This window comes from Seriola aureovittata, chromosome 16 (genome assembly GCF_021018895.1).
Source record: "Seriola aureovittata isolate HTS-2021-v1 ecotype China chromosome 16, ASM2101889v1, whole genome shotgun sequence".
Lineage (NCBI taxonomy): Eukaryota > Metazoa > Chordata > Actinopteri > Carangiformes > Carangidae > Seriola > Seriola aureovittata.
Window position 1 is genome coordinate 25,792,916 of NC_079379.1, and position 134,415 is coordinate 25,927,330.

Genomic DNA, 134,415 nt, shown 5'->3' on the forward strand with positions numbered 1-134,415 from the left:
GACATGCCAAACAACATGTCAGTGCACAAAGACAACAACATGTATTTATACATGAAGAACAAGTATAATATGTAAATGCAGTCCAATAATATTTCATATCCACTGTCTGAGGACAATAACAATGACAGTCTGCACCACGCTCATGGATAAGTACGAGTGACTGCAGTATTCAGTATTAATATCATAACATAATGTTATGATATGGTTTTTACTTCCCTTTTTTTATTTAACGTGACTTGTATGTTCCTTGTTTTTCTCCTTTTCCGCTTGTTCTTTGTTGGTTGACTGAGAAAATGTAAAAATTCTCTTGTTTAATTCTTTTTCTTCTATTTTTCTTTTTATACTTCTACTTTATTTTCCTTTTCAAATCCTATTTATGTCTTTTTGTATTTTACTGTTGTCTTGTTTCTTGTGTATCTTATTTTAATATCTGCAGCACTTTGAATTGCCTTGTTGTTTGAAGGTGCTTTGCCTTGAAATATTTTTAATGTGGATTTATTCTTTGTAAAAGTGAATTTAAGTCACTTGAACTATTTTATCCTGAAAGAAATGAAGGTGTTTTCTACAAGGAGCTTCACAAGTCCTTCGTCTTCCAGTGCATCACGGCGCTGAAGCTACAGTTCAGGTATTTTCTCTGCTGCGATCTGACTGTGTTGAGGACTGAGAGGAGGTCTGTCATGATAATATGTCATCAGTCCACAGCTTGCGCAAAAGACCTGGTCTGAATTTTCACAGCTCAGTATGGCACGCAGTGATCACGTCCCCCCTCGTTGACCTTCCACAAAGATATGCAAACAGTTCCTACTCACTGTCATTTTCCTTTGCAGCACAGGTGTTGGACACTTGGATGAGCCAAAGTTAAAATTAACCCCGACAAATCTCCTTTGGCCACAATGTGGAGCCACGCACGGATCCTCACTGTTACGAGCTGTTTATGGTCTCAGCGGAGGTTTGGATTCCACAGAGCAGAGGACGACTCTGACCAGTGAGGTCATGAGATTAAAGTGAAATAAATTCAGTAAGACTAAAGGGACTGTCATGTCTTTACTCACTGCAACATGAAACCTGTGGAGCATATGTGTCACCGTTCAGAATAGAGCAGACAAGCAACAAGCAAAAAAACAAAATAGCAAAAAATGCAAGAAAATTCCAAATATTGTCTTTTGTTTAGTGAAAATGTATTTTCTGTATTACAGTTTCTAGACACTGTAATATATCTGGGCATCCAGATTATTTTCTGTTTCTTTATAGTCTCTCTCTAAAGTATAACAACCAACTTTTTCTCTTTTTGAAGCAAAAATGCATCAAAATGATAATAAAACAATGTTGAACCATTAAATCTTACACTACTATAAATCTGTAAAAACTGAGCTGCTTTCAGTGTCTCTATTTAATAATCTTCTGTTTTAAGTTTTGTTAATACCATACAAATATATTTTTGTGTAGTCTTCTTCTGATCTGAGGATTATTCCTAATTTCATTCAGTAAAGAATAGAAATGGGAGAAATAAGTATCACTGAGAACTACAACTGAAATCGTAAAGTCTATGTTCTCAGAGGAAACAGAGCTCAGCAGTGATCTGAAATATTTTAAAGTGCAATGTAAAAACAAAACATGTAAATCATGTGTCAATGAAAAGAAAATGGCTCACCTTAAGAGAAGAGTGAAGGTGTCGTGGTCAGAGAAGAGCAATGTGTCTTTGCTTCCTGGTTTATAAAAGCATGTGAAGAAGAAACCTCAGTGAAAGGTGCTAAGAACGAGCAACTGTCTGACAACCACCTGGTGAAATCACATCTGAATTATAAATAGTTGACTCTCTGGAAGCCTTTTCAAAAAAGCTGTTTGAAACAATCTGCTGTTGTATGTATTATATATGTTATATGTTATATGTGTGTTATGTTTTATATGCTGGTGGTTTGACAGACAGTACACTGTAAGACCGAACAGTAAAACTTTGATAAATAATATGAGTTATAATTACACAGAAATACAAAAAAGTTAATTGGCCTCTAAATGTCTGTGTCATTTGTACATATTTGTAATTTTAAGTTTACAGTGGTCAAACACTTTAATTTATTTTTGTAATTGAACTTAAATTGTTTTACAGTCTTCCTCTGACGTCACGCACGTGCGTAAGTGCTCCGCCTGGCCGCCGCCATGCACCGCACCTGTTGGAAAGTCCGCCATGTTTGCTCTAAAAGCCATTTTATAGACACATTTTTCGACTACGAAGCTGCCTCTAACAATATTGGAGAAGAAACGCGTTGTGATATGCAGCAGTATTCTGCATTTCTGCCAAATCTTTCCACTGTGCTGACAGCATCGACAACTGATATTGATTTTCTCTTTGAGCGTGCTAATCAGGTGAGTAATCTGTTCATTTAGCACCATATTTCACTGTTCATTACACTATTTTCAGCATCAAATGCATTTTCTGTCTTAGCAGTTAATGTGTTCCATATATTAGAGAAGTGAATGTAGTTTTAATTTTATGGATCTCATTAAATTCGAAAATTTATGTAATAGTTGATGCCACTGAACTTGGACCTTAATTTTAGCTCAAAGTCTGTTGCATGGCCTCAGCTCTGTATACTTCAACACGTTTATATGGTAACGTTAGTTTTAATGACCTCAAAGAGGCGAGTTAACACTTATTTAATTGGCTTGTTCAGACATGAGGACGGTTGGCATTGATAGAGCTTTGCATTTCATTCAATATCATTGCTCCAGGTGTTTGTTAGTATTTATTTTGTTAAGTATTTTAGACTCATGGCAAACTAAGATAAACAGTTAGACGAAATGCACACAGCTTTCTTTTTAGCTTGTTGGTAATAATGAGCTGTTAGCTGCTGAGCTAGCGTGAGCGTGCACGTGCTGACGCACGCTATTTAAGCATGAACACTTGACAGGAGCCGGGAACATCGATTGCTTGCCAGGCATGTTCCAGCCCTAAGCAACACGAGCCACCCTGATGTGTGTCCTTGCTCGAAATCTTATTTCCAACAACAGGCGCGGGCCCCGGAGTCTCAGTTACCTCTGGTGCGAGGAGTTTTGGTCTCCATTCCTCACAGGGGGCAGGGGTGGAGGTAGCTAGCTGGTATGCTAACCAGATAGCCGAGAGATTAGCTGAACCTAACACTCAGCTGCACTCAAGCAACCTTGGAGAGGAGCTGAGATGCAGAAACCAAGCCATAAAGGGCGAGGTAAACACATCGAATCCGATCTGGTGTGACCGGATAAGAGCAAAAAAACCCCAAAGTTAACTAGCGCCCAGCGACAGAAGCTAGGTAAGTTCCGTCAGTGGACAGTTAAGATAGCTTACCTTGATGCGAGATGCGCTCCGGGTTAGAAGAGGTTTTTGAATGGTGCTGTGTCCACCGCATGCAGTATTTATGGTAGGTGGCACTACCGGGTGCGGACGGACATGTACACCAGCTAATCAGGATTGGCATATTGAGATAAGTGCTTCTGAGGGTCGCAGGCAGGCTTGCTTCCACAGTGAGACAACAAACGGAATATTATGATAAAGAACTACCTTCTGGTAATGCCAGTGCAATGTACTGTAGAGTCGAGAGGACACACAGCAGTGTATGTTCCAATACTAGAGATGCTTCAAACAATGTTTATAAACACAGATCTTCTTGACAAAATTCAAGAAGCCAAACCCTCGCCACCTGGAATGTACATGTCTCATGTAGATGGAACATATTTCAAAGAAAATCAGTTATTGTCATCATCAGGAGAGCTGAAATTGTCTCTGATTTTGTATGTGGATGACATTGAACTAGCGAATCCTTTAGGCACAGCTAGAAAGATCCACAAGCTTTGTGCAGTATATTGGTTGCTTGCCAATGTGCCCAGTAAGTATAGGTCCAGTCTACATGTCATACAACAAGCTCTGCTATGCAAAGTACCTGACCTGCAGAAGTATGGTTATGAAATTGTCCTATCACCATTGTTGAAAGACTTGCAAACCTTTGAGCAGTATGGCATTTTCATTGAAACTCTTGGTCAGTGTATCAAGGGCACTGTGTTGTGTGTGGCAGCTGACAATTTGGCTGCTCATGGTCTTGCAAGTTTTGTGCAGTCGTCCGAGCAAATTATGTCTGCAGATTCTGTTGCTGTTCTGCTGACCAAATACAAGCCAGTGAAGTTTCTGAAGGAGAGTTTAGCATGAGAACAAAGGCCAGCCTGTTCACGTACAAAATGTTGTGCAAGGAGAAAACATGACCCTTTTTGGTGTTAGGGGTGAGTGTGCTCTCAGCAAAGCATTGCAGCATTTTCATCCCATTACAGGTTTCCCACCCGATATACTGCATGATCTGTTTGAGGGTGTTGTGCTTGTTGAGTTGGCCTTGCGCATTCGAGAAAATGATTCGACTAAAGTATTTAATGCTTGATTATCCTAATACAAAAATTTTCACATTTCCATATCAGCACTGTGATAGGCTTGATAAACCACAGCCAATCCCGAAGAATTTTGCAGCCAAGCTAAGTATTGGTGGGAATGGGCATGAAAATTCCACTTTGCTGAGGTTATTGCCATTTATGGTTGGAAGTAAAGTGCCTGAAGGGGATGAGGCATGGGCGGTATTGATGGACCTCAAAGAAATTGTTCAGCTTGTGTTGTCTCCGTGTTTCACAGAGGAATCCATCCAGTACATGCAGTCTAAAATAAGTGATCACAGACAGGGTCTTAAAGCAGTGTTTCCAGACTTGAAGCTCCAACCCAAGCGTCATTACCTTGAACACTACCCAGAACTGAAAAAGTGTTATGGGCCTCTGGTTCACCTATGGACCATGAGGTTTGAAGGAAAACATTGTTTTTTCAAAAGGATCATACATGACACACACAATTTCAAGAACGTCTTGAAAACTCTTGCTACCAGGCATCAGCACATGATGGCGTATCACCTCAATGCGCCTCTATTTTTCAGACCCCACACACAAGCCTCAAGTGTCACCTCTGTCCAAGTTGCTACTCTGCGTCAAGTAGCATAAGACTTCATAGAGACCAAGACGGATAGCCAAAGCATATACAGTTCATCAAAGGTCTCCATAGATGGCACAGAGTATGCAAGTGGAATGTTTGTTTCTGCTGGCCAGGCAGGAAGACTTCCAAAATTCTGTTTCCTCTCTTTGCTGAATCTACCAGTGCTGGTACAGTGAGCATTTAAGATCATTTGAGCTGACATCATCAGACAACTTCTCTGTGCATCAGCTGTCAGAACTAAATGACACAGTAAGTCTCACATCATACACAATGGGTGGACATTTGATGTTAACACAGAACAGATTTATTCTGATCAGAGACTTGGGGGATTAAAATATGTTTACAGATAGGGGCCTATACGGCCTCTCAGAACAGTCTGGAGAAAATTGATATTCACAAAAATTAACATCAACTCATGAGTGCTTTCTTGCTTTTCTTTTTAACAATAGGACATGGCAGCTCGAAACTTTCTACTTCATGTCCATACCTCCACTGACATTGTGAGGAAGATGACTTTATCTTCATGTCCAGAATCTGTGAATGAGCTGAAGTCAATCATAAAAGGGAAGTTCAAGCTAGACTTTGACTTCAGTCTATCATACCAAGACCCAGACTTTGATGGGCAGCTATGTTCCCTTGTAGACATTGAGGAACTTCCACAGAAGGCTGTCCTAAAAGCTATACGATATGAGAGTGATGCCAGTTCAGTAGCACCAGATGACACAATAATATTGCCCCATGCCGTGACGCAAGAAAGGGCTGAGAGACGGCCTCAAGTTTTTACATTGCCCACTTTTTCCTATGAGGTAGAATTGATAATTGGTGAGGGAAATGTTGTACATGAGAGAACAGGGAAGAATCTCAAATTATCTAGGCGACAAAAGCATGACATCCTTGAGACCCTTGCAGCCAAAATGCATAACTTCACAGCATACCCGAATGATAGGGAAGCTTGAGAGGTAGCAGAAGCACTTGTCACCAAGCATTGTTGTCTAAAAGAGCCAGGATCTCAGACAGGGTGGTATGGTTGGAAAATGGCCTGAAGTTTAGGATTGGGAACTTCTGCTTCCACTAAGTTGAGTCAGGCTGGGTTTCAGGAGGTAGCTGTAAATTCTGGGAAGAGGAGCAGAAACAACCCAGACAAACAATCTCCTCACACTAATATCAAAACACCCAAGAGGGTGGAAGTGAATTTCCTTCCCATTTTCCCAAGAGGTGAAAATGCTCCAAGCCTTGAACAACTGAGACTGCAAATTGTAGATGAAGTTAAGATGAGGGACAAAAATCTTGTCCTGATTATGAAGTTAATGCAAACCACCTTTGCCCGAGATGCAAAGAGATCATCAGTGATGACCTTCCTGTTGGTGAGATCCTGGAACGCTGGCCTGCCCTTAAAAATAGAGTCGCAGGTGAAAATGTTTTCCTTAGTACACATATTTGAGCAGATAACTGGGAGTCAGTTCATATTGTTTTGCAATATTTGTCTTTTTTTTCCAGAGCCACATATATACTATACACATACACCCAGACTTAATCACTCATTTTTATTTGTTCAGATCTGTGCCAAGTTTCATAGAATCACCAACATGAACCTGAAGAACCACTTCTATAATGTGTTGGACTGACATGCCCCCCGTCTTCAGAGCCTTTTCAGGAAGAAAGCTGCTCGCACAGAGAAAGTGTCTGAAGTTCTGGGTCAGCTGTTTTATGACCACCAGGTCAGTTGGTTACACTTCTTGATTCCTGATAAATATAGTGCAGTCCTTTTCCACGGAGTTCACTGTGTTGCACCTCCATGTTTCTACAGTAGCATAATTTGCACATGGGTATAAAAATGTTGCACCTGCATGACTCAGATTGGATAGCGACTCAAATTGTATAGAGCTACAAGATTTCTCTTATTTTGTACACACTGGTCCTTTAAACTCTCATCTATATCTATAAAAACATGGTAGGGTGATGCATAGTATTGTGTGGCTGTGCTGATTAGCATCCACAGTAAATCAAGAATATGTTCTCATTGAAGGAAAGAGTTGACGTCCAGGTCAGACGTGCTGCTGTTCTTCGTGCTCTCCCTGCCTATCTGCATGAGGATGATTCAAGTTTTCTGAAGACCTGGGATGTAAGTTACCATATTGTTTACAATGTGTTATATGTAATTTCATGGAATATAATTGATCTGTCAAAGAGTTACATGGTTTCAGTTGTTCCAATGCTGAATTTAATATACATATTTTTAATTAAATTAAAAAGCTAAATGAAAAGTTAAGTTTACATACCATTATTATAATCTGGACTGCTGTCATCAGAGCTTAATTGTGTTTATGAGGAATAATCAACTTTTTTTTCTTTTTAAAAAAAATCTAAATTGCCATCAATCAGGCTTTGGAAATTTAGAGCAACAGGTAACAGTTCTGTCATTGCCTTCAGGTGACACAGTCTGATGAACCAGACATTGAGGGCACCCCACTCAATCTCCTCTCAGTGAGTGGAAGTCACTTAATACATTTTACGTAATCGGCATCAGAACTGAATCTGAAATTTTTAAGCTAACATAAAGTGAATAATCTGGTACTGTGATATCAAATACTTTATGATAAAAGTAATAGAAATATTTAAGTTATACGGTATACACTTGATTGTAATTTGTACTGTGAACGAAAAATATTGCGTAAAATTAACTTAATTTACAATGTTTCTTTAACTTAATTTCATAAGTTATGGTCACTTAAAATTATTTAGTAAGAGCTACTTAAAAAATAATGTTTCTTTAACTTATAAAATTAAATTAGTATCACTTAAAATTATCTTGTAAAAGCTACTTGATACATAGTGCTTCTTTAACTTAAAAAATACAGTTATGTCACTTAAAGTTAAAGTCATTAAAGAGTTAAATTAACTTATCGAGTTTTACAGTGCATGAGTTTGACAGATCAAGTTGACAGTGACAATTCATTTGTCTTGTTAAGGATGGGCATGTTGAGTCATGACGGGTTTTGAGATTTGCATCCTGTTGTTTTTGGCTGAAGTCCAGATTTAAGTAGCTGAACTTCATTTTCAGCTCTGGCTGTTCAAAGAGACACTGAAGCTCTTCTGTTGGTCTCTGGCTCCATGTTGATTAGTTAATAAACCAGTGGGTCAATGTGGGACAGAAATATCAGCCTGGAAAGAAGGAAATGACCTGGGTTAACATGACCTCACATTGTTGGACCTGGATGATACTTTTCATATCACAGTATGTAATAAGGTGGTTATGCAAAAATCCCAACTGTTCAGGAACATGAAACACAGAGCAGGCTGCAGACACTGAGGGGATTGTCATTTGTTTGGCGGGTGTTTGGTCATAAACCAAAGTATTTGACCTGATAATGATGCTAATGGTCAGTTGAGGGTTCATCCACCGGGGGACATGAACATTTAAATTTCATGGAAATTCATCCAATAGAGAAGTTTCACTCAAAATCATAGACCTCAACCTCTGGAATTCTGAGGATCACCAAAGTAAAATGGATTTATCTTTTTTTTTTCCCCCCAGTATCTCACATCTCAAATTTAAAACCACTGTTCATCAGACCACATCCTAAACCTGGCTAACTCGATACCCCAGGATTAAATACTGAAACTGCAAAGACCCCCTTCAACATGTTGCACCATAATGTGGACTACGTTAAAACCTGAAACAACCCGAATGTTCAGATGGAACCAAACTGAAACAGTAAACACTAGAACAATACAACTATGAATTGCAGTGTAGCTATACCCAGTGCAGGGACGTGAAAGAGGTCTCATTATTCATGATGTGAATCTTTGTGTGCAGCGCTGCATTGTACGGTGAGTAAACTTTCTAATTATAAGATCAACATCCAAATGAAAGCAAATAGATACATCCAGGTCACATCTCTGTGCCAGATGGCAGTGTGGTCACAGTGAAACAAGGTCCAGTGTATTTTGTTAGACATCTGATTCGCTCACAACCCAGTGACAGATGCACTGAGACTGAGACTGATGGGCTTCTGCAGCAATGAGGGCTCTGTTTGTGGGCAAAGTTACCTAGAGCTGGAGGGAAAACAGACCTCAAGGTTTCTCACATTTGATTGCTACAGTGCATCATAGCAAGTGGACAGAAAATCCCACCACACAGCTTTGATCCTTTGGCTGAACCAAACCACAGAGCTGTCTGAGATCACTTCTCATATCTGTGCAGCCCAAAGCCACGACTCGACAAACACCGGCTGCTCCTGAAAACAGAGGGAACCTGTTAGACTCTGTCACTGTTTCATACATCAAATCCAGTTTCAGAGACATTTGCTTCAACACGTTTGTTCAAATGAAGGCAAAATGACAAAGAAAAGAAAAAGTGGTTGTTTCCAAATCCAGGATTTAAATCCAGCAGATCAGGTTCTCTCAATCTCGTGTCCATTACACAAATAAAACAACTAGAAACCACAGCGTAACCTGAATAGTTCCTATTCCTGGATTCAAAATCAGCTGAAATATGGTTTACAGGTCACATCAGTGACTGTTTACGGCCATGTGATAAATCACTGTTGAATATTTAAGGTGTAGGTAATCAATTTAATCCTGAACAAAGGGACATTCATTCAACTGCCCTAATCTTCATCTTCATCTTCTGCTCTTTATCTTTTGTTTATTTGAGCTTATTTTGTGCTTTACTATTTCATACATGATTTTAATAAAGCAAGAAGTTTCTCATTGTTTTTAAATGGTCCTCATTCTTGATCCTGTCCCACATGTCCACAACATGTTTTATGAAAAACATACTTTTGGATTAAATTCACATTATTTCTGGAGACAAGATTGAAACTGAGGTTTAGGTGAGTGATGTAACTACATTATTAATCTTCTGTCTAGTTTCACCTTGAAGATCACTTTAATTTAAGATGCACTGTTACAGTGATTTCCTTTAGTTGTCATGATCAGTTTCTTCCTGTTCTCTGACTCCATAAAAATACATAAGGTGAACAGAAACACATAAATGAACATCATCTATGATCATAATCTATAATCATAATCTATATGCACAAGAGTTGTGAAGTTGTGCAGAAAGGTGCAGAAAAAGAGTAAAGCACAACTCAAAGAGCACACTGACTGCAGAGTTTCACATTTGAAAGCAGTGCTGCCACCTGCTGGATCAGACTGTAACTGCAGTAAACTCTGCAACATTATAAACACTCTATGGTTAAACTCAGTGGTGTATTGAAAAGATTTACTTCATTAAAGTTGTAATACCTCAATACTCTATTACAAGTACAACTAACCCTGCATTCAAAATTTTACTGAAGTAAAAGGTACAAATGTATCAGCATGAAAATATACTAAATATACTAACTATAATAAATATAATATACTAAAAATACTATAATGCAGAATGACCCATTTCAGAATCATATTATTATTAAACAATAATTATTGATGAATTAATGTGTACGAGTCATCTCTTAAATGTAAAAGAATAATGTCTCTAGTCAGTGCTATAATATTATCTACTTATTACATTAGTGGGTTATATGTTATGTATTAACATGTGATCAGTTATTTGATCAGGTTGTGATCAGGTATTTTAACTTACATTAATATACTATTGGGTTTATTAACAAAGCAATGCAGTGAATTCATAAGCTCATCATAGGTTTGTATGTGACCCTAACCCGAACTGCAAAGTAACCAGTTACTATAGATGTTCGATGTAATCGAGTAGAAAATATTTCCCTTTGAAATGTAGTGAAATAGTAGATGTGTAAAGGAGCATAAATAGGGAAATCTGTACTTGAGTAAATGTATTTAGTTACTTTTAACATGACTTCACAGTGTTAGTTATTTCAGTATTTTCACTGTTGGGGTTGAAGGTGTCTAATGTAAACATATAACATGTAACATAACACATAAACATAAATGAATGCAGGGAGGCCGGCCCCTTTCATAAAGCTTTATTTCACAGATCCCCTGTAACAGGAGGCTCATTATACATTTACATACACTGTCAATGCTCCCCATGTTAAATAACTCATTAATTCAAGACAAGAAAACAACACACACACACACACACACACACACACACACACACACATTGTTCAACTGAAGATAACAATAACAATATCATAACGACAATAATAATAACAGCCATTGTCAAATATTATGTATTTGCAGGGTCTGTATTTTCTAAAATGTGTTACACAGTCAGTCATCTTTAAGGTGCACCATAAAATCTGCATGTGACGTTTCAATAAAACAAATGCTGCACCATGACACGCAGTGAAGACAGAGAATACTTGTTGTTGCATTTCTTATATATATACTGTATATATATATATATATATATATGTGTGTGTGTGTCAGATGAGTATTTTCCTTTTCTTCCTCGTCTGCGGCAGATCAGATACTGTGGATGTGAATTCAGAGCAGTTCATTTTTTGTTTGGCACACTATTTTCATAAGCCGCTGTGGTGAGGCATGAATCTCATGGCTGAAGCAGAGACATAAGGCTCCATGGATGTGAGGACTCACAGGACCTCTGCAAAGAGAGAGAGAGAGAGAGAGAGAGAGAGAGAGAGAGAGAGAGAGAGAAGAACAGAGGTGTCATGGTTTGATTGGACTTTTGATTTATTTCCTGTTTTATTTTGACCTGTGGTCAGTCACCTGTGTTCAGTCACCTGTGTTCAGTCACCTGTGTTCAGTCACCTGTGGTCAGTCACCTGTGGTCAGTCACCTGTGTCAGTCACCTGTGTTCAGTCACCTGTGGTCAGTCACCTGTGTTCAGTCACCTGTGTTCAGTCACCTGTGGTCAGTCACCTGTGTTCAGTCACCTGTGGTCAGTCACCTGTGGTCAGTCACCTGTGTTCAGTCACCTGTGGTCAGTCACCTGTGGTCAGTCACCTGTGGTCAGTCACCTGTGGTCAGTCACCTGTGTTCAGTCACCTGTGTTCAGTCACCTGTGTTCAGTCACCTGTGGTCAGTCACCTGTGGTCAGTCACCTGTGGTCAGTCACCTGTGTTCAGTCACCTGTGGTCAGTCACCTGTGCCTCCCTGGTGTGTCTTTAATCTCCTCGTTCCCTGTATTGGGAGTTTCTGTTTTCTGCTCCCGATTAGTTTCCCCAGCGCTTCAGTTTTTGTTCCTGGGTTTTGCCTCCATTTTGGATTTTAAGTTCTGTAAGTATAAGTCTGTTTTTATTCTGTCGCACCAGCAACTGTCAGAGTGGCAGCCATTTTGTTTTCAGGTTGTCCATCTGTCTGTCTCAGTGGACGCGATATCTCAGAAACACCTTGAACTTCTTCAAAGTTTGGCACAAACATTCACTTGGACTCAAGGATGAACTGATTCGATTTTGGTGGTCAAAGGTTTTGACCTTTGACCACCAAAATCAAGGTCAAGGTCACAATATTTGGAGAACACAAAAAGTGTTTTGGCGGAGGCGGTAATTGTAGTTGTTACTAAAACACCTCACAAAAAAAAACAAAACAACCCCTCACCATAATCCCCCCTCCAACAAACTTTACACTTGGCACAATGCAGTCAGACAAGTACTGTTCTCCTGGCAACCACCAAACCCAGACTCGTCCATCAGATCGCCAGATGGTGAAGGGCGATTCTCTGCTTGGCCATGGAAACCCATTTCATGAAGCTCTCTACGCACTGTTCTTGAGCTAATCTGAAGGCCACATGAAGTTTGGAGGTCTGTAGCGATTGACTCTGCAGAAAGTTGGCGACCTCTGCGCACAATGCGCCTCAGCATCCGCTGACCCCGCTCCGTCATTTTACGTGGCCTACCACTTCGTGGCTGAGTTGCTGTCGTTCCCAATCACTTCCACTTCGTTATAATACCACTGATAGTTGACTGTGGAAATTTTACGACTGGACTTGTTGCACAGGTGGCATCCTATCACAGTACCACGCTGGAATTCACTGAGCTCCTGAGAGCGACTCATTCTTTCACAAATGTTTGTAGAAACAGTCTGCATGCCTTGGTGCTTGATTTTATACACCTGTGTCCATGGAAGTGATTGGAACATCTGATTTCAATTATTTGGATGGGTGAGTGAATACTTTTGGCAATATAGTGTATATATATATATATATATATAGAGAGAGAGAGAGAGAGAGAGTATATATATATATATAAAAAATATATATTCTGATTATGTTTAGTGATAATTCAGCTGCAGCTAACTGTATCATCACATCTCATCTGTGCATCATTACTGTACCTGCGACATGCTGAGGCTTCATCGGGCCTGTCTTCATCAGGAAGGGCTCCCCCCCCTCGAACGCCAGGATGGGCTCGCTCACCAGCGCCCCCTGCTGCGGACCGGGGTTACTGCCATTGTTCAGCTGGATGATCTCCTCGAACTCTGCCGCTTCTCCGTTGGCTGAGACACCGTTCTGGTGAGGGGCGGGCTGGACTCCATTCACGACAGGATCAGGACCTGGTGACGGGCTGAGGACCGCTGCACCCGGACTCTGCAGGTTTCCAGGCGCTGCAGAAAGATGAGTGACACATTAATGAGATTATAACTTGGACAATACCAACCATCCTCTCCACAATGTTCTGGCAGGACAGAGAAGCAGCTGCAGCAAACGTCTCATCTCACTGCAGAACAGAGAGGTTCAGGAGATCCTTTGTTCCCACTGCCATCAGGCTGTACACCTCAGGCAAAGGAAGTGGACTAATCTAATTATTATTGTTGCTTTATTAGTAACTGTTATTAATATTTTTATTATCAACAATGAGCTAATGGACACATGAATTTCCCCTATGGGATATATAAATTAAGTATCTATCTATCTATCTATCTATCTATCTATCTATCTATCTATCTATCTATCCATTGTCACTCCTGAGGGAGACGCTCGTCATGGTGATGTGACATGTGACTGTACCTTTATTGACGTCTGTGTCTTTGCCGTTGACCTGTGGAGAGGCTTTGACTTCCTTCTGTGAGGATAAAGAACAAACTGTTACTTCAACAGGAAGTTTCTTCAGGCCTGTTTGAAATGAATCACACTGACCTTTTCTCCTGCGTCACTCCTTCGAGTCCTCTTCATGATCTCCTCCAGGCGCTGCGATCAGACAGAGCAGAGAGTTAGCTGCTGATGGAGGAATAGGAGGATGAACTGAGTGTGACATGTGTGAACTCTCACCCTCTTCCTCTCCAGTCGCTCCTGCTCTTCTTTCTGGAAGTGTTTCTCCCTCTCGACGCGCTGACGCTCCACCTCCTCTCGGGCTTTGGCCTCGGCTTCCTCCCTCTGGAAAAACAGAAATATGAAGCAAACACTGAAACTCGTCACATGGTCAAGTTTTGATTTCACCGAATGAGTCTCCGTTCAGAACCGAAAAAAGGGAGTTTCACTTGAGTTTAACTTAATTTAACTCAGTTGAACTTTGTTTAACTCTGTTACACACTGGGTGATACGTCACACGCTATTATGTTGAAAGTGTCCTTGTATGGTAGCTTGGTGTGTGGAGTGTGTGAATGAATGCTTGACTCTATGTAGATGGAGCCATTTACCTCCTGCAGTGTAAATGCCCTGTGACTGAAAACAAAGTATGAACCAGCAGGGGGCAGCACATGCTCAGTATGCTGCTCTGCAGCTTCAGGTTGATATTATAGGGAGTGACTCATTACATCCTTCATTCAGACCCAGCACCAACTAAACAGAGTTAATACAAGGAAAACCAGAATAATGATGTGTTTAGATCAAATCTGTCAAACGGCTGCAGCCTTTAAATCATTACACAGGTTATAACTCGGAGCACAGACTGATTAAACAGGCTGTTTCCATGGAGACTGAGTTCTAAACAGTCGGACTGTTTCTATGGGGACTGAGTTCTAAACAGTCACAATGTTTCCATGGAGACTGAATTAAAAAAATAGGAAGCCTCTCCAGTCTGGATCCAGTTTTGCCATCGGGGGGTGGGGGGGTTGTCTGATTGATAGCAGAATGTGGCGTTCACTGACGCTGCTGATGTGTCAGAGGAAACACATGCCGTCACTATCTCCCACATCACAATGGCTCCTACAGCCTCATCACCATGATGGAGGTCACAGCTGGCAATACCCCACCCCCCTCTAATCTGCCCTGATCACTGACAGTCACGGGGTGACGGAGCCAGACCAGAGGCCTGATGTTTGGGCTCACGTACAGTGAAGCCCCCCCCCCCCCCCCCCCACCATCTGCTGAATGGGTTTACTGCATGTGGATCACGGAGACCCGTGCTGGTTAATGGATATTTACAGTTAACAGGAAGTGATGATGTCACTGATGACAGGATGATTCAGTGCAGGGTTGAGGGGTTTGATTCCCACTGGATTCTCAGCAGTGTGTTGAAGCAGTTTTCAATAGATTATCATTTAGTTGAAGTCAACCTCCAGCAGGTTTTCAGGCTCCTGGTCTCTGACCTGTCTCTGCAGCCGCTCGTTCTCCTCCTGCTCGGCCTTTGCTCTCTCCTGCGCCTCCTTCTCCTCCTCAGCTCTCTGGGCTTCGTCCCTCAGACGCTGCTGCTCGGCCATGAACCGAGCCTCCTCCTCTCTGTGCTTCCTCTCCTCAGCCTCCCGGGCCATCGCCTCCTCCCGCAGGAGCCTGAAGACATGTATATACAAAATGTTACACATGCAGTATGTTTCCTAACCCTACTCATATTATCTGCAGTTTGTGGGTTTTAAACCTGAGAACGACCTCATACTTCACTACACTATGACCCTTGTCCCACTGACTAGAGTAACAGGTCAGATGAACTTGAAAAAACATGAAATTTGGCAGCAGAATTAATAAATGACAATGAAAAAGGTTCCAGTAAAAACTGAATTAAAATCATTCATCTGGTTTATTTATTTATTTGTGTTTAAATGGAGGCGTTTTTCATGGAAGTTCGTCCTATATTCACTGACAGGTGTTAAAACTCTTTCCAGGAAACTTAAAAGAACTGATCAGAAAAAAAGGACGTGTGAAATCAAACATTAATAAATAAATAAATAATAATAATAAACCTGCAGTGTGACATTGAGAAGATGTTGTAGTGACTCACATAATATTGTGTTTCTGTTATTTCCTCAAATCCTCCTTCCTTCAATTTCACTGTTATAAAGATGAAACTATCTGACGCTGTTCACACACTCTGATGATATATGATCAATATTGATATTGATACAGATACAGACAGTGGGTCTGACCTGTTCCTGTGCTCCTGCTCCAGACGCTCCTGCTCCTCTCTCTCCCGCTGCTCTCGGGCTTGTCGACGTTTCTCTGCCAGGACTCGAGCCGCCTCCTCCGGGTCGTTGGTGCCTGCTGACGGTTTGCTGGGCAGTGCAGCCGGGGCAGTGGTGGAGGTGGAGGCAGCGGGTGTAGCAGCAGGAGCTGGATTACTGGAGGAGGCTGCTGCAGGAGCAACAGCTGAGCTCGTCACAGCAGGAGAAACAGCTGATACGAGGCTGAGGGAGGGAGGAGTCACCGGAGCAGAGGAAACCACGATGGCGGGAACGTTACTGGAGTCTATGAGAGAGACGACAGAGGAACCACAAGGTTTAAAACTGAGGTGACGAACCATCACCGCTGACAGAAATAAATAACCAATAATCAATATTCAGTAAACTGTCCAGAGGCTGTCCCCAGAGGGTAGCAGTCAATACATTCACACACAACACTGTCGTCACACAACCATCGTCATGATCACCAACACAAGTTCATTGAAACAAAACAGACTAATTAATGAATTAGACTAACTAATTAATATGAAACTGTGGAGATGAACTGGACACAGTTTTGATCATAAAGTCAGAGATTTAAAATAAATAAAAACTAAAACTGATGTTTCTTAAATTTATATCAGCATGTTGTGAAAAACTGATCTTTGTGCTTTTCACAATAAGAGTTGTGTAACAAGTTAATTAAAAACCTCCTTTTCTGTATCATTCATCAGTATATGTCATTAATATTATTAAACATTAATAAGCAGCATGGAAACATTTAATACATCAGTTATAACACATTATAATGTTGGTGTAAATGCTAAATAATTGAAAGGTGTTATATAAATATGGTTTGACTGATTTATTTACTGAAATCTTTAATCAAATTAAGTATTATGTTTTCACTCTTATTTTTGATGAATGATTCATTCACAGTATTTATGTCTGCACACACACACACACACACACACACACACACATTGATGTGTGCGTGTGTGTGTGTCCAGGTCACCTTGAAGCTTGGATATTGTCTCCATAGCGACAACACTCACTCTTTTTCTCCTCTGGGGTGTTGGGCTGCTGGGCGTCGTGGCCTGTTTCCACGGTGACCGCAGTGACCGTCTGCGGCTGGACCCTGGCGGGCGTCTGGGCCCGTTTGGGTCGCGTCTTGGTGCCAGGGGGAGGGGTCCTCTTGCCTATCGGGGTCTTGGAGGCTGCCGCTGGCACCAGGGGGGACAGGGGCCGGCTTTTGGGGGCAGCCGGTGATGGAGGTCTGTTTCTGGGCTTCGGGGTACTGAGGAGGAGAGAGGAGCAAATATGAGATTCATAGCAGTGCCGGAAAAGGGGACGAGGTTCCCAGTGCATAAAGCCCGGAACTGGGTCATGTGGAATATGGATATGAATGACTCCACATCAGGACTCTGTGAAGGGGGGTGTAAGGGGGGGGCATCTTTTTTTTCTCGGCATCAGTCAGGAAAACCCCGATCTGTATGCAGACTCTCCGAAACAGACTGAACAAGGTTCAGCAGAGTCTCTTTTAGATTATAGGACCATCTGTCAGACCTGAACCTGCTCCAAGGACACAGGAGCCCCCCCACCCCCCCAGCGTCTCTGTTACATTAAGTCCAGAGTGTAGAATTAATTTAACATTTCTCATATTAAAAATACAGCTGACAGATTCATTAGTCACATGACTGGACAGTGTTTCCGGACCTAGTCTCTGGTCTGGATCTCGTGGTCGTAGTGACGGGTGTTGTTGTCTGTCTCTTCTTCTGCACCTTCTCTTTAGACAGAGCGCTCTTCTCCTTTTCATTCTCTCTCTCCTTGTCTTTCTTCTCTTTCTTCTTTTTATCCACCTTGAGGAAGGAAGTGACACATACAGTTATAACAGTTATAAAAGTTATAACAGTTCTGACCTAAACGTCAGTATCATCAGTTACTTTAAAACTGGAATGACAGTTTGTTTCTTTACACATGTTATTCAATCATTTCATTGTGAAATTAATATTATTTCTAATATCTAAAATCTTAAACAACAAACTGTAAACACAAACTGATGTTTGACTGTAGATAACAGTTACATATCTACAGAGCAACATGATCATGTGTCAGGCAGCTTTAGCTTTTAGTTGTGCTTTGGTTTTCACCAGCTCCTGAAGGAAACACGTGGCTCCTCAGCTGCTGAACACTCCACTGACGTTTTACTGAAGCAAACAGTTGGGATGGAAATAAATGCTCCACTGTGTTCACAGTTATTAACTGTCTATCATTTTAATTATATTATTTATAATATTTAATACACTTTGGTTTTTAAATTCATCAGTAATCACTTTGGAAGAGATTGACTACTAAAGTTTTGAGAAGATATACACTTTATCTGTCAAGAATAAATCCCATTGTCACAATCATTTCATGGAAAAAGGTAAAAAATATTTCATTCCAACTTTATGAGCAACAGTGTAATTTTCAGGGTCAATGAATAATTAAAGATTAAAGAGGAAATGCATCAGAATCACTTCATTACTCCAGATGTTAAATATAAACGCTCTGAGACTGTCCGTATGTTGTTTACAAATACTGCACATTAGTAAACACCTGACATGTCTTTGTCTTAAACCATTTATTAAATGTTTATCCAAATATAATGAACGACGCCACAAAAGACCAACTTCACAGTAGGTGTGTGTGTCTGTGGTGTATATGACGTCGCCATGGATACACTTTATTTTCACTCCCTACCGGTGTGGAGTTTCGCCGGCGCTGGCGCTGGGTGATGTCCGGCGTGCTGGCTGAGGAAACCCTCCAGCGCTCCGCGGCGTTCTGGTGCGGGTGGTGATGGGAGCAGGCGTTGAGCGGACTGGCGGAGGCTGAACGGGAGCAGTGGTGAGAGTCTGAGACACATAAACATGCAGAGAGGCGGTGGACCGAGGTCAGGCCCCGCCCACACAGACAGATACACCATGCATAGTGATGAAATTAACTAACCCTAACCTTTTCACTGCTTTTATAAATATTCAGGTTTCTGACTCTTGTCCACACAAAACAAGACTTTCAGATATATTCAGATATTCATATCTGAGAAGCTGTTGTCTGCATTTCTCACCACTTTCTGACATGTTTAGAATGAATGATAATTATCTGTATGATAATCATACAGATAATTGACAAATTAATCAATAATGGACAAAATCAATCCCACCACAAGGTCTGTTTCTGTGTTGGAAAACTGGACAAACTCAGATAGAGATCGTGTGGTTCTGAATGGACCTGAAGGTGAAGTCGTTTTCTGTCAGGCCTGAACGAAATGAAAAGATCAATCAAAGAGATGGGTGGGGGTGGAGGGGTGGGGGTGGTGTGTCTCTCACACTCACGAGAGTCGCTGTTGTTGAGGAGAGTGGCGGCGCTGCGACTGCGGGCCAGGAAGGACAGAGTCGGCGTCATGAGCCTCTCCACGATCCGACTCTCCCACGGACTTAGACGCAGACTGCGGGCTGACACAAAAGGGAGCTGTCAGTGTTACTGTACACACACACACACACACACACACACACACACACACACACACACACACTGACTACAGTCTGGATTCATGTGCTGCTGAAAACATCATAAAAACTTGATTCAGGAAGTCGAGGTTAGAAACTCAGATGTTTCAGGTTCTGACAGAAACAAAGAAGAAAAAACTTTGTCTCTGTCAGAGGAAAATAAACGAACATGTCTCATATTCAGAAAGAAAATCCTTGAGAATTTCTAAAAGCGTTCTGGGTTAAAATGCAAAAACTGTACAGATCTTTCCATCAGCACCTGAATGCACCTTCAATTACACAAACACTTCTTACATCACTGCTGCTCTGGAAAACAAATCTCATTGGTTGCTTTGGTCAATCAGGAGGTGGAGCCAGTTTCAAATTTGATATTGAAAAATAAACAGTAATAATGCTCCACTGAAAACACAGTCAGCCTTTTCAGAAAAAACAAGGAATAAATAACAAAATATAAAACGAGTTGAAATAATTAAACAGTCAAAATGGAGAGAACTCTTTTTAATTAATCTTTAAATTTGTGACATCCATGATTTACAAAGGCTAGCAGGCACGCTAACTAGCTTATATACAGTAGTAATTAACTTGCTATTAGCTAGTAGGCCATTTTAATTTAGATTTGAGTTTTGTTTGTTATTGTTGTTGTTTTAAAATCATAACTGTAACTGTAATGAAAGGGCTGCCATAATGTTGCTAATAATCCCATATTACACAGGAAAACAGTGAGTCTGAACAACCGCAGTAAGTAAAGCAGGTCAACACTGAACAACTTTTTTTACTGTCTGTATTTGTTTTCACTTCCAAATATGTTTGAATAAATAACTCAATGATGAACTTCGTTAACTCAGTAAATTGGTTTAATAACAGACGTAACTGAGGAACATAGATACGTCTTTTAGCTCCAACCACTGAAATGTCTTCCATCCAGTGAGATTATTAAATGTCTACAACATGTTTGTGTAAGTGATGCTCCAGTCAGCGAATCAGAGACGATCAGACATCAGAGATGAAGATGAACGGCTGAACTTTAGCCCACATGTCACACACACACATTAGATAATAAAACACAAAGTTAACGTTCATTACTTACCACTGAAAAAACACATCACACAAACACCACAGTTCACTCAACTGAACCTCAGTCAAATCCAATGCAGTGAAAGGCCTTTCAGTTCAGGTGAGTTCAACATTAGTGCTGTTTGTCCCACAGGCAACACACACTCCTCTGACCTTCACACCATCTGATGTATGCTGTGTGTTATACTGAGCGTCATGTGATGAAGACTCAGCACATACGATGTCCAGCAGGAATTAACCCGATGCATTGTAATGATGGATGGAAGAACAGCAACACACGCCAATAACTCATGAGCAAAGCAAACTTCATGTCAGAGTAATCTGTGAGACTTTGAAGAGAAATCAGTCTGAAAATATTTGTCAGAAACTATAGTCGTCTGTATACGAATTTTATAAAGCACAAGACAAATACTAGAAAACCCAGAGATGAAAGAGACAAAAAAAAAGTCAGAGTGAGACCTCACACTCTGAGACTCTTCACAGAATAAATGAAGAGTGAGACCTCACACCCATAAAGAGGAACTCAGCTGAGTCTGAACGAGACAAACTGCTGCACTAACGAACGTTTCACCTGGAGAGAGTGAAGTCCATTTACTCAGCTTCTCTACCTAAATACAGTATCAGATACTTTACACTAATAATAAGCCCTTTTATGGTATTTTATACTTCTGCTTTACTTCATGTCAGATTAAAATATTCTGCTTTTAACAGCTTTATTTACTAGTTACATTGAAGATTTAGAATTTAATACAAAACATGATGATTTGTTTCTAAACTTTTAAACTCCATTTTCTAGATAAAACTCAGTTGAACCTCAATGAGCTACAACATTAAATGTTTCTGAAACATAAACCCTTTAACATTCCTCCTTTATCTACTCTTAAAATCATTGTTTTATTATTATGTATGACAGTATCAGGTATATCCTAGCTCAATCTCTTCATTAAAGCAAAATGGTGTTAACTCTGAGTGAAATATTCAGACCCAGTAATATTCCTATTACCATATTATCATATTTATTTCTCTAAACTTCAGCCTGTCATGTTTCACGTCTTTGGAAACTTTGGGATCTAAAAAAACTTTGTAAAGCTGAACAGTGTTTGGCTGCTGAGTTTGTTTCAACTGACCAACCAGATGATTGATTGATTCGATAATATAATATGAAATGATTTGATGATATAATATATAATAAAACATATCAGTGGCAGCAGCCATTCAACTGCATAACAAATCATTTTATTGTTGGTGCTTTGAGAACATTTTTCTGGTAATTCTTCTGAACTTTGTTACAAATAAAAGTCTTTTTTAACTCAGAGTATTTAACATAGTTGTACTGATACTTTCACTACAGGGACAGTTTGACATTGTGTTTAGTTTCTTGCCGAGTGGGACAGGACGAATGATCCCACTCTCATATCTGTCCATTCCACATGTTTCTGACTGAATAACATCTTGTAGGTTTTGTTGCCTTATTTTGCTGCCACATCCTTTAAAAGGCTCCACAGTAAAATACAACAGAAAACACACGAGTTGATAAGTGACAACAACAAACAGAATAAACCATCAACACCAGATCTAATAGATCACGACAGGAAGTCCAGTTTGTGTGGACTTCCTGTCTCATCACTTCAACAGACAACATGCTGACGACTTGAGCTTCTGTTCAATGCTCTGATGTGTCACAACATGAAACCTATAAACAAGAATGACGACAGTGCAATCACAATAGAGCTGCCGAAGACGACACCAGGGGCCAGACGCATAAAACTCTGTAGATTCATGACTAAAACTATGTGAGAATTATAAAGCCGTGCGTTCACATGTTTCCTCTTTCTAAATCTCACTCACATGTGAACGAGCCTCATTTCCACTCCCACTATTCTCCATAAACGGATGAAGGCTCTCCCTTAATCAATCAGTTTGTATAAAAACAAGTGATCAGACACAGAGAAGAAAGACGAAGAAGAAGAATTTCACTGATTGTGACACTGAGGTAAAAACCTGCACCAGTTTACTTTATTACATTCAGTCTAATGTAAAGTCCTGTTTTACCCTGAACGTCATTTATTGGGACTAGAGAATCTTAACGAGGCTCCAGAGGTTCTAACACTGTGATTGGTCAATATTGAAATAGTGTCGAGCAGTTACACAATGACTTACAATAAATAATAAGGACATGATACACAAACACAATTATTTAAGTTTAAATCATTAATGATGTTAAAACAGCAAAACCTATAATGATTAAGCTCCGTGAAGCTGCTTATTTTATTTTATGTTAAATTACGTGTCTCGGCTTATTTTGTATTTTCACTGTAACTTGGTCACATGGTCAGAGGAATGAGTGAGGTGTTTATAAAGACCAGACGCCTCGTTTTTGTGCTTAAGTATGATTTATGCATCTGGTTCCTGGTGTGAGTTTCATTGTACTAACACTAGAAACAGACTGTCCTTCCTCATACAACAGCTCATGCAGTCACCTCTGCTGCACACTGGATCTTTTTCACGACATGTTTTATGACTAACTGATAACCCGACTACCTCCCTCCTGTTGCTAGGCAACAGTGTTTTCCCTCCTCCTCTTCTCTCTCCAATGCGGCAAGAGGAGGCTGAGCTGCTGCCTGGTGATCGACTGTTCACCTGGAGATAGATTGATCTATCAACGTCAGCTCCCTCCTCCACACTGAGAGTTACACTGAGCATCTCCCCACACAGAAATATGATTCTTTCATGTGTCCGCAGTATCTGTGTTACTGATGATCGAGCAGGAAATCTGAGTCTCTCTGTGAGCCGAACTGCTGATTGCACTGTGGGTGTTTCAATCTATAATGACACGTGTTATGAGACGTGACGGATCTGAGATGAAGACAGAGCTGATTATGTCCATGTGGCAACTCAGGAGTCTGATGAAATGAGTTTGATATAACAGGTTCATTTAAATATTTAAATCTATGAATCTGTACTGCTGCCACCATAACCAGAAACCTGCTGCCCATTTTCATTTTACAGCATGAAAGATTTTCAATTTTAACAAGTTTTTCACATTATAACAAGATATTTGTTGTTATTACTACTAACTAAATTATTCAGTTTTTACAAGAAACATTTTCATCAACTTAATAACATAATAAATAAAAACACATTTTCTGGAAAATGGAAAATAAAAGGCCCCATTGCTCCATTCAGTACACTACACTAGTGCTACAGCCTCACTCGGTCTGGTATTACCAGTAGCTAATGATGGCTAACATTAACAACCATCACATAATTATTGGTTGATAGTAACTACGATTACTGAGCCAGTTTTTACTGTTCTGCTACATTATCTTGTATCATGTGACTGATGTTACAATTTCTCTTAAATACCTACGAAACTAAAGACACCTGAGCTTCATGTTTCGTGCTAATTAGCAACTACTAAAAAACTGGACGTTAAACATTAGCCTATACCTGCTAAACATGAACTCGTTAGCATGCTGGTGTTAGCATTCAGCTCAAACTCCACTGCTGCTAACATGACTGTAGACTTAGTCTTGTTTGTTATAACAACATATCAACTTATTTTATGATGAGAAACGTTGTGAAAAGTGTATGATATAACAAGATAAAGTGAAATATTGTTATGACAAGAAAAGTTTCTTGCAGAATAATCTGAATAATCTGTACAATAATGTAGTAATAACAAGAAAATATGTCATAACAACATGGACAGTATGTTGTTATAATGTAAAGTGGTTTGTGTTAGAATGAGACATTTTTCATGTTAAAACAAGAAACTGAGCAAATGACTTTTTGGCATGTTGTTAAATAACAAACCAAGGAAGAGAGACTTAATCTCTGAGTAAACATGCTAAAGATTTAAATAAGATAATACATAAAACCATATAATATCATCCATGTGCATTAATAGCAACTGAATACTGGGTTCATTTGCAACAGTCACACTAAAATATCCAGCACCACACCACACCACACCACCGACAGTAAAGTGGAGGGGGAAGATGTGAACTTATAAACCTGAGAAACACATGAACCAAAAACAACATGTCATGTCACATATATGACTCAGTGATGTTGAGGTGAAAGGAGACTGATCAAAGATGCAGAGGAGACTTAAATCAATGACAACCACCAACTGAAATTAAAAACCACGATGCAAACGAGACCGATAGCGTGAGAAGAGTGGGGGAGTAAATGACGAGTCACCAAGCACAGGCAGGCAGGCAGGCCACCAGAGACCACAGTTATAATAATTATAACAGAAAAGATTGGGGGGGGGGGGATGAAGAGGAGAGGGAAGGGGGGAGGGAAGAGGAAGAAGCCTGGTGGACATTGACGTCGGGTCGTCCTTACTTCTGTTGGGGGAGTTCCAGAGCGTGGCAGAGGACTTGGACAGCCTGTTGTTAATGACAGGGTCCACCTGTCTCGGCAAGTTGACCGTGGAGGCCGAGCATCTGCCTGCACCAGAGAGAACGCAACACACAACAAGTGTTCACAAGGACCGACTCCCCGGTCTGGACCTGGAGCTGAGCAGAGGCTCACTGTCCTCTGAGCTCATACTGGCTTCATTACAGTTTAGAGGGAGGTTCATTTGAATTGAGACAAGGGGGAGAGGGGGTGGAGCTCTGAGGAAAGCGTGGGAGGGGTGTGGTATAGTTAGACATCACATCTTTTTCTTTTGAATATCACACGCTTTCACACACATTCAGGATCTTCCACACTTTGACCTCAGCGTCACGGGTCCAAGAGAAGCCGCCGTCACATGTTAGATGCCAATAAGAGGACAGTGTGAAGAGGGACATGATCTCACAGCTCTGTGGAAACACTGCTCACACCGCTGACGGCTCCTCTTCCTCTCATCACTTTGAAATGGTCAAAACTGGTTCTCAAAACCAATTTTGCCCCAAAAACAGAAACATTCACTGAAGAATTAAAAGGTTTAACTTCATAAATTACCGTGTGGGTCATGTGACCCTGCTGCCCCGCCCTCATGACATCAAACCCTTCACGAGCTATTTCCTTGAATTGCATCAGTTGGACCAGTGAGTCAGTCTGTGCAGCGTTGAGTTACAGTGAGGAGGTCACACATTCCTGTCATTGTATTTTCTGTCAGTGTCCTTGTGGTAGTGGTTCAAATGAAACTCACTTTCTCTGCGGGAGGTCTGGTTGAGTCCGCCGGCCCAGGACCACCTCTGCTGGCGGATCTCGGCCCATGTCTTCTTTGTGGACCTCTTGATAGCTGCCTCGTATCTCTCCTGGAGAGACACAGTCACAACTGAGTCAGTGTTTGCACATTTAAACCCATCACAGATCATTGACAGTTTAATATAAGCTTATTGATAACACGTGTATGATATCACATTAGCTTAGCTTTGCATAAAGACTGGAAACAGGGGGAAACAGCTAGCCTGGCTCCTGAGACTTACTTTCAACTGTTTGAAAAATAACAGACAGATACGTCTACCTCTAAACATGAAAACAGCACTTTCCTTTGATTACGCCGTTTTCTGATTGACTCTATGGATTTACTCAGCTGACCTGTGGCTGAAGTGTAATACAGTGCGCTCTGTATGTGCGCTTGTGTGTAGGGATACGGTAGTTCAGCAAGTGCTGTTTTCAGGAAGATAAAGAGCTGAAAATATTCTACATGAAGCTACATTTAAACAGATATTGGATTGTGTCGGTGGGTGTTTATAAAAGTATCTGAAACACGTTTTTTCTTGTGGCCCCGCCCACAGCAAGACATCACTCTGCCACGCTGCCAGTGCCCTCATCGCCTTTCTAACTGGGAGCATACTGAACAGAATCTAGTGCAGGTAATGTACAGAATATTCATGACTACAACCCCACGTCAACAAACCCGAACTATCCATTTAAGTATATTTCCTAAAATGTCAAACTATTGCTTTAACATTTACTTGAATGAAACAAACTGCATAGAAGGGAAATAGCTCTTTGTTAGATCTGCTTACACCTCAGGGGTCTGTGCAACAAATGACAAGAAGTCACAAGAAGACATTTAACTTGAAGAGGTCTAAGGCCAAAGAGGTTGTAAACCACTGCTGCGATCAATAAATGTCAACTCCAACTCCAGCCAAAGAAAAATCTACATTCACTACCGTTTGGAAACTTGGCATCACATCTGATATTCAAGATGGGACCGAATCCCTGTTGCACAGGCAGTTTTCCAGTGGTCAAAATTGTGCTAAGCATTAGGCTTGAATACACCTTGGCAAAGTGTTGAATTTCCACCCTGACTTCTACTAACACTGAATATTTTGGAGAGGCTGTGTGAATATTTGCTCATGGGCAAAACACCAACAATTTCACATTAAAATCACATTAGCTCAGTGCTAATAATTAGAAACCATAACTCATTCATGACAAACGTCATGCTTCGGTGGGTTTGCATTAAATGTTGTTGCACCTTGTTCTTCTCTAGTTTCTGTCTCTGCTTCTCCTCCAGAAGAGCTCGGCGTTTCTCCGCCTTCAGCCGCTGCTCCTCTAGCTTCCTCCTGCGCTCCTCCAGCTGACTCTCCCTCAGACGCCGGGCCTTCTCCTCCTTCTCCAGCCACTGGGCTTTCTTCGCCGCTGGGGGGTCACCACAGAAAGAGAAGTCGACATTTAGACAGAAAAGAGACATTTTATCAAGCTTTGTTTAACCAGGTAATTCCCACTGAAGTTAGCAACCTTTCACGACCCGGTCAGGAAACATCTATACAAGTTTTATACAGGACAGCACAAATAAAAGAACCAAAGAACAAGAGGCAGGTGAAAGAACACAAAGAACGAAACAAATGTTATTATTAAGGAAGATAAAATGAGCAAAAATCAGAGACGATTAGTAAAGAAATCATTCGCCACATAAGGTTTCTGATGTTTGTCTGAGATATTTTCTTTCTTTCTTTAAAGTTTTCATGTTTGTAACCTCATGGTGGCGCTAGAGTGAAATCTGAAACAACACCAAAGTCAACAGGATTCATCCTCTGGGGACCATAACTGACATTTGCTTTAGCCATGCAGCTAGCTGGCTAAACCATTAAACATAAGTTATCAAAAGGCACAATGAGCCAGTATTTGTGTAATGTAGTCATTAAAAAGTGATTTAGTATTGATAATATAATGTGCTTTCCCGAAGTTAATTATTCACATGTAAGTGTGTAATCATTCAGTGTTTCTGATAGACCTCAGCCACCATCCCCCAAACAGATGGAGGACTATGTGTTGATTTGTCCTGATAACTGTAAATAAGCCGAGGTTTCCCACTGTGTTTTACTGCAGCCTCCAGCAGATGCCAGTTTCCTTGCACATCCAAGCTGTGACAATTAAACAGCAATGAATCCTCTCACATTAAACAGCAGCTGTGTCGCTGTATATTATAGATTTACATTTTTCTCATCACATTTAGATGAATTTGCTTCCACAACATATTTTTAACAGTGAAAAGCTCAGTATGGAGAATGATGTGGGTGGTTACATGCTGGATCTGTATTATGTCATAGGTATGTTAGACAGTATTAAAGCACATGTCAGCGGATTGAGCTCTGTGAGGAAGCAGCAGTGAGGAAAAGACGTGTTTTGTATTTAGTTCAGTTTTCTGCAGCTCATCTTCACTAATGAGCCAAAGAAGCTGTGAGGTACGAGCCTCATCGACAATGACAAAGCCTTTCTCACTCCTCCATAAATCCAATCCCTGAAAAAATCCAATTATGCCTGATTCTATTCAGCAGAATTGATATGCGTTTGAGTTTTACATTCTCATTTTTGAAGAGATATACATTCTGCTGTTACATAACAACAAGGCTCAGTTCTTCACAATATGTTCAGATTTATTTAAAAACACATTCAGCATCATGTTTGTGACCTACATGCCGTGACGTGCATCCTGTTTTCAACAAACTGCTCAACATGAAAAGAACCTGAACATGGCACCATGCAATTACACACAGAAGCAGAATGCAGCAAACTGAACTGATCTCAGAGCTGAAGCTGAGGAAACCCTGAGAGGAAACCTGGTGCAGCATGGCCGCATTATTGATGCTAATGAAAGTAGTAATTAAATCTAATCTGTCTGAGAGGCCTGCTCTCAGTTCATGGTAATGACTGCTCATTTTTCACGCCAAGTGCCTTGGGCTCCGAGGGACGTCTGCAGGGAAACGCCCACTAAATTCTGCTCTGATTGGCTGCCTCTGCTTTTGGCCTTTCGTCCACAGGGAGAAACCCTGTGTTTGAAAACTAGAATAGTCTTTCAAGACTTTGGGCTAGAAAAATATTTTCATAAGAAGAAGCTCTATTCTGCAGCCACAAAGTAAAACCATGATTATATGTGTGGGACGTGCAGCTGGAGGCAATGAAGGAAAGTCAAAACAAATTTAAACTTTACATCAGCAGAAACATTCAAGTGAAAAGTGAAACAGCTGAGAGTTCACAGGGTTCGTGAGCTCCACCTGAACAATGACAGAAAAGCAAATAATCGATTCATGGAGGAAGAAGAAAGGGTGCAAGTGTTCGGGCCGGAGCAGCGGGAAATGAAGGAAATGGGTTTCCCATCACAAGTTTGATTATTCCCAAATGCCATGACGCTGCGAACGCTGAGGGTTTCAATGAAGCCCTTACCTTGCAGCTGAGTTTGCTGTTCTGAGAGCCGTGCAAGGAGAAACAATAAGAGAGTCAGAGCAGAGAGTTGATACCAGGTTAAACAGAGAATAGAATAGAGGTTTGTGCATGCATCAAGTGAGTGACAATAAATTCACGCTTCATGCATCACAATCAAATTTTATGGAGGAAAATCCAATTTGTTGAAGGTTAAAAGAGAGATTTTTAATGTCTGTGTTTCATCATTTCCTACCGATGTATCTGGCCCTCTCCTCCCTTCGCTCCTTGGCAAGTTTCTGACGTTGCTCCGAGCTCATTGAATCTATAGGGAAAAAATACAAAGCTCTCAGTTATGACCACAGGGCATTATTACGATCATTATGATTGTATATCCCATCAGGCCTGGGAAAAAGTTAAGAGTTGTTCTCCAGCCAAATACAATAAGGATCAAACTGCCTCCACTCTTACTGGAAATATAAAACCAACATTATCTGAGCTAATTGAGAAAATTACTCAATTATTAACTATAGGTATGAAATAGACACTTTTTAAATTAGAAAACATTCAGACTTAAGGACATTTTAAATCAGAACTGAAGGATTCAATTCATTGATTCAGTTTCAAGGTCAAAGCAGCTCTGTCTCTTCCACACTACATGTGTATCTTTAACTGTGAGGTCCACCTAGTTTTCAGCTGTCCTCATCTGCATTGACAGTCAGAGTCCTGGAGTTTACAGAAGGATGTGTGTCGCTCATTCATTCTTAAAAACTGGCTGAAAAGCCACAACTGGAGACTGAAACCCAGGACCCCTGGGGGGCCTGCTGAGCCCGTCTCCTTTTGTGGTTCTTCTTGGCACTATGTAATATGTATGCCGCGTATTCTCAACCAATCACAGAGGGCCCTGCAGCCCTTCCGTCTCCATGGCAACCTGAATTTCCTCTGTCCCTCCCTCCCCACCTTTGGGCCCCACACGGTTCCGGTCTGAGATGCAGAGAAAAATAAATCTCACAAGCCGGGGGGGCCCAGGCCACCAATACGTCACTTAATGCACCGGTTCCCCACCCCCCAACCCCAGAACACCCCTACCCCTCCACTGTCAGTCTCCCTTCACACTATACAAATGACGATTTGGCTTTCGGCCACAACCATCTGTCTGCTGGGAATGATTCAATCCAATGACTTCTGTTGAAAATCATTCATGAATCCAACTGAATCTAGACTTGGAGTATAGATTTGTCTGCGAAGGTCAAAGTGAATTTGTTTTTCAGAGAAAGTTGGAGGCGGCAGTGGATCATTGGAGCAACTGAACGATTGACAGGAAGCAGATTTTAATCATAAAACAATAATAACACAGTCTGAAGCAGTTACAGACTGATACAGTCACACAGTCACACTAAGCAGCTGTAAGAGAAAACGCTGACTGTACATTTTACACAAAAACTAAACTGAAATTAGAAGAATCGTAGAGGAAGTTCAATATTATTTATTATGTATATATTGAGTTAGATTGTCTTACTTTTTGTTGTTGTGTTTTATGTTGCTCTTTATGTTTTGTATTGTTTTGTTTGTGTTTGTTCTTTTGAGTTTGAAAAATTTGACATTTCAGTTTACTGGGCCTGTCCAAAGACTTTTGTCTACTTTGGGGCTGTTGTTATGGTGTGTGTTAAGCTGGGTAAAGTTATATATATGTATATGTAGAGTATATGTAGAGAAAGACAGAGAGAGAGAGAGAGAGAGAGAGAGAGAGAATATGGAAATGTGATTGTTGTAGAAGTACTTCACTGGCCTCAATCATCCAAAAAAACATGAACTCACTGGTAAAAACCTGTGCTCACAAGCTTCCACCTTCTCACTCTGCTTTTATATCTTATATTATTATTATTATTATTATTATTATTATTTCTTTTGTGACTTTTTTGATTTCAGTGACTGACTGAATCAAGTTTTCCTCTCGGGGTCACCATAGCTGACTCTCACTGGATTCTGTACCAGAGTCAGACAGGACACTCAGTGCTGCCTGTGGATATTACTCATGAGACACATATAACAGATACTGAACGACAGAAACATCCATAACGCTACCTTTCTTGGGCTGAGGGCTGCTGCTGCCACATGGGGTGGAGGGCCTGACGTCTGTCTTGGAGGAGGCATCTGTTTTGGTGGGGGTCTCGGTTTTGGGGCTGGAGTCTGTTTTGGAAGAGAGGTCCGTGACGGCCGAGTCGTCTGGGGTCAGAAGGTCTTTCCCTAAAGACTTGTCTCCGTTCTGGATGGACTGAGACTCTGTCTGCAGGGGCAGAGCTGCAGGATGGAAAGAGAAGAAGACAGCAGGTTAATAAAGTAACAGAGATCATCCTGATGATCCATGAGTCCAGTTTGTTCTGTCGCTGCTGCTTTTTGTCTAATGTGAGACGTCTTCCTGTTGTGTGTTCACTATAAACCTACGGTGGCTTCATTAACACAATGCTCTTGCTTCATTAGAAATCATTAACATCTCTTTCATACAGCTGCTGACTTGTGGATGCTACACTTCCCCCTGTGTCCCTAAAGGTCCTGCAGAGAAAAGGCTTCCTGTCAACAGAGTCAAACACACCAGCAGCAGGGGAGATGAACGTCTTGGGAATAAAACAGCGAGGAAATAAAATGGCGTGTAGCCAAAGCAGCAGATTAGCAGTAAAATAAAAAGGATGGAGAAGCTCAGATACACATTGAATTTTCCTAAAGGGGAAGATGAAAACATGGAGATTGTGTAAAACTTTCTTCCCTAAAAAGAAGAAATACTTACATAGTGATTATCACGGGAATAATTAACACTAGATTTGCTTAATTATCCCAACGGAGCCAAATGATCTGTAAATTCACTGACTTCACCGTCGGGCACAAAATGCTCCACATGAGGATTTTATAAGATTGTGGGTGAGTGTTAAAAATGTCTCTCTGACTCAACATCACCACTTGTTTAGATAAATGTTTTTAATCAATGAAAAGTTTCAGAATTAAATATTTGTTAAATTAATTTTTACAACTACATTTCCTGGTTCCAGCTCCTCCCCAGTTTGATCATTTTTGGACTCTGGACTTTGTGAAACTGGTTTGAGGGATTTCACAGTTATTGACTTTTCACAGACTGAACAGTCAAAACGGTGTCTAAGGCGTTTCAGTGTTGTATTTACAGAGTATGAAGATATCCTGAACTTTAATCCACAGTATGGATCAATATCCAAAGAAATACATGTAAAATTGGTGGTGAAGCCCTGACCCTACTCAATAAGTCGAGAAAATGAATAATTAACTGAATTATTAAAAAAGAAAATACTCGTTAGTTGCAGTCCTCGATTTAACATCATGTTTTCTGCAACATTTTAAAAACTTCCTTACATGAGCACCATTCATGTCTCCACCCAGATCCAGTCATGAGGCCAGACTTCCTGACCTGTGACCTTTACGAAGGGTGACAAAGAGAGAGAAAAGCCACAAAACACATCCTGTTTTAATCCCCGCTGATACCGTTCCTCTGCTCAGCTGCTGCTTGTCCGAGTCTTTCCTCCCTTCAACGTCACGCTGGAGACATTGATGACAAACTGTACAGAGCTGCAGTGACGCGAGGAGGGAGGACAGGGAGCGAGAAGGAGCAGGAAGGAAGAGAAATTCTTCTACAAGGACATGAGAGATTTACAGAGAAAGGAGAGCTGGAGGACAATGAGAGAGCAGAATGGTGCAGTGCTGTTTTTGTAATGACAGGAGAAAAAAAGGATTTAAGAAGACAAAAAGAGATAAAGACTGAAACACAGAGGCACAGAGCTGGAGAAATAATGAGCTGGGAGCTCAGAGATACTGGGGGAGGAAGGTGAGAGGCTCCACTCCACTCAGCCAACAATGGGCAGATGGAGTGAGACGCTCAGACCCGTCCAAACGCTCACCGAACCACAAAAATCACAGATTAACACTGGGCTCCTCTCCAACTGCCCCCACTGTACTTTAACACAGAGCTTAATGGCAGCACAGGCTGCACTACAGAATACTAATGGAGGAATAATAGGATGTGTTTGGATAAGAGAGAAACCTGAAGAAAAAGATCATCATCAAAAGGATCATGTTCAGACAGGACGGACTACCTGATGCTGAAAAAAGGATTAGGATTTGGCAAAAAGAGGATTGCAGGTCTCGTCCTCACTGGAGGAGATTACTTATTCGCAAGTGTGGCTGACTATCTGAATCTGATCAGTTTACCAGCCTTGTATGGCTGAAAGAGAAACGGTAAGAGACCAAAAGAAGGAACGATCATGATGACTAAGATCAGCTGAGTTCCTAGACTCACAGTATTGTAGCTAAAAGACAGACAAGTCAAGTCAAGCACATTAGCAAGTGGTGCTGATCACACTGCCACCATAACAAAACATTATACACATCAGACAAATGTAGTAAATCTAGAGACGAGACAACAATCAGTTTTTTTTCATTCTGTGGTTTGAATGTTTCCTATTATCATTGGTTGATTATGGGACAAATGCAATTTCCATGTTTATAGGGAGGAATACATTGAACCTTGTAAAAAAAAGACTCACTGTCTTTCTTTAAGTAGAAAGTGTCCAACACTTACAGGAGAAGATGATTGTTAGAGACACTCCTTTCTCTCTTGCTCTTCCATTATGTATCTCCCAAATATCTAGATATTGCACTTTGTGCTCTGGACTGTGTCTAGTTTATTGTAATGTTGTAATTGTAATGCCGTTAAACCAATAAGTGCCGGAACGAAAAGCTAGGAAACTAGAAACAATGTCAGAGGACCAGATCCCTCATGTGAGTCTGGTTTATGTTGCACAGTTCACTCAAACTAGTTATTACCATGAGTGCAGGGGGGGTATGGGGGTTGTGTGCAGCACTTGAATAAATGAGCTACAGTTCAAACCTTTGAAAGAAGAAACTGAATATTCTTGTCTCACAAATGAACATTTAATTCATGAGCAATAAAATGCAGCTTTGCTCAATTCAATAAACTCTACTGCTTCACTCTAACTTGGTCTGATGTGACCTGCAGCTTCAGACAAACCTCAGATAGATTCTGCTGAGTAACTAGTGTTACTGAGGCTCTTCATCTTGTGACTCTTTGGACCGATCCCAACGTCCACCCTCACAGACTCTGAGGCGCGTTCCTAGTGAGTCCATGAGGGTAAAACCATCAGGTCCATGAGGGCTCTCTAGCTGACACTTTGGGCCCTTTAAGACACACTTTCTGTAAGTTACCATGATTACCAGTGGAAGTGTTAAACATAAAGAATAAGTCAGAAGAAGAACAATGAACAAACATGTCAGTACAAACACAGAGACTGAACTGTGTGTAGTTATCTGTCCTATGATGACATGATGATAAATTGCAAATCTGCTTTCATCAGATCTGATCCAACATTATTATTTTAGTTACAAACAAGGAGCAAAGGGAGGAAATTAAAAAAAGTCAAATCAAAAGTTCCAAACACACGTGATCCGTCACAAACTGCTGGGAAGTTGGGATTGGTTCTTTCATTAGGACTCACTTCTTTATACGCTATTAATCTACAGACACTATGTGTGCATTAGCATTCACCGTCTTTTAATTGCCTTTTTCTGGCTACAGCAGCTGCTGTTCAGCAATAGCTGCATAGTTTGACTTTATGTGGTTGACAGAAATGGGTTGAAATCATGAATGCACAACATGAAAAGAAATATTACACCCAAGATGATTCACTAAATCTTTCTGATGGATCTGAAATGTATTTATTCGTCTAGATTAAAGTTTTACCAACACACACACACACACACACACACACACACACACACACACACACACACACACACAGCTCATGGAAGAAAGGAAGTTACAGTAAAACCCTTTGTATTCAACTGAAAGAATCTGCATCAAAAACTCCTTCTCACAGCCATAACTCAGCCAGACACACATACAGATATGATACCCATCTTTGTAGATTCAGTGTGACTTACACTTTCCCTGGATATTATCATGTCCACTGTGCATCATTAATAAACAACAACAAATTGACTTAGAATTTATCAAAAGGAGATGCTCCCTACAGATTCAGGAGTGATCCTCATGTTTTCTTCACTGTCACAGTAATCCACTGATACATGTCTGTCCATGAGAACATTGTGAAGAGTCACTGCTGAGAATGAGTTTGACTTTATATGGTGCTAAGAAATACAGGACAAATGAAATGGGGCTCAAGTTGTAACAGCATACAGCTAATTGAATCCATGAAAACATGACTGTACACTTCCTGTTTACATGTCCCACTGACAATAAGTGCATCTTATACCAACCGCTGAGCTACATTCTAGTTGAATCATAATTATAATATGGGATAATACCTTCATTGAAATGTGTGGCCTTCACATTAATGGTCATGTTTCAAATATAACAACAATAAAGATTCATACAGCCTTTCAGAAACGCTCAGCATAAAGTCAACAAGTGCATCTTATCACATGTGATGAGCTCCATTTAACATAGAAACACAAATTCAGCTTGATGTTCACCCAGCCCCCCACCCCCACCCCTCAGCTCCTCAACCCTCCACAGTCAGCTCAGGTTTCCGTGCCACTGTGACAGACTCCAGGTTTATAAATAGCGATAAGCACCATACTGAGAATGTCGGCCATAAAAGGGGCTGGCTTCTGTGGAGGCACCTCGGGACGGCACAGTGACCACAAACTGCACCATGTGGTGCAGCAGATTGACTGCACAGACAGGGCAGGAAACTTTACTTTGTTTGTGTGTGGGCCACGTTGGCTGGTAAAATCCTAATCCATCGGGCATAAAAACTGTTTTAACCAATAATAGAATCAGACAGGGTACGATGTCCAAATGAGAGCTGGTAACCTGCCAAACTGAAGCCACATCGAGCCACGGATGCTTATGATTGATATTGTAGTTCAGCAAGTACTGCACTGCATTTCCCAGAGTTCCCTTTACAATGCTGCTGAGAAAAGGTGTAAACTTGTGCATTCAGCTGTGGGTTTGATGTGACAGAAATAATGTAGTAAACTGCTGTTTCCATTATCTATGAAAACATGAAATTAATAAACAAAGTCCCTGAATTGCAAGATACATGTATTTTTCTGTTATGTTGGTTTTGTAGTGTGATGTTCCCTTTAAAGGTTATTTATAAGTTTTGCTATTACTACATAGCTAACGTTAGCATTGTTAGCACAGCTGTTTACTCACCAGTCTAGAAGAAACGTTTTGAGTTTGGCATCAAAATTAATTTGTTTACTCACCAACAGCTGTCTCCACAGGTGGAAAGCAACCCTCTTGTTTTTCTTCTATTTCTATCACTTCTTTTCATGTACTGAAGTTAGCATGCTAACAAGCTAGCCCCGGCCTGGTCAGACTGTCTCATCACTTTCCGATACTGAGTCACTGTAGTGCCATATCTGCCCTGAAAAAGCAGCTGCTCAGAGGACACATTAAAGCATCTTGTGGTGTAAATGCAACAATGGCGAAGCTCTTGTCAAAACAGGTAGGTAAACAGCTGTTAATGCTAACGCTAGGAACACACAGGTGCTGCCACTTATTCATTTTCTATGAAGGGGGTCAAACACAGTCATAGATTCATCTAGTTCAAAGCTATGTTAGATAACTGAGATTAGTTTAGCTGAGCTCATCAGCTCAGCCACATAGTAAAAAAACTACATCTTTAAGGGGTGTCATGGCAACCTAGTGATTAAGATGGTGACATACTCAAAGTTGCTCATTTCAGTATTAAAATTTAATTCAATTTAATTTTGTCAAACTTTTACTCCTGTCTACAGCTGCTGGGGATGTATGTATATATTCTAGAAAGATTTATTCCATACTGTAAGATTAAGAATGTAACATCAAAAGTTTGTCTCATTTTAGCTTCAGCAAAAAGAAAAATATTAAAATCAAACCACCCCTTCAATCAGTGAGCCCCATGTGAAGCAGGTCACAATCTATTGTTTGGAGTAATGTGCATGAGATTGTGTTAATGCGTGTGTGTGTGTGTGTGTGTGTGTGTGTGTCTGTGTGTGTGTGTGTGTGTCAGTGTGTGTGCGTCTTTGTGATGAGTGGGACATGTTGGATCTGGGTCAGGCCAACCTCAGGAATCCCTGGCATCCACGTTTCCCCTGCACATGTTTATACAGCAAATGTGTCTTTTGTATGTGACTACGTCGTCCACATGAGGACTTAAAGGGAAGAGTGTATGTGTACTCAAGGCAACAGGATAAAATCTCTTTGTTTTTACTTCCACAAAATGCACAAATACACCAACTGACTCTAAAAATATAAGAACCAAAAACAGAGATTTCACCAAGTAACACATCAAGGAGCACATGTGCCCCTGACGGACAGTTCCTCCACCTCTTCCTCTGGGGATAAAAAAATGGAAACACTCTCGGGCAACAAACATCCAGTTTCCTGTCACTCCGTGAGGTCACCGGACCAACAGCTGTGTTCGTAATGAGTTCAGGTCGCAGGAACAACAACAAGCAGAGCCACTAATCAGTGTCACAGAGGATAACTGCTGCCTGTCTGTACTGATGAAAGAGCAAGGTTTCAATGACAGACCACTCACTCTGACATTAGTTGTGGAGAATGCTGCATTTTCTCTTTATTGTGCAAGTCTGGCTTGAAGTGAACTGACCTTTCACTTAGTGACACCACTCTCATGCCCGTCAGGTTTTCCATTCTCACCTGTTGTATTTAAAATGATAAATTTAACCGTAATGTTTGAAACAATCTGCCTTTGATTTCACACAGAAGTAGAAAACAATAGCTTCTCGTTTCAGCCAACGACCGTGGATTTACTTGGAGTGAAGACATGTTAGCAGAAACTTTTTAAGGTTTCCAGCAGAGTTGTTGTCAAGTTACACCAGATTTTTGTTCACCTCCTGGCCAAACTTGAAAATGGCTTGGTTACCTTTAAAGGACGCACAGAGCAACTCACTTTACGTTCCTTCTTTTATCCTCAGTCCAGGTTGTTTTGATACTGAGTGTTAAGTAGTTTTTTAGTTTGATAACCTTTGAAGAAACAAAAGAAAATTGCACATGAAATCTATTATTCTCAAAAATAAAATACATCCACTCTTTAAATTTGATATTTCCTCATTTAACTATTATTTACCTCTTACTTAACCAAATATTTTTACAGTACATTCGTTTACTTATTAGTAAAGAACAATAAACCATACTCTTACATTTTTTGTTTGCAGCGTTATTCTTAAATAATTTTAAATAATATTCACATCCCCATAACTCAAACAGGTAAGAGCAACAAACATCTATAAATTGATCAATCGAATCAAACTATGCCATACATGCTGCTTAACATAACAGATCAATCATTTAATATTTATCAAAATTATATAACACGTGTACACCTGAACTAAATGCAATACTTCTGGTTGATAATGTTCATGTAATCCATACCAGCAGTGTCTTTAATGAGCTGAACAGTGATGTCTGTCTCTGCTTAGAAGTCAAGAGTCCACACAGGTGTGTTACCTGTCTGTGATTTGTTTTCCCCTCAACACAGCGGTGCACCTCTTTAATACTCCCTTGGAAACTGAAAGTGAAACTTAATTCCGGATCATCCCTTATGACTCTCTTCCTCGTTTGAAAAGAGTTTTTTCCCTTTTTTCTTTAATCTGAGTTTGAACTCAACAGCGGTTTTAAATTTCAAAGCTTGTAAGAGGGTTATAGCTTATGTAAGCCCATATAATAATGTAATTAGTGAATATAAATTATTTGGAAATAATACTAATGTCAGTTACATTGAAATATGTATCTAGAATTTGCTAACATTAGCCACCAGCTAACCAGTTTGGCTGTGGTAGAAACCCAGACTTTACTGGTTTGCAAGGTTTTGTGTTATTGCTTATGAATTCAACTTGTAATTTGCAGCAGAAAGAATGTGAAGTTACACAGCCTCACGTTAAAGGGTCAGTTCACCCAACTGGTACAGTATAAACCATCCAAATAACTTCTAACACTGTCTCCAGGTCTGAGGATGATCCAGAGCAACACTGTTGGAAAGAGTAATCAAATGTAATAATGTAAATAAGATGCAGTGAACACTGAAAACTAAAGTCCATTCACCTTCATGGTACAGGAGGATAAAACTCAAAATGTTGTATGAAAGGACTTGATGTTATTTAGGTGAAATGACTCTTTAATACAAATCAAAGTGACTTATCTTCTTGCTCCAAACAACCAAAAAAGTGACTGATCAGGACACAAGATTCTGGTTTATAATAGTAAACATCCAATATAGGACAAGCTATTAAAAGTACAAATACTACAAAGACAGTTTGGGTTTTGACATGAGAGCTAAAATAGATTCATCAGAGGCGACAGGAAGTTACTCCTCTGTCTGCAGATGCTTCTAACCACAAAGAAGTGGGTTACCCAGTCACAAAAACATAAAACAGAGCCAAGCATGAATCATATATAGATCATCTATTATTCACTTTTTCCTTCTTCTCTATTCAGGAACTTAAGGTTGATACTCAAAATAAGGTCAAAGGTGTTAAAAAAGAGAGAGGATTATTAACTGTTTTTAAAAGCTGAGAAAAAGCTGTTCTGCAAGACAGACAGAAAATAGCTGAGGCGTGGTTTGTTGTGCCTGAGGTCGTGGTCAGGGAGTTTTACTTCCTCAGCCATGACCTCATCCCAATGTCTCTACGACAACAGCAACAGTTAAAATGATGTAAATAAGCACAAGTTAACACAAGGTTTCTCTTTAGGCTGAAGGCGACAGGAAGGAGAGAATGAGCTGCACCAGGCTGACTCACTCTGATTTTACTCACTCACTCATTCACTCTGTGAGGGTGAAGGGTACAAATCTAAACTGCTGATCACAAGACGTGAAAGGCCAAACAGATAAAAAAGATAAAAGAAATAAATGCAGCACGAACAGTTGGTACAAACCAAAATGTGTCTGTATGACCATGAATCAAAAAGCACTGAAAGCTTGAACTGCTCAGATTTATATATTTATTATCTTATTAGCTCATTACCAAAAAACAGGTGCTGGATCAGAGATCTGCTCTAACAGGGATCTTCATCAGGCTTCATCATCAGGCATCAACATATAGACACAAACACATTCATGACTCAGGTGTTTACTGAGAATCTACACTGAGACTGGACCAATCAGAGCAGGGCTACGTAACACCATCTGAAGTCGGCTTCCATCCAAATTTACCTTTATTTATTTACCATTTTAACCAAATTTGGAGAAAATTGCAAAAGAGAGTGTAAATGAATGTGCATTTCCACACACTGGTGTTATGCAAATATTAAGAGTTTGTTCTTATATAGCTGTTGGTGCTAATTCTCCGGTGATGTGCAATGAAATCATTGCAGAAGAAGTGGGTACAACATGTGATTAAAAGAGCACCAGTATAAAAAACATGATGTAAATGTGGCATTCATGTTTGTTTTCTGTATCAGTTTGAGAAGGTCACAGTCACAGATGTGATGATTTTGTCTCATCAGTGAAGCTGAAGCTTCAGAAGAAACTCACCGCCACACTCCTAATCACATCCAGTCATTTTCTTTTTCCTGTATAAACCAGGCTAAACTTTTTGATAGTGAAATGTATTTTTTAGGAGTTTTCAGGACCAAAGTCTTGACTTTCTTTTTGTGGTGGAAACATCAGAATCAAGTCAACAGCAGTGTATATAGACCACAGCTGCCCCGCCACACTCGTGGTGTTTTGGACTCATAAAGTAGGACATAACTGTGTCTGGATGACTCATGTTGACCTGGCAGCGTGGTGAGGTGTGATGATCGCCTAAGTTTAATCTCAGCTGAGGTCTTGTTTCAGAGTGATTGCAGAAGGTCAACAAATGACAAAGTGAAAGCTGGATAAATCAGTTCATATAATTCTTTATCACCATGAGGGTGTGATGTCTGACTGTGAGTTGAAATATATTGGGACTGACTAGTTCTTTGGTTAAAATTATTGCTGAAAAAGTAAAAAAAAAAAAGTGAATAATTGCTGGTTTTCTTGGTCTTTTATGATAATAAATGGAATGTTTTTGGTTATCAACTGTTCTTATATTCATATATGGCAACTTGTTTTCTGTCATGTTATTCACCAAACAATTCTTTCATTAATCAAGAATGGGGCCCTGGTTATAATAATAACTACTAATTGAAAGTTAAGCTATTATGAGGAACTGGGCCCCTGACATAGTATGAATAGTTTGTAATTGTTGAGGACATATTCTATTCTTCTTGAGTTTAATTCCATTAATCAGAATCTTTGTTTTAGCAGAATGTGTAAAACGTGAAAATCATGTTTTAGCTGAAACTGCAGCTAAAATCTTCTTTTTTAAATAATCTTTTTGGTTATTATGTATTCCTACTTGAGTCTGCAAAAATCTGCTGCTGGAGAAGAAATTGTCAGTCATCATCTATATGGTGACATTGAAAATGAAAGTAGGATTGAACTCTGCTAAAGGTCTGCAAAAATTATTTACTTCAATTCAATGTTATAAATATTTTAGTAATAAGAAGTGCAGGTGGAAAAAATAACAATGCCTGTGGCACAATTTGACATTTTTAAAGCTTGTTTACATCCTGTATCAACAGCTTAGCCCCTTTAATACATTAAGCATGCATGAATTCATCCATTCTTTCATTTCATACATGATATGAAGCTGTGGCTTCAGGGTCTCTATTCACTACAATCAGCAGCATCGACTGCACTGAAATAACACCAGGAGCACAGACTTTAACAAACAATCAGACTTCAGATAGACCGAGTCTAAATCAGCTGTTGCACAAAACAGTTTAGTTCTTGACTATCTTAAGCCAGACTGTGGTACAATGAATTCTGGGTAAATCAAAACTTTTTTCAACATAAAAAAAAATGGCCGACCAAGGAACCACATCCACTGAGCTCTGTTTACCTCAGCAGAACGTGTTTTTCTTTTGGAAGAATTCAACAGATACAAGAAGTTTTATTTTGGAAATTCAGTGAAATGTGAAACAATAAAAAGAAAAATCTGATTTGGTGTAAAAACGGTTTCTCTTCTCTTTGCTCTCTTCATAACAATGTTGGCAAACCACAAATTATGAACGATGTTTTCCTGTTTCTTGTTGTTGGGTGCTGCTGGTCAGCGCAGGTCATCATCAGACTCCTCAAATTTGGAAACCAGAAGCTGTGTGGTGTAAACTGAAAACTTTCAAGTAGAAGGCCGGAGGAAAACATGGAGAAGTTCAAAGATCATTAATGAGGCGCTAGCTGGGTCACCACAGCCTGGCGTGAGTAAAACAAGAAACAGTGTGGTGTGAGACTGCAGAAATCATTAATTGACTGGTGCTGCTCATCTGCCTTTTAAAAACATCTGTCTGAAGAGCAGAAAACCACTTGGAGACGTTTGAAAAGAATCTGACACGTCACATGATTACAGATTCTTAAACAAACAACATGAACATGTTCAGGAACTACAGGTCATATCTGTTTTCAGTCAAGGTGACTGATCATATACTATGCTGTTTTTATTAGTTTTGTCCTGCCAGATGAAATTATGATGCCGTCTGTTAGCAGAAGCATCCGCCATCATATCTGCTGTAATGTTAGAGCCTCAGTGACAGACACACGTGTGTGTGATTGTGAGTTTTGAGTGGGCATGCACCAAATGTAGCTACATCAGGGCTTCCGAACATACACACACACACATGCGCACACACACGTGCGCACACATACACTTACACACACGCACATGCACACGCACATGCACACGCACACACACACACACGCACACACACACACACACACAAGCACACTTAAAAGCAGGAGTGGGGGGCTGCATCTGTTAGCGAGTCCCCTGAGATTGGAGTAGCACATCAACAGAAACATCTAGTACATGTTGCAAGGCCTCATGGGTAAGGAGGGACAAGTACAGGAAGGGAAGCAAACAAATAAATCTGAAGCTTAAATACTAAATTCTAATAAAGTCTTGTTATTAAAGGGAATGTTTCCTGTTTCTGCATCTTTTCCTTCAAAGGAAGAAATGAAGGCCCTTTTCACAAACACAGTAAGAAGCTAGTTGACTATTCAAGAATAAAGATCAATTCAGCTGCATTAATATCGATCAATTAAACTTTAATGGACAGTCCCGCGTCCAAAGACGTGAAAAGTGGTTGAGATTCAGAATCAACAAAAAGATGGGGAGTTCCTCTGGGTTCGCTGCAGAGGCCCTGAGGACACAATCAATACTGTACAGGCTCTGTCTGATACTTCAAAGTGAACTTCAGCTGGAATATTAAAGCTACGTTCAAGTGCAGAGCAACATTGTGCTGAACGGCCAAAATCACCGAACTGTTCTCGGTAACTAGCGCAGGATATCAGACCACATACTTTTTTAGGTACCAATAGATAGGTTTTCGTAACACAGAGCATGGAAAACTAAAGCTGGTCAAATGTATGATTTTTGACTTATTGTTTTATTTGTTTGTTGAAGTGAAGTTGTTCTGTTGCTGCTTGGTTTTAGAAATGGAGGAGTCTGACTCCTTTTATTAAATCAGTAAAAATGTTGATGTGTCCCTCACAGCTGTGATATGACCTGAAAACTACTGGTTAGCGTAAGTACCTGCACATATCGTTGAATCACAAAAAGTGAGTATATGTCTGCTTCTAATGTTTCTCACTACTCACTCCACATTTGTTCTAAAACAGACACATGTGTAGAGAAAAGTACGTGTTGCTACAATGACTCTAATCTATAAAATGTGATATGACAGAACTCTGCCTCACACCGTTCCCTAACAGGATTATTGTGTGAACAGGATTATCAATATCAACGACTTCATCTTTTTTGAATGCTGGATACGAAGGCAAACATGACTAATCTGTGCATAAGTTCTCAGGAAGCTGCATCGTTCTCCTTCTACTTCAGACTCAGCAGCAGAACGCAGCGTTTCCTCTCCTTTCCTGTGCAAGCATCATGACTGTGATTTATGGCATCTGGTCGCAGGATCGCTGACGTGGAGCAAGGAGAGGAAAGAGCTCTGTCTCCTCCTCTTTTCTTCTTCTCCTTCTTATTCAGGCACTCACTCCCACCACAACAACGAGCCTAAACCTCGACTCGCCATCCACTTTCTCAGAGTCATTCTAGCTGATCCCGTCCACACCCATCCCTCCCACCAGCGTGAACAAGCATTCGAGCCCCCAGGCCGCAAATGAGACACAGTTGGCAGAGCTGTGACTGAAGGAGCTTTGTCTTGAAGGTTCCTGAGTTTTCCTTCAGATGCAACAAAAAACAGTGTGAAAACTCTGCAGTACTGCACTGAATTTAGTTCAAGTCCCTTTGGATAAAAGCGTCTGCCAAATGAAGAAGTGTAATGTAAAACTACATGATATATATGGATACTGGCTTTTTGGATGAAGACTAAAAAGTGTGTTTAGCAAAATGATATCAGATAACAACCCTTTCTCTGAGAAATTATGTTTCAATACAACTTGAAGGAAACAAATCACTGGCTGGATTATGTTCAGAGCCAGCGTATTCTTCATACAAATGGGTATTGTTCTGCAAGAAAACATGTTACTGATATGTTCACTATCAACATGTATGCATGTGAAAGAACGACATGTCCTCATTGTTTTTATGGAAAACTGGTTGTGATCACGTGAAAACATATTTGCTGTTGCGGTTTATTTGTTTAGAAACGTCATTTTTAGGAGACAAGGCTATGGATAGCTTAGCCTTGATTTCTGGGGCATAAATGTCAGTAAATTCAATAAACAACTACTAATATTAGCCTTATTAACTTTGACACAGTCCCATCCAGCTTCCAGATGAGAAATATTGGCCTGTGGATGTGCTAACGGGGAATGATAACCTGTAACCCATAATGTATGAAAAGCTCCTTCACTTTGGAAGTAACACTGGATTAAGCTAAACTCTAAACATGTTAGTAAGCAGGAATAAGGTTTGCAGTTCACATTAGAGCAAATAAATCACCACAGGCTACAGATGCTAACTATCATTGAACAGTGGATCTTCACGGGAACGGTCAATTGTTACAATCATTTAAAGAGCAAAAATTCTCTAGTTCTTTCTTCTCAAATGAGGATATGCTGCTTTTATATCATTGTAAATTGAATGTACTGTAACTGGGTTACAAGCAATTTCTAGACATTGTTTTGGGCTCTGGGAAATAATAGAATTACACATCAAACTGAATAATCGAGGAAATAATCAGCAGATTAATCAATAATGAAAATAATCAGTATTTGCAGTCCTACATGAAAGTAATTCTACTCTGTTTACAGGCTGGAAACCTCAGACCGAGGTGACTTCTTTTCCTGAGTTTAATAGTGTAGGGTGACTAATAGAGACAAATCAAAAGCCGGTGGAGGAAGGTTTCTGGGCCAAAATCTACATTTCCAGGCTGGCTGCGATCTTGAAGGCGTGCCAAGAACATAACGTCAGCATGACTGGGGAAGCCACAAAGGGAGTCCACGTCTTATGATTACTTCCACAGAGCAGTTTTAACTCTGACTGCAGGGAAAAGTTAGTACAGTTGGCAGATATCAGGAAAAAGAAGGACTTGTAATTTATAAAACTGAAACTCCTTTAGAGGTTTTCTGTCAGCGACACACAAACAGTGAATTGTCTCTGTGAAAGAAGCCGGTGCCACTCCTATTGTGAGCCACAAACAGAGAGTCTTTGAACATGTCATGTCTTGGCTTGGTTTGAGTTCAGCACTCGCTAAGTGAGTAAGAAAGAAAGCTGCTAGCTGTGTCTCCAGCTCAGGTCTATTCTGCCCTACTGTAGCATCGACTCACAGACAGCAGCAGACACAAAAACACACTGTGATGAAGTGGCGTAACGTTGCTGGTTGACTGGTTTCAGGGGGTATGAGGGATGACGGGGGAGATCAGGTCAGGCAGGATAAGTGTGTGTGTGTGTGGGGGGGGGGTGTTATGGATCTGGATGGTCTTCATGCATTAGGGGAAACACTAAAGGTCTGCCAACCTCAGACCTGAATAAATCACTTTGATATGGGAAGATGAGCCATCTCACAGCTCTGGTTGGCTTTTTTTTTCTTTTTTCTTTTTTGCAGTGAGACTCAAACCTCTCAGTCAGAGAGAAAGAATGTTTCTGTTTATCTAACGCCCTGGCCTTTTTCGTCGTTTAGCATTCCTGATAACGTCACATGTTGATCGACCCAGTGCAGCCTGACCTGCAACCACAACATGCACGACATTATGTGTTCATGTCATATGTCATGTTATATATATTATATATATATAATATATATACTAATTAATATGGTGATACACTGTTATTGAATTTTTAAAACTCCCAAATACCGGTAGAGGTCAATATTGATCTTTAAATTCCAGTATCCATTGTGCTATAGTTGTCGTTCCTCTGAAAAGCTAATGTACACACACACACACACACACACACACACACACACACACACACACACACAGCACCTTGAGAGCCTGGCTCTGCAGAAATAAAAAGCTGCTGCTGATGTTTCTCCCTCCACATGAAAAAAAAGGGGGGGTGGGGGTTGGGGGTTCTGCTAATGAACACAAAGTCACCTTCTACTATTCTCACACAGGTCAAGAGGAGATGTATATAATGGAGGTGAACTGCACGATGCTAAAATACAAGCGTATTCATTATAACTGTGCCCAGTTGCAGCAGCTCACCAGTCTCATAAAAACCAGATCCAAACAAACTTCCTGAAATAAAGAAAATCAACTTGAACGACTTTCAAAATCAGATCTTCAGACCTTCATCATCCACAACATTATTGGACAACCAGCAAAAACATTTACTGTGAAATAACTGAGAAATCAGAGGAAGTACTAGATGAATTTAACAATTGATAATGAATCTTTTTCAGGTTTTTGAGACAAAACTAAAAAAAACTTAATACATTAAAAGTCAGCAACCAATCTGTGTACTGGCATATTATAGACCTGTCATAGAAAACTGTCACTGTCAAATCCTCACAGCGCCAGAGGAAATGGGACTCACTAATATCAGGTGCATAATTCTAAGGATTTCACTGAGATTAAATGTTGTCCCGGAATCAGCCACTAAAAGGCAGGGATGTGTGATGTGTGTGAGAAAACATCAGAGTTAAAGCTCTGCAGCAGTGTCTGCGCTGCTGGAGTGCTTTTGAGCAACAAACTGAATCCCTGCACCAGAAGCAGATAAATGAGAGGTCTGTTTAGTAATAGCCTATAGCTGTCAGAGCTGTTAGGGCTGCACCAGCTCTCCAGTGTCAGGTCTGCCTTGTTTGTCTATGTGGGCCATTTTTCACCCTGCACCACTGGCGTGTTTGGAAATGGAGACCACAGCTCTAGTGCTGGTCAGGACCCGCCTGTTGGAGACGCAGACAGCCGCTGTATGGAGGAATGACAGCGGGACAAACATCCTGTTTTCTCAGATTTACGTGTATTATAGCAGCTGTAAAAGCGAAATATTTCCGGGCATATCACTGGACGGAGCGTGTATAGATAAATAAAAACAGATTCATTGTGGTTGTTAATATCATTATTAATAATGTAATATTCAGAATCCCCCACCACCACCCTGCTGTCACCTTCATTCTACTTATTCATGACCTAATTTTTATGTCTATTGACCAGGATACTCACATTTGTCTGTAAGTGTTAGCTTTTCCTCCAGATGATTTCCCAGCTCCTGATAATCCATCGTCTCCGTTCAGGCGGATCGCAGTCCGGTTCCAGTTGCTGTCATTCCTCAGAGTCGCTCCAGTACAGGAGATGAAACTCCCGGTACAGCTCGCCCAAACACGCCCTTTGTAAATCCAACCGGAATAGAGGAAAAAGTGACCAAAAAATGATGTGGAAATAAAACGGATCCGACTGAAAACAGCGGGAAATGCCTGATGTTTGTTAAACTGAAGTGAAACGGTGTCAGTGTCTTTTAAAATTAAAGGCTCGGTCCAATCGAGTAGGTCCACGGGTGTTCAGTGGAAAATGTACAGTGTGAGAATAAAAAGCTTTAGTGAGTCCTGTCAGCCAAGGAAAGTTAAAAAGAAAAACACACTTCCGGTCACATTTTTCAGAATAAAATTAACGCGTATTCCTTGGACACGCTCAACACATTACATAGTTGTTTAGCAGTTTAGGTCTAACAACAAATATTTAGTATCTGTGTGACGCAATTACTGTATATAATTTCATACATGTTTTACATTGGACATAAATGCCATTGAACGTACTGAACTGAACACTAATAGGCCCACTATACTTAATAACAACAACCGCAACAATAATAATAATAACAATAATAATAATTTGTTTTTTTATCATCATTAATTCATTCATTATAGTTATTAGAATTTATTATTAGTTTCATGCTCAAACTATTGCCGCAGAATTTTCCTCATGGCAAAGTGAAAGAGAGTGAATGTTATTTCAGTGAAACTAATACTACAGGTTGAAAATGGGTGAAATCATCATTAATAGAAATCTTCTTCTTCTCTTTTAACCATACAAAATGAGCAAAGTTAAAACCATGATTCTCAAACTTTGTCTGGCAGCCCGCCCTCAGGAGCTGAAAAAAACCACGACCACCCACCCCACAATTTTTTCTTATCAGAATTCAATGATAGATGAAGAAACTAATACTAAATGATTCATGTTGAATTTTTGTGAAATAAAGATCGGCATGTTGGCATCAGCAAACCCTTAAATTATATTCATTCAGTTTAGTTCCCCCTGGTCATCCATCGCAAGAACTGGTCAGAAGAAACAAAATGTAACCGCATTTTATTCTGACGGCACGCCTGCTTTATTTCCGGTTGTAATTTCCTTGTTGACGCCGCCGATCGCAGCGAAAAACCGCATGCCGGACAACCGGACTGAACCAAGTGTTTCACAAGGGAAGAAACTAATTTGTCCAGTAATAAACCACAAAAACCAGCTAAGTAATGGATCACATTCAGAACATGAAACAATGCTCTTTATTTGCAGTGAGGCCTCTCTCATCGAGTGTAGCCATAGCAACAGGACAGAGGTGTCCTCTTAACTCCTGGACCCTGTGAATGGTCTGATCCATTAGATGATTTCCAGCAGCTGAAAACGGCCTTGCTGCCTGGACTGAGGTGAGCGGTCAGGACCGTGTCTTTAACCGACTGTCTGTGTCATTATAACAGTTCACGTTCATTAACGGTTACAAGAGCTCATTTACTTCCAGTAATGGTAGAAAGTAACTAAGTACATTTACTAAAGTACTGTGCAAAATAGAGGTGTTTGTAACGAAAGTACATTTCAGAGGGACATATTGTGCCTTTTACTTCACTATAGTTATTTGCCAACTTTAGTTACCTGTTATTATACAAATATTTTTCATAGAAAACATATAACAATGTTCTAAAATATGCTTTGTTGTAGATTCAAAAACCAAACAGTAAAAACAAGTACAGATAAAATTAGTTGATTTATTGATAAGACGGTTGACAGAAAAATAATTAGTAGCCTGACTATATTGATGACAGTCAAAAACCATTAAAAAAACCACCGAACCAAATTTGGTGCATTTTCCTTTTAGTTATTTTCTATTACATATTATTTGTAGTAATTTCGAGGTTTGGAGTTTTGGTTGGATAAAACAAGCAGATGTCACTTTAGGCTCTGGGAAATTGCGATGACATTTTTAGGAAAAATACACATTAATTTCATAAACATGTAATAAGTATTGATTATCACAAGAAAACATATTTCATTGGAGCATCTCTGGAATACTAATAAGACACAAACAAAAAATAACACCTAGGTCTCTATAAGCCTACCAATAAATTGACAAATGATCCTATAGTATGCTTTCTATAGAGATAAGCAGTAAGACCAAAATGTTGCATACGACACACTTAAGCCACATTTCTCGTGTATAAGAAGTGACAGGACACTATCAGATTATTGGTGATGACAAGCTAATTAATAATTGATATGACCCTCCTGTCACTGCAGGACACTGAGTAGGCCCAGTCTTCTGTGATAACAAGACAAGCAGCAGAAGGATGACAAACCTTAACATTATACATTAAAGACCATGATGATATTAAACAGCGGTTTATTTACGTAATTTGATCAAAATACAGTGTCTCATTCTGGGAACACATAAATATCAGTTAATGGATAATATGGATTTTGTCAAAACACTTTTGCATCAGTGATTATTATATGAAAATAATGTCTCCTCTCATACTTGAATATAGAGGAGCAATGAGTGCCATTCTTTTTTTTTTTTTCTTTTTTTAAAAAGAGGCCTTTTATAAATAGTCTGACCACAAGCTTTTTTGGTCATTTAGATTAAAAATTTAGATTAATTATAGATGAGGTCATCATCATTTTTCTCTTGAATCAGCAGGACAAAAAGAGGCACTGACTACAAATAAGAACCTTTGATTTTGATTTCAGGCTCTTATTAGAGCAAGATAGATAATATAACATGATGTTACACTGAATACTAAAGGACCAAATGTACCAGTGTTACCACAGAGATAAAATATGCATGACCCACTTAGCTGGTGAAGACACTTAGGACTTCACAGACTTCAGGACTCCAAACACTTGGGTTGTGGCTGATACTGAGTCTTGCACTTCCGGATTTTTCACTTTTTATTTCACTCATTCCTCATAGTTCAGCCTAAATTTAAAAACTGTCTTTTGCAACTTTAGTTTCAGGACAAGCAAAGTTACAGCTCAGCCTTCTTAAAAATTACCCTTCAAAAAACTTCAGCAGACTTATGAGTGAGCAGATAATGTCTGAAGTATTCCTTTAAACATGGTCAATAAAGGCTAAAGATAGCCACTGCCAATCAATCTACTGGTCGCCCTGCAACGCACGACAGGAAGCAGTTCCATCAGGACTAATGGATGGATTTCAACTTCTGGTGTCTGTGAAACAGCGCACGGCTCTGTCTCTGTTGTTGAGTCTGGAGTCTTGTTAAAAAGGATTTGTTGATGCAGTAATGGGATTCAGAAATGCAAGGGCAGGAAATGTAATTCAGGGGTAGGTCGGACAAATGCAGGGAGCGTTCAATAAACCTTCAATATCATGTTCATCTGCATCACAACCAGTGTCTCTCTGACAACACACCAGACCGATAGACTACCATTTCCATATCAGAGTATTTGTTACTGCGTTTCCGTGTCTGACACTGCAGATCTGGATTTTCTATTTCTCCTGAAAAATCTGATATCAGAGGATTAGAGGCCCTCGAGGACCTGTGTTGTTTTTCTAGAAAACAAAGAGAGAATGAAGTGGGGGTGGGGTGTATTTTCAAAGACATAACCTCTAAATAAATGACCTAATGTATCAGAGCACATCTTGATCCGTGAAAGGACTGATGCACTGCTGATGGTTTTCAGACACAGATGCAGTAAAACGATAAAGACTACAGCTAAAAGTTCCCATCAGGAAAATCCTTTCCCTCATCTTTTCCTAGTGTAATTTCATTATAACCTCATGTTCTGTTTCTCAAGGATCCATAAATACACCATACAGCATAACAAATTCTGCTGCAATCTACTGATGTATTGCCAAGCAACAGGCATAAGCTTACATCGAAATGATGATCTCTTCACTCTGATGCTGGCAGCATCACTTTTATTAGCTCTCTCAGACTATTATTGGTCTAATTTAAAATCAATCAGTAAACCTGGTGAGAGCACTTAAATGAATGAAGAAGGAAGGATTTTTAATCAGATAAGATCATTCTGCCTGTAGCCTTCAACAGAGAGCTTTTTCTTTTTCTGAGACTTCCTTGGAGGGCGTGCATGCCCATACTCGCCTGCACCTGACTGAGACATGGGGCAGTGCAGAGAGCCTCCCATAAACCCACAGAGGCATGTAGTTCATTCCCCCTCCAACACACTGTCACAAATCACTACATAAAAACCCTCTAACCCAAAAAGCCAGCAGTTACACCAGGCTTTATTACTCCCTACTGTCTACAGTAGAGAGTAATAAAATCCTCTTTCATTGTAAAAGCCCCAAATTACACAATGGTTTGGTTTTACAGGGCGAGTACACATATTTGGAGAGCACACTGCTGAAGTCAGAGTCTGAATATAACTACAGCTGCTACAGTGGGAGTCAGGCGTGTCTGCAGTTGTTGTGGTTATTGAGAGCAGAGCTGGGGAAAAATCTCCAGCTGATTGTTTTGCGAGCAGGTGACACTGTTGATTGCATCCTCTGTCTTTGCAGATGGAAACAAGCATGAGGTAGAAGTAACAATGCTTTGGCACCATGTTGTTGTTTTGTTCAGTCATTTCCAGGGATTTATCTCCCTGAAATTTCCATGTAAGCAGCTGCAGCAATGGTAGTGTTTTTACCAGTTTTCCAGAGTAAAAATTTCTCCTCAGCCTTAAAGTTCAACATGTTGGTAAATTCACTTATTCACTTTCCAGTGATTTAGATGAGAAGATTTATAAAACTCTCACTCTCTTTGTCCTTTTTACTCTTTAGATTTTTGCACAGATTGAGGCAGAAACTGTTATCAATGAGATTTTCCTGAATTATAAACATGTTTTGTTGTTTCTTGTATAAAACGACAAGGGGGCCCCTGGCTTCCCTCGGCCTAAGGGAGAAAACGCCACTGTAAGATGCTGATCATAAGTTTCAGGTTCTAAAATCAGGTTCTGATTTCATGAAAATCTTAAGGACTCTGCAATAACAGATTTTTGTCCACTTAGGGTCAATGGAAACCAATTGTAATATGGTTGATATGGTGCACTAGTTAGCAAAGAGTTGCTTATTTAAACAACCAGCAGTAACAGATCAACATTATTATTCATTTGGAGTTGTGTTTCTGGCCTATACTCCCTCCCTTTTAGCTCTGCTTGTGTCTCCACTATCTCCTGAGGGAATCATCGGACTCACAATCGGCTCCACTACGTTCAACAGCTAGTCGATAACTGTTTCTGTCTGCTGTTTGGTGATGAGCAGGTAGACGACAGTGGGCCTGCAACCTAAATAGTAAATTTGTGAGTCGCTGATAAACAGAGAGCTGAACTCATAATGCTGAGTGGAGCTGCAGATTCACCCCTTTTATGTTGTAACATTGACTTTACATCATTTGATAAATTGTTATTATGAAAATATCTATTATGTTAATCAGTCAATATTGTCATCTAACAAGCAAACTTCCCAGCATGTGGAACTATTGCTTTAAAACAAGAAAATTGCTGTAGCCACTGCTCTAACAATACAAGGTCTGATAGAGCCAGTTACTGATGTGTCCATTTGTCTCTGGGTTAAACTCCAACCCTGCCTCATGCCCAGTCAGTCACATTGCTCACATAGAGAGTCACACTCCACCCCTGTGCTGCCCTCCAGCAGTTGGCACAGTGGTGTCATCTCAAGCTGTCAGCTGTTACTGTGGCTGCCACTGACTGGACCAGCAGCTGTTGGAACTGCAGCAACACTTACTGCTATATCATCTCCAGATCAGAGCATCAGGAAACTAGGGTGAGGAGAAAACATATGGCTTTTCCCTCACATCTCCAGTTTGGATAAATACTGAATATGATTGATCCTCCATATCTCAGTCTTACATCTCACTGGCCTCAAAGACATCAAAATAAAGACTAAATGATTGCAAACACTTTCTTTTAATCCTTCTCTCTCAGTAAATACTGATCTAAAAAAAATGAACCTAACCCTTGCACATAAGGATAATCAGTTTATGCATGTGAAGAATTTACAGTTACTGCAGTTTCCTTTGAAAGCTTCATGCAGGAATCCAGACTCTGGAGTCGTTGTAAAAGAAGGACTGCTTTGACAAAATCTGTGGATTATAAAAACCTGAGAAGAGAAAGAGAAAGTCCAGCTACTGTTACATTATACAATCTCCTTCAACCAGACAGACTACAGTCAGAGGCAAACGGATAACCTGAGCTACTGCCACTAAAAATCGTGTTCTTATCTCACCATTTCTCATTTTGACTGAAACTTTAAAATCAGAGTGAACTTTATATAGTACGACAGCTTCCACATTGAGGGGAGTTCTCTGCTCTCTTGCTTCAGACAATAAGAGATGGAGATGCATGTTCAATGAGTGAGAGCTTGGTCTCTTGTTTAAATCATAAAAGTCAGAGGCATTCCTTGTTTAAATGTGTCACAGCTTTGTGTAAAGGGAGAATTTACCTTTTCAGCTCCAGGCCAAAAAAATACTTCTGTTAATCCGCCTCTTAATTAATATCACGTACTGGCTTCAAACATGGATGAATTGCACATTTTCTTTTCCAGGGTAACTACAGAAATATCAAAATTGAGAAATATCTGATGTGAAAAGTTTTATCCAAGATTTGTGATAGCTCGTTCACAGGAGGAATTTAGGTTAGAAAAATCCTGTTACAATATGCATCAAAATTCTAAGGGTGCTAAATATAATGCGTCATTAGATTTCAACTAATCTGTGAAATCTGTGGTGAAACCGACATCAAATATGGTCTTAGAACAAAACCATCATAACTACTAAATAACATAGGTGAGAGTACAATAACAAACCCTTACTCAAAGTACCTTAATTCAGCACTAACCTTTCAGACTTTTCAGGCGTCCTTGGTCAAAATCTAGAATGTAAATTATGTACAAGAGCATAACATTTCCCCGCCTCTTCCTGACTGAAGTTATACACAACCAAACTTGATTTGGTATGTTTTTCTTGGCTAGCCATAATCCTTTAACAACTGCTCATAGTGAACAGGACTATTGATATGTAGATAAATAGTGACATGAAACCAATGTAATTAAAGTAAAAATAATCCTAAAATTATTCCAGGAAGTTAATTAATGATGAAATGTTGTTATGAATTTTTTTTTGTGCACCTACTTTCCTTACACTGCCTCATTTAAATTCACTTAAGTCATCAGTTTCCAACAATTCCCCATTCTCAGGTCCCACTGCTCCAGTTTGGATGCAAATTTATTCTAATCACAAATTATTTATGTCAAGATTTTCAAATTAGCTTGTGACTACAACTGGTGTGTGGTCACTGCAGAAGTCAGCATCAGAGTTTATTCTACAACTGTGTGTGAAATGATGAGTCTGGTAAGAAACCTCCTCTCTTTGATTTTGGACATTGTGTTTCATTGAGCATCACATCACCTATATTTCTGTAGTAATTCACAGATTTTAAAAAAGCATTAATGTTTTATGTAGTGGATTTGTTTTTTAAGTATTACCTGGACCTGGCTTCATATCAGCCCCTGAGTGTTCGGGTAGTCTTTTGGTTCTTGATGCAAATGCAGCAGTGAGCATCGGATGCTTGGATGCGCCATCATAATTCCCTATATCATACTGGCCGGGACCTGGCATGGGTGGATCCTTAGGAGCAATCAGAGGAGGCGCTGATATTGCCAAATAACACCCCCTCCTTGAAACACAGTTAACAGAATTTACATTTTTAGACTATCAAGAAGAAATAACAGGGTAACTCAAACCCAAAGCCATAAATATTATCTATTTACTCACGGTAGGATGGCCTTCTTCACCAGTGCGGGGACCTGGTGGGGACTGTAGGCTCCTGGGCCCGGCATGTGGTTGTCCACTAGAGCAGGGATTCTCTGAGTTTTAGATTTGAAGGGGGACAAAACTGCCTTGGAGCTGTGCTGGATTAAATGGTTGTTCACCTCATATTGGCCTATAACAAATGTATGATGTAATATTAAAAATGAACTTAAAGTAAAAAAATAAAAAAGGTGTAAAATTAGATTATTTGTGAACACAGTGAGGTAATTACATGGTGATGGCACATTGTTGTTTGTGTAAAATGAGTCACGTCCCATTTTTGAGAGGAAAGCTGATGTACCAACCACTGAGGAGATTCTCTCTCTACTACCACAACTGACCTGAACACAGAGAAGCAGCAAAAAGCTGTACATTAACCACAGCATACACAGTCACAGAAGCTAGTCCTTAAAAGCAACATGCACCATACACATACATACATCATATTGATTTGGCGCTGGAGTTTTATGCTTCGGAGCATCCAGCTGCACAGCCACAGGCAGCCTGAACACCCTGGACACCCCAATGTTGAAATCATACTTGTTTATAAACGAGCTCTGGATGTTGTAAACATTTGGTCCTGGGACGGCTCTCTGTGGGTTTCTGTAACCCCGGGCAACCTATTGATATGATATGATATGACATGACATGACATAGCAAATAAATAGAATTTAAATCCAAAAAAATTACCTTAAGTACAAAATGTAAAGTAACACTAAATTAATTCCCAATTTAATTACAACATTCACCACTTTTATTTCCTTGATTGATATTTCTACCTTCCCATCATGTATCTTAAGAAATTTTGCTTAATATCTTTTGACAAAAAAATTATTCCTCACAATATTCTACAAGATATAATATTGCTGATCTCAGTATTTCTATGACCTTGTCCCTGCTCAGAATTCCCCTGAAATCAGTGCCAATGAGCAGGACACCTCCTGACCTTGGATGCAACAAAGCCTGTGGTGCCTTTCTTTGAGAAGGAAGGACTTGTAACTTCAGCACTGGGAATGCAGCCATAGCTGCCCGGTCCTGGGTTGTCATTCTGAAACAAATACACATCACTATGTCTATGTTTAGCCTTTTAATTGCTTAAGCTGATGTAAGGTGAGTTAAATGTCCTACCAGACAGACTTGTGAGGGGAATCTCTTTGCTTGAGATGAAAACCCCTTCTTTTCTTGATTTGTTATCACCACTCTTTGATATTTCGTCGGTGTGGAGGATGAAGCCTGAAGCTTATCTGCTAGAAGATCAAAAGAAACATTTTGTCGGATTATATTTTCAGCTCAAAATGAAATTAAGTTTTGTTTACACTCACTTTTATCAGATCCTCTGTACATGTTGCTCATGGTTCATTGGATAAGCCTAAAAAGTTTATGATGAAATTTGTAAATCAGAAGCCATTAAAAAAGCTCACAGGTCGTGTTGCCATGGCGACGTGAAAACAGTGTATGATTCGACGAAGAGTTGCCAGATTGGACATTAACGTGAGCTACTTTAATAGCGAACCAATTAAAATCATAGTCAGAACTCAATCAAATCTGAACACACAGACACGATATACATATGTTCAGATCAAATCAAGATCAAATCAGAAAAGACACGTTCCCGCAGAACTAGCTTGTAAATCAACTGATTTTTAAGTTTTACGATGTTTCACGTCACAGTTGCCAGTACATGCAATGGTACAAAGCAAACCGGATTTGCTAACAGCTCATTCAGTGCGCTTAATTGTGCATAATGTAAACGAAAATATACTTAAATAAATGGATCAGGGGTTGTAGCCAACAGCAACTAACTCACAATCCATGTCGGCATTATGCTGTACATTTAAACATATACGTGAAGTCTTTTAACGTGTAATGTAACATTATCTGAAAGGCCGTGGACAAAAAACCCTCTCCTGAACGAAAATTAAAAACCGGACCACTTTATGACGACTGTAGGCTCGGATACTTTTTGTCAAACAAACCTGGCAACAGTGGTTCGACCCGCCGTCCTGGAGCTGCCCTTCAGCGGCATCTGTCGGTAAACCGGAGTCAATCGGGCGCTCTTTACAAACCAACCCGCCGTTGTTTTGTAGCTAGATAACCTCGATCCATCATGGCGATGCATGCAAAGGCGACTCCACCGCAGATCCCGGACACCCGCCGGGAGCTCGCTGAGCTGGTGAAGAGGAAACAAGAACTTGCTGTAAGTTAAAGTTACCGCAGTTTCCCCAGAGATGAAAGTAACATTAAGCATTTTATAATTTACAGGCAACTATAACTTAAACGTCTACCTCGTAGTTTGCACGCTGCTAGCCGAGGCCTTGCTAAGAGCTAAGCTAACGATGTTAACATTAGCAAATATGTTGGTCGATTTCTCTACTTTTCAGTCTGGTGGGGCTAGCTTTTCAGATATATTTTAATTTTTAATCATTGGCTTGTTAGAAACCGCTGCAACGTACTTAGACTAATATGTCAGCTGGTTAGTAAGCTCAGCTACATGCTAACCACCGCCCGGTTTGGCAGAGTTCTCGCGTTGTTTTGGCTCTTCCGGTGTGTCTGTACCCATGGTTCGTTCGGAATGCATCACAAGGAAAATGTATGTTGACATAGAAACTATTCACCGGCTAAGCAAAACAAATCAACTCTGAGTCTGTCAATCATGTTTACACCTCAGTCAGGCCATCTCTGTACATTACCTACTTTTCACAAAAGTGTGGCTACAACTCAGTATTTCAGCAAGTCAGTATTTTACTCAACATATACACACACCAAGCATTTTATTAAAACACCTGTTTATTAGTTTATAGTTTTATAAGTTATCTAATTGGCTAATCATGTGGCAGCAGTGCAATGCATAACACCCTGCAGATACAGGTCAGGGGGTTCAGATAATCTTTAAATCAAACACCAGAGATGGGGAAAATTTGATCTCAGTGACCATGGCTTGATTGTTGGTGCCAGACGGGCTGGTTTGTGTATTTCTGAAACTGCTGATCTTGTGGGATTTACACATACAATAGTCTGTAGAGTTGCATGATACAACTAATATGACGCAAACCTGTGACATCACTTTAAGTTCAATTTTGGGTTCTTCAATATTTCAGGAGACGCTGGTGAACCTGGAAAGACAAATATATGCATTTGAAGGCAGCTACCTAGAAGACACCCAGATGTATGGCAATATCATCAGGGGATGGGACCGGTACCTCACCAACCAAAAGTAAGCATCAGATATCAAACTCCTGGGCTCTCTACATGTCTGTGTAAATGTATGGCGAAGAAAACTAATAAGGGGAAATGTTTAAGACTTAGAAGGTATGGGAGATTAGTGGATTTTGCATGTGATCAATTCAGTATGTTCTAATACAAGATGATTATCTTTGTGGTGGAAACTAGTTATTTAGCTACTTTCCTCGCTTTGTCGTAAGCTAAAACACAACTTGGAGCCATTTTCTAATCAAATGTAGTTTACATTTTATTTTGTGTTTCCTACAGGAACTCTAATAGTAAGACTGATAGAAGGAATAGGAAATTCAAGGAAGCAGAACGTTTATTTAGCAAGTCATCTGTCACATCAGTTGCAGTAAGTCCTTCTTTCTGTACTAATTCACACTAAATTTAACTGATCATATGTAACAAAAACACTGATAATCCAAATGTATTTTCTTGATAGGCAGTGTGTGCTCTTGGAGGGATTCCGGATCACATGAATGAAAAGCGTGAGTTGTTTTTGTCATTTTTTCAAACAGCGATGGAAACGTTTCTCCTCCACAGACCATATTCACATGGTGGCCATTTTCCTCTGATGTCACACTCAGAGTTGGAAGCTCAAATTCTGTCACTGAAAGGATGATATGTTTCTTTTTTGTACCAGGTTGTGACTCATAAACGTCGGCAATCAGATAAATGGTCATTTCACCACTTCCCGATTGATCGGCAACTGAACAGATGATGGATACTCTTTATGACAGCTTGTTTTTATGCCTTTGCCCTGTCAGTGGTGGAACTGCTGTCCTCAACCATCACTGAAATCAATACTTAACTCTCTTTGATGTCACCTTCTTCCTGTCTCTACTGTTTAATATGACTTTGCCTCATGAAACGGTCAGAAACAAGTAGAATAACACTCATTCATTTCACAACAAAAACAATTAAAGGTGAAGTTAGTGATGCTCCACTGTCATATCACTGATGCAGGTTGATCGTGAAACTATATAACGTTAGTTAATGTTTAACGTTTGCACAAGCCGGTGAACTAATTTTTCACCTGACAACTTATTAGCGCTAAAACTTAATTTATGTTAATTGCAAACTTAGTGTTTTCTCGCATAACATCAGCTTACAGTGCTCCAGTGTGGGCTGCTCTTACCTTCAATATCGTGATGTAAGATTCAATCCAGTTGCTGTTTCCTTTTTTGAATCCTTTTGTGGATCCTCGCAAATTCATCTGCCCATTTATCAATTTGGTTGAATGAAAGTGAAGTAAATAAGTTTTTCAACAAGTTCTCCATTCTCCCACTGGGTATACTTACAGATATTAAAATGGCTTAAAGAGGCTTCCCACCCTCAGCGTGACGTCAGAGGAAAATGGCCGCCATGTGAATATGGTCTATAGTCTTTCTGACCATGAGTTTTTGCACATCAGGTGAGGCAGGCAGCGGCACAGAGAGCGACACCTCTCCAGATCTCCAGAACCAAGAAAATGAGCCCAGCCAGGAGGATACAGAAGATGTGGACTCAACGCTGCAGGACTTAAAGCCTCAGAAGGCAGCCTCCTCTTCCTCCTCAGGCAGCCATCACGCCAGCCACAAAAAGAGAAAGAACAAAAACAGACACAGGTACAAAATCAACATACAAGACTTTGTGTTTCAGCAGGCTCTTTAATCTAGCCGTTAGTGATAGTAGATACTGCTCTCTGATTCACATTTACACACTTTGTTATTTAGTCATTTGTTTGTTGAAAACTGACTCATACAAACTTGACAGTTTTAGTTGAGCAGTTAAGATAAATGAAATTAATTTTGAATACAACACCTAGTTATGCGTAATGATCAGGCAGCTGCAGCTAATCAGGCAGGGTTGATCCCGGGCTCCTCCTGTCCACATGTCAATGTGTTGAATCTCTTTATAAATGTAAATTATTTCTATATAAATTAACTTTTCTTCATCCTGCCATCACAGCAATAGCGTCCTTGCCTGAAGCCTTTATCATACAACCCTAAAATAAACCCACTGTGTTTGTTGTCAAGAAATGTTTGTCCTGAAGAAATCTAGCTAGTCATTTCAGAGTTTCTCTAACCTGATTACTCACTTCAGGTTCCTTGGATGCATGACCTTTTAGGAAATCGGACAATATCCCAGATAGTTAAAGCAGTGGTTCCTGATCTTTTTGGCCCTGTGACCCCCTAAAATAAGCGATGTCTACTTGTGACCCTTCATCACAGTTTAAGGGCTTAATATAAACATTATTGTTCTCCAGTTTTATCAAAGAGTGGTTTTTAATTCTGAGGCTGTTCCATTTGAAGGATTTATACAATCCCTTAGAGGTCAACGTGTTAAGTATTTTACAAGAAAAAGAAAATATAATTTTTTTTCCTGCTGTGTTTTTCCAAAAATACTAAATGCTCAGGTCCTTAAAATTCCCTCATGATACTAGTAGTCAATGGAGAAAATAGTCCTCATTGCTTTTCTCTTGTTAAAGTGAAAGGAATATAAGATGGTATGAACATTTAAAAGTGTGGTCCTTAAATATAATATAACTCCAAATTGTTCAGAAATTAAATATTGTCTAATTTTTGGGCCAGTGTGATATGTGTTTCTTTCTCATGCCTGTTACTGTCTTGGGAACCTCTCACATTTTGGGGGATCCTAACACCAGGATTGGGAAACACTGAGTAATGAGCAAGTACACACACTGATTGTTTATTATAAGAGTCACTGCGGATAGATTATGTGAAAAATGTATTCAAAAACTGACTGGTTTGCTATTTAGAATTGTTGATAATACCAGTACCAGTATAACACAAAGAAGATTAATAAGTTACTTTGCAGTGAATTAATGTCAGTGTGTTTCCCACCTAATTAAGGTTTTCCTGACTCCAGCTTCAGTGTTTTTAACCACATATTAACACAGCAGGTGCTCCACCTAACACACAGTGACAGTGGTGTTCTCACTCGGTATAGTCGGGACTGCAGTATTATGTAGACATAGGGCTTTAGCCCCAGGTTGGTGAACTAACAGCTGCTGCTCTCTTCCTTCCCCTAATGCTGCCCCCCTCAGCCCTTCTGCCATGTTTGATTATGACTTTGAGTAAGTCTGACTTTTACTTCCTGCTCCTGTGGTGTTTACATCCTGTCTGCTGTAAACTCCCATCCTCAACTTTACCACCGTTTTTTCCTGCTCTGCCTGTTCATGTAGAGTTTGAGTTTAAGCTTGCTAGTTATTCATACTGCATGTCCAACACTTCATTCTTTATATTGAATGCATACCAGCATCAAGTACTCTGAACTCCATTAGATTTTCTTGCTTGTTAATGGGGTATTTTCATTTTTTCTCGCCCCAGTGTTTACCCAATTCCAGCAATTAAATAAACCATTGCTGGTCTTGTCTGATGATGAGTTGGCTGTAGATTTGTGCACAAACAAGAACAAACACATGGTCATTTAGCGTTCTTGTTATGGGCTTTTTTTTTAGGCTTCATGACACAGTAGTGGTATCGCTTTCCACCATAACTCCCGTCAGAAACAGGTCTCTGGTCTGGTCACATCTAATGCAGCCTTACTTTTTTTGTTGCAGGTTTGACATGAAGGTGAACAAGAAACCACGAGCTGTAAGTGGGCTTATTTATCTAACAAATACTGTGATTATAACTGAGACTAATGATTATTATTATACCATTTTATAATCAGACTACCCTTATAAAGGATTTATATATGGTTTATAATTAGTTTATTAATTTGGTTGTTAACACTTTATAAATCATAAAAAACTATTTATAAACAAGTTATAGCAGTTTTTATACATTGATACAGGCTCACTGTTTGGCAAGATATATTTAATGCTTGCTACTCGTCTTACTGAGTTATTACCATGTATACTTGTAAAAGATGCCTCAAAGTGTAAAACACATCATGATTTATTAATGAGTTTCTATAAGGCTCCTTTTGCCAGTTATAAATAATAGTAACTCAGTAGTAAGATTAATGAGTAGTAAGCATTTACTTGGTCTTGCAAAACAGTGAGCCATACCTTTTTAATAATCATTTATTTATTATCTGTAAAGTGTTAACAACCAAATTATAAACCTAATGATGCACCATTTATAACTCCTTTTATAAGGGTAGTATTATTGTAAAGTGGTACCATTTTTATCATTATGATTCATCTGAAGATTATTTTCTCAATTAATCGTAAACAAAATGTCAGAATTGTGAAAATGTGGCATTTTCAGATTAGAGCTGAAACACCTTCTAGATAGGAAAATAATCTGCAACTGTTTTGATAATTGAATAATTGTGTTTGTCATTTTTCACAGAATTTCCTCTTCCAAGAAACTTTCTGAGCTATTTTAGACATTTCATTGACTAAATGATTAATTGACAAACTGAAAAAATAATAATCAGATTAATAAATTTAGAAAATAATTCTTGTAGCCCTACTTCGGAGGTCTTAATTTGTCATCTCTGCCTTTACCTCAATTATTTTTCTCATTCTTCATTCCCCTGTTCTCCTGTAGGATTATTCAACTTAAAAAAGACAACTGGAAAACCTGGAGACACAAGGATACGTGTAGAGAAACAAGTTTTCTGGACTGTGGCAAATTTGTATCCCTTTTTTTTTTTTTTTTTCATATTTCAGCCTGTACTGTGTGCACTGCTTGAAACATTCCCCTGCCACCTACCTTTGGTCATGGTTAAGATCTTGTCCTACCGATGAAAGTAGAAATGTTATGGAGGAGGCGTGACTAGGCCACCTCCAGTAATACACCATCTTGTATAGTGTTTAAAAAGACTGTATTTATTATGTAGCTAATTTTGATGTTTTCCATTGTAAGAAGGTTTTGCTTTTTGTAAAGCATCACATAGTTGTATAACCCCTGAATACCCCAAATTCTTTTATTACATGTTTTGTTTTGCAAAAAAATAATAAAATACCAGTGACATTACTGTGTTTTGGTTACTGAATATGTTGAGGGTGAGTGTCTGTTCCTGAGGGCAGTGCTTTGTATCACTCATTTGAATATCTGGATACATTTTGAAAAGATGATTTAAAGTTGTTTGTGTTGTACTATTTAGTCAAGAAATGTTTGTGAAAATTAAAGCTTTTAACATGTTAATGTCCAGTCAGCATGCAGTATCCCAATGTTTCACTAGGTGGCAGCAGAAGACATGGTAAGCTCTACTGAATGCAAGAATGAATGACGGAACTACTTCACATTCTCATGTTTATTCATTTGTTTTAGATTAGATTAACTTTATTAATCCCACAACTGGGAAATTCATTGTTCAGAATGAGTTTATATACCTGCAGTAAATATTATTTATGTGTTGACAACATAAAATTATGAAGGGTTAGGATTTTAAAACTATCTCGATGATCCCTCCTGTTTTGTCCAATGACTGGGCAGTTGAAATGGGAAATCAAAGGCAATGCACTGGCCGGCGCCCATCATTCGCAGCTCTAACCCATCCATCTCTATCATTGATATGCCAGATCGTTCTCAAAATCCGTTAAAGGTTAATCGCCTTTAATAGTACATAAACATGCTTTGAATTGATTTTCATCTGGATTGGAGGACATATTTTTCAATAAGGATGCTGACACTCCTGTGTTATTCATACTTTTGTGGTATTTTTTGGTTAACCATCAGAGTTTAGATTTATGTTTCAAATTCTCTTTCCAGAGGTTAAGGTCGAGGTTAAGCTTTGTCTATATCAGACTTTAATCGGGTTCTTCATTTGGAGTTAATTTGAGTAGATTCTTTCTATTTTATTGAATAAGTTTCCCATTCAAGGCTTTGAAGTCTTGATTAAAGTGGTATTTTTTGGGATTTTCAGATCCAGTATTATTATTTTTTTATTTCTATGTTTTAGCTTAGCGCTCTTTTTTTCTCAGATATCTGATTCAGTGTTGTTTATTATTAATAATCTAAATTTTGGGACACATCATCAGTAGTGGACCCCAGGTTCATCGAATATTTCGGCCATTATCACTAGACATTTTATTGCCTGAGGGTGGCCCCGCTGAGGTTGATCAAGTCTCGGGGTGTGTCCCGTAGCCAATTGGGTCAATCTTGTTTTGTAAAAATTTTTCAGTCCCATTCGGGTTAGGATTAGAAAGTAAAGGATGGAGATTGTGCAATCTGTGCACACTCCATCCAGTCCCATGCAGTCCCCCTCCTAGCTCTCATTAAGTCCCTGTGGGAATCTAGTGCCCAATTTACTAATCCAGGTCCTCTTTGTCCTCTGTCTCTGGGTTGTTGTCCAATTTGGATTGCATTGGAGGACAGAGGCCTGTACTGAATGCCAGCCATGCTGTATGAAGTGTTTAACCAGCTGAGTGTGGATGTCTTTCCTTTTCAAAATATTTATCTAGGGTTAAACATTTATCCATGTTGTGTGAATCTGATTCGGATTGTGTTTCCCGTCTCACCAACATATTGTAACCCACATTGTTTACAAATTATAATATATACACAATTTTTGGATAAAATATTTCCCTCATTCTCTATTTTATATACATTTTTATTCTATTTATTAGACACCCATACTTGCTGTTTAAAGAATTCGATATTACCTTTTCATTTTGAATCAATTAACGGTTTAATTTTGGCTTTCACCAGGTAATCCTTCAAATTTTTGTTTTTTCTAAATGCAGCAATGATCCTGTGGTTGCAGAGGAGCTCCCTTCCTCTCCTGGAGTCTTCAAAGTCATTCCTGATCTCGCTGACCAGCTTCACCGTGGATGCAGAGTAAGTGATGATAAAAGGAATCATAGAGGACACAATATGGGGCTTAATTTGGAGGAACTTTTTGAAAGAGTTTCTAAGGAAGGTCCTGGAGTACCCCCTGCGGGCCAGAGCAGAGAAGAGCACCCTAGTGGCCTGTTTAAAATCCTCATTTTGGGTGCAGATCCTATGGAACCTTAATAATTGAGATTTGATTAGACCTGCAAAAGTGTGTTTGGGGTGAAAGCTGGTCTTATGGAGCAAAGCATGCGTATCCGTCTCTTTAAAGAAAACCATAATATCTAATTTATTGGTTTCATTAAATTTGGGTCCTTTAAATGTTGTTGTGTCCAGGAAATCGATCGAATTGTGATTTAAAGTGGATTTTAATTTAATAGACGGATTAAAATTATTAAGAGTGTTCAGGAAACGCTTAAAATCATCCTCTGAATGTGTCCATACTCCCCAGATGTCGTCTAAATATCTATAATAATGAATGGGTCTTTTTTCACACTGTTGTAGGGCCCCTGTTTCCCAATCGGCCATAAAAATATTGGCATATGCGGGCGCAAATTTCTTGCCCATTGCTGTGCCCTTAATCTGCAAAAAATACTCACCATTGAATTCAAAATCATTTTTTGTTAAATTAATCTCTAATAATTGTAATAATTCTTTATCCGGTCTTTTTTTTATCATAATATTTAGAAAAAATGTTCTTCACTGATTGAATGCCCTCTCTAATGTCTATATTTGTATAAAGACTATCAATATCGATAGTAAACAGGATCGAATCTGCCGGAATATGTAACTTTTTAATCTTATCTATAAAATCATACGTGTCTTTAATATAGCTGGTGTGTGTAGTGGACAGGGGATTCAGATAAAAGTCCAGGAACTCTGCTGTCCTGTAGGTCTCACTGCTACAATCAGACACTATAGGTCTACCAGGGGGGATTTCAAATGGCTTGCTCCACTTAGCAGGGTCCTTATGTATCTTAGGCAACATGTAAAAACGTCTAGGTCTGGGTTCTGAATCACCGATCAAGTAGTTCTTTTCTTTCCAATTAATAAATTTCTTGGGGTTTTGGTTAAAATATTGTGCACTGGCCTATTGATCTGACAGGATGGGTGGTGGAATGGAGAGAGCAGTGGTCCTTCCCACCGGGGACCAGGGTTCGATTCCCAGGCAGAGCACCGGGCAGAAGAAGAGAGGAACCTGCTGCAATCAAACTTACCAAGAGGTATGGGCCCAGCAAATAAATGAACATAATAAAAAGAGAGGTGAGAAGTAAAAAATAGATAAAAGGAACACTTGAATAATGGTAAAAAGAGGGAATGTGTTGGGGGGCTGGGAACCGTCCTATTTGTGACCATGCGGATCACCATAGGGAGGTGCATAGGGAAATAAAACCAGTAGAGTAATAATTAATAATAATACTTCTTATATATAAAAGTCATAATTAATTTTATATAATAATGTAATATATATATATTATATATAATAATATTATTATAAAAAAAAATATATATATATATATATATATATATAAAAGTCATAACTGATTTTATCTAATAATATAAGATATATATTATATATAATAATATTATTATTAAGTTTTAGAAAGAAAAAAAAACATCTGTAGTATAACTGAGAGGATAAGTTTTCTTAAGAATTAATCCTAGGAAAGCTGAATAACAGTAAGTTGTAAAATAAGAAAATACTAATATGGAGGGGTGTATTTGGAATTAAAATTTGGGGCAGGAAAGGTAAGTGCTAAAAGATAAAAACATATAAAAACATAAGTGCTTGTAGAAGTAAAAACATATAAGTGCTAGTCATAAAAATTAGTAAAATAAAAACATGCATATAATAGTAATTAGTTAGTAAAACACACGTGGGGGGGGGGTTGTTAAGAAGAAAAAGTAAAATATGCACCTCCCGTCCTGGCGTGGCGTTGAGTTGGGATGGGATCCGCATGGCCCAAGAAAACTGCAGGAACAGGCTCTGGAGTACCGTACCCAGAGGTGGTGGATGTGGTTTTTCTTCCTTCAGTCGTCGTTTAAACCTCCGGGCACAGTGGTCCCGAGCCTGTGGATCCAAATTTTCTCCGCTCTCTTCCTCTGCCCACAGGTCCAGCGATCATTGTTCTCTAGAACAGTTATGATGAGGTGGATGGGGGGATGGGACTGAAAATGTTGAACCAGAGGAGTGTGGAGTCGACCTTCCCCAATGTTATACAGGTGCTGTGATAAACGGGTGTGAGTGGAATGTTTTGTTTCGCCGATGTAATGTTTATTGCAGAGTGTGCATGTGATGATATAGACTAAGTTGGTTGTGGTGATGGAAAATGAGCCAAGTGTGGGGGATGATGTGTTACTATATGGATTATGGATGAATTTTCTATTTTTGTAATGGTGACTATGTGAAAGGGGGGGTGTGGGTCTTTGGTCGGAAAATTGAGATCTGACGAGGATGGACTGAAGGCTCTTGTGTTTTCTATGGGCTGAGATGATTTTGTGGTTATGAAAGGCCGGATGTTGAGACTGTAATATGGAGAAGTTGTGTTTGATAATGCGGTGTAGGTCGGTGATTTGATGAGAAAAAGTGGAGACAAAGGGTATCAGGTGTGGCGATGAAGGAGAGTTGTGGTGTGTTGGTGGGGTGTGTCTATGGGGTGAGCTTGGGCCGTTACTGTCCTTTGGATTGGGGTTAGGGTAGGGAAGAGGATGCAAATGACAATGACAGTGATGATGATGATGATGATGATGATGATGATGTCAATGACAGTGACGATAACATTGATGATGATGACAGTGATGATGATGACGATGACAGTGATGATGATGATGATGACGATGACAGTGATGATGATGATGATGATGATGATAGTGTGTCTGCATGTCAACAGCTTCACTTCGTGTCCACATATTTTTGACCATGTAGTATGTTAGGTACAAATAACGAGTGATTTCCTGTGGTCCTGAGTTCTACCTAAACTCACTACCAGTGAACACTGACTAATGATTGTATATTGATTACTGATGTGTTCCAGTACCGTGGCTCATACAGAATGAGGATCTATGAGAGGGAGAACTTTGGAGGCCAGAAGTCCGAGCTGATGGACGACTGTGACAATGTCATGGATCGTTACCACATGTCCAACTGCATGTCTTGCCACGTGATGGACGGACACTGGCTGATGTATGAGCAGCCCCACTACAGAGGCAGGATGATGTACATGAGGCCTGGAGAGTACAGGAGCTTCATGAACATGGGCATGGGCAACATGAAGTTCATGAGCATGAAGCGCATCATGGACTCTCACTATTAGAGTCACCATGGAAACACTGAAAAATATAAATAAAGTTTTATATAAGTGAATAAGGATTTCTGTCTGATCTATTGATTAAGATACTGAACTGTGTGACTTCGTTGTTTTGGCTGTCAAACATCAAACTTGATTTGATTGTCTCAGGAAAAGAAAACAGTTAAGATTTAGATTACAGGCTACAAATTTCAGAGTAGATTATTGGTGTGACTAAAAAACTTCCTGGGTATTTAGAAACAGCCAGAGTTGGGACATAACCTCCTGTGTCTCTTGTGTAACTCAATGTTATTCATCATTTGATATTTATTTCTTGCTTCTTTCTGTGAAAATGAAGTGTATTCAGTTATAGTACAGTAGCTTCTGTGAAAAAGTGTAAACCTTAATGATTTTAACAAAGTTAACATTTACTTTGTGAGCACAGTGAAAGACCACACACCTCCAATGAAATTAAACTACAACCACAGAAAATATCTTTCATGACTTAATGTACAATGACTTTTACATGGCTTTTTATGCCTTACTATGCTATAACTCTTTATTTAAGATAAACACAAGAAGCTTGTGCTACAGAAAATGGACCAGACTCGGTGAATAGCTCCCTAAGCTTAACATGTCCTATGATAACTATTAATTTAGCTATACAGACTAATGAGCAGTGATAACTAACATGTCTTTGGGGTCATCAGGTGGGAACCTCCTTTCACCACTGTTTCGTCTAGTTGGTCCCACGACACCTCCAGGAGGCTAGACAGTGATCACTGGCGTCCCAGAGTCACTCCCCTAATGCCAGCCATCACTGCTCCTCACACCACGACTATTTTCTTTATCTTGCCTATGCTACCACAAACAACACCATCATCAACTCTGACAAAACACACTAGCAGATTAAGCAGATTCAGCAAACAAACTCCCCTAAACAGTTGGAGAAAGTGGCGGCCATTTTGAATGAGGGAGGTAGAGTCAAGGAGAGATGCCTTTTGAGCTAAACTCTCCCCCGCCGGGTTAGGCTGTGCTCTACCCCCCCCCCCCCCCCCCCTCTACTCCCCCACTCTCCAAGACATCAAACAATCAAACTCACCTAAACAGCCAAAGACACACTACAAACCAATTCAATACAAGCAAACAATACAGGCCACCTCACCTGGACTAACCGCATGGTCTCAAAGAGGCTCACACAGGCCACACCCCCACTTAAAAACACTTCCTCTTCCTGGATTTCTTCCTTGCTTCTCCTAAGAGTCTGTCTATCCTAAGTGCTCCCCCTGCTGGGCCCCCAGCTAGCATTACTCCTTCTCATCCAAATCCACTGACTGGATATTGCTGCCTCATCTGACATGTCCTTTACAATTTTCCTCACACTCTGTCCACTTGCTCCTAACTCCCTTACCAAAGAGACAACAGACCTTGCTACAAATCCTCTACATCCTACTTCCACTGGACAAATCCTAACTTTCCATCCTCGCTGCTCTGCTTCTGCCCCTAACTCTGCATACCTGAGCTTTTTCCTTTCATATGCTTCTTCAACTAAGGCCTCCCACGGAACAGTCAGCTCTATGAAATATACTTTCATTCTACTCCTAGACCACAAGACTATATCAGGCCTTAGCTTTGTAATGGCTATTTCCTGGGGAACAACAAGCTTTCCTCCTAAATCTACCTGCATTTCCCAATCACAAGCACCTTCTAAGCTGCCTTGCCTTCTTGTTGTCTTACCAACTTTCTCTCCCTCTTGAACAAACTTGATTGCAACTTTCTTTGTTTTAGGTCCTCCTAAATTTGCCTGCCTCCGTAACTCTTCAATTCCTGCAGCTAAGCTTTTTAGAACCTGGTTATGTCGCCACGTATACCTGCCTTGCGACAGACTAACCTTACACCCTGACAGAATGTGCTTGCAGAAAGTTGCAGTACCTGAACACAATGAACATAGTGGGTCTCCATTTACCCAGAGTTTTAGGTTCTGGGGAGTTGGCAGTACATCATAAGTTGCCCCTATCAAGAATCTAATACTACTTTCCTCCATGCTCCAGAGTTCTTTCCAGCTAAGCTTTTTCTTGTCTACACCTTCCCAATTCACCCACTGTCCCTGCTTAGCCTGGGCCACTGCCTTAGCACCCCTTAATAATTCCTCCTGTCTACGAACCTGTGCAACGACTAGCTTTCTCTTCTCCTTGGGACCTGCTCTACTCCACACCGGTTTGCTTGGGCCAAGCCCGAAGCCTCCCCGGCCGATTTGGACATTACCCACAATCTCTGTATGCCTAAGCGTTGCTTCTGCCTCCTGCACTGCGATTCTTGGATTCCACTTTCTCCCCTTGATTGGGTTTGGAACCACCTTACTAACTACTGCATCTTTGCTCCCAGATAACAGGAGCTCTGTCCTAACCTTGGTACATTTAAACTCCTCCACTAGACTAGTTACTGGGAGCTGAAGTATGTCTTTCCCATACAGTGCCACTGTGCTTAAACATCTAGGAACACCTAGCCACTTCCTAATGTAAAAGCTAACTAATTTTTCCATTTTTTCTGCAGTGGATATTGGAATCTCATATACAGACAGTGGCCACATCAGCCTGGGAAATAACTCAAACTGCAGACACCACAGTTTCAACTTTCCTGGAAGCCCTGATTTATCTATTCTATCCAGTCCCTCAGCAACATCCTTCCGAAACTGCACTACCTGTTCTCCCTCATTCAAGTCTGCCTTGTACCACCTACCTAGACTCTTTACTGATTTTTCCCTAATTATTGGAATTTCCTCTTCATCTATTACAAACTTCCTATCACTTAACTTCCCTCTGCTTATTGAGATACTTCTAGACTTACTAGGCTTGATTTTCATACTAGCCCACTTTAAGTTTTTATTAAGTCTCTCAAGTACTCTTTTCATACATGGCACCGTTGTAGTTATCAACGTCATGTCATCCATGTAGGCCCTAATTGGTGTAAGGCGCATCCCATCCTGCAGTACACCTTACTATGTTTTGACTTTTTAAATACAATGACTTTTTCATGATTTTTTTATGACTTACTATACCACTGTACTACTTTTTAAATATCTTTCATGACTTAATGTTATCACCCGATAAATAGCAGTTATATTTTTGCTCCTTTAAAAGGTGTAATTATTTCAAGTTATTAATAAGATGCCTGATTAATATTCAGTTGTCATGGTTAAGTTCATGTTAGATGGAGGTAAATTAGATTTAAGAAGTTAAAATGCATAAATAATTTATAGTTAAAAAAATATGCACCTTTAAAAGATATTTCATGGCCTGTTCAGTATTTTACAAGCTAACAGGTAATTCTGGTTACGTTTGAGAAGTAATGACCCTTAAGAGTTTGTCACGGCTATGAAGGGTTTGTCAGGGTTTGAAGGGTAAGGCTGGACCCAAATGCAGCCAACATGGAGTTTCTTCAAAGGTGAGTAAACATGGCTTACTTAATTTTCAGACTTGGACTTGGACCTGGGACTCTGGGACCTGGAGTCTGGCTCCAAGATCCCGGTTGTAACCTTTTGGTGCAGGTCTGTTAAAATATCGTTCCTCCAAGAACCAAGGCGTTGTAGTTTTGAAACTTAACCAAACGAAATATGCCTTTTACATTCATTACTAAAACCTATCCAATCAAAATCTAAAGTCTGGTAAGTTTTTGTATGTGACTGGTTGTTCTTATCTGTCACTATTACTGAGTACCGCCCACCTCAACCTTTCACATTGACCTTCATGGCGTTGTGCAGCTCACACAAACATACATGCAGAACAAGCATATTTTAGCTCTCAAACTATCAAAGTAATGACGGAAGGAATACAAACAGTGCAGACAGACAAGCAGTCTTCCCAGTGCAAAAGACTTTGATTTTGTGCAAGGAATTACAAGAAGAAAATGCTTAATATGCGGTGCTTTTATTCTACAGGTGTTTCTTCTTGATAAACCCAGAAAAAGGAACCAAAGTAGCGATTCAAAAACTCCAAACGTGGTCTCAACGTGAACCCACGAGTCCTCATCCTGATACAAGAATTCTCCGATCACGAGTGGCGTTAAGCCTAAGTATGGACTCTTTCTGTCGACTCTGGCTGTTTGTTTGAGAAGAGGTAATGATTTCACTTTGTTAAATCCACAATGTGTATTATGGTAAACCCTACTTTTTCTGGTAGAGGGCCACCTGCTTGTTTCATGATGTTCTTTCTTTGCAGGAATATTTTTATTGCAACAAAAAAAAAAAAAAACTTAGAACAATCCAGACAGGGACAGTGTGGGTTGTTGTGCACCTGGCACTTAAACTTTGTGACACAAATTTCCAGATCTAATCCAATCTTCTGGAGTATTTCAACTTGGATTCAGTCACAGTTAAAATAACCATTACATGTAGCTTCTTTGCATGTTGTATACATTGGGAAAAAAAAATGCATCCAATTGTTTACGATGGCTGTTCATTAAATGTCCCAAAAGTTATATTTTCCTCTCTTGTCTTTTCTCAAGATGTTTTTGCATGTTTTGGTCTAGGCGTAGTAGAAATAATTTTGCAGGTTTATAAGTAAATTTTACATAATAACTTGATTATTAAAACATAAAAATACAGCATATAATTCATAGATTTTATGTATAATATACAGAACAGCTCCATTTAAAATGCAAAGTTTTACTGTTATACCAGTTTAAATGAGATTTTGTTTGATATTTCCCTGTTCATTTGATCATTTATTGATGCACAATAAGCAATTTTTAATTGTAAGAAATACAGGAAATGGTCTATTTATATACAACACAGTTATGTGAAATTAACACACTTTCTTTGTAGACTTAATAGTTTTTTAATGTGATTCTGATGTAATTTAATTCACTGTAAATCAATTAACATATTTCCTCAGTAAAGTTATCTACTGTGCTGCTGTATTTTTTACAGGAATTCTCTGGTAACCACAGCTGCCAGTGTTTTCTTGTAAAAACAAGTTTTTTTTTTTCTTACAGTGTATTACTATACTATGATGTTTGGATGAATTTTTATGCATTATTATAATATATGCTGGTTACATGTTGCCTATGTAAGTGCCTATCAAGGGGGCACCCCCCACACCGGCACTGCTGCTCCCTCTCTAACCTGGCTCTGGAAGCAGTTGCAACTGCCCATCCCCCACTTTCCAACTGGGCGGAGTCAATGTAGCAGCGTGAGACCAGCCGAGAGACGAAGCATCACAACCGAAGTCAGATGCGGTTTTTGGAAGCTGTCACTGCACAGGCAAGACTTTAACATCTGATTTTTGCTTCCACATGTCAGTTAATGCTGTTTGTGAAAAATGATTTTGCCATCAAGAAACTTATCATGAAGTCGTCATGTTACGTTGTGGTCCATGCTAACTACTAACTGTCAGAATACATGTTTGTTTACCTATTTGAACTTGAACTGCAGTGACAGACACGTGCGTTTCTTCATTTGCTTCTCTGAAAATGAGCAAGCGGTCAAATTAATAAGCTTTCTTTAGAACTTGTTTCCCTGCATTTTTACATCTAGATTGTTTGTGATGTTTGTTTGAGTCTTAGTTTGTTGAGCTACTTAAAGTTCTGAAGTGTTAATTCTGCTCCCCTTCTCCTTTTGTGGGTGTGCCTTTGTCTGTGTCTGTCTGGAGCTGGGGCAGCGCCAGGAGGTCAACTGGAATCAAGCTGTACACCCGCTGCAATCACTCACCTGCTCCTCATCTCACAATCAAGCCACCTACACTGCTGCAGGATAAAAGACCGGTTCGACATTCTCGGTGATGGGGGGTTTCCTCCCTTTTAAAAGGGAGGGAGTTGCCTCCTGCGAGGCAGCACTGGTGACTCTCCTTGAGGAAAAGTAGTGAAATTTTGTTCAAAAAGTCACTAGATTTGTTGCTCGGTGCGTCATGAAAAAAACGTCACTCGAGTCTCACAAGTCACTAAATCTAGCATCAAAGTCGCTGAGTTGGCCACAGTGGAAAGGCAAAGCTCCTGGGTATCAGTCAAGCCAGTAGTAGTAGATCAATCCAATCAATCATGCCGCTACGACCAATCCGGCTTTAGACTGACAAAGAACCGCCTACCCAATTAACATACAAAAATAGAATTAAAGAAATAAATAAATGTAGAAATAGATCAATTTATAAATAAATGTAGAAATACAGAAATGAATGAATACATACATAATAAACCTTGAAATGAAATGATTAATAAAAAAATTAATGTAGAAATGCCAAATGAATTTAAAAAAAATACAGAAATTACAGTGTTTTTATTTTGCATTTCTTTATGTATATAATCATTTCTTTATGTATTTATTTATTTATACTTGTCATTTTTTTGTCCTTCATTCCAAACGGTTATTTTACCCTGAAAAAGTGCATACCTGCTGGTGTAAATTCTCATTTATCAATCATTTAATTTTATTAATTGCAGATACAGCTGCATGCTTTCACTACATCTTCCTTTCATACGCTGTGACATGTGCCTTTTTGTTTCCTTGTTTTTCAGTTGAAGGCTCTGACCTCCTCTCCCCAAAGAAGAGACTTGCCCCCCTCAGTGAGGATGAGTATGCAGATACAGAGGGTGAGTTTAATGGTGTGGCACCTCAGCATATGAGAGATGACCCTTCGGAAGGGAGCGACTCAGAAGGCTGGGGCTGACATATGTTACTCAGCGTGACGAGCCGAGTCCGTAGAAACCCAATTTGTGGACTTTCGAGAAAATTTTTTGGAAATTATTAAAACACAGAATTTAACCGTGTCCCCCGGCAGCATATGAGAGACCGCCCATGGCGGCCCTTCGGAAGGGAGCGACTCAGAAGGCTGGGGCTGACATATGTTACTCAGCGTGACGAGTCGAGTCCGTACACACCAAATTTGTGGACTTTTGACAAAATTTTTCGTCGCAGCAAGTGGGCCTCGGAGACGTTTAACGAGGCATCCCTTCCGACGGGAGCGACTTAGAAGCCTGGGGCTGACATATGTTACTCAGCGTGACGAGCCCAGTCCGTAGATACCAAATTTGTGGACTTTCGAGAAAATTTTTCGGAAATTATTAAAACACAGAATTTAACCGTGTCCCCCGGCAGCATATGAGAGACCGCCCATGGCGGCCCTTCGGAAGGGAGCGACTCAGAAGGCTGGGGCTGACATATGTTACTCAGCGTGACGAGCCGAGTCCGTAGACACCAAACTTGTGGACTTTGGACAAACCTTTCCGTTGCGACATTAACACTAGTCTTAATGGTGTGGCACCTCAGCATATGAGAGATGACCCTTCGGAAGGATGCGACTCAGAAGGCTGGGGCTGACATATGTTACTCAGCGTGACGAGCCGAGTCCGTAGACACCCAATTTGTGGACTTTTGACAAAATTTTTCGTCGCAGCAAGCGGGCCTCGGAGACGTTTAACGAGGCATCCCTTCCGACGGGAGCGACTTAGAAGCCTGGGGCTGACATATGTTACTCAGCGTGACGAGCCCAGTCCGTAGATACCAAATTTGTGGACTTTCGAGAAAATTTTTCGGAAATTATTAAAACACAGAATTTAACCGTGTCCCCCGGCAGCATATGAGAGACCGCCCATGGCGGCCCTTCGGAAGGGAGCGACTCAGAAGGCTGGGGCTGACACATGTTACTCAGCGTGACGAGCCGAGTCCGTAGACACCAAACTTGTGGACTTTGGACAAACTTTTCCGTTGTGACATTCACACTAGTCTTAATGGTGTGGCACCTCAGCATATGAGAGATGACCCTTCGGAAGGGAGCGACTCAGAAGGCTGGAGCTGACATATGTTACTCAGCGTGACGAGCCGAGTCCGTAGATACCCAATTTGTGGACTTTTGACAAAATTTTTCGTCCCAGCAAGCGGGCCTCGGAGACGTTTAACGAGGCATCCCTTCCGAAGGGAGCGACTTAGAAGCCTGGGGCTGACATATGTTACTCAGCGTGACGTGCCGATTCCGTAGATACCAAATTTGTGGACTTTTGAGAAAATTTTTTGGAAATTATTAAAACACAGAATTTAACCGTGTCTCCCGGCAGCGTATGAGAGACCGCCCATGGCGGCCCTTCGGAAGGGAGCGACTCAGAAGGCTGGGGCTGACATATGTTACTCAGCATGACGAGCCGAGTCCGTAGACACCAAACTTGTGGACTTTGGACAAACTTTTCCGTTGTGACATTCACACTAGTCTTAATGGTGTGGCACCTCAGCATATGAGAGATGACCCTTCGGAAGGGAGCGACTCAGAAGGCTGGGGCTGACACATGTTACTCAGCGTGACGAGCCGAGTCCGTAGACACCAAACTTGTGGACTTTGGACAAACTTTTCCGTTGTGACATTCACACTAGTCTTAATGGTGTGGCACCTCAGCATATGAGAGATGACCCTTCGGAAGGGAGCGACTCAGAAGGCTGGAGCTGACATATGTTACTCAGCGTGACGAGCCGAGTCCGTAGATACCCAATTTGTGGACTTTTGACAAAATTTTTCGTCCCAGCAAGCGGGCCTCGGAGACGTTTAACGAGGCATCCCTTCCGAAGGGAGCGACTCAGAAGCCTGGGGCTGACATATGTTACTCAGCGTGACGTGCCGATTCCGAATATACCAAATTTGTGGACTTTTGAGAAAATTTTTTGGAAATTATTAAAACACAGAATTTAACCGTGTCTCCCGGCAGCATATGAGAGACCGCCCATGGCGGCCCTTCGGAAGGGAGCGACTCAGAAGCCTGGGGCTGACATATGTTACTCAGCGTGACGAGCCGAGTCCGTAGACACCAAACTTGTGGACTTTGGACAAACTTTTCCGTTGTGACATTCACACTAGTCTTAATGGTGTGGCACCTCAGCATATGAGAGATGACCCTTCGGAAGGGAGCGACTCAGAAGGCTGGGGCTGACATATGTTACTCAGCGTGACGAGACGAGTCCGTAGATACCCAATTTGTGGACTTTTGACAAAATTTTTCGTCCCAGCAAGCGGGCCTCGGAGACGTTTAACGAGGCATCCCTTCCGAAGGGAGCGACTTAGAAGCCTGGGGCTGACATATGTTACTCAGCGTGACGTGCCGATTCCGTAGATACCAAATTTGTGGACTTTTGAGAAAATTTTTTGGAAATTATTAAAACACAGAATTTAACCGTGTCTCCCGGCAGCGTATGAGAGACCGCCCATGGCGGCCCTTCGGAAGGGAGCGACTCAGAAGGCTGGGGCTGACATATGTTACTCAGCGTGACGAGCCGAGTCCGTAGACACCAAACTTGTGGACTTTGGACAAACTTTTCCGTTGTGACATTCACACTAGTCTTAATGGTGTGGCACCTCAGCATATGAGAGATGACCCTTCGGAAGGGAGCGACTCAGAAGGCTGGGGCTGACATATGTTACTCAGCGTGACGAGCCGAGTCCGTAGATACCCAATTTGTGGACTTTTGACAAAATTTTTCGTCCCAGCAAGCGGGCCTCGGAGACGTTTAACGAGGCATCCCTTCTGAAGGGAGCGACTTAGAAGCCTGGGGCTGACATATGTTACTCAGCGTGACGTGCCGATTCCGTAGATACCAAATTTGTGGACTTTTGAGAAAATTTTTTGGAAATTATTAAATCACAGAATTTAACCGTGTCTCCCGGCAGCATATGAGAGACCGCCCATGGCGGCCCTTCGGAAGGGAGCGACTCAGAAGGCTGGGGCTGACATATGTTACTCAGCGTGACGAGACGAGTCCGTAGACACCAAACTTGTGGACTTTGGACAAACTTTTCCGTTGTGACATTCACATTAGTCTTAATGGTGTGGCACCTCAGCATATGAGAGATGACCCTTCGGAAGGGAGCGACTCAGAAGGCTGGGGCTGACATGTTACTCAGCGTGACGAGCCGAGTCCGTAGACACCAAACTTGTGGACTTTGGACAAACTTTTTCGTTGTGACATTCACACTAGTCTTAATGGTGTGGCACCTCAGCATATGAGAGATGACCCATGGCGGCCCTTCTGAAGGGAGCGACTCAGAAGGCTGGGGCTGACATATGTTACTCAGCGTGATGAGCCGAGTCCGTAGACACCAAACTTGTGGACTTTGGACAAACTTTTCCGTTGTGACATTCACACTAGTCTTAATGGTGTGGCACCTCAGCATATGAGAGATGACCCTTCGGAAGGGAGCGACTCAGAAGGCTGGGGCTGACATATGTTACTCAGCGTGACGAGCCGAGTCCGTATATACCCAATTTGTGGACTTTTGACAAAATTTTTCGTCCCAGCAAGCGGGCCTCGGAGACGTTTAACGAGGCATCCCTTCCGAAGGGAGCGACTTAGAAGCTTGGGGCTGACATATGTTACTCAGCGTGACGTGCCGATTCCGTAGATACCAAATTTGTGGACTTTTGAGAAAATTTTTTGGAAATTATTAAAACACAGAATTTAACCGTGTCTCCCGGCAGCATATGAGAGACCGCCCATGGCGGCCCTTCGGAAGGGAGCGACTCAGAAGGCTGGGGCTGACATATGTTACTCAGCGTGACGAGACGAGTCCGTAGACACCAAACTTGTGGACTTTGGACAAACTTTTCCGTTGTGACATTCACATTAGTCTCAATGGTGTGGCACCTCAGCATATGAGAGATGACCCTTCGGAAGGGAGCGACTCAGAAGGCTGGGGCTGACATATGTTACTCAGCGTGACGAGCCGAGTCCGTAGACACCAAACTTGTGGACTTTGGACAAACTTTTCCGTTGTGACATTCACACTAGTCTTAATGGTGTGGCACCTCAGCATATGAGAGATGACCCTTCGGAAGGGAGCGACTCAGAAGGCTGGGGCTGACATATGTTACTCAGCGTGACGAGCCGAGTCCGTAGACACCAAACTTGTGGACTTTGGACAAACTTTTCCGTTGTGACATTCACACTAGTCTTAATGGTGTGGCACCTCAGCATATGAGAGATGACCCTTCGGAAGGGAGCGACTCAGAAGGCTGGGGCTGACATATGTTACTCAGCGTGACGAGCCGAGTCCGTAGATACCCAATTTGTGGACTTTTGACAAAATTTTTCGTCCCAGCAAGCGGGCCTCGGAGACGTTTAACGAGGCATCCCTTCCGAAGGGAGCGACTTAGAAGCCTGGGGCTGACATATGTTACTCAGCGTGACGTGCCGATTCCGTAGATACCAAATTTGTGGACTTTTGAGAAAATTTTTTGGAAATTATTAAAACACAGAATTTAACCGTGTCTCCCGGCAGCGTATGAGAGACCGCCCATGGCGGCCCTTCGGAAGGGAACGACTCAGAAGGCTGGGGCTGACATATGTTACTCAGCGTGACGAGCCGAGTCCGTAGACACCAAACTTGTGGACTTTGGACAAACTTTTCCGTTGCGACATTCACACTAGTCTTAATGGTGTGGCACCTCAGCATATGAGAGATGACCCTTCGGAAGGGAGCGACTCAGAAGGCTGGGGCTGACATATGTTACTCAGCTTGACGAGCCGAGTCCGTAGACACCCAATTTGTGGACTTTTGACAAAATTTTTCGTCGCAGCAAGCGGGCCTCGGAGACGTTTAACGAGGCATCCCTTCCGACGGGAGCGACTTAGAAGCCTGGGGCTGACATATGTTACTCAGCGTGACGAGCCGAGTCCGTAGATACCAAATTTGTGGACTTTCGAGAAAATTTTTTGGAAATTATTAAAACACAGAATTTAACCGTGTCTCCCGGCAGCATATGAGAGACCGCCCATGGCGGCCCTTCGGAAGGGAGCGACTCAGAAGGCTGGGGCTGACATATGTTACTCAGCGTGACGAGCCGAGTCCGTAGACACCAAACTTGTGGACTTTGGACAAACTTTTCCGTTGCGACATTCACACTAGTCTTAATGGTGTGGCACCTCAGCATATGAGAGATGACCCTTCGGAAGGGAGCGACTCAGAAGGCTGGGGCTGACATATGTTACTCAGCGTGACGAGCCGAGTCCGTAGACACCAAACTTGTGGACTTTGGACAAACTTTTCCGTTGCGACATTCACACTAGTCTTAATGGTGTGGCACCTCAGCATATGAGAGATGACCCTTCGGAAGGGAGCGACTCAGAAGGCTGGGGCTGACATATGTTACTCAGCTTGACGAGCCGAGTCCGTAGACACCAAACTTGTGGACTTTGGACAAACTTTTCCGTTGCGACATTCACACTAGTCTTAATGGTGTGGCACCTCAGCATATGAGAGATGACCCTTCGGAAGGGAGCGACTCAGAAGGCTGGGGCTGACATATGTTACTCAGCGTGACGAGCCGAGTCCGTAGACACCAAACTTGTGGACTTTGGACAAACTTTTCCGTTGCGACATTCACACTAGTCTTAATGGTGTGGCACCTCAGCATATGAGAGATGACCCTTCGGAAGGGAGCGACTCAGAAGGCTGGGGCTGACATATGTTACTCAGCTTGACGAGCCGAGTCCGTAGACACCCAATTTGTGGACTTTTGACAAAATTTTTCGTCGCAGCAAGCGGGCCTCGGACACGTTTAACGAGGCATCCCTTCCGACGGGAGCGACTTCGAAGCCTGGGGCTGACATATGTTACTCAGCGTGACGAGCCGAGTCCGTAGATACCAAATTTGTGGACTTTCGAGAAAATTTTTCGGAAATTATTAAAACACAGAATTTAACCGTGTCTCCGGCAGCATATGAGAGACCTCCCATGGCGGCCATTCGGAAGGGAGCGACTCAGAAGGCTGGGGCTGACATATGTTACTCAGCGTGACGAGCCGAGTCCGTAGACACCAAACTTGTGGACTTTGGACAAACTTTTCCGTTGCGACATTCACACTAGTCTTAATGGTGTGGCACCTCAGCATATGAGAGATGACCCTTCGGAAGGGAGCGACTCAGAAGGCTGGGGCTGACATATGTTACTCAGCGTGACGAGCCGAGTCCGTAGACACCAAACTTGTGGACTTTGGACAAACTTTTCGTTGCGACATTCACACTAGTCTTAATGGTGTGGCACCTCAGCATATGAGAGATGACCCTTCGGAAGGGAGCGACTCAGAAGGCTGGGGCTGACATATGTTACTCAGCTTGACGAGCCGAGTCCGTAGACACCCAATTTGTGGACTTTTGACAAAATTTTTCGTCGCAGCAAGCGGGCCTCGGACACGTTTAACGAGGCATCCCTTCCGACGGGAGCGACTTAGAAGCCTGGGGCTGACATATGTTACTCAGCGTGACGAGCCGAGTCCGTAGATACCAAATTTGTGGACTTTCGAGAAAATTTTTCGGAAATTATTAAAACACAGAATTTAACCGTGTCTCCGGCAGCATATGAGAGACCTCCCATGGCGGCCATTCGGAAGGGAGCGACTCAGAAGGCTGGGGCTGACATATGTTACTCAGCGTGACGAGCCGAGTCCGTAGACACCAAACTTGTGGACTTTGGACAAACTTTTCCGTTGCGACATTCACACTAGTCTTAATGGTGTGGCACCTCAGCATATGAGAGATGACCCTTCGGAAGGGAGCGACTCAGAAGGCTGGGGCTGACATATGTTACTCAGCTTGACGAGCCGAGTCCGTAGACACCCAATTTGTGGACTTTTGACAAAATTTTTCGTCGCAGCAAGCGGGCCTCGGACACGTTTAACGAGGCATCCCTTCCGACGGGAGCGACTTCGAAGCCTGGGGCTGACATATGTTACTCAGCGTGACGAGCCGAGTCCGTAGATACCAAATTTGTGGATGTTCGAGAACATTTTTCGGAAATTATTAAAACACAGAATTTAACCGTGTCTCCCGGCAGCATATGAGAGACCTCCCATGGCGGCCATTCGGAAGGGAGCGACTCAGAAGGCTGGGGCTGACATATGTTACTCAGCGTGACGAGCCGAGTCCGTAGACACCAAACTTGTGGACTTTGGACAAACTTTTCCGTTGCGACATTCACACTAGTCTTAATGGTGTGGCACCTCAGCATATGAGAGATGACCCTTCGGAAGGGAGCGACTCAGAAGGCTGGGGCTGACATATGTTACTCAGCGTGACGAGCCGAGTCCGTAGACACCAAACTTGTGGACTTTGGACAAACTTTTCCGTTGCGACATTCACACTAGTCTTAATGGTGTGGCACCTCAGCATATGAGAGATGACCCTTCGGAAGGGAGCGACTCAGAAGGCTGGGGCTGACATATGTTACTCAGCTTGACGAGCCGAGTCCGTAGACACCCAATTTGTGGACTTTTGACAAAATTTTTCGTCGCAGCAAGCGGGCCTCGGACACGTTTAACGAGGCATCCCTTCCGACGGGAGCGACTTCGAAGCCTGGGGCTGACATATGTTACTCAGCGTGACGAGCCGAGTCCGTAGATACCAAATTTGTGGACTTTCGAGAACATTTTTCGGAAATTATTAAAACACAGAATTTAACCGTGTCTCCCGGCAGCATATGAGAGACCTCCCATGGCGGCCATTCGGAAGGGAGCGACTCAGAAGGCTGGGGCTGACATATGTTACTCAGCGTGACGAGCCGAGTCCGTAGACACCAAACTTGTGGACTTTGGACAAACTTTTCCGTTGCGACATTCACACTAGTCTTAATGGTGTGGCACCTCAGCATATGAGAGATGACCCTTCGGAAGGGAGCGACTCAGAAGGCTGGGGCTGACATATGTTACTCAGCGTGACGAGCCGAGTCCGTAGACACCAAATTTGTGGACTTTGGACAAACTTTTCCGTTGCGACATTCACACTAGTCTTAATGGTGTGGCACCTCAGCATATGAGAGATGACCCTTCGGAAGGGAGCGACTCAGAAGGCTGGGGCTGACATATGTTACTCAGCGTGACGAGCCGAGTCCGTAGACACCAAACTTGTGGACTTTGGACAAACTTTTCCGTTGCGACATTCACACTAGTCTTAATGGTGTGGCACCTCAGCATATGAGAGATGACCCTTCGGAAGGGAGCGACTCAGAAGGCTGGGGCTGACATATGTTACTCAGCTTGACGAGCCGAGTCCGTAGACACCAATTTGTGGACTTTTGACAAAATTTTTCGTCGCAGCAAGCGGGCCTCGGACACGTTTAACGAGGCATCCCTTCCGACGGGAGCGACTTCGAAGCCTGGGGCTGACATATGTTACTCAGCGTGACGAGCCGAGTCCGTAGATACCAAATTTGTGGACTTTCGAGAACATTTTTCGGAAATTATTAAAACACAGAATTTAACCGTGTCTCCCGGCAGCATATGAGAGACCTCCCATGGCGGCCATTCGGAAGGGAGCGACTCAGAAGGCTGGGGCTGACATATGTTACTCAGCGTGACGAGCCGAGTCCGTAGACACCAAACTTGTGGACTTTGGACAAACTTTTCCGTTGCGACATTCACACTAGTCTTAACGGTGTGGCACCTCAGCATATGAGAGATGACCCTTCGGAAGGGAGCGACTCAGAAGGCTGGGGCTGACATATGTTACTCAGCGTGACGAGCCGAGTCCGTAGATACCCAATTTGTGGACTTTTGACAAAATTTTTCGTCCCAGCAAGCGGGCCTCGGAGACGTTTAACGAGGCATCCCTTCCGAAGGGAGCGACTTAGAAGCCTGGGGCTGACATATGTTACTCAGCGTGACGAGCCGAGTCCGTAGACACCAAACTTGTGGACTTTGGACAAACTTTTCCGTTGTGACATTCACACTAGTCTTAATGGTGTGGCACCTCAGCATATGAGAGATGACCCTTCGGAAGGGAGCGACTCAGAAGGCTGGGGCTGACATATGTTACTCAGCGTGACGAGCCGAGTCCGTAGACACCAACTTGTGGACTTTGGACAAACTTTTCCGTTGTGACATTCACACTAGTCTTAATGGTGTGGCACCTCAGCATATGAGAGATGACCCTTCGGAAGGGAGCGACTCAGAAGGCTGGGGCTGACATATGTTACTCAGCGTGACGAGCCGAGTCCGTAGACACCAAACTTGTGGACTTTGGACAAACTTTTCCGTTGTGACATTCACACTAGTCTTAATGGTGTGGCACCTCAGCATATGAGAGATGACCCTTCGGAAGGGAGCGACTCAGAAGGCTGGGGCTGACATATGTTACTCAGCGTGACGAGCCGAGTCCGTAGACACCAAACTTGTGGACTTTGGACAAACTTTTCCGTTGTGACATTCACACTAGTCTTAATGGTGTGGCACCTCAGCATATGAGAGATGACCCTTCGGAAGGGAGCGACTCAGAAGGCTGGGGCTGACATATGTTACTCAGCGTGACGAGCCGAGTCCGTAGATACCCAATTTGTGGACTTTTGACAAAATTTTTCGTCCCAGCAAGCGGGCCTCGGAGACGTTTAACGAGGCATCCCTTCCGAAGGGAGCGACTTAGAAGCCTGGGGCTGACATATGTTACTCAGCGTGACGAGCCGAGTCCGTAGATACCAAATTTGTGGACTTTTGAGAAAATTTTTTGGAAATTATTAAAACACAGAATTTAACCGTGTCTCCCGGCAGCATATGAGAGACCGCCCATGGCGGCCCTTCGGAAGGGAGCGACTCAGAAGGCTGGGGCTGACATATGTTACTCAGCGTGACGAGCCGAGTCCGTAGACACCAAACTTGTGGACTTTGGACAAACTTTTCCGTTGTGACATTCACACTAGTCTTAATGGTGTGGCACCTCAGCATATGAGAGATGACCCTTCGGAAGGGAGCGACTCAGAAGGCTGGGGCTGACATATGTTACTCAGCGTGACGAGCCGAGTCCGTAGACACCAAACTTGTGGACTTTGGACAAACTTTTCCGTTGTGACATTCACACTAGTCTTAATGGTGTGGCACCTCAGCATATGAGAGATGACCCTTCGGAAGGGAGCGACTCAGAAGGCTGGGGCTGACATATGTTACTCAGCGTGACGAGCCGAGTCCGTAGATACCCAATTTGTGGACTTTTGACAAAATTTTTCGTCCCAGCAAGCGGGCCTCGGAGACGTTTAACGAGGCATCCCTTCCGAAGGGAGCGACTTAGAAGCCTGGGGCTGACATATGTTACTCAGCGTGACGAGCCGAGTCCGTAGACACCAAACTTGTGGACTTTGGACAAACTTTTCCGTTGCGACATTCACACTAGTCTTAATGGTGTGGCACCTCAGCATATGAGAGATGACCCTTCGGAAGGGAGCGACTCAGAAGGCTGGGGCTGACATATGTTACTCAGCGTGACGAGCCGAGTCCGTAGACACCAAACTTGTGGACTTTGGACAAACTTTTCCGTTGCGACATTCACACTAGTCTTAATGGTGTGGCACCTCAGCATATGAGAGATGACCCTTCGGAAGGGAGCGACTCAGAAGGCTGGGGCTGACATATGTTACTCAGCTTGACGAGCCGAGTCCGTAGACACCCAATTTGTGGACTTTTGACAAAATTTTTCGTCGCAGCAAGCGGGCCTCGGAGACGTTTAACGAGGCATCCCTTCCGACGGGAGCGACTTAGAAGCCTGGGGCTGACATATGTTACTCAGCGTGACGAGCCGAGTCCGTAGATACCAAATTTGTGGACTTTCGAGAAAATTTTTTGGAAATTATTAAAACACAGAATTTAACCGTGTCTCCCGGCAGCATATGAGAGACCGCCCATGGCGGCCCTTCGGAAGGGAGCGACTCAGAAGGCTGGGGCTGACATATGTTACTCAGCGTGACGAGCCGAGTCCGTAGACACCAAACTTGTGGACTTTGGACAAACTTTTCCGTTGCGACATTCACACTAGTCTTAATGGTGTGGCACCTCAGCATATGAGAGATGACCCTTCGGAAGGGAGCGACTCAGAAGGCTGGGGCTGACATATGTTACTCAGCGTGACGAGCCGAGTCCGTAGACACCAAACTTGTGGACTTTGGACAAACTTTTCCGTTGCGACATTCACACTAGTCTTAATGGTGTGGCACCTCAGCATATGAGAGATGACCCTTCGAAGGGAGCGACTCAGAAGGCTGGGGCTGACATATGTTACTCAGCTTGACGAGCCGAGTCCGTAGACACCAAACTTGTGGACTTTGGACAAACTTTTCCGTTGCGACATTCACACTAGTCTTAATGGTGTGGCACCTCAGCATATGAGAGATGACCCTTCGGAAGGGAGCGACTCAGAAGGCTGGGGCTGACATATGTTACTCAGCGTGACGAGCCGAGTCCGTAGACACCAAACTTGTGGACTTTGGACAAACTTTTCCGTTGCGACATTCACACTAGTCTTAATGGTGTGGCACCTCAGCATATGAGAGATGACCCTTCGGAAGGGAGCGACTCAGAAGGCTGGGGCTGACATATGTTACTCAGCTTGACGAGCCGAGTCCGTAGACACCCAATTTGTGGACTTTTGACAAAATTTTTCGTCGCAGCAAGCGGGCCTCGGACACGTTTAACGAGGCATCCCTTCCGACGGGAGCGACTTCGAAGCCTGGGGCTGACATATGTTACTCAGCGTGACGAGCCGAGTCCGTAGATACCAAATTTGTGGACTTTCGAGAAAATTTTTCGGAAATTATTAAAACACAGAATTTAACCGTGTCTCCCGGCAGCATATGAGAGACCTCCCATGGCGGCCATTCGGAAGGGAGCGACTCAGAAGGCTGGGGCTGACATATGTTACTCAGCGTGACGAGCCGAGTCCGTAGACACCAAACTTGTGGACTTTGGACAAACTTTTCCGTTGCGACATTCACACTAGTCTTAATGGTGTGGCACCTCAGCATATGAGAGATGACCCTTCGGAAGGGAGCGACTCAGAAGGCTGGGGCTGACATATGTTACTCAGCTTGACGAGCCGAGTCCGTAGACACCCAATTTGTGGACTTTTGACAAAATTTTTCGTCGCAGCAAGCGGGCCTCGGAGACGTTTAACGAGGCATCCCTTCCGACGGGAGCGACTTAGAAGCCTGGGGCTGACATATGTTACTCAGCGTGACGAGCCGAGTCCGTAGATACCAAATTTGTGGACTTTCGAGAAAATTTTTTGGAAATTATTAAAACACAGAATTTAACCGTGTCTCCCGGCAGCATATGAGAGACCGCCCATGGCGGCCCTTCGGAAGGGAGCGACTCAGAAGGCTGGGGCTGACATATGTTACTCAGCGTGACGAGCCGAGTCCGTAGACACCAAATTTGTGGACTTTGGACAAACTTTTCCGTTGCGACATTCACACTAGTCTTAATGGTGTGGCACCTCAGCATATGAGAGATGACCCTTCGGAAGGGAGCGACTCAGAAGGCTGGGGCTGACATATGTTACTCAGCGTGACGAGCCGAGTCCGTAGACACCAAATTTGTGGACTTTGGACAAACTTTTCCGTTGCGACATTCACACTAGTCTTAATGGTGTGGCACCTCAGCATATGAGAGACCGCCCATGGCGGCCCTTCGGAAGGGAGCGACTCAGAAGGCTGGGGCTGACATATGTTACTCAGCTTGACGAGCCGAGTCCGTAGACACCAAACTTGTGGACTTTGGACAAACTTTTCCGTTGCGACATTCACACTAGTCTTAATGGTGTGGCACCTCAGCATATGAGAGATGACCCTTCGGAAGGGAGCGACTCAGAAGGCTGGGGCTGACATATGTTACTCAGCGTGACGAGCCGAGTCCGTAGACACCAAACTTGTGGACTTTGGACAAACTTTTCCGTTGCGACATTCACACTAGTCTTAATGGTGTGGCACCTCAGCATATGAGAGATGACCCTTCGAAGGGAGCGACTCAGAAGGCTGGGGCTGACATATGTTACTCAGCTTGACGAGCCGAGTCCGTAGACACCCAATTTGTGGACTTTTGACAAAATTTTTCGTCGCAGCAAGCGGCCTCGGACACGTTTAACGAGGCATCCCTTCGACGGGAGCGACTTCGAAGCTGGGGCTGACATATGTTACTCAGCGTGACGAGCCGAGTCCGTAGACACCAATTTGTGGACTTTTGACAAAATTTTTCGTCGCAGCAAGCGGGCCTCGGAGACGTTTAACGAGGCATCCCTTCCGACGGGAGCGACTTAGAAGCCTGGGGCTGACATATGTTACTCAGCTTGACGAGCCGAGTCCGTAGACACCAAATTTGTGGACTTTCGAGAAAATTTTTCGGAAATTATTAAAACACAGAATTTAACCGTGTCTCCCGGCAGCATATGAGAGACCTCCCATGGCGGCCATTCGGAAGGGAGCGACTCAGAAGGCTGGGGCTGACATATGTTACTCAGCGTGACGAGCCGAGTCCGTAGACACCAAACTTGTGGACTTTGGACAAACTTTTCCGTTGCGACATTCACACTAGTCTTAATGGTGTGGCACCTCAGCATATGAGAGATGACCCTTCGGAAGGGAGCGACTCAGAAGGCTGGGGCTGACATATGTTACTCAGCTTGACGAGCCGAGTCCGTAGACACCCAATTTGTGGACTTTTGACAAAATTTTTCGTCGCAGCAAGCGGGCCTCGGACACGTTTAACGAGGCATCCCTTCCGACGGGAGCGACTTCGAAGCCTGGGGCTGACATATGTTACTCAGCGTGACGAGCCGAGTCCGTAGATACCAAATTTGTGGACTTTCGAGAAAATTTTTCGGAAATTATTAAAACACAGAATTTAACCGTGTCTCCCGGCAGCATATGAGAGACCTCCCATGGCGGCCATTCGGAAGGGAGCGACTCAGAAGGCTGGGGCTGACATATGTTACTCAGCGTGACGAGCCGAGTCCGTAGACACCAAACTTGTGGACTTTGGACAAACTTTTCCGTTGCGACATTCACACTAGTCTTAATGGTGTGGCACCTCAGCATATGAGAGATGACCCTTCGGAAGGGAGCGACTCAGAAGGCTGGGGCTGACATATGTTACTCAGCTTGACGAGCCGAGTCCGTAGACACCCAATTTGTGGACTTTTGACAAAATTTTTCGTCGCAGCAAGCGGGCCTCGGACACGTTTAACGAGGCATCCCTTCCGACGGGAGCGACTTCGAAGCCTGGGGCTGACATATGTTACTCAGCGTGACGAGCCGAGTCCGTAGATACCAAATTTGTGGACTTTCGAGAAAATTTTTCGGAAATTATTAAAACACAGAATTTAACCGTGTCTCCCGGCAGCATATGAGAGACCTCCCATGGCGGCCATTCGGAAGGGAGCGACTCAGAAGGCTGGGGCTGACATATGTTACTCAGCGTGACGAGCCGAGTCCGTAGACACCAAACTTGTGGACTTTGGACAAACTTTTCCGTTGCGACATTCACACTAGTCTTAATGGTGTGGCACCTCAGCATATGAGAGATGACCCTTCGGAAGGGAGCGACTCAGAAGGCTGGGGCTGACATATGTTACTCAGCGTGACGAGCCGAGTCCGTAGACACCAAACTTGTGGACTTTGGACAAACTTTTCCGTTGCGACATTCACACTAGTCTTAATGGTGTGGCACCTCAGCATATGAGAGATGACCCTTCGGAAGGGAGCGACTCAGAAGGCTGGGGCTGACATATGTTACTCAGCTTGACGAGCCGAGTCCGTAGACACCCAATTTGTGGACTTTTGACAAAATTTTTCGTCGCAGCAAGCGGGCCTCGGACACGTTTAACGAGGCATCCCTTCCGACGGGAGCGACTTAGAAGCCTGGGGCTGACATATGTTACTCAGCGTGACGAGCCGAGTCCGTAGATACCAAATTTGTGGACTTTCGAGAAAATTTTTCGGAAATTATTAAAACACAGAATTTAACCGTGTCTCCCGGCAGCATATGAGAGACCTCCCATGGCGGCCATTCGGAAGGGAGCGACTCAGAAGGCTGGGGCTGACATATGTTACTCAGCGTGACGAGCCGAGTCCGTAGACACCAAACTTGTGGACTTTGGACAAACTTTTCCGTTGCGACATTCACACTAGTCTTAATGGTGTGGCACCTCAGCATATGAGAGATGACCCTTCGGAAGGGAGCGACTCAGAAGGCTGGGGCTGACATATGTTACTCAGCTTGACGAGCCGAGTCCGTAGACACCCAATTTGTGGACTTTTGACAAAATTTTTCGTCGCAGCAAGCGGCCTCGGACACGTTTAACGAGGCATCCCTTCCGACGGGAGCGACTTCGAAGCCTGGGGCTGACATATGTTACTCAGCGTGACGAGCCGAGTCCGTAGATACCAAATTTGTGGACTTTCGAGAAAATTTTTCGGAAATTATTAAAACACAGAATTTAACCGTGTCTCCCGGCAGCATATGAGAGACCTCCATTGGCGGCCATTCGGAAGGGAGCGACTCAGAAGGCTGGGGCTGACATATGTTACTCAGCGTGACGAGCCGAGTCCGTAGACACCAAACTTGTGGACTTTGGACAAACTTTTCCGTTGCGACATTCACACTAGTCTTAATGGTGTGGCACTCAGCATATGAGAGATGACCCTTCGGAAGGGAGCGACTCAGAAGGCTGGGGCTGACATATGTTACTCAGCGTGACGAGCCGAGTCCGTAGACACCAAACTTGTGGACTTTGGACAAACTTTTCCGTTGCGACATTCACACTAGTCTTAATGGTGTGGCACCTCAGCATATGAGAGATGACCCTTCGGAAGGGAGCGACTCAGAAGGCTGGGGCTGACATATGTTACTCAGCGTGACGAGCCGAGTCCGTAGACACCAAACTTGTGGACTTTGGACAAACTTTTCCGTTGCGACATTCACACTAGTCTTAATGGTGTGGCACCTCAGCATATGAGAGATGACCCTTCGGAAGGGAGCGACTCAGAAGGCTGGGGCTGACATATGTTACTCAGCTTGACGAGCCGAGTCCGTAGACACCCAATTTGTGGACTTTTGACAAAATTTTTCGTCGCAGCAAGCGGGCCTCGGACACGTTTAACGAGGCATCCCTTCCGACGGGAGCGACTTCGAAGCCTGGGGCTGACATATGTTACTCAGCGTGACGAGCCGAGTCCGTAGATACCAAATTTGTGGACTTTCGAGAAAATTTTTCGGAAATTATTAAAACACAGAATTTAACCGTGTCTCCCGGCAGCATATGAGAGACCTCCCATGGCGGCCATTCGGAAGGGAGCGACTCAGAAGGCTGGGGCTGACATATGTTACTCAGCGTGACGAGCCGAGTCCGTAGACACCAAACTTGTGGACTTTGGACAAACTTTTCCGTTGCGACATTCACACTAGTCTTAATGGTGTGGCACCTCAGCATATGAGAGATGACCCTTCGGAAGGGAGCGACTCAGAAGGCTGGGGCTGACATATGTTACTCAGCGTGACGAGCCGAGTCCGTAGACACCAATTTGTGGACTTTGGACAAACTTTTCCGTTGCGACATTCACACTAGTCTTAATGGTGTGGCACCTCAGCATATGAGAGATGACCCTTCGGAAGGGAGCGACTCAGAAGGCTGGGGCTGACATATGTTACTCAGCGTGACGAGCCGAGTCCGTAGACACCAAACTTGTGGACTTTGGACAAACTTTTCGTTGCGACATTCACACTAGTCTTAATGGTGTGGCACCTCAGCATATGAGAGATGACCCTTCGGAAGGGAGCGACTCAGAAGGCTGGGGCTGACATATGTTACTCAGCTTGACGAGCCGAGTCCGTAGACACCAATTTGTGGACTTTTGACAAAATTTTTCGTCGCAGCAAGCGGGCCTCGGACACGTTTAACGAGGCATCCCTTCCGAAGGGAGCGACTTCGAAGCCTGGGGCTGACATATGTTACTCAGCGTGACGAGCCGAGTCCGTAGATACCAAATTTGTGGACTTTCGAGAAAATTTTTCGGAAATTATTAAAACACAGAATTTAACCGTGTCTCCCGGCAGCATATGAGAGACCTCCCATGGCGGCCATTCGGAAGGGAGCGACTCAGAAGGCTGGGGCTGACATATGTTACTCAGCGTGACGAGCCGAGTCCGTAGACACCAAACTTGTGGACTTTGGACAAACTTTTCCGTTGCGACATTCACACTAGTCTTAATGGTGTGGCACCTCAGCATATGAGAGATGACCCTTCGGAAGGGAGCGACTCAGAAGGCTGGGGCTGACATATGTTACTCAGCGTGACGAGCCGAGTCCGTAGACACCAAACTTGTGGACTTTGGACAAACTTTTCCGTTGCGACATTCACACTAGTCTTAATGGTGTGGCACCTCAGCATATGAGAGATGACCCTTCGGAAGGGAGCGACTCAGAAGGCTGGGGCTGACATATGTTACTCAGCGTGACGAGCCGAGTCCGTAGACACCAAACTTGTGGACTTTGGACAAACTTTTCCGTTGCGACATTCACACTAGTCTTAATGGTGTGGCACCTCAGCATATGAGAGATGACCCTTCGGAAGGGAGCGACTCAGAAGGCTGGGGCTGACATATGTTACTCAGCGTGACGAGCCGAGTCCGTAGACACCAAACTTGTGGACTTTGGACAAACTTTTCCGTTGCGACATTCACACTAGTCTTAATGGTGTGGCACCTCAGCATATGAGAGATGACCCTTCGGAAGGGAGCGACTCAGAAGGCTGGGGCTGACATATGTTACTCAGCTTGACGAGCCGAGTCCGTAGACACCCAATTTGTGGACTTTTGACAAAATTTTTCGTCGCAGCAAGCGGGCCTCGGACACGTTTAACGAGGCATCCCTTCCGACGGGAGCGACTTCGAAGCCTGGGGCTGACATATGTTACTCAGCGTGACGAGCCGAGTCCGTAGATACCAAATTTGTGGACTTTCGAGAAAATTTTTCGGAAATTATTAAAACACAGAATTTAACCGTGTCTCCCGGCAGCATATGAGAGACCTCCCATGGCGGCCATTCGGAAGGGAGCGACTCAGAAGGCTGGGGCTGACATATGTTACTCAGCGTGACGAGCCGAGTCCGTAGACACCAAACTTGTGGACTTTGGACAAACTTTTCCGTTGCGACATTCACACTAGTCTTAATGGTGTGGCACCTCAGCATATGAGAGATGACCCTTCGGAAGGGAGCGACTCAGAAGGCTGGGGCTGACATATGTTACTCAGCTTGACGAGCCGAGTCCGTAGACACCAATTTGTGGACTTTTGACAAAATTTTTCGTCGCAGCAAGCGGGCCTCGGACACGTTTAACGAGGCATCCCTTCCGACGGGAGCGACTTCGAAGCCTGGGGCTGACATATGTTACTCAGCGTGACGAGCCGAGTCCGTAGATACCAAATTTGTGGACTTTCGAGAAAATTTTTCGGAAATTATTAAAACACAGAATTTAACCGTGTCTCCCGGCAGCATATGAGAGACCTCCCATGGCGGCCATTCGGAAGGGAGCGACTCAGAAGGCTGGGGCTGACATATGTTACTCAGCGTGACGAGCCGAGTCCGTAGACACCAAACTTGTGGACTTTGGACAAACTTTTCCGTTGCGACATTCACACTAGTCTTAATGGTGTGGCACCTCAGCATATGAGAGATGACCCTTCGGAAGGGAGCGACTCAGAAGGCTGGGGCTGACATATGTTACTCAGCTTGACGAGCCGAGTCCGTAGACACCCAATTTGTGGACTTTTGACAAAATTTTTCGTCGCAGCAAGCGGGCCTCGGACACGTTTAACGAGGCATCCCTTCCGACGGGAGCGACTTCGAAGCCTGGGGCTGACATATGTTACTCAGCGTGACGAGCCGAGTCCGTAGATACCAAATTTGTGGACTTTCGAGAAAATTTTTCGGAAATTATTAAAACACAGAATTTAACCGTGTCTCCCGGCAGCATATGAGAGACCTCCCATGGCGGCCATTCGGAAGGGAGCGACTCAGAAGGCTGGGGCTGACATATGTTACTCAGCGTGACGAGCCGAGTCCGTAGACACCAAACTTGTGGACTTTGGACAAACTTTTCGTTGCGACATTCACACTAGTCTTAATGGTGTGGCACCTCAGCATATGAGAGATGACCCTTCGGAAGGGAGCGACTCAGAAGGCTGGGGCTGACATATGTTACTCAGCGTGACGAGCCGAGTCCGTAGACACCAAATTGTGGACTTTGGACAAACTTTTCGTTGCGACATTCACACTAGTCTTAATGGTGTGGCACCTCAGCATATGAGAGATGACCCTTCGGAAGGGAGCGACTCAGAAGGCTGGGGCTGACATATGTTACTCAGCGTGACGAGCCGAGTCCGTAGACACCAAACTTGTGGACTTTGGACAAACTTTTCCGTTGCGACATTCACACTAGTCTTAATGGTGTGGCACCTCAGCATATGAGAGATGACCCTTCGGAAGGGAGCGACTCAGAAGGCTGGGGCTGACATATGTTACTCAGCGTGACGAGCCGAGTCCGTAGACACCAAACTTGTGGACTTTGGACAAACTTTTCCGTTGCGACATTCACACTAGTCTTAATGGTGTGGCACCTCAGCATATGAGAGATGACCCTTCGGAAGGGAGCGACTCAGAAGGCTGGGGCTGACATATGTTACTCAGCTTGACGAGCCGAGTCCGTAGACACCCAATTTGTGGACTTTTGACAAAATTTTTCGTCGCAGCAAGCGGGCCTCGGACACGTTTAACGAGGCATCCCTTCCGACGGGAGCGACTTCGAAGCCTGGGGCTGACATATGTTACTCAGCGTGACGAGCCGAGTCCGTAGATACCAAATTTGTGGACTTTCGAGAAAATTTTTCGGAAATTATTAAAACACAGAATTTAACCGTGTCTCCCGGCAGCATATGAGAGACCTCCCATGGCGGCCATTCGGAAGGGAGCGACTCAGAAGGCTGGGGCTGACATATGTTACTCAGCGTGACGAGCCGAGTCCGTAGACACCAAACTTGTGGACTTTGGACAAACTTTTCCGTTGCGACATTCACACTAGTCTTAATGGTGTGGCACCTCAGCATATGAGAGATGACCCTTCGGAAGGGAGCGACTCAGAAGGCTGGGGCTGACATATGTTACTCAGCGTGACGAGCCGAGTCCGTAGACACCAAACTTGTGGACTTTGGACAAAATTTTTCGTCGCAGCAAGCGGGCCTCGGACACGTTTAACGAGGCATCCCTTCCGACGGGAGCGACTTCGAAGCCTGGGGCTGACATATGTTACTCAGCGTGACGAGCCGAGTCCGTAGATACCAAATTTGTGGACTTTCGAGAAAATTTTTCGGAAATTATTAAAACACAGAATTTAACCGTGTCTCCCGGCAGCATATGAGAGACCTCCCATGGCGGCCATTCGGAAGGGAGCGACTCAGAAGGCTGGGGCTGACATATGTTACTCAGCGTGACGAGCCGAGTCCGTAGACACCAAACTTGTGGACTTTGGACAAACTTTTCCGTTGCGACATTCACACTAGTCTTAATGGTGTGGCACCTCAGCATATGAGAGATGACCCTTCGGAAGGGAGCGACTCAGAAGGCTGGGGCTGACATATGTTACTCAGCTTGACGAGCCGAGTCCGTAGACACCAATTTGTGGACTTTTGACAAAATTTTTCGTCGCAGCAAGCGGGCCTCGGACACGTTTAACGAGGCATCCCTTCCGACGGGAGCGACTTCGAAGCCTGGGGCTGACATATGTTACTCAGCGTGACGAGCCGAGTCCGTAGATACCAAATTTGTGGACTTTCGAGAAAATTTTTCGGAAATTATTAAAACACAGAATTTAACCGTGTCTCCCGGCAGCATATGAGAGACCTCCCATGGCGGCCATTCGGAAGGGAGCGACTCAGAAGGCTGGGGCTGACATATGTTACTCAGCGTGACGAGCCGAGTCCGTAGACACCAAACTTGTGGACTTTGGACAAACTTTTCCGTTGCGACATTCACACTAGTCTTAATGGTGTGGCACCTCAGCATATGAGAGATGACCCTTCGGAAGGGAGCGACTCAGAAGGCTGGGGCTGACATATGTTACTCAGCTTGACGAGCCGAGTCCGTAGACACCCAATTTGTGGACTTTTGACAAAATTTTTCGTCGCAGCAAGCGGGCCTCGGACACGTTTAACGAGGCATCCCTTCCGACGGGAGCGACTTAGAAGCCTGGGGCTGACATATGTTACTCAGCGTGACGAGCCGAGTCCGTAGATACCAAATTTGTGGACTTTCGAGAAAATTTTTCGGAAATTATTAAAACACAGAATTTAACCGTGTCTCCCGGCAGCATATGAGAGACCTCCCATGGCGGCCATTCGGAAGGGAGCGACTCAGAAGGCTGGGGCTGACATATGTTACTCAGCGTGACGAGCCGAGTCCGTAGACACCAAACTTGTGGACTTTGGACAAACTTTTCGTTGCGACATTCACACTAGTCTTAATGGTGTGGCACCTCAGCATATGAGAGATGACCCTTCGGAAGGGAGCGACTCAGAAGGCTGGGGCTGACATATGTTACTCAGCTTGACGAGCCGAGTCCGTAGACACCCAATTTGTGGACTTTTGACAAAATTTTTCGTCGCAGCAAGCGGGCCTCGGACACGTTTAACGAGGCATCCCTTCCGACGGGAGCGACTTCGAAGCCTGGGGCTGACATATGTTACTCAGCGTGACGAGCCGAGTCCGTAGATACCAAATTTGTGGACTTTCGAGAAAATTTTTCGGAAATTATTAAAACACAGAATTTAACCGTGTCTCCCGGCAGCATATGAGAGACCTCCCATGGCGGCCATTCGGAAGGGAGCGACTCAGAAGGCTGGGGCTGACATATGTTACTCAGCGTGACGAGCCGAGTCCGTAGACACCAAACTTGTGGACTTTGGACAAACTTTTCCGTTGCGACATTCACACTAGTCTTAATGGTGTGGCACCTCAGCATATGAGAGATGACCCTTCGGAAGGGAGCGACTCAGAAGGCTGGGGCTGACATATGTTACTCAGCGTGACGAGCCGAGTCCGTAGACACCAAACTTGTGGACTTTGGACAAACTTTTCCGTTGCGACATTCACACTAGTCTTAATGGTGTGGCACCTCAGCATATGAGAGATGACCCTTCGGAAGGGAGCGACTCAGAAGGCTGGGGCTGACATATGTTACTCAGCGTGACGAGCCGAGTCCGTAGACACCAAACTTGTGGACTTTGGACAAACTTTTCCGTTGCGACATTCACACTAGTCTTAATGGTGTGGCACCTCAGCATATGAGAGATGACCCTTCGGAAGGAGCGACTCAGAAGGCTGGGGCTGACATATGTTACTCAGCTTGACGAGCCGAGTCCGTAGACACCAATTTGTGGACTTTTGACAAAATTTTTCGTCGCAGCAAGCGGGCCTCGGACACGTTTAACGAGGCATCCCTTCCGACGGGAGCGACTTCGAAGCCTGGGGCTGACATATGTTACTCAGCGTGACGAGCCGAGTCCGTAGATACCAAATTTGTGGACTTTCGAGAAAATTTTTCGGAAATTATTAAAACACAGAATTTAACCGTGTCTCCCGGCAGCATATGAGAGACCTCCCATGGCGGCCATTCGGAAGGGAGCGACTCAGAAGGCTGGGGCTGACATATGTTACTCAGCGTGACGAGCCGAGTCCGTAGACACCAAACTTGTGGACTTTGGACAAACTTTTCCGTTGCGACATTCACACTAGTCTTAATGGTGTGGCACCTCAGCATATGAGAGATGACCCTTCGGAAGGGAGCGACTCAGAAGGCTGGGGCTGACATATGTTACTCAGCGTGACGAGCCGAGTCCGTAGACACCAAACTTGTGGACTTTGGACAAACTTTTCCGTTGCGACATTCACACTAGTCTTAATGGTGTGGCACCTCAGCATATGAGAGATGACCCTTCGGAAGGGAGCGACTCAGAAGGCTGGGGCTGACATATGTTACTCAGCTTGACGAGCCGAGTCCGTAGATACCAAATTTGTGGACTTTCGAGAAAATTTTTCGGAAATTATTAAAACACAGAATTTAACCGTGTCTCCCGGCAGCATATGAGAGACCTCCCATGGCGGCCATTCGGAAGGGAGCGACTCAGAAGCCTGGGGCTGACATATGTTACTCAGCGTGACGAGCCGAGTCCGTAGACACCAATTTGTGGACTTTTGACAAAATTTTTCGTCGCAGCAAGCGGGCCTCGGACACGTTTAACGAGGCATCCCTTCCGAAGGGAGCGACTTAGAAGCCTGGGGCTGACATATGTTACTCAGCGTGACGAGCGAGTCCGTAGACACCAATTTGTGGACTTTCGAGAAAATTTTTCGGAAATTATTAAAACACAGAATTTAACCGTGTCTCCCGGCAGCATATGAGAGACCTCCCATGGCGGCCATTCGGAAGGGAGCGACTCAGAAGGCTGGGGCTGACATATGTTACTCAGCGTGACGAGCCGAGTCCGTAGACACCCAATTTGTGGACTTTGGACAAACTTTTCCGTTGCGACATTCACACTAGTCTTAATGGTGTGGCACCTCAGCATATGAGAGATGACCCTTCGGAAGGGAGCGACTCAGAAGGCTGGGGCTGACATATGTTACTCAGCTTGACGAGCCGAGTCCGTAGACACCCAATTTGTGGACTTTTGACAAAATTTTTCGTCGCAGCAAGCGGGCCTCGGACACGTTTAACGAGGCATCCCTTCCGACGGGAGCGACTTCGAAGCCTGGGGCTGACATATGTTACTCAGCGTGACGAGCCGAGTCCGTAGATACCAAATTTGTGGACTTTCGAGAAAATTTTTCGGAAATTATTAAAACACAGAATTTAACCGTGTCTCCCGGCAGCATATGAGAGACCTCCCATGGCGGCCATTCGGAAGGGAGCGACTCAGAAGGCTGGGGCTGACATATGTTACTCAGCGTGACGAGCCGAGTCCGTAGACACCAAACTTGTGGACTTTGGACAAACTTTTCCGTTGCGACATTCACACTAGTCTTAATGGTGTGGCACCTCAGCATATGAGAGATGACCCTTCGGAAGGGAGCGACTCAGAAGGCTGGGGCTGACATATGTTACTCAGCGTGACGAGCCGAGTCCGTAGACACCAAACTTGTGGACTTTGGACAAACTTTTCCGTTGCGACATTCACACTAGTCTTAATGGTGTGGCACCTCAGCATATGAGAGATGACCCTTCGGAAGGGAGCGACTCAGAAGGCTGGGGCTGACATATGTTACTCAGCGTGACGAGCCGAGTCCGTAGACACCAAACTTGTGGACTTTGGACAAACTTTTCCGTTGCGACATTCACACTAGTCTTAATGGTGTGGCACCTCAGCATATGAGAGATGACCCTTCGGAAGGGAGCGACTCAGAAGGCTGGGGCTGACATATGTTACTCAGCGTGACGAGCCGAGTCCGTAGACACCAAACTTGTGGACTTTGGACAAACTTTTCCGTTGCGACATTCACACTAGTCTTAATGGTGTGGCACCTCAGCATATGAGAGATGACCCTTCGGAAGGGAGCGACTCAGAAGGCTGGGGCTGACATATGTTACTCAGCTTGACGAGCCGAGTCCGTAGACACCCAATTTGTGGACTTTTGACAAAATTTTTCGTCGCAGCAAGCGGGCCTCGGACACGTTTAACGAGGCATCCCTTCCGACGGGAGCGACTTCGAAGCCTGGGGCTGACATATGTTACTCAGCGTGACGAGCCGAGTCCGTAGATACCAAATTTGTGGACTTTCGAGAAAATTTTTCGGAAATTATTAAAACACAGAATTTAACCGTGTCTCCCGGCAGCATATGAGAGACCTCCATTGGCGGCCATTCGGAAGGGAGCGACTCAGAAGGCTGGGGCTGACATATGTTACTCAGCGTGACGAGCCGAGTCCGTAGACACCAAACTTGTGGACTTTGGACAAACTTTTCCGTTGCGACATTCACACTAGTCTTAATGGTGTGGCACTCAGCATATGAGAGATGACCCTTCGGAAGGGAGCGACTCAGAAGGCTGGGGCTGACATATGTTACTCAGCTTGACGAGCCGAGTCCGTAGACACCAATTTGTGGACTTTTGACAAAATTTTTCGTCGCAGCAAGCGGGCCTCGGACACGTTTAACGAGGCATCCCTTCCGACGGGAGCGACTTCGAAGCCTGGGGCTGACATATGTTACTCAGCGTGACGAGCCGAGTCCGTAGATACCAAATTTGTGGACTTTCGAGAAAATTTTTCGGAAATTATTAAAACACAGAATTTAACCGTGTCTCCGGCAGCATATGAGAGACCTCCCATGGCGGCCATTCGGAAGGGAGCGACTCAGAAGGCTGGGGCTGACATATGTTACTCAGCGTGACGAGCCGAGTCCGTAGACACCAAACTTGTGGACTTTGGACAAACTTTTCCGTTGCGACATTCACACTAGTCTTAATGGTGTGGCACCTCAGCATATGAGAGATGACCCTTCGGAAGGAGCGACTCAGAAGGCTGGGGCTGACATATGTTACTCAGCTTGACGAGCCGAGTCCGTAGACACCCAATTTGTGGACTTTTGACAAAATTTTTCGTCGCAGCAAGCGGGCCTCGGACACGTTTAACGAGGCATCCCTTCCGACGGGAGCGACTTCGAAGCTGGGGCTGACATATGTTACTCAGCGTGACGAGCCGAGTCCGTAGATACCAAATTTGTGGACTTTCGAGAAAATTTTTCGGAAATTATTAAAACACAGAATTTAACCGTGTCTCCCGGCAGCATATGAGAGACCGCCCATGGCGGCCCTTCGGAAGGGAGCGACTCAGAAGGCTGGGGCTGACATATGTTACTCAGCGTGACGAGCCGAGTCCGTAGACACCAAATTTGTGGACTTTGGACAAACTTTTCCGTTGCGACATTCACACTAGTCTTAATGGTGTGGCACCTCAGCATATGAGAGATGACCCTTCGGAAGGGAGCGACTCAGAAGGCTGGGGCTGACATATGTTACTCAGCGTGACGAGCCGAGTCCGTAGACACCAAACTTGTGGACTTTGGACAAACTTTTCCGTTGCGACATTCACACTAGTCTTAATGGTGTGGCACCTCAGCATATGAGAGATGACCCTTCGGAAGGGAGCGACTCAGAAGGCTGGGGCTGACATATGTTACTCAGCTTGACGAGCCGAGTCCGTAGACACCCAATTTGTGGACTTTTGACAAAATTTTTCGTCGCAGCAAGCGGGCCTCGGACACGTTTAACGAGGCATCCCTTCCGACGGGAGCGACTTCGAAGCCTGGGGCTGACATATGTTACTCAGCGTGACGAGCCGAGTCCGTAGATACCAAATTTGTGGACTTTCGAGAAAATTTTTCGGAAATTATTAAAACACAGAATTTAACCGTGTCTCCCGGCAGCATATGAGAGACCTCCCATGGCGGCCATTCGGAAGGGAGCGACTCAGAAGGCTGGGGCTGACATATGTTACTCAGCGTGACGAGCCGAGTCCGTAGACACCAAACTTGTGGACTTTGGACAAACTTTTCCGTTGCGACATTCACACTAGTCTTAATGGTGTGGCACCTCAGCATATGAGAGATGACCCTTCGGAAGGGAGCGACTCAGAAGGCTGGGGCTGACATATGTTACTCAGCGTGACGAGCCGAGTCCGTAGACACCAAACTTGTGGACTTTGGACAAACTTTTCCGTTGCGACATTCACACTAGTCTTAATGGTGTGGCACCTCAGCATATGAGAGATGACCCTTCGGAAGGGAGCGACTCAGAAGGCTGGGGCTGACATATGTTACTCAGCTTGACGAGCCGAGTCCGTAGACACCAAACTTGTGGACTTTGGACAAACTTTTCCGTTGCGACATTCACACTAGTCTTAATGGTGTGGCACCTCAGCATATGAGAGATGACCCTTCGGAAGGGAGCGACTCAGAAGGCTGGGGCTGACATATGTTACTCAGCGTGACGAGCCGAGTCCGTAGACACCAAACTTGTGGACTTTGGACAAACTTTTCCGTTGCGACATTCACACTAGTCTTAATGGTGTGGCACCTCAGCATATGAGAGATGACCCTTCGGAAGGGAGCGACTCAGAAGGCTGGGGCTGACATATGTTACTCAGCTTGACGAGCCGAGTCCGTAGACACCCAATTTGTGGACTTTTGACAAAATTTTTCGTCGCAGCAAGCGGGCCTCGGACACGTTTAACGAGGCATCCCTTCCGACGGGAGCGACTTCGAAGCCTGGGGCTGACATATGTTACTCAGCGTGACGAGCCGAGTCCGTAGATACCAAATTTGTGGACTTTCGAGAAAATTTTTCGGAAATTATTAAAACACAGAATTTAACCGTGTCTCCCGGCAGCATATGAGAGACCTCCCATGGCGGCCATTCGGAAGGGAGCGACTCAGAAGGCTGGGGCTGACATATGTTACTCAGCGTGACGAGCCGAGTCCGTAGACACCAAACTTGTGGACTTTGGACAAACTTTTCCGTTGCGACATTCACACTAGTCTTAACGGTGTGGCACCTCAGCATATGAGAGATGACCCTTCGGAAGGGAGCGACTCAGAAGGCTGGGGCTGACATATGTTACTCAGCTTGACGAGCCGAGTCCGTAGATACCCAATTTGTGGACTTTTGACAAAATTTTTCGTCGCAGCAAGCGGGCCTCGGACACGTTTAACGAGGCATCCCTTCCGACGGGAGCGACTTAGAAGCCTGGGGCTGACATATGTTACTCAGCGTGACGAGCCGAGTCCGTAGATACCAAATTTGTGGACTTTCGAGAAAATTTTTTGGAAATTATTAAAACACAGAATTTAACCGTGTCTCCCGGCAGCATATGAGAGACCGCCCATGGCGGCCCTTCGGAAGGGAGCGACTCAGAAGGCTGGGGCTGACATATGTTACTCAGCGTGACGAGCCGAGTCCGTAGACACCAAATTTGTGGACTTTGGACAAACTTTTCCGTTGCGACATTCACACTAGTCTTAATGGTGTGGCACCTCAGCATATGAGAGATGACCCTTCGGAAGGGAGCGACTCAGAAGGCTGGGGCTGACATATGTTACTCAGCGTGACGAGCCGAGTCCGTAGACACCAAACTTGTGGACTTTGGACAAACTTTTCCGTTGCGACATTCACACTAGTCTTAATGGTGTGGCACCTCAGCATATGAGAGATGACCCTTCGGAAGGGAGCGACTCAGAAGGCTGGGGCTGACATATGTTACTCAGCTTGACGAGCCGAGTCCGTAGACACCCAATTTGTGGACTTTTGACAAAATTTTTCGTCGCAGCAAGCGGGCCTCGGACACGTTTAACGAGGCATCCCTTCCGACGGGAGCGACTTCGAAGCCTGGGGCTGACATATGTTACTCAGCGTGACGAGCCGAGTCCGTAGATACCAAATTTGTGGACTTTCGAGAAAATTTTTCGGAAATTATTAAAACACAGAATTTAACCGTGTCTCCCGGCAGCATATGAGAGACCTCCCATGGCGGCCATTCGGAAGGGAGCGACTCAGAAGGCTGGGGCTGACATATGTTACTCAGCGTGACGAGCCGAGTCCGTAGACACCAAACTTGTGGACTTTGGACAAACTTTTCCGTTGCGACATTCACACTAGTCTTAATGGTGTGGCACCTCAGCATATGAGAGATGACCCTTCGGAAGGGAGCGACTCAGAAGGCTGGGGCTGACATATGTTACTCAGCGTGACGAGCCGAGTCCGTAGACACCAAACTTGTGGACTTTGGACAAACTTTTCCGTTGCGACATTCACACTAGTCTTAATGGTGTGGCACCTCAGCATATGAGAGATGACCCTTCGGAAGGGAGCGACTCAGAAGGCTGGGGCTGACATATGTTACTCAGCTTGACGAGCCGAGTCCGTAGACACCCAATTTGTGGACTTTTGACAAAATTTTTCGTCGCAGCAAGCGGGCCTCGGACACGTTTAACGAGGCATCCCTTCCGACGGGAGCGACTTAGAAGCCTGGGGCTGACATATGTTACTCAGCGTGACGAGCCGAGTCCGTAGATACCAAATTTGTGGACTTTCGAGAAAATTTTTCGGAAATTATTAAAACACAGAATTTAACCGTGTCTCCCGGCAGCATATGAGAGACCTCCATTGGCGGCCATTCGGAAGGGAGCGACTCAGAAGGCTGGGGCTGACATATGTTACTCAGCGTGACGAGCCGAGTCCGTAGACACCAAACTTGTGGACTTTGGACAAACTTTTCCGTTGCGACATTCACACTAGTCTTAATGGTGTGGCACCTCAGCATATGAGAGATGACCCTTCGGAAGGGAGCGACTCAGAAGGCTGGGGCTGACATATGTTACTCAGCTTGACGAGCCGAGTCCGTAGACACCCAATTTGTGGACTTTTGACAAAATTTTTCGTCGCAGCAAGCGGGCCTCGGACACGTTTAACGAGGCATCCCTTCCGACGGGAGCGACTTCGAAGCCTGGGGCTGACATATGTTACTCAGCGTGACGAGCCGAGTCCGTAGATACCAAATTTGTGGACTTTCGAGAAAATTTTTCGGAAATTATTAAAACACAGAATTTAACCGTGTCTCCCGGCAGCATATGAGAGACCTCCCATGGCGGCCATTCGGAAGGGAGCGACTCAGAAGGCTGGGGCTGACATATGTTACTCAGCGTGACGAGCCGAGTCCGTAGACACCAAACTTGTGGACTTTGGACAAACTTTTCCGTTGCGACATTCACACTAGTCTTAATGGTGTGGCACCTCAGCATATGAGAGATGACCCTTCGGAAGGGAGCGACTCAGAAGGCTGGGGCTGACATATGTTACTCAGCGTGACGAGCCGAGTCCGTAGACACCAAACTTGTGGACTTTGGACAAACTTTTCCGTTGCGACATTCACACTAGTCTTAATGGTGTGGCACCTCAGCATATGAGAGATGACCCTTCGGAAGGGAGCGACTCAGAAGGCTGGGGCTGACATATGTTACTCAGCTTGACGAGCCGAGTCCGTAGACACCCAATTTGTGGACTTTTGACAAAATTTTTCGTCGCAGCAAGCGGGCCTCGGAGACGTTTAACGAGGCATCCCTTCCGACGGGAGCGACTTCGAAGCTGGGGCTGACATATGTTACTCAGCGTGACGAGCGAGTCCGTAGACACCAAACTTGTGGACTTTTGACAAAATTTTTCGTCCCAGCAAGCGGGCCTCGGAGACGTTTAACGAGGCATCCCTTCCGAAGGGAGCGACTTAGAAGCCTGGGGCTGACATATGTTACTCAGCGTGACGTGACGATTCCGTAGATACCAAATTTGTGGACTTTCGAGAAAATTTTTCGGAAATTATTAAAACACAGAATTTAACCGTGTCTCCCGGCAGCATATGAGAGACCTCCCATGGCGGCCATTCGGAAGGGAGCGACTCAGAAGGCTGGGGCTGACATATGTTACTCAGCGTGACGAGCCGAGTCCGTAGACACCAAACTTGTGGACTTTGGACAAACTTTTCCGTTGCGACATTCACACTAGTCTTAATGGTGTGGCACTCAGCATATGAGAGATGACCTTCGGAAGGGAGCGACTCAGAAGGCTGGGGCTGACATATGTTACTCAGCGTGACGAGCCGAGTCCGTAGACACCAAACTTGTGGACTTTGGACAAACTTTTCCGTTGCGACATTCACACTAGTCTTAATGGTGTGGCACCTCAGCATATGAGAGATGACCTTCGGAAGGGAGCGACTCAGAAGGCTGGGGCTGACATATGTTACTCAGCGTGACGAGCCGAGTCCGTAGACACCAAACTTGTGGACTTTGGACAAACTTTTCCGTTGCGACATTCACACTAGTCTTAATGGTGTGGCACCTCAGCATATGAGAGATGACCCTTCGGAAGGAGCGACTCAGAAGGCTGGGGCTGACATATGTTACTCAGCTTGACGAGCCGAGTCCGTAGACACCCAATTTGTGGACTTTTGACAAAATTTTTCGTCGCAGCAAGCGGGCCTCGGACACGTTTAACGAGGCATCCCTTCCGACGGGAGCGACTTAGAAGCCTGGGGCTGACATATGTTACTCAGCGTGACGAGCCGAGTCCGTAGATACCAAATTTGTGGACTTTCGAGAAAATTTTTCGGAAATTATTAAAACACAGAATTTAACCGTGTCTCCCGGCAGCATATGAGAGACCTCCCATGGCGGCCATTCGGAAGGGAGCGACTCAGAAGGCTGGGGCTGACATATGTTACTCAGCGTGACGAGCCGAGTCCGTAGACACCAAACTTGTGGACTTTGGACAAACTTTTCCGTTGCGACATTCACACTAGTCTTAATGGTGTGGCACCTCAGCATATGAGAGACCGCCCATGGCGGCCCTTCGGAAGGGAGCGACTCAGAAGCCTGGGGCTGACATATGTTACTCAGCGTGACGAGCCGAGTCCGTAGATACCAAATTTGTGGACTTTCGAGAAAATTTTTCGCAAATTATTAAAACACAGAATTTAACCGTGTCCCCCGGCAGCATATGAGAGACCGCCCTTGGCGCACTGTTAAAGTCTGTGTTGTAACCTCGAAACATAAAAGTTCGTGGAAAGTCAAAAAGTTTGGTATATACGGACTCGGCTCGTCACGCTGAGTAACATATGTCAGCAAGACCCTTCTGTGTAGCTCCCTTCCAAAAGGCCGCCATGGGTAGTCTATCATATGCTGCCTTGGTTCACCATTAAATTCTGTGTTGTAATCTCAAAAAAAAAAGTTTGTCGAAAGTCCACAAGTTTGGTATCTACGTTCTTGTCTCGTCACGCTGAGTAACATATGTCAGCCCCAGCCTTCTGAGTCGCTATTTTCCGAAGCGCCGCCATGGGTAATCTCTCATATAATTTTTCGGCTTTTTTGCCTTTAATGGACAGTACAGTAGGGAGACAGCTGCAGCGAGGATTACAGCCTCTATATATGAGGCGCCTGTGTAATCCACTGTGCTTTGCGGTGCCACTACACTGAATTTGTGCCTTAGTATGCTATGACTTCATATGCCTTACTATGCTATGTCGTTACTCTGCCTTACTATACTTTTGCTTTTGATGCTTTACTTTAATATGACATTATTATGACTTTTTATGCCTTACTATACTATAATGTTTTATGCCTCACTATACTATATCGTTTTTATGACTTTTTATGCCCTACTATAATATGACTTCAAATGGCTTCCTATGGTTTGACTTTTTCATGACTTTTTATGCCTTACTGTACTATTTCGTTATTACTTTTTATGCCTTACTATACTATGTCTTTCCATGCCTTATTATACTATGACTTTTTTATGACTTTTTATACCTTACTATACTATGACTTTTTTATGACTTTTTATTCTCTTTTATAGTATGACTTTTTTATGTCTTACTAAAATATGACTTTTTTATGTCTTACTATACTATGACTTTTTATGCTTTCCTATACTATGACTTTTTTATGACTTTTTGTGACTTTTTATTCTTTACTATACTATGACTTTTTATGCCTTACTATACTATGTCGTTTTTTTGACATTTTATGCCTTACTAAAATATGACTTTTTTATGACGTTTTAAGCCTTAATATATTATGACTTTTTTATGACTTTTTATACCTTATTGTACTATGTCGTTTTTATTACTTTTTATGCCTTACTAAACTATGACTTTTTTATGACTTTTCATACCTTACTACTTTATGTATTTTTTATGCCTTGCTATACTATGACTTTTTTATGACTTTTTTATGACTTTTTTATGACTTTTTTATGTATTTTTTATGCCTTGCTATACTATGACTTTTTATGCTTTACTATACTATGACTTTTTATGTCTTGCTATACTATGTAGTTTTTTTTTTACTTTTTACGCCTTAGTATACTATGACGTTTTAAGCCTTACTATACTCTGACTTTTTTTTGACTTTTTATACCTTAATGTACTATGACTTTTTATATCTTACTGTACTATGTCATTTTTCTGACTTTTTATTCTTTATTATACTATGACTTTTTATGTCTTGCTATACTATGTAGTTTTTTTTTTACTTTTTACGCCTTAGTATACTATGACGTTTTAAGCCTTACTATACTCTGACTTTTTTTTGACTTTTTATACCTTAATGTACTATGACTTTTTATATCTTACTGTACTATGTCATTTTTCTGACTTTTTATTCTTTATTATACTATGACTTTTTATGGCTTACTATACTATGTCGTTTTTATTACTTTTTATGCCTTACTAAACTATGACTTTTTTATGACTTTTCATACCTTAGTACATTATGTATTTTTTATGCCTTGCTATACTATGACTTTTTTATGACTTTTTATTCTCTTTTATACTATGACTTTTTATGTCTTACTATACTATGACTTTTTATGCCTTACTATACTATGACTTTTTTATGACTTTTTATGTCTTACTATACTATGACTTTTTATGCCTTACTATACTATGTCATTTTTTTGACATTTTATGCCTTACTAAAATATAACTTTTTTATGACTTTTTATGCCTTACTATACTATGTAGTTTTTTTTTTACTTTTTATGCCTTACTATAATTTGACTTTTTATGACGTTTTAAGCCTTACTATACTATGTCGTTTTTTTGACATTTTATGCCTTACTAAAATATGACTTTTTCAGTGGCGGCTGCTGGTCTTATAAGGAGGGGAAGCTCATCTTTCGGCCTCCATCATAAAATGTGTCTGTTTATTTAAATGTAAATTCGCAGAGTGACAGAAGAGAGCCGCCAAACACAAAGCTACTTGTTTTTAACAAAGACAAAGTCGCTGAGGATCAGTAACGTCTCCAGATCAACTCCGAACAACGGAATGAAAAACTTGAAAACTGCCAGACATGTTGCATGCCAGACTGACCCATTGTAGGCACACAGTTATCCTTGAAGACTCTTCAGCCTCACATCAGAAGTACAGGTCTGTAGCCATCTTAAGTGCATCTACTTTTGATAAACCTAACAGTCATTTATCAGTCTTGGAATGCTGTGAAGGTAAATGAAGCTATGGTTACTTAGAACTTGTGAGAGTGTGTAGGCTAAGGTTTCTGTCATCATTAACATATTTGATTTTCTCTTTACTGTACCTCCAGACTCTACCTGGCTGCCACGTACTACAATGAAAATGCTGACCGACCACAAGCCCAAACAAAAGAAGGTGACCACTGTTCAAGGTCCAATTTCCAAAAGCCATGAAGGGAGAATGCAGAGCTAAACCAATTAAGACTGGGCTGACATTCTATAAGTGTTATATTATTTTATTTTTCAACCAAAAAATGTTTTCTACACATTGTATTAAATATTGCACATATAATGTTATGACAGTTCCATCAACAACAAAATACAGTAAAGAAAATATCAGGAGGTGGTTAGAAACAGACTTTCAGTCATTGTTTTGTAAAAAAAAAAGTGAAAAATGTAAAAAAAATCTTTTGTGTTTTATCAAACAGGGAATGTGGTGGACCTCATATTTGAAAAAGTCTTTGTTGACCTGGGACCATACACAGAAGCTGCTTTGGCCATCCCCATCCCAGAGGACCTCATTGCACAGTTCGAGCGGCCTGAGAAGGAGGAGGTCATATCCAGCTCTGTGTCCCGGTTCTATCATGGGCCAGTCTAAAACCCACATACCGGCCTGTGGCGTCAGGAAACTCTGCATGGATGCGTAGGACCGTGCAGGCTGGAATGACGACCCAGATTCTGCAACCAAGGAAGCCCCAGCACCAGATCACACAGCTCCTATAGGCTAGATACCTGTACTGACTAAAACAACTGGACAGGGCATTTAGTCTTGCAAACATATATCCATGTTGTGTCTCACAATTTTTTTTTATGGATCCAGTGAATCCTACAGTTTTTTTTATTATCAATGATTATAACTGCCTCATTTGATGTAAATAAATGCTTGATTGTTACTAAAGAAATGACTCCTCTGAATTCATATATTATATGCACACTATCTGCTGATAGAAGAACTTTACAAATCAAAGAGCAGCTAAACTAATTTATTTGAGGGTGTGTTACTCTATTTGTGGTGTGTTGTTACCATTGTAAAATTATGTGCACTGAAGTAAAACAAGACTGCCTAAAATCTTTTATTTAGATTGAAACTATGTTTTTACAAAGAAGCAAAACGTACTGGTGTATTCCTCTCAACCGTAAAGGACCATAGTCAGTGCGGTACATGTTGCAGGCAGAACACAATGAGGCAGAGCGGCTCCAACCCAGGACGGCCGACCATACATGATAAATCTTCCTTAATCTCCCATAGCCGTCTGGTAACCTACAGTGAATTGCAAATGGTAAATTCTATGGTTTATTAAATGTAATGTAATCAAAACAAATTAGTGATTAGTTTGTCCAGTGAGAATGCTACCTGTGGTATCTCCTAGCAGCAGATGTTCTCAGCTTCTGTGGGCATGGTTGCACAGTTTCCACAGGAGCACCTGTCCAAAATATAGAGAAAAATGGTAACATTCACCAAAATATAAAGCTTGTGAAATTCAAACACTGACAGACAGTGGAGCTAAGGTGGGTAAGAAGTAAGCTTGGCTACATATCAAGTGCATATAACATAGGTAATTTATAACATGTCACTTATTGCATATAATGTGGAGCTTGACAACAGTGTAGTGTAGAAAACTGCACAGTTCAGTCTTTGACTAAAGATTACTGTTGCTGTCAGACATGTTTATACTGATTTACAGCTTTCATTGTAATACACAAAATAAATTTACTACATAAAGGAAGATGTCATGATGAGCATCTCTGCTCAAAACATGGAGAAAAATGATTTACTTTGTCAGCACCTATTAAAATATCTGACTAGTACTGACATTGAACACCTGTAGCAGTCCAAATACAACAAACATTTTCAGACTGTAAAAGTATATCTAAGGAGGCATGACAGATAACTACATTACACAATTCACAATAGTGCTTATTTACCAAAAGAGCTCCTAGTAATGACGAGACAGTAACAGTTAGCATTAGCTACCTAGCTACATGTTAAATAAATGTTTGTAAATGTGTGCCAGCACACATTTACAAACTGAAAATGTAATGTCAAAATACACAAAATTGGTTACCAACCATTCAGAAAAGTCCTGCTGCAGTTGTAGAGTTTGAACTTCTTCAGCAGTCTCTCCCTCTGGGTCAGATTCTGGATAAAAGTCGTGTGGTTGAACCAAATCGCTACCGACGCCAGGTTGCCTGTCACAGTCACCGTAAACATTAGAGCATGGTTCCAGAAGCCTGTACGGCATCCCCTTCCGGAGAGGGGCGTGGTCAGGCACAGCTCATTTGCATTTAAAGCTACAGACACAGAAACAGCCTGTTCTGAACAGGGCTGAAAAAGAGGGGTTTACAGGCATGCTGAAATATAGGATCGGAGTGGATTTTTTAGCAAAAAGCTTCAAAGACATGCTTTGGGGACCTCTGAGACTTATTCAAACTTGTTGAAAAGGAGCATAATATGTCCCCTTTAATATACTATGACTTTTTATTACTTTTTATACCTTACTTTACTATGACTTTTTTATGACTTTTTATGCTTACTATACTATGACTTTTTTATGACTTTTTTATGACTTTTTATGCCTTACTATACTATGACTTTTTATGCCTTGCTATACTTTCTTTTCATGCCTTACTATACTATGAATTTTTTATGACTTTTTATTACTTACTAAAATATGGCTTTTTTATGAATTTTTATGCCTTACTATACTATGACTTTTTATGCCTTACTATACTATGTAGTTTTTTTTTAACTTTTGATGCCTTACTATAATATGACTTTTTTATGACTTTTTATACCTTAATATATTATGACTTTTTATACCTTAATATATTATGACTTTTTATACCTTAATATATTATGACTTTTTATGCGTTGCTATACTATGTCTTTTTTATGACGTTTTAAGCCTTACTATACTATGACTTTTTATGCCTTACTATAGTATGTCATTTTTATGACTTTTTATTCTTTACTATACTATGACTTTTTATGCCTTACTATAGTATGTCGTTTTTATAACTTTTTATGCCTTACTAAACTATGACTTTTTTATGACTTTTTATGTCTTACTATACTATGACTTTTTATGCCTTACTATACTATGTCGTTTTTTTGACATTTTATGCCTTACTAAAATATGACTTTTTTATGCCTTTTTATGCCTTACTATAGTATGTCGTTTTTATAACTTTTTATGCCTTACTAAACTATGACTTTTTTATGACTTTTTATGTCTTACTATACTATGACTTTTTATGCCTTACTTAACTATGACTTTTTTATGACGTTTTAAGCCTTACTATACTATGACTTTTTATGCCTTTCTATACTATGTCATTTTTATGACTTTTTAAGCCTTACTAATATATGACTTTTTTATGACTTTTTATGCCTTACTAAAATATGACTTTTTTATGACTTTTTTATGACTTTTTATGCCTTACTATATTATGACTTTTTTATGACTTTTTATGCCTTACTATACTATGACTTTTTAATGACTTTTTTATGTCTTACTATACTATGACTTTTTATGCCTTGCTATACTATGACTTTTTATGCCTTACTAAAATATGACTTTTTTTATGACTTTTTATGCCTTACTAAAATATGACTTTTTTTGACTTTTTATGTCTTACTATACTATGACTTTTTATGCCTTACTTAACTATGACTTTTTTATGACGTTTTAAGCCTTACTATACTATGACTTTTTATTCTTTACTATACTATGACTTTTTATGCCTTACTTAACTATGACTTTTTTATGACGTTTTAAGCCTTACTATAATATGACTTTTTTATGACTTTTTATACCTTAATATATTATGACTTTTTATGCGTTGCTATACTATATCTTTTTTATGACTTTTTATACTTTACTATACTATGTCTTTTTTATGACTTTTTATGCCTTACTATACTATGACTTTTTTTGACTTTTTATGCCTTACTATAGTATGTCATTTTTATAACTTTTTATGCCTTACTAAACTATGACTTTTTTATGACTTTTTATGTCTTACTATACTATGACTTTTTATGCCTTACTTAACTATGACTTTTTTATGACGTTTTAAGCCTTACTATACTATGACTTTTTATGCTTTCCTATACTATGTTGTTTTTATGACATTTTACGCCTTACTAATATATGACTTTTTTATGACTTTTTATGCCTTACTATACTATGTTGTTTTTATAACTTTTTATGCCTTACTATATTATGACTTTTTTATGACTTTTTATGCCTTACTAAACTATGACTTTTTAATGACTTTTTATGTCTTACTATACTATGACTTTTTATGCCTTGCTATACTATGACTTTTTATGCCTTACTATAGTATGTCGTTTTTATTACTTTTTATGCCTTACTATACTATGTCGTTTTTATAACTTTTTATGCCTTACTAAACTATGACTTTTTTTATGACTTTTTATGTCTTACTATACTATGACTTTTTATGCCTTGCTATACTATGTTGTTTTTATGACTTTTTATGCCTTACTATATTATGACTTTTTTATGACTTTTTATGTCTTACTATACTATGACTTTTTATGCCTTGCTATACTATGACTTTTTATGCCTTACTACAGTATGTCGTTTTTATTACTTTTTATGCCTTACTATACTATGACTTTTTTATGACTTTTTATTCTTTACTATACTATGACTTTTTATGCCTTACTATAGTATGTCATTTTTATGACTTTTTTATGACTTTTATTCTTTACTATACTATAACATTTTTATGACTTTTTATTCTTTACTATACTATGACTTTTTATGCCTTACTATAGTATGTCGTTTTTATTACTTTTTATGCCTTACTAAACTATGACTTTTTTATGACTTTTTATGTCTTACTATACTATGACTTTTTATGCCTTGCAATACTATGACTTTTTATGCCTTACTATAGTATGTCGTTTTTATTACTTTTTATGCCTTACTAAACTATGACTTTTTATGACTTTTTATGTCTTACTATACTATGACTTTTTATGCCTTGCTATACTATCTCGTTTTTATAACTTTTTATGCCTTACTATACAATGATTTTTTATGACTTTTTATGTCTTACTTTACTATGACTTTTTTATGACCTTTTAAGCCTTACTATACTATGACTTTTTGTGCTTTGCTATACTATGTTGTTTTTATGACTTTTTATGCCTTACTATATTATGTCTTTTTTATGACTTTTTATGTCTTACTATAGTACGACTTTTTATGACTTTTTATTCTTTACTATGCTATGACTTTTTATGCCTTACTAATATATGACTTTTTTATGACTTTTTATGTCTTACTATACTATGACTTTTTATGCCTTGCTATACTATGACTTTTTATGCCTTACTTAACTATGTTGTTTTTATGACTTTTTAAGCCTTACTATATTATGACTTTTTTATGACTTTTTATGTCTTACTATACTATGACTTTTTATGCCTTACTATACTATGTCGTTTTTTTTTAGATTTTATGCCTTACTAAAATATGACTTTCTTATAACTTTTTATGCCTTACTATAGTATGTCATTTTTATGACTTTTTATTCTTTACTATGCTATGACTTTTTATGCCTTACTATACTATGTCGTTTTTATGACTTTTTATTCTTTACTATGCTATGACTTTTTATGCCTTGCTATACTATGTTGTTTTTATGACTTTTTATGCCTTACTAATATATGACTTTTTTATGACTTTTTATACCTTACTATACTATGTTGTTTTTATTACTTTTTATGGCTTAATATACTATGACTTTTTTATGACTTTTTATGTCTTACTATACTATGACTTTTTATGCCTTACTATACTATGTCTTTTTTTTGACATTTTATGCCTTACTAAAATATGACTTTTTTATGCCTTTTTATGTCTTACTATACTTTGACTTTTTATGCCTTACTATACTATGTCGTTTTTTTGACATTTTATGCCTTACTATACTATGACTTTTTATGCTTTGCTATACTATGTTGTTTTTATGACGTTTTAAGCCTTGCTATACTATGACTTTTTATGCTTTGCTATACTATGTTGTTTTTATGACTTTTTATGCCTTACTAATATATGACTTTTTTATGACTTTTTATGCCTTACTATACTATGTCATTTTTATGACTTTTTATTCTTTACTAAACTTTGACTTTTTATTCCTTACTATACTATGACTTTTTATGCCTTGCTATACTATGTTGTTTTTATGACTTTTTATGCCTTACTAATATATGACTTTTTTATGACTTTTTATGCCTTACTATACTATGTCATTTTTATGAATTTTTATTCTTTACTATGCTATGACTTTTTATGCCTTACTATACTATGACTTTTTATGACTTTTTATGTCTTACTATACTATGACTTTTTATGCCTTACTATAGTATGTCATTTTTATAACTTTTTATGCCTTACTATACTATGACTTTTTATGCTTTGCTATACTATGACTTTTTATTCTTTACTATGCTATGACTTTTTTATGACTTTTTTATGACTTTTTATGCCTTACTATACTATGTCGTTTTTATTACTTTTTATGCCTTTTTATGCCTTACTAATATATGACTTTTTTATGACTTTTTATGCCTTAATATACTATGACTTTTTATGCCTTTTTATGCCTTTTTATGTCTTACTTTACTATGACTTTTTTATGACTTTTTATTCCTTACTATACTATGACTTTTTATGCCTTACTATGCTATGACTTTTTTATGTCTTACTTTACTATGACTTTTTATGCCTTACTAATATATGACTTTTTTATGACTTTTTATGCCTTACTATACTATGACTTTTTATGTCTTACTTTACTATGACTTTTTATTCTTTACTATGCTATGACTTTTTTATGACTTTTTATTCCTTACTATACTATGACTTTTTTATGACTTTTTTATGACTTTTTTATGTCTTACTATACTATGACTTTTTATGCCTTACTATAGTATGTCGTTTTTATTACTTTTTATGCCTTTTTATGTCTTACTATACTATGACTTTTTTATGACTTTTTATGCTTTGCTATACTATGTTGTTTTTATGACTTTTTATGCCTTACTATGCTATGACTTTTTATGCCTTACTATACTATGACTTTTTATGACTTTTTATGTCTTACTATACTATGACTTTTTATGCCTTACTATAGTATGTCGTTTTTATAACTTTTTATGCCTTACTAAAATGACTTTTTTATGACTTTTTATTCTTTACTATACTATGACTTTTTATGCCTTACTTAACTATGACTTTTTTATGACGTTTTAAGCCTTACTATACTATGACTTTTTATGCCTTACTATACTATGACTTTTTATGACTTTTTATGTCTTACTATACTATGACTTTTTATGCCTTACTATACTATGTTGTTTTTATGACTTTTTATGCCTTACTAAAATATGACTTTTTTATGACTTTTTATTCCTTACTATACTATGACTTTTTTATGACTTTTTATGCCTTACTTAACTATGACTTTTTTATGACTTTTTAAGCCTTACTATACTATGACTTTTTTATGACTTTTTATGCTTACTATACTATGTTGTTTTTATGACTTTTTATGCCTTACTATATTATGACTTTTTTATGACTTTTTTATGTCTTACTATACTATGACTTTTTATGCCTTACTATACTATGTTGTTTTTATGACTTTTTATGCCTTACTATATATGACTTTTTTATGACTTTTTTATGACTTTTTATGTCTTACTATACTATGACTTTTTATGCCTTACTATACTATGTCGTTTTTTTTTAGATTTTATGCCTTACTAAAATATGACTTTCTTATAACTTTTTATGCCTTACTATACTATGTCATTTTTATGACTTTTTATTCTTTACTATGCTATGACTTTTTATGCCTTACTATACTATGTCGTTTTTATGACTTTTTATGCCTTACTAATATATGACTTTTTTATGACTTTTTATGCCTTACTATACTATGTCATTTTTATGACTTTTTATTCTTTACTAAACTTTGACTTTTTATTCCTTACTATACTATGACTTTTTATGCCTTGCTATACTATGTTGTTTTTATGACTTTTTATGCCTTACTAATATATGACTTTTTTATGACTTTTTATGTCTTACTATACTATGACTTTTTACGCCTTACTAATATATGACTTTTTTATGACTTTTTATGCCTTACTATACTATGTCATTTTTATGACTTTTTATTCTTTACTAAACTTTGACTTTTTATGCCTTACTATACTATGTCATTTTTATGACTTTTTATTCTTTACTAAACTTTGACTTTTTATGCCTTACTATACTATGACTTTTTATGCCTTGCTATACTATGTTGTTTTTATGACTTTTTATGCCTTACTAATATATGACTTTTTTATGACTTTTTATGCCTTACTATACTATGTCATTTTTATGAATTTTTATTCTTTACTATGCTATGACTTTTTATGCCTTACTATACTATGACTTTTTACGCCTTACTAATATATGACTTTTTTATGACTTTTTATGCCTTACTATACTATGTCGTTTTTATAACTTTTTATGCCTTACTAAACTATGACTTTTTTTATGACTTTTTATGCCTTGCTATACTATGTTGTTTTTATGACTTTTTATGCCTTACTATACTATGACTTTTTTATGACTTTTTATGTCTTACTATACTATGACTTTTTATGCCTTACTATAGTATGTCGTTTTTATAACTTTTTATGTCTTACTATACTATGTCGTTTTTATGACTTTTTATGCCTTACTATACTATGACTTTTTATGCCTTACTATACTATGTCGTTTTTATTACTTTTTATGCCTTACTAAACTATGACTTTTTTATGACTTTTTATGTCTTACTATACTATGACTTTTTATGCCTTACTTAACTATGACTTTTTTATGACGTTTTAAGCCTTACTATACTATGACTTTTTATGTCTTACTATACTATGACTTTTTATGCCTTACTTAACTATGACTTTTTTATGACGTTTTAAGCCTTACTATACTATGACTTTTTATGCTTTGCTATACTATGTTGTTTTTATGACTTTTTATGCCTTACTATATTATGACTTTTTTATGACTTTTTATGTCTTACTATACTATGACTTTTTATGCCTTACTATACTATGTCGTTTTTTTTTAGATTTTATGCCTTACTAAAATATGACTTTCTTATAACTTTTTATGCCTTACTATACTATGTCATTTTTATGACTTTTTATTCTTTACTATACTATGACTTTTTTATGCCTTACTATACTATGTCGTTTTTATTACTTTTTATGCCTTACTAATATATGACTTTTTTATGACTTTTTTATGCCTTACTATAATATGACTTTTTTATGACTTTTTATTCTTTACTAAACTTTGACTTTTTTATGCCTTACTATACTATGACTTTTTTATGCCTTGCTATACTATGTTGTTTTTATGACTTTTTTATGCCTTACTATACTATGTTGTTTTTATGACTTTTTTATGCCTTACTAATATATGACTTTTTTATGACTTTTTATGCCTTACTATACTATGTCATTTTTATGACTTTTTATTCTTTACTATGCTATGACTTTTTATGCCTTACTATACTATGACTTTTTACGCCTTACTAATATATGACTTTTTTATGACTTTTTATGCCTTACTATAGTATGTCGTTTTTATAACTTTTTATGCCTTACTAAACTATGACTTTTTTATGACTTTTTATGTCTTACTATACTATGACTTTTTATGCCTTGCAATACTATGACTTTTTATGCCTTACTATAGTATGTCGTTTTTATTACTTTTTATGCCTTACTAAACTATGACTTTTTATGACTTTTTATGTCTTACTATACTATGACTTTTCATGTCTTACTTAACTATGACTTTTTTATGACCTTTTAAGCCTTACTATACTATGACTTTTTGTGCTTTGCTATACTATGTTGTTTTTATGACTTTTTATGCCTTACTATATTATGTCTTTTTTATGACTTTTTATGTCTTACTATATTATGTCATTTTTATGACTTTTTATTCTTTACTATGCTATGACTTTTTATGCCTTACTATACTATGTCGTTTTTTTGACATTTTATGCCTTACGAAAATATGACTTTTTTATGCCTTTTTATGTCTTACTATACTATGACTTTTTATGCCTTACTATACTATGTCGTTTTTATGACCTTTTAAGCCTTACTATACTATGACTTTTTTATGCCTTTTTATGCCTTACTATACTATGACTTTTTTATGACTTTTTATGTCTTACTATACTATGACTTTTTATGCCTTACTTAACTATGACTTTTTTATGACGTTTTAAGCCTTACTATACTATGACTTTTTATGCTTTGCTATACTATGTTGTTTTTATGACTTTTTATGCCTTACTATATTATGACTTTTTTATGACTTTTTATGTCTTACTATACTATGACATTTTATGCCTTACTATACTATGTCGTTTTTTTTTAGATTTTATGCCTTACTAAAATATGACTTTTTTATGCCTTTTTATGTCTTACTATACTATGACTTTTTATGCCTTACTATACTATGTCGTTTTTTTGACATTTTATGCCTTACTAAAATATGACTTTTTTATGCCTTTTTATGCCTTACTATACTATGTCGTTTTTATTACTTTTTATGCCTTACTATACTATGACTTTTTTATGACTTTATGTCTTACTATACTATGTCATTTTTATGACTTTTTATTCTTCACTATTCTATGACTTTTTATGCCTTACTATACTATGTTGTTTTTATTACTTTTTATGCCTTACTAAACTATGACTTTTTATGCCTTGCTATACTATGTTGTTTTTATGACTTTTTATGCCTTACTAATATATGACTTTTTTATGACTTTTTATGCCTTACTATACTATGTCATTTTTATGACTTTTTATTCTTTACTAAACTATGACTTTTTATGCCTTGCTACACTATGACTTTTTTATGACTTTTTATACTTTACTATATTATGACTTTTTATGCGTTGCTATACTATGTCGTTTTTTTGACATTTTATGTCTTACTAAAATATTACTTTTTTATGACTTTTTATGTCTTACTTTACTATGAGTTTTTACACCTTACTATACTATGTCTTTTCATGCCTTACTTAACTGTGAATTTGTTATGACGTTTTAAGCCTTACTATACTATGACTTTTTATGCTTTGCTATACTATGTTGTTTTTATGACTTTTTATGCCTTACTATATTATGACTTTTTTATGACTTTTTATGTCTTACTATAATATGACTTTTTATGCCTTGCTATACTGTGTCTTTTCATCCCTTACTATGCTATGACTTTTTTATGACTTTTTATGCCTTACTAAAAGTACTTTTAGTAAGGCATAAAAAGTCATAAAAAATTGACAGCATAATAAGTCAACTTAATTAATAGTTTAAGAAGGTATAGAAAGTCACAAAAAGTCATTGTACAATAAGGTACGAAAGATATTTAAAAAGTCATATCATAGTAAGGCATAAACAGTCATTGTATAGTGAGGCATAAAAAGTCATAAAAAAGTAATTGTACAATAAGGCATGAAAGAAATTTCAAGCAATTCATAGTATAGTAATGTAACGGGGTGTGATAGGACCCAATTGCAGCACAACCAAACAGATTGATAGTTGGTAATGACCTTTATTGATAAACCAGCAGAGAGAACACACACAGGTGGGGATTAGTAGTTGAGGAAGGAAGGGGTCCGGGGCTGGAGAGCCGGGGGTCCGGTGAGTGGAGCGAGGTGACTGAGCTCACACACACGGGAAAATTCGTGGACCCGAAGGCTGGGGCTGTCGGTGACGAGCGTTCGGGAGCAGGCTGGAGATTTCATCGAGGGAGCTGGAGAATGCCAAACAGCCACAGGGATGGGCAGACGGGGAACAGGAAGCGCACTGGCAGAACTCGTGGTCGGGGACAGAAGGCTCAGGTGTTTACTGGGGCAGAGACGAGGCAGGATGGTCAGGGCTGAGCACTGGTAACAGCCAGTTTACTGTCTGCATGTATGACAGAAAGGGCAATGGTAAGTAACGCTTTTCTCCTCTCATGGGCACATCAGTCTCTCTTGTTCGAATCCTCATTTTCACCCACATCACAAATAAGATGGAGCTGTGATACAAATAAAATAAAATAAAATACAATACTTTTAGGGTGATCATATAGTGGATTTTTATACTGTAATGTCTGTGAATAAAATAAAAAGTGAATGTGCAATATATGAAATGTAAATATGAATAAAAGAGTGAATGTGTATGAAATGCAAATGTAACCACAATTCAAAATATCGAACCTCAAAATAAAATACATGCTATACATCTTTTAGCTATTGACTTTTTAAGTTTTTTATATTCAACATACCAGTAGCTGGCATGAAAAAACACAAAATCATTTTTAACCAACATAACGACACACATCTGCTGTCTTTTAACATTCTCACACATACCTGCATGTATGACAGAAAGGGCAATGGTAAGTAACGCTTTTCTCCTCTCTCATGGGAACATCAGTCTCTACAGAAGAAAACAGCATCGTGTCAAGCTAATACTGCTAGCTCCATGCTACTCGATTCTCTCAGCGACGATACACAACAAACACAGCGGAAGTTCCGGAGAGCATGGAAAAATCAATAATAAACATACAGCAAATCAATACACAGTATTATCTTAATTTTACATTACTCCAACAACTGTAAACAAAGTTTTGGTCTGGATAAATGTGGACCTCAATCTGCAGAGACAGGTGTGATTTAGGAGGAAACACAGGAAATGACTGAAATCATCATGATTGAGCGGCCTGTAACCTCTGTGCTGTGAGGCTCCATGTTGAGGGTGGGTTTGTTGGTCTGCAGCCTCAGGGTCGCCCGGCCCCTCACCACCACAATCCTCGCATCGCTGTCGTCCTGAAGACACACAGTCACACTCAGGTCTTTGAGACTGCCTCACACCTACAGCTGGTTTCACTCAGACTCTGTACTGCTGCTCTCAGTCTGACTTTCTATCAACCCAGAGCTTGAAGGCTTAAAGTCTGGGTGAGGACCCTCTGCATGTTCCCCAAGGATAGTCTCGTATATATCTAAATATATATTTACATATGTATATAAATATATAGATAGATATGTGTGTATAGACTGATAGATAATCAGTCATTCAGTCTGGATCCAACAGTTGGTAAAACAACAGGCAGACAGAGAGACACCTGACTTAGTCATCTGGACTGGATGTGGAGGGGAATCTGGAGACATCTGGAGACATCTGACCACTAGACACTCCTGATGCAGAATCATTATGAATAAAATCAAAAGTAAAAAAAAAAAAAAGAAAGAAAATCTATATATATATGCGTGTGTGTGTGTGTTGTAGTGTAATAATACACTGCTAGATGAGCACAGTCTGGTTAATAAGTCAATTAGTAGGTATTCTGCTTGTCATGAGTCTCAAACTAAATATTTTTTAAAAGAAAGTTGAATGTGTGACCATCAATAAGACTATTGCACCAATGCACACATGTACCTCTGAAATAACTTAAGCAATACATATCAATATCAACAGTTGTACAGTAAAGCTAAAGATGCCAACTCCAGTGACCAGAGCTAGATTTATGTATTTATACTGCTTATTCTCTTATTGATATGTAACACTACTGATGGTACTGCACAACCCAAGCAGCATCAACCAGCATCGAAACATATTAACTGGTGTTTGAACAATATATCAATAACTTCAACACCGCAATTTACTGTGCAAATCTTCAAAAGTCAAGTTGTCGTGTAGCAGACCTTCGTTTCAAAGTAACAGTTGTCTTGTCGACAAAATCTGTACTGGAACAAAAGGATGAAATAGTGACAAGGACTGTAATTTATACACTAAAGTTAAGTTGTAAATTTGATAATAAACACCATTAAACTCACCCTCTGTATCTGCATACTCATCCTCACTGAGGGGGGCAAGTCTCTTCTTTGGGGAGAGGAGGTCAGAGCCTTCAACTGAAAAACAAGGAAACAAAAAGGCACATGTCACAGTGTATGAAAGGAAGATGTAGTGAAAGCATGCAGCTGTATCTGCAATTAATAAAATTAACTTATTGATAAATGAGAATGTACACCAGCAGGTATACACTTTTTCAGGGTAAAATAACCCTTTGGCATGAAAGACAAAAAAATGACAAGTATAAATAAATAAATACATAAAGAAATGATTATATACAGTGGATATAAAAAGTCTACACACCCCTGTTCAAATGCCAGGTTTTCGTGATGTAAAAAAATGACAGCAAGACAAATAATTTCACAACTTTTTCCACCTTTAATGTGACCTATAACCTGTACAATGCAATTGAAAAACAAACTGAAACCTTTAAAGGGGAAAAATATAAAATAAAAAACTTAAAAGAACGTGGTTGCATAAATATGCACACCCTTAAACTAATACTTTGTTGCAGCACCTTTGGCTTTTATTACAGCACTCAGTCTTTTTGGGTAGGAGCCTATCAGCGTGGCACATCTTGATGTGGCAATATTTGCCCACTCTTCTTTGCAAAACCACTCCAAATGTGACAGATTGCGAGGGCATCTCCTGTGCACAGCCCTCTTCAGATCACCCCACAGATGTTCGATGGGATTCAGGTCTGGACTCTGGCTGGGCCATTCCAAAGCCTCAATCTCATTCCGGTGAAGCCATTCTTTGGTTGATTTAGATGTGTGTTAGAAGTTCCTCTTCATCTTCAGCTTTCTAACAGAAGGCCGAAGGTTTTGTGCCAATACTGACTGGTATTTGTACCTGTTCATAATTCCCTCCATCCTGACTAAGGCCCCAGTTCCAGCTGAAGAAAAACAGCCCTAAAGCGTGATGCTGCCACCACTATACTTCACTGTAGGTATGGTGTTCTTTTGGTGATGAGCAGTGTTGTTTTTGCGCCAAATATACCTTTTGGAATTATGTCCAAAAAGTTCAACCTTGGTTTCATCAGACCATAACACATTTTCCTACATGCGTTGGGGAGATTTCAGATGTCTTTTTGCAAAATTAAGCCGGGCTTTGATGTTTTTCTTTGTGAGATAAGGCTTCTGTCTTGCTACCCTACCCCATAGCCCAGACATATGAAGAAGACAGGAGATTGTTGTCACATGTACTACACAGCCAGTACTTGCCAGAAATTCCTGCAGCTCCTTCAGTGTTGCTGTCGGCCTCTTAGCAGCCTCCCTGACCAGTTTTCTTATCGTCTTATCATCAATTTTGGAAGGACGTCCTGTTCTTGGTAATGTCACTGTTGTGCCATATTTTCTCCACTTGATGATGACGGTCTTCACTGTGTTCCATGGTATATTTAATTCCTTGGAAATTCTTTTGTAGCCTTCACCTGACTGATATCTTTGAATAATGAGATCCCCTGATGCTTTGGAAGCTCTCTGCGGACCATGGCTTGTGCTGGAAGATGTGGCTACAAAAATGTCAGGAAAAGCCTACTAGAACAGCTGAACTTTATTTGGGGTTGATCAGAGGCACTTTATTTGGTGACAGGTGTGTGCTCACTCCAATTAAACATGAGTTTGAATGTAATTGGTTAAATCTGAACACAGCCACATCCCCAGTTATAAAAGGGTGTGCACACTTATGCAACCACATTATCTCAGTTGTTTATTTTTACTTTACCTCCCTGAAAGATTTCTGTTTGTTTTTCAATTGCATTGTGCAGGTTATAAGTCACATTAAAGGTGGAAAATGTTGTGAAATTATTTATCTCGATCTCGATGGCATTTGAACAGGGGTGTGTAGACTTTTTATATCCACTGTACATAAAGAAATGCAAAATAAAAACACTGTAATAAAAAAAGCAATTTCTGTATCTTTTTAAAATTCAATTGGCATTTCTTTTTCTTTTTTTTTTTTAAACAATATGTTTATTAGATTTTCTGATACATACAGTTTTTACAAACAGCCTCAAAGAGACATTTGAGGTACAAATGAACAAACAACACAAAGGACAGCGTCTCAGATTCAAGGCCACCTCTGTACATAACATTCAAAACATGTTCAGGGTAAGTCTCTCGGATTAATCATATTGTGAGGTTACATTAGATAGAGCTCATTCCTCTTCATCATATGACAGGTCTATACATTTCACAAACACAATGAATGGTCCCCAGATCCTTTCGAATACATCTCGTTTCCTTTTGCATATATAAGTAATTCTTTCTAAAGGAAGAGTTGCTAACATTTGCCTGATCCAATATTTTACACTTGGCCTGGTAGTTTTTTTCCAAAACATTGCTATCAATCTTTTGGCATGCAGAAGGCATAAATCAATCATTATACTTTCACTTTTGGTATATTTGTGATTTTGGGGATACAATCCTAAAATAAAAAACTTTGGGTCCATTGTAATTTCTTTAGAGATCATTTTTTCTATTACTACTTTAACCTCTTTCCAAAAAGATTTTATTTTACTACATTGCCACACACAGTGAAATAGTGTCCCCTTCAACTCAGTGCATTTTGTGCATAAATCTGGGATATTACAGTTATATTGGTTTAATTTGACCCAAAAGCCATTTATACTGTAACAATCTTAATCGGGTATTAATTGATTGAGTATGAACTTTAACACATACTGATTCCCAGTCCTCAATTGATATTTTTATTTCTAAATCTGCCGTCCAAGCGTTCCGTTTGTAATCAGAGTTCTCAGGTGAACTGGACACCAGTAAATTATATATTTCTGATATAGCACCTTTACGTATACCATCCTTTGACAATACTTTTTCCAAGATAGATTCCAATGGTTTAGTTAGAACATTGTTTTGGCACTTTCTAATAAAGCTTCTGAGTTGAAGGTACTTGAAAAAATATTTATGTCTAACTTCCTCAAAAGACATCATGTTATGGGAATTAGGTAAGTATATATCCTGAATTTTTTCTAGTCCTTTTAATGCCCACATTTTAAATACAGCATCTGCTCTTCCTGGAGTAAAACGCTGGTTACCCCATATGGGACTGTACAGCGATAAAAAGGCAGGTTCTTTAATACATTTTTTTACTTCAAAATATACCTTTATCATATTTCTAACAATTGGATTAGTAATTTGTTTTAATAAATTTGGCAATGTGTCTGAAGGGAAATACAAAGGCAGGGGCAGATGCAGACCTTCTGATTCCATTTCTTTCCACTGTGGGACATCCTTTGTTGCAAAATAAAACCTAATAGTTCTAAGTTGTACTGCCCAGTAATACCAACTTACATTGGGACATTTCAAACCTCCTTTGTTGTATGGTAGGTATAGCAAAGATAACCGAATTCTAGCCCGATTATTCTTCCATATAAATCTAATAAATAACCGTATAATTTTCTGAAAAAAATCCCCTGGTGGAGGGAGTGGGATATTTTGAAATAAGTACAATATTTTAGGGGGTGTATTCATTTTCAATATGTTAATTCTGCCTATCAGGGACAGCGGAAGGGACATCCATCTATCAGTTGATTCCATTATTTCCTTCATTAAAGGTTCGTAATTGGTTTTAACAATTGTGTCCAAATTTGATGCAATTTGTATTCCCAAATATGTTAACTGTTCCACTATTCCAGAATTTATTCATCTATTTATCTATTTATTCTTATATAATTTTCTGTCCTTCCTACTTTAGCACCACTGAATAGCCAGACAAACCCATTATTGCTGCACTGAAATATGGAGCACTGTTTAAATATGAGAATATTGGTTGAGTCATGATTATAAAACTAGCTTTTTGATATAAGCTTCTTGAACAGTTGTAAAGAACTCACCCAGTGCCTCCGTAGTCTTGATCTCTTGTCCTCTTTCCTTCCTCTTCTGTGAGGGCCTCATGGCCTCTGGACCCTTTTCCACAACAGTAACAGACATCATTAGCACCTGTTAGTCAAATCTCAGGGAAGATTCATACTCAAGGTTCATGTGTAGTAAGTGCTGACAGTAAAATCCTTCACATGTCCTTCAGTTTGTGCACTGAAAGACATCTCAGCCATTGAATCCTGTAACTACTGCAGAGTTAATAGACGCAGGTGTGAATGCCGGTGGAACCATTTTCCATTGCTGACAACAGCCTGATGTTAGAGGGTCTTAGCAGGGTTTTTGAGCAGTGTGAACGGGGCTCTACACTCAGCCCGCCAGCATTGTAGCACGCCCTAAAGCCGCCACAACGGTCTCCCAGACCCTCACATGTATTTACATTGTTTAGATTTACAAGCAGTTCTTTAAGTGGAAAAATAAATGTCAGAACTTCTGCTTCTTCATATAATGTCGTGTTGGAGTTTGTTTTTTTTCCAATCGTTCCACCTGGATGTGACCTAGCCTACGAGCTCTCACAGAGACCGGTGTGGCATGTGTACTGGACTAGACAGTTGAGATTTATTAGACTGCATTATAATTCTTTATTCACCATAAAGGAGGGTGATTCTAGATGTTGCTTACTGTTTATAGGCTACAAGCCAACTATTTACAAAATCAAGGTCTAGTTTGTTCTCACTAAATAATGTTTGCAAAGTGGCTGCATCATGAGCGGACATGCTGACAGATGTGCCATCCGACAGTGACTTTCCTCATCACTAAACCATCAGCTTCTCCCTCGCTAAGGTCCTGAGACAGTCGCTCTTGCTCTGTCTCCAGGTCCACATATAAAAATGTAGGCCTAATGTTAAATGAAAACAATAAATGAAAAAAATAGACGTGCAAATACTACGCAATAGAAACATTATAATAATTACTATGGCCACAGCTGACCACAGCGGTCTATATTTATTTTAATACCTTCTAGGCCTCATAAAACATCAAAAAAACATATATTCAGGAAAGCTCATGGACCAAGAGACCTGTAGTCATAATAAACACCATTTAACTCACCCTCTATAGCTGCATTCCCATCCTCACTGATGGGGTCAGGTCTCTTTTTGGGGGATGAGAGGTCAGAGCCTTCAAATGAAAAACAAGCAAACAAAAAGGAACATGTCATCCGCACTCATCTCAATAAAAGTTGATTAATTCTCACAATCATTATCTGTTCATTTTTCTTCCTGTCCACTAACATCTGTTGACCCTGCCTTTTCTCTCCTAGTTGTCCCCGTTGTGTTCTTTGTGTAAATTTCACCAATCATCTAACCCTCCACCTGTCTGAGCACCTACTCCTTGTATGATTATATAGTATGACATTTAAGTCTTGTGACCTGTGTCTGTCTGTCTACACGTATGATGTTGACCTTTTTCAGTTTTCCAGTCTGTGGCCTGCTTTCCTCAACCCCTCTGGTTTCCCCTCCACTCACTTTTTTTGCCAGCACCCTACTTTTTGCCTGCTGACAAAATAATCTCAATTCTAAATAAACGGATCTTGTTTGTCACGTGTGCTTGTGGGTCCACAATGTCACATGTTAAGCTTAATGAAATGATGAGTGAACATCCATGAAATGGTAGGCAGTCTTGTAATATATACTTGACTTGTAACTGATGGGTTCAAGTATAAAAACCAACAAGTCCTGTACTTCAACCAACAGCAGGAATTATACAAACTTTCATTTTTCATTGTAAAATTAAATTTGATAATAAAGACCATTTAACTCACCCTCTATATCTGAACTGCCATCCTCACTGCAGGAGTCACATCTCTTGTAGGAGGACGAGGGGTCAGAACCTCCCCCTGTACAGTCTGATATGAAACCTATAGTGAGAAAAGGTGTTAATCCTCTGTATTAGCACTGAGGTCATGCTTACAGATAATGTCATACTGGACTGGATTATATTCAGAGGTGTTCCTAATATTCTGACAACCTCATCTATGTATATCGGCAGAGCAAAAATATGAACAGCTCTCTGATATAATGTAGTCCAATAAAACACCACCTTTAACTATAACTTCAACAACAAACATGTTGACACATTTCTGACCATGTCAACAATATATGAAGGTAAATATTACAGCACGGCTGTTTTATTGGACTGCAGTTCAGCTATTTTCATTAGTGATTTCTCTTAAAATGGTGTAAAATAATTCAAATGATGAAGATATTCAGTTTACAGTTACATATAAGAGGAAAGCATCATCCTCACATTTGAGCAGGTAGAAAAAGGTTTTTTACAGTTTTTGTTAGAAATTACTAAAAGATGAATCAGTTATTGAGATAACAGTACAATTAATCGACTTCTCTAGCTCTGATATAGACAGGTTTAAAATGGACTGTTTTTACTTAAACTTGTTGTAAGTGGCCACCAGAGCCGAATGCTGCCTAATGTTTACATGCCGGGGTTTGGCACACCTCGTGAAGTAAAAGGAAGAAGGTGAATGCTGACGTCAGACGCCACTTTGCTGCACGATAAGATGCTGCTGGACATTAGTTACCGATCGGGGAAATAAAATAAAGATGTACACTACCTGTTGCCGGCTGATGAAGCCACCTTTGCACCCTTGGTAGGTGAAGAGAGGTGTGTTATTTGATGTTCATTTTGTATTGTGTGATTATTTAAAGTTGAGCTTCGTATTGTTATGGTGTGTGGTTTTATGAAACGTGTAGGTTTATGATGAATGTGTGTTTTTAAGATAGAGAAGTGTTTGCCGGTTGATGTTGTGTTTGGCGTGAATCTTAAATGCTTATGTGTATTTTGATATGCGATGAACTGTATTCTTCTTCTTCTTGCTGCTGTTTTTTTTTTGTTTCACGGTACCAAAGGATAATAAAATACGTGCCTGTCGAGCTCAACGCTGCGATTATTGATGCCAAGGGCTGCTGCACTTGTCTTCATCGACCTCTTCACCTCGTTTCCCCCCTCTCTGTGGAACACTCTCAGCCGACGATGATGTGGGACTCTTACCTGGGAAAGATAATGATGGTCAAATATTAGGGCACAGTATTCAAAAATCTTAATGCAGGGTTAATGTTAATTAAAAAGCATTCACAAATGAGGTTGTACAAACACTGCTCTGGATCTACTCTAGTCACTCAACTGTATGGAGCAGATATTAAAGGAACAGTTCAGGTTGACGTGGGAGTTGTGTGAGGTAGTCATACAGTAGATTCTGGGTTAAAAACGCCCATTGAAACACACTGAACTACCATATTCCTACACACAAGTGCACCTACAGAGCACACTTTTTACACCGCTTTCTGATTCACTCAGCTGACCTGCGGCTGCATCCCGATCCTGGGAGGCCGTTTAACTCGGACCCAGGGGAATCATCACTCTCTGCCTCCACAGGCACATTCTCCAGCTATAAGTAAAAACCACAAAAAGGCATCGAGTCATCACTTGTAACTTTCCAGATACACTTTTTTTCATTATATTGAAAATAGACTATCCCATTCACTGATATTAAGTGAAGTCAACTGTGAAGTTCAATCGCACCATTGGAGTTAACAAACTGACACTGTGTTTAGCATCACTACAGTCATCTGTTTCATACTGACACTAAAAAATCCTTTGGAAAATTTCTAAATTATTTGTTAGGAAAAGGCAGATGTCAAGCATACTGTTCTTGATTGTGTAACAAATGTTTAAGTGTATATTTAAAGTTCAAGCTATTTTCATTTATGCTTCAAAAAAGGCTTTTCACAGTCAGAATACAAACATCACTGAACACCAGCAACACATGTACAGTGTGGTGTCAGAGCTGGAAATAATCTACATTAATATATAAGTAGTTTTCTATCTAGAGTTAGTTACATTTTCTAGCACACGGAAACTGCCCTTTTGTTTTTGTTAACACAGTCAGAATGTGTGTTCAGTTCTATCTGTAGAGGTCATAAGGTGACTGGACAATATTTTCATAGTATGAAAGTTGTTGTTTTTCTCAACCCTACATACATCAGGGTGCAGAATATTAGACACACCCTTATGCTTCAGACTTAATGCCAGATCAGTTGTATTAGATTGCATTAGATGGTACAGATGGACCGAAAAAAGCGGATGTCGAGTGTAGCTTTATTCAGTAACTCTGTCAATTGCAGGCCGCAGACAAAATTTAACTAATCTCTTGGACCGAGCAAGATCCCCCAACTTTATCACAAAGATACTAGAGGCCATAGCAGTGGCGGCTGGTGAAAAATATTCTAGGTGGGGCTGTACGTGCCAGAAGCTTTCAGTAACTATCCCAATAAAAGAACCCAAACCAAAAGATACCATTGTTTTAGGGATAAACACTAATCATTTAATTGCCCTTTAGAAATCAACAGTTTGACAGATAATGACAATGATATGAGATGTATATTAGTGATTACTCTTAATACAAAATTAAAGTTCTTGAGAGACATTTACAGTTGGATGATGTTTAAAAATAACTATATACAAAGAAAAACTGTGTCATAGGAACATAAAATGTAGCAATTGGATTAAATACATTAGTGAATATTCATAGAACAAAATTACAATATAATGGTATATTATAATATTTACAGGTGGATGGTGATTAAAGTTAACTATACACAGAAAAAGTGTGTGTGTCTGTGTGAGTGTATGTGTGAGTGAGGGGGTGAGTGAGTGAGTGAGTGAGGGAGTGAGTGAGTGAGTGAGTGAGTGAGTGAGTGAGTGAGTGTATGTGTGAGTGAGGGGGTGAGGGAGTGAGTGAGTGAGGGAGTGAGGGAGTAGCACAAGCACCAGCTGACAATGAGTGGCAGTGTCTGTTGTTTCATCTGCCTGAACAGCCAGATAATCTGCCCTTTTTATATCCTCCAGAATCTGGAAGAACCGTCAGCAGACAGTCCAAAAGTTGGTTCTGAACTGTCTTTGAGGCCTTTAACCACAGTGGCGGTCTTCAGGTGCTCCTCTACTACACCGTCCAGCGAGCCCACAAGGTCGACTAATCCCCGAAAAATGCCGGGGTTGTCGGACGATGCTGTCTCATCGCGGTCTCGCAATGCCAGCTCAAAAGCTCCACAGAATTTCACACACTCGATCCTCGGTCCAGCTCTTCATTGTGTTTTCTGACCGCGATCCTGTGTCCTTCATCCAGCTGCGCAGCTCTGCTAGTCCTGCCTAGCACGGCTAGCTTGACGGCGTTGTTCATGTGCACCTTCGAGCATTCATGTTTTTAAATCCGCTGATAAATGTTTTAGGTCTCTAACTCCTGTTACAGTCCATGTAATATCTGCCCCCGGCATTTTAAAAAGTAAACACGGGAAGCAGAATACTGCATTTGCAAAACAACATCGAGTTAGCCAAGCCTTCATGTCATACCAGTTCAGAGAGAAGCTCCTCTGGTGAGTTTTACCTTTCTCCTGTCTGCTGTGTTAAATTCAGACCCGGCTTCTCAGCTCCAAGTTCTTTAACAAAGTTTTCCCCCTAAAGTTCTCCTTTCGAAGTGGTTTAAAGAGTGATTTTACAGAACTTACGGGTAGCTGAAGCTCTGCGTGTTCTTGTTCTTGTCTACTTTACGACGCCGTCTCGATTTCCCACACTTGTTTCTGGTTGCTAGGATACTTACAGGCCCCAAGGCGATATTTTCAGCGCCCCAAGCTTAACAAATTCGATGACGCTAATTGGCTAAATTACCCGTTGCTATGTGTTTTTTTGTCTCAGCAACAGTCTACCATTGGCTGAGCTGCTGCAGTGCTGGGGCAACTTTTCTAGCGCCCCAGGAGAGAGGGCAAATGACCGTGGACACAAATTACCCCGTAAATAATGGTTTATATTATATATATGGCTCGTTCTTTATCATTCAAAACACATTTATTTGTAAAATAAGCAGTAATCATTTATTTTAAACAATTATTTTGGAAAAAATAAAAATAAATAAAAACATTTAAAAATCACTTTCACTCGGGGAGGGCGGCGCCCTAGCGCCCCCTATTGACCAGCCGCCACTGGGCCATAGCATGGTACACGTCGGGCAACTGCAGTTCAAGCTCAAATAGGTAAACAAACATGTATTCTGACAGTAGTTAGCATGGACCACAACGTAACGCGACGACTTCATGATAAGTTTCTTCACAAACAGCATTAACTGACATGTGGAAGCAAAAATCAGATGTTAAAGTCTTACCTGTGCAGTGACCCTTTCCAAAAACCGCGTGTGGCTTCGGTTGTGATGCTTCGTGTCTCGGCTGGTCTCACGCTGCTACATTGACTCCGCCCAGTTGGAAACTGGGGGATGGGCAGCTGCAACTGCTTCCAGAGCCAGGTTAGAGAGGGAGCAGCAGTGCCGGTCCGGCGGGGGGGGACTCCAGGTTTGTGATAACTCCTGACTCCAGTTAGCTTTTGTTGATGCCATTGGCTCACATACATAAAATAGATTGTGTTTGTTCATAATTGTAACTTGGATGAAGATCT

General features: G+C 41.1%; 4 protein-coding genes and 1 long non-coding RNA gene across 13 annotated transcripts; 2 read left to right on the forward strand and 3 right to left on the reverse strand.

The window, feature by feature from the left end:
• Positions 1 to 10,926: 10,926 nt before the first annotated feature.
• On the reverse strand, positions 10,927 to 48,427 carry LOC130183619 (MAP7 domain-containing protein 1-like). 6 transcript variants are annotated; one of them, XM_056399203.1, is made up of 18 exons: positions 48,066 to 48,427; positions 31,492 to 31,707; positions 29,663 to 29,731; positions 29,431 to 29,451; positions 27,242 to 27,405; positions 25,961 to 26,069; positions 25,168 to 25,272; positions 19,567 to 19,686; positions 18,935 to 19,062; positions 17,909 to 18,051; positions 17,248 to 17,489; positions 16,181 to 16,499; positions 15,410 to 15,590; positions 14,151 to 14,255; positions 14,019 to 14,069; positions 13,890 to 13,944; positions 13,217 to 13,486; positions 10,927 to 11,525 (listed from the first exon to the last, which is right to left on the reverse strand). In XM_056399203.1, the coding sequence occupies exons 1-18, from the start codon at positions 48,121 to 48,123 to the stop codon at positions 11,515 to 11,517; spliced, it is 2,367 nt and encodes a 788-aa protein (XP_056255178.1). In that variant the 5' UTR covers positions 48,124 to 48,427; the 3' UTR covers positions 10,927 to 11,514. The 6 variants fall into 6 exon arrangements, with proteins under 6 accessions (XP_056255178.1, XP_056255176.1, XP_056255177.1 ...); XM_056399201.1 differs by having other exon boundaries at positions 18,935 to 19,086; XM_056399202.1 differs by lacking the exon at positions 29,431 to 29,451 and having other exon boundaries at positions 18,935 to 19,086.
• A 1,429-nt stretch (positions 48,428 to 49,856) lies between these two features.
• stpg1 (sperm-tail PG-rich repeat containing 1) lies at positions 49,857 to 57,383 on the reverse strand. 3 transcript variants are annotated; one of them, XM_056399834.1, is made up of 8 exons: positions 57,277 to 57,383; positions 57,083 to 57,201; positions 56,901 to 57,002; positions 56,395 to 56,574; positions 56,187 to 56,295; positions 55,919 to 56,087; positions 55,630 to 55,820; positions 49,857 to 54,246 (listed from the first exon to the last, which is right to left on the reverse strand). In XM_056399834.1, exons 1-8 carry the CDS (start codon positions 57,305 to 57,307, stop codon positions 54,173 to 54,175), a joined length of 975 nt encoding a protein of 324 aa, XP_056255809.1. In that variant the 5' UTR covers positions 57,308 to 57,383; the 3' UTR covers positions 49,857 to 54,172. The 3 variants fall into 3 exon arrangements, with proteins under 3 accessions (XP_056255809.1, XP_056255811.1, XP_056255810.1); XM_056399836.1 differs by having other exon boundaries at positions 49,857 to 54,695; XM_056399835.1 differs by having other exon boundaries at positions 57,083 to 57,198; positions 57,277 to 57,378.
• Positions 57,384 to 58,013: 630 nt separating this feature from the next.
• Positions 58,014 to 64,113, forward strand: meaf6 (MYST/Esa1-associated factor 6). 2 transcript variants are annotated; one of them, XM_056399837.1, is made up of 8 exons: positions 58,014 to 58,151; positions 59,053 to 59,168; positions 59,444 to 59,531; positions 59,622 to 59,667; positions 60,594 to 60,786; positions 62,229 to 62,258; positions 62,745 to 62,778; positions 63,685 to 64,113. In XM_056399837.1, exons 1-8 carry the CDS (start codon positions 58,062 to 58,064, stop codon positions 63,697 to 63,699), a joined length of 612 nt encoding a protein of 203 aa, XP_056255812.1. In that variant the 5' UTR covers positions 58,014 to 58,061; the 3' UTR covers positions 63,700 to 64,113. The 2 variants fall into 2 exon arrangements, with proteins under 2 accessions (XP_056255812.1, XP_056255813.1); XM_056399838.1 differs by lacking the exon at positions 62,229 to 62,258.
• A 4,508-nt stretch (positions 64,114 to 68,621) lies between these two features.
• Positions 68,622 to 69,235, forward strand: LOC130184244 (gamma-crystallin M1-like). Its single transcript, XM_056400122.1, has one exon. It carries the CDS (start codon positions 68,967 to 68,969, stop codon positions 69,225 to 69,227), a length of 261 nt encoding a protein of 86 aa, XP_056256097.1. The 5' UTR covers positions 68,622 to 68,966; the 3' UTR covers positions 69,228 to 69,235.
• A 42,000-nt stretch (positions 69,236 to 111,235) lies between these two features.
• Positions 111,236 to 112,582, reverse strand: LOC130183841 (uncharacterized). Its single transcript, XR_008829884.1, has 3 exons — positions 112,168 to 112,582; positions 111,452 to 111,521; positions 111,236 to 111,358 (listed from the first exon to the last, which is right to left on the reverse strand). It is a non-coding gene; the product is annotated as an uncharacterized LOC130183841 (long non-coding RNA).
• Between the last annotated feature and the right edge of the window lie 21,833 nt (positions 112,583 to 134,415).

Coding starts and splice junctions, on each gene's coding strand:
- stpg1 (XM_056399834.1), bottom strand. CDS start 57,307: ATGAGCAACATGTACAGAGGATCTGATAAAA. Junction 56,575..56,900: donor CAGGCTTTGTTGCATCCAAG/GTCAGGAGGTGT, acceptor TCATATCAATAG/GTTGCCCGGGGTTACAGAAA. Junction 56,088..56,186: donor CAACAATGTGCCATCACCAT/GTAATTACCTCA, acceptor CATTTGTTATAG/GCCAATATGAGGTGAACAAC.
- LOC130184244 (XM_056400122.1), top strand. CDS start 68,967: ATGAGGATCTATGAGAGGGAGAACTTTGGAGGCCAGAAGTCCGAGCTG.
- meaf6 (XM_056399837.1), top strand. CDS start 58,062: ATGGCGATGCATGCAAAGGCGACTCCACCGCAGATCCCGGACACCCGC. Junction 59,532..59,621: donor CATCTGTCACATCAGTTGCA/GTAAGTCCTTCT, acceptor TTTTCTTGATAG/GCAGTGTGTGCTCTTGGAGG. Junction 62,259..62,744: donor ATGTTTGATTATGACTTTGA/GTAAGTCTGACT, acceptor TTTTTGTTGCAG/GTTTGACATGAAGGTGAACA.
- LOC130183619 (XM_056399201.1), bottom strand. CDS start 48,123: ATGGATTATCAGGAGCTGGGAAATCATCTGGAGGAAAAGCTAACACTT. Junction 14,256..15,409: donor ACGAGCGGCTGCAGAGACAG/GTCAGAGACCAG, acceptor CTGTTTTTCCAG/AGGGAGGAAGCCGAGGCCAA. Junction 13,487..13,889: donor AGACACAGACGTCAATAAAG/GTACAGTCACAT, acceptor ATCTTTCTGCAG/CGCCTGGAAACCTGCAGAGT.